Source organism: Tasmannia lanceolata, unplaced genomic scaffold, assembly GCF_043159265.1.
Source record: "Tasmannia lanceolata isolate RefF3 unplaced genomic scaffold, GAP_Taslan_0.1 ptg000011l, whole genome shotgun sequence".
NCBI lineage: Eukaryota > Viridiplantae > Streptophyta > Magnoliopsida > Canellales > Winteraceae > Tasmannia > Tasmannia lanceolata.
The window spans coordinates 16,233,847-16,378,025 of record NW_027518688.1 but is presented as its reverse complement, the minus strand read 5'-3'; the positions used below and the strand labels follow the sequence as shown (position 1 = coordinate 16,378,025).

The window sequence follows — 144,179 nt, the reverse complement described above, 5'->3', positions numbered from 1 at the left end:
ATCATCAGTTCTTTTCTTCGAATCCACTTTTGATTGAAACGCTTGTTCTAGTGGATTTTTTGTAGTCCTATTCAATCTCTGCTCATGTGCTTGCAAAGAACCCATTAATTCATTCATTATATATATTAAAGTAATCATGAAATATTGAGATCCACATCACAACCGAAGCTAAAGAAATCATGCTCAAATCAGATCCACAAATGAAATACATCAAAAATCTGTAAATCGAGAAGGAAAACGAATCATACCTCGAATTTCTTTTACCTCTGTGAAGATCCAAGCCTTTTTCGTTATTCTGCAAAGGGATTATGCCAAGATCTGTTTCTATCCTGTAGATCCAAGTAATAGCACTCCTAATCTTCTTTTTCTACACAATCCTAATTGCTGATGCTAAAGATCAAAGAAACTTGCAAAAATTGATCGGAGATTTAAGATACAGCCGGAATTCGGTGAAAATACGACCGGAGAAGAAACCTTGAAATGGAAGTATCTGGATCTAAAGAAAGCGGAGGAATAGCCGGAACTAAATCGGATCTCAAGCGAGATCGATCGGAGGAGAAGTAGAAGAAGAAGCTAGGGTTTGAAACTGAAAAGGGAGGAATAGATCAAAGTTTTGACCACGTTTAAGAAGAAATACAAAGCCAGAAGAGGTTAATGAAGCAGAGGAGCAAGAAAATGGCCAGAAATAGCAGATCTTGGCGGAAAAATAGAGAGAAGGAGCAGATCTGGATTTTGATAGGTAACAAAAGAAAAGATGATCGTGAGAGAAGAAGAAAACAATCTAATCTATACAGATTGCTAGAAATCCTATAGGCTCACCGGAGGTAACGTATGACCGGAGAAGATTGCCGGAATCTTGACCGAAGAAAGAGAAATCTAATCGGAGAGAAAATGGGTTTTCTCGCTCTCTCTCTCTCTCTGTTTCAGACGACAATGAACAGTTCCCCCCTTTTTCTCGATTTTTTTTATATATATCAAATGAAGGCTGATAACGGCACATCCCATTGATGAGGCGCGCGGAAAAGGATGAGGCGCGCCCGCCAGATTTGTCTTATTCGGCCTGGGCGCGCCCATAAAAGGATAACTCACCCCCCTTCTCAAACGGATATTCTCTACTGTGGATAAATCACTCCACTTATGCATTTATACTATGCTTCCTTCTCGGCTCGTTCACTGAGCAAACGCGCTCGGATCTCGACGAAATTTTACGGAGACTTACGGGAGGCCTTAAGCTACCCCAGGGTTCAATTTGGGACTCCAACTCATTGATTTGATGAAGCTTCGTATAAGCAACGTGAACCCTGGGTCCGGTCAAAATGGGGTGTCTACATCTGCTTGGGACCTTAGATTGTTTTCTCTGTTCTTGGGACACTAACTTTCTTGTTGTGGATTGTCTCTTTGAGACGTTGGTTGCTTGTTTGGGATTTTCCCTTTAGCTTTAGGGCTTTGCCCTAGTTTGTGGTTGTACTTGCGTGTTCCCTTTAAGAGTGAAAACATTTAAAGGTCCGAAACATTGGAAAAGCTTTAAAATCCAAAAAACATTAGAAATTTGAAACTCAAAAATATTTGAAAACTTTAAAAAATATCAAAAACATTTGAAAAACATTAAAACCGTTAAATCATTTGAAGTGTTAGGAGAGTTCGTTTCGAACTACGTTGGCTTGATCCTCTTCCACGAGGCACGTAGTGCAGCTTGGGATCTTTATCCCAAGTCCAGCCAAACTTTGTAAATAAATCATTTAACCCTTTTAAAAATACCAAAAATCTTCCAAAACCTTGGTTTCAATAAGATCTTCCTCTAGAGTTAGGAGTTTGTCCTAGATAGAGAGTTTTAGGGTTATGAGTTTGTCTTTGATTTGTTGTGTGCTTGTTTGTACTTGTTTTAGAGTTAGGGGTTTGTCCTAGAGTTATAGGAGCGCCTCCATCCTGTCAGTTGGCGATCCGCATCGCCGACTAATTACTAGAATAAGATGCGTTAGTGATCTCATTATTTTCCTTAGGAAGCACAGCCTAGTTACACATAGGTTGTAGGAACCACCTGCATTAGCTTAAGGCTAACCTACATTTAGTTAGGGCATATAGGGTATCCTAAAATCTACAATTCATTAGAATTTAAATAATCGTACAAGAAGCTTTAATAACTAGTCCGGTCTTTTAGGTCAAGTCTAGGATAGAGGTCTAGATGTCCTAGGCATCATAGCTTAGAATAGGTACGTAGAACTACGTTGCCTTGATTCTCGTGGAGGCGGGGATACGTAAGCTTCTTTGGATGAACATCAGATCATCTAAAGGCTCGGGCTAAATCGTTTAGAGTCTTAGGATTTGTTGTGTTGTTATATTGTATATTTTGTTGTGTTTTCTTACTTTCATGCGCAGACCTTATACTTTTAGTTGTAGCATGCATGTGTATGTCCACCAGAACTTAGACACCGGTAAGGCATGTCACTCACAACCTAGTTGTCATTAGGTGACACATCTTTTATCTTACTTTATGTGTGCTTATTATTTCATCCCCGAGTCATGCATGATTAGGTAGACGTTCACTCGGGGATATTTGTTCCCATTTCACACAATTTTTTCCCAAACTTCTTTGGAGTTAATGAAAATGGCATAAGAGACCAAGTGTTCGCACTCGGGCGAATCGGGGGTGCTCTTCGGACCTTCTCCATTCGTCACCAAGCACGGACCTTTTGTATCTCTGGTTATCCATTGCAAACAGAGCATTTGTTTTGGTTCCATGGCGTATCCATGGATGGCGACTCTGAGTTATTTTTAGATATATCTTGGTTTCAAGCCCTGGCTCCGGATCAGAATGTATCTCTTTCTTTTTATATATCGCCACTCATGCTATGCTGTGAGGGTGGCACCGTTTCGAGAGTTCCTTCGCAGAGCCCTCCTTCACGTTGTGGAGATCTAGAGGATGTAGGGACTCGTTTCCTCACCGTCCTCTCAGGATCGGGGTCCACAATTATTTGCAAGGAAGGAATTACAATTGTAGCATAGAAGTAAGACAGACCTCAAATTGTTGCGTATGGGTTACTGGGTTTTCATACTGACCAATCACATATTCAGAAAGCTTAACCTGGGCCATTGTGATTTCTACAGTGGAATTCAAAATGTTCCACATCCTCAATATGGGTCTCTGAACAAGTTCATAACGGAGTCCGTATGCTAAGGTATTTATTGATTTTGTTGTGTAAACCTTTGTAAAATGCCATGTCAGTATGGTCAGCATCCCAATTAAAATGGCTAGCATTACCTGCAGAAACAAGAAGAAATGAGAAGCTAAACAGAGGATCTATACACAACTCTGTAATTTTTAGAGAGTATGAAGATGTATATAATCCATCAATGGAAAACTCGGGGAAAAGGAGGAAAGATATCACAATGTAGTGCCCTCAGTTTGTTCCCAATAGCATTCAATTTGATTTTTCATCATTTTAAGAAACAAGCTGTGCAGAAAAGGTATTTTTGGAATCTCTTGGGTGTTCCCAGCTCACATTGCTGATCTCCTGGTCTCTTGCCTAGAAAAGGCATGATCCTATGGAAGCTCATTCTGTTGGCCTCCATTTGGGTATCATGGAAAGAATGAAATGCTCGCACATTAAAAAACGGAACCAGCAGCGTCACTTTCTCCTTTGAGAGGATTGTATTGTTAGTAATATTGTGGGCTAGAATTCTTCCTTGCTTCATATTGTACTCTACCTCGACATCAGACGATCTTGGCAGGAGATCTGTGTGAGGAGGGATCATGAGGGTGGTGATGGCTCCCAGGTGGAGTTCCCCTGAGCCTGGGCGGGTCAAGCCAAATTTCGACGGTTTTGGTCTTGGCAACCCATGCCTGAAGAGCAGCGAGGATCTTATCAGAGCCAATGCTGGTAATACCAAGTGGGCCTTTTCTTGGCCTATTGGAATCAAAGACTCTAACGAAGAGGAATTGAGGGCTGCGCTACAAGGAATTAGACTGATTGCTAAAGAAGGCTTGGATAATATTATCGTGGAGGGTGATTCACGTAACGTAATCAGATGGCTTGATGACACTCTCTCTTGGAGGTTCTCCGAGATTATAGATGAGATATTAGATACTGTGGAGGGGCTCTTGGTTCGATTTCAGAATGTTTAGAGATTGGCAAATAGCGAGGCAAATAGGCTTGCCCGGGTCAGGGTCAATCGCCCAACATTGGAGGTCTTCAACTTCTTGCCTCCTTGACTATCTTTGATTTCTTGGTGATTGTTTTCTGTATGTTATCGTTGTGAGCTTTTTTCTCATCGATAAAAATCCCCCATTTCAAAAAAAGAAAAAGAATGAAACAAACTGTGCAGTTGTGATGATCAGAAGCCTGGATGAATAATCTGATCGATCCTACACCAGGATCCTGTATCAGAAAATCTAATATCATTTAAACATCCAGCCTCATGTTTGTTGAGTGGAAGCCTAAAAAAGAACGATTCTAGATTTTGTTCCAGATATAATTTGGCATGAACTGGTTTAAACTTTATCAGATTTTGAATTATAAAGAAGCCCCTCATGAGAAATGTGAGTGAATGAGATGAATTGAGCCTATCTTATTAGTAACTTAAGGTAGTTAACACTGATCCAGACAATTCAAGATCTTGGTGACTTGGAAGTTTCATGGACCATTAACTTGAGCTAAACATACTGCATGTTGTGATTTTATTGAAAAATCCACAGCCACATAGCAATGAATAAAGAACGAAAAAGGCACACATAAACACCAAGATTTTTTGTGATTTGGCAAGGGTACCTACGTCCAAAGGCGAGTCAACGAGAAATTGACTATACCCAGAAAAAAAGACAATGATTTTTCTGATTATCTAAACCCAGATTAACCTTACAATCCTTCTTCATGATCTTTACAAAACCTTTTACTCCCTCTCTCAACAGTCACACACCGCGCCATTCTTATAAGGTTTATAATAACATTATATGCTTCGATATCCAAAAACTTAAACATGAATCTACTCTTAGTCGATCAAGGAAACTAGAGATAGATCTATGACTATGAAACAAGATACTAAAACCAAACAATCTCCATATTATTGGCTTGCTTTTTAGCCACCTTGAAGATTTATTGATGGGTATAGTCACAAACATCTAATGGCTCTTTGAAGTACTAACTACACACTTTCATTTAATCATCCTAGTTCTGACTATATTTCACTTTGTCAACATAACCAATGCACGTGTGTTGGCTCTCTGAAATTTCGGCAAGTTAGTTCATATATTGATCACAAAAATCACCTATTGATTTTAGGACATTTGGTCAAAAGGTACCACAAAATATCTGAAATAGTGAGATGGACCCCTTCAATTTCAAACTTGTGAAAGGGTACCATTTTGCTTTTCTTGACAAGGTTTTTACCGAAATACCCTTCACCCTCAAAATATACACGTTAAACCATAAAAACAGGGAGAAAAAAGTGTTGTTTTCTTTTTCACACCTGAAAAATGGGGTGACTAAGAGATGAAATGGGGGTATCTGTGGGACATGATCCCGCGAGAGGGGCGTGGGGCGCGAGCCGCCGCGCGCTCTCCTTTGGTCTCTCTTTCCCACGCGATAGGCGTGTGCATTTTAATATTGATTTGAATTCGTCTTTCCTGTGGACTTGGGATCACTAAGGCAATCCGAATTCCACACGAAAGAGACTGACAGAGTCGCCACCTAGATGTGGGATCTAGGACCCATAATTAACCAGAAATCTAGACTCGCTACCTGGTTACGAGAATGGAAGGTATGGGGAGTTATCCACCACATGCACCATTCTTGTCCGATAATCGGTCTTCGATTCCAAAAGCTAACTCTTTTAAATTTATTTTAAATGGCTCATTCAACTCTATGTTAATGTGCGAACTAAGTGACATGCATCCTAGAATCTAATTTCAATGTGAATCCTAGATGTGTATCTTGATTTATTAATTTGTCTGGATTCATTCTAAGTGAAAGTTCTCCTAGAATTCTAATTTCATGGAAAACCCTAACTGATTTGATTAAGTATTTACAAGAAAATTAATATACAAAACACCACAATTTGTTGTGGTGCCGACTCGCGGGTGGTATGCCGTCAGACATCCAAGCTGCCTACGTACCCAAGCCTCACTGGGATCAGAGTCGACGTAGTTCGGTGCACCTAAGCTAAGCTACATATGCCTAACTCAACTAGGACACCGACTTAGACGGATTTGACTGTTTCAACAGTTTTAAGAGGAATTATTTAATTCAAGTTGAGGATTTTATTATCTTAGGATTTCATCTAAGATGCTATATGATTCTTATCTGAATGCAAGTTGTCCCTTAGACTAATGCAGGTTTTGCCTACATCCTAGTTTACTAGGCTTGTCCTAGGGAAAGATCGGGTGACTAGTGTAACTAGACCTATGGTACGGTTGCTATTCATAGCAAGCGTCCGTGATGAGGCTGGACTCCTAACTCTAGGACTCCCTAAAACCTAGGACACGGCACGACACCAGTGTTCCTAAATTGGGCTCTAATGGTTCTTAGATTGGAAACCATAATCCAATGGTTCCGAAAGACACAAGATAAATCGATTTAAGTTCTCGAGGTTAATGAGTTTCAGATTTCGAAGATTTTCAGTTTCTAGACATTTAAGGATTACCAATGGTTCTAGGGTTCACCAATTTCGGCCTTGAATGGCATCCAAAGGAGGGAATCGTGCGCTCTTTCCTTGTGCAATTTAATACTTAGGTTATAGCATCTTATTGCCTGGCAGAATCTCAGGATTTCCGTGGACACTAACCTCGGAGCCAACAACATGCTATAACTTAAATATTCAAATTGTCAAAGATCAAGTTGCAATTGGGATACGATTATGGATGCACGGGCCATTTTTCCAGGAGAATCTAAAGATCCTAAAATTTCTGTTTCAATGGATTAAGGAGTGAACATGTGACAGAATTTTAAAGTTCTTTAGGAATTTTTATATGATTTTCAATTAATTTCGAATTTTCCATGGATTTTATCAATTTTAAGCATATGAGCGGTTTTACAAGTGAAATTGTTGCAAATAAATTCGAAATGATTTGAAATTTCTACAGCAGCAAGATGAAAATATATGTAGCTTACAGGATGAGTTTTGCATATTTTTACATTAAATTCACATTTAATCTTGATTAAACCATTAAATGTCCAGATTGCACAATTAACACATAAACTAGTAGAAATATAACTCTAAATTCTATGAAATTTCTACAGAAATACTATATGAATCAAAATAGCATGCAGTGAGATTTTCATGAATTTTAGAAATTATTTACTACCAATTTCGGATTTTACAATTTCCAGACCAGATTATAAATTAACACTACATCCCATATTAAAACAGATCCAAATCACACGAAACTTTTACAGTAACAAGTAATATGGAAGATAAGACTACTGTAAAAAGTTTATGAATTTTAATGATGATCTGATGTTAGTAAAAATTCTCCTAAAATCTGATAAGTTTCAAAGAAAATATTAAATAATATACCAAATAAACTCCAAAAATCTTTACAAATTCATGGTAAAATGAATCAGTAACATATTATTTTCCCACGAAATTTCATTAATTTTAGAATCTGTTTGGTATATAATTTAATTTTTCTTCGTCAAAAGATGTTTTTTGAAGAGTTTTCCATTTTTAAAACACAATTTGCGGAAAAAATCAGAAAAATTCGGAAAAATACAGAAATATTTTGAGAACAATGCACCTACCTGTGGTGAAGATCTCCGCCCAATCCAAAAAAATATAAAAAATCCTGCCGCCGCCGATCCGCTCCGCCGTCTTTCGCTTTCTCTGGAGTGTTTAGAGGGAGTGATTGAGGGAGTGAAGAGATAATGGAAGAAGAATATTAGGGAGAGGGATGGAAGAATATATTGAGGAAAGGGATTGGAGGGAGTGATTAGAAGAGATAATGGAAGAGAAAGAGATAATGGAAGATAAATTTCTTTTTTTTTTTTTCTCCCTTATGGATGGGAAGGGAGATATATATAGGGAGAGAAAGAGAGAGAGAGAGATATGTTGGTGGAGAGCTCATCATGTTGTCCCTCTTAGTGGAGAATCCATCATTATTGTTCCTAGTGGAGGGCCCATCATGTTTCTTAGTGGAGAGTCCATCATTATTGCTCTTAGTGGAGGGCCCATCATGTTTCTTAGTGGAGAGTCCATCATTATTGCTCTTAGTGGAGGGCCCATCATGTTTCTTAGTGGAGAGTCCATCATTATTGCTCTTAGTGGAGGGCCCATCATGTTTCTTAGTGGAGAGTCCATCATGTTTCTTAGTGGAGAGTCCATCATTATTGCTCTTAGTGGAGGGCCCATCATGTTTCTTAGTGGAGAGTCCATCATTATTGCTCTTAGTGGAGGGCCCATCATGTTGTCTTAGTGGAGAGCTACCATCATTGCTCTTCATAAGAGGCCTCACAAGAGGCCCCACTGAGGCCCCACAACGCGGGCCCCACAATGTGGGCCCTCGGTTGATTCGATTTTAAACAAATGTTCAATGCGGGCCCACCAAACGAGTCCAAATTTAATCAAAATGCATCATGCGGCCCCACCAAATGGGTCCAACTTTCTCGATCCAAATTTAATCGAAGCACCCAATGCGGGCCCACCAAACGGGTCCCAATTCTCTCTGGTTTAGATTTTTCTGAATAATCCTTCTCAACATTTAGCGGGAAAATACGAAACACGACGGAAACGACCAAAAATATTTAGAAATGTAACAAACGGATGCGGGAAAGAAAGACATTGGAAAACCGACGGAAAACAAACCCTAATTTCTTTATCGATTAAGGTAGAGCAAAATGGGGTGTCTACAGATGCCCCTCTTTGGTAGAGATGACGTAGTCATCGAATACCAAAGTCAAAATGACAGAGCCATTTTGCGTAGCTTTAATCGACAAAAGACTCTACACAAACGGAACTTAGACGCAAACATTTACTACCTAATGCAAGGCCCTAAATGAAATCCTAGAATTAGAACATAATAAGAAATCCTGATGCGGTGCCGTTCACAAACGGGCAACGAGAGAATGAGATACCACTTTCGAATGGATTCCGAACAGAAAGAACAAAGATCGTTCTCAAGCGGTTTTTTTTTTTTTTTTTTTTTTTTTTTTTTTTTTTTTTTTTTTTTTTAAAAGAAAATGAGACATCTTTCACAAGCGGGCTCAAGGAGGATAAAAGACCATTCACAAATGGATTCAGAAAATGAGGTACCGTTCACAAACGGGCTTAAGGAGAAGACGAGACCATTCACAAATGGACTCGAAAATGAGGTACCGTTTACAAACGGGCTTAAAGAGAACACATGACCATTCACAAATGGACTCGAGAAACGAGGCACCGTTCACAAACGGGCTCAAGGAGAACATGAGACCATTCACAAATGGACTCAGAAAATGAGGTACCATTCACAAACGGGCTCAAGGAGAATAAAAGACCATTCACAAATGGGCTCAGAAAATGAGGTACCGTTCACCAACGGGCTCAAGGAGAAGACGAGACCATTCACAAATGGATTCGAGAAACGAGGCACCGTTCACAAACGGGCTCAAGGAAAACATGAGACCATTCACAAATAGACTCAGAAAATGAGGTACCGTTCACAAACGGGCTCAAGGAGAATAAAAAGACCATTCACAAATGGGCTCAGAAAATGAGGTACCGTTCACCAACGGGCTCAAGGAGAAGACGAGACCATTCACAAATGGATTCGAGAAACGAGGCACCGTTCACAAACGGGCTCAAGGAAAACATGAGACCATTCACAAATAGACTCAGAAAATGAGGTACCGTTCACAAACGGGCTCAAGGAGAATAAAAAGACCATTCACAAATGGGCTCAGAAAATGAGGTACCGTTCACCAACGGGCTCGAGGAGAAGACGAGACCATTCACAAATGGATTCGAGAAACGAGGCACCGTTCACAAACGGGCTCAAGGAAAACATGAGACCATTCACAAATAGACTCAGAAAATGAGGTACCGTTCACAAACGGGCTTAAGGAGAAGACGAGACCATTCACAAATGGACTCGAGAAACGAGGCACCGTTCACAAACGGGCTCTAGGAGAACATGAGACCATTCATAAATGGACTCGAGAAATGAGGCACCGTTCACAAATGGGCTCAAAGAAACAAGATAGCTTCAACCACGAAGAATTTAGAGATTTTTCATAAACTTGAATTTGACGTAGGATTGGATTTGATGAATTTTTGATTTTTCAGAAATAAGGCACCGTCCACAAACGGGCTCAAGGAGGACATGAGACCGTAAATGGACTCAGAAAAATGAGACACCGTTCACAAACGGGTTCAAGGAGAAGACGAGACCATTTACAAATGGACTCGAGAAACGAGGCACCGTTCACAAACGGGCTCTAGGAGAACATGAGACCATTCATAAATGGACTCGAGAAATGAGGCACCGTTCACAAATGGGCTCAAAGAAACAAGATAGCTTCAACCACAAAGAATTTAGAGATTTTTCATAAACTTGAATTTGACGTAGGATTGGATTTGATGAAGTTTTGATTTTTCAGAAATAAGGCAGCGTCCACAAACGGGCTCAAGGAGGACATGAGACCATTCACAAATAGACTCAGAAAATGAAGTACCATTCACAAACGGGCTTAAGGAGAAGACGGGACCATTTACAAATGGACTCGAGAAATGAGGCACCGTTCACAAACGGGCTCAAAGAAACAAGATAGCTTTGATTGATGAACTCAACAACGAAGAATTTAGAGTTTTTTCATGAACTTGAATTTGACATAGGATTGGATTTGATGAATTTTTGATTTTTCAGAAATAAGGCACCGTCCACAAACGGGCTCAAGGAGGACATGAGACCGTAAATGGACTCAGAAAAATGAGACACCGTTCACAAACGGGTTCAAGGAGAAGACGAGACCATTTACAAATGGACTCGAGAAAAGAGGCACCGTTCACAAACAGGCTCAAAGAAACAAGATAGCTTTGATTGATGAATTCAACAACGAAGAATTTAGAGTTTTTTCATGAACTTGAATTTGACATAGGATTGGATTTGATGAATTTTTGATTTTTCAGAAATAAGGCACCGTCCACAAACGGGCTCAAGGAGGACATGAGACCGTAAATGGACTCAGAAAAATGAGACACCGTTCACAAACGGGTTCAAGGAGAAGACGAGACCATTTACAAATGGACTCGAGAAAAGAGGCACCGTTCACAAACAGGCTCAAAGAAACAAGATAGCTTTGATTGATGAATTCAATAACGAAGAATTTAGAGATTTTTCATGAACTTGAATTTGACATAGGATTGGATTTGATGAATTTTTGATTTTTTTGAACTTAATGAAATCGAGGATGTTATAGATCGTGCCTGACAAAGATATCGGAAACTAGGACTTTGACGAATGATGAAACGGCAAACCGAAGAACCATTACTAACAAGAATGGATTAGAAACACTTTTATGAAACTTCAACAAGATTTTTCTCAAAGAGACTGCTGGTCTTGTCTTTGGGGATTTTGATAACTGAAACCTTGAACAAGACATTTGAGATTGGTAATTTAGAACAACGGCTCTCTTGGATATTAACATGGCTTGACAGGTGTTTAGATAAACATTTCTTGACCAGGATAACTAACCGGAAGGAAATTCTGAATTTTAATGGTTCATCTTTCTGAGAAATTGGCTCAACCACCATTGCATCTGAGGTTCTTCCAAGCTTAAGGTGCCTTCCTGGGGTATGATCTTTTTACGGAAGCTGGGCTTTCTGATGTTTCCACTTCTGAATTTTTCTGAGCTGATCTTTTTTGAAATGAAGTTGTTTGACTAAATTCTCGAGCTCTTTCAGGTACAATTGAAGGGAGCTGCCTAGGCCGGGCCTCCTTCACCAAGACAGTTGCATCATTTTGGACACAAGGACGACGATTGACTCTTTTTAAAGAGAAAACTTAGATAAAAGACACTACTCAAAGGATTGAGGAGCTCTGAAGGAATGAACATAGAATAACAACGATTGATTAACTACACTGACAGACACAGTAATGCTTCTGACTTAGTTAACGTTTTATTTGGTAAGTCTATCCTTTCAAGGAATATTTTTTTCAATTGGTAAACACTGGACTTTTTCCTTAAAACAGTAATGCCTCAATGATTTAATTACAACTCCTAGGATTGCTTAGCTCCAATGCCCCCAGTTTTGAGGATGTCACTTGAATTTGTTTGAACTTCAATTGATCTTCAGTCCTGATACCGGCTGTAACCTTCTTATAAATTTGCTTGAACTTCAGTTGATCTTCAGTCTTGATACTGGCTGTAGCCTTCTTATAATGATTCTCTTACCGTGACCAAGTCACCTCTTCAGGGTTTTTAACTTGGCGGACCGTGGTAGCCTTAACTTTTGCCTGAACCGTCTTTCTAGGTTTTCGATTCAGCAGGCTATCCCCTTAGCTTTTGCCTAAGCCGCCCTTTCGGGTTTTCAACTTAACAGGGGAATGATCTTAAATTTTGCCTAAACCGCCCTTTCAGGTTTTCAGTCTAGCAGATCTTCAAACTCCATTTTTTTTTATTCATCATCATTTTTTTTTTTTTTTGTTTCGGGACCTAGATCATTAGTTCTGAACACCGGAAGGACTTTATAGGTAGGATAGGGCTTTTCAAAGAATGGCTTAAGGTTCAACAAAGATTTCGACCGAACCTGTGAATAGGTTGCCTACATATCCCAAGGTAGGAATCAGGTCGTGTATAGTTCAGGGCGAATGCCCCTAGTTTGAAGATAAATTGTTCGAAAGTTTATTGATTTTTCTTTTTTTTTCTTCTTTCTGGAATAATTGACTTCTCTTCTTTAGGAACTTGTCCCCTTTTTTTTCTGAAAGGATTGAATTTCTTTTTTTTTTTTGGATTGATTGAATTGCTTTTCTTTTTTGAATTGACCGAACTCAGTTTAACCGAGCTGCCTACGTACCCCAGTGTAGGGATCAGGTCTCGCGTAGTTCGGGGAAATGCCCCGAGTTTGATGGGTTTTCAAGAAAATTTGATTCAGGCTCGGAGGGTTTGCAAACCGGTATTCTTTTGACGTTGGGTTCTGATTTTGGGATTTATTCGGCCAAAGGAGGCCTTCCGATGTTCAGAATGAGAATCGATCTAGGTTACTAGAGTCTCTCTGGTACTGATTATTTATTTATTTTTCTTTTTTTTTCATGGAGTTTGACGGCATTTCCAGGTAAGAGATAATGTATCTTCTTCTTCCAAGATTCTAATGCGTACTTTCGACTTTCATAAAGCGAAACTTGTTCTTTGACATCCTCCATCTATGGATTTTTAACTCTTGATATCTGATGATCACTTTTCAATGCTTGCTCTTGAACTTCTTATCTTGAATTTGTTGGCTTTATGTTATGAATTTGAGAACCAAGGTCATTGATTGGAAATATGAAAGTTGTTTCCACTCTATGCCCCTTGTATAGCATATATCTTCTCACTTTCTTCATTTTCTTTGAGCTTTCCATCTATATCTTGCCCCTGGTATCGGTTGTAGCTTTTCTAGACAATCTTCTTATTCTTGAAATAATTTTATCAATTCTTCACACTCTTTAGAGGGTAATGTATTTTCAATCGGCATTCACTGAATCAAAGTTTCAGTGCCAGTGTTTACCACTTCAATTTCATCTTTGAAAAGCTGGGATTGGCGCTCCTCCTCTTATTCAAGTAATTGCTGTGACTCAAGTGGAGTTTCGTCAATTTTGTCCTCATTTGAGGAGGGAGTCTTACTTTAAGATCAGAAGCAAACTTAAGAAACAGACACAAGTGAATTATTGGACACGACCTATCCTGAACATGCTCAGGATTCACAACTCTAAATAAAAAAGAGAGATGAGTTGCCTGGACTAGGCATTGACCTTGAAATGTAAGACCGGACTCAACAATTGTACTGACCATGATGACTGATTCGCATAGGGGAATGCCCCTAGTTCAAGGATTATGATAGTGAACTCTGAAGGACTTAGCAAAATATTCTTGAAAAAGGTTGCCCTTAGAGTAAGAAAGGACCAAGGGTACAAGTAAGATTGGATCATCTGGACCAGGCATGATCTGATCATGAGATTGCATAATCGAAAGATTGTGAGATTCTGCTCCTGCCAGTTAGGGGATGGCATGAAGATACGATCGAATCGTATGACAGGAGAATGAAAGACGCACGATCAAGAGATTAGATGAGATAGCATAAGATTGCTTTCAACGGATAGATCATGAATGACTAATCCTATGAGATCTTTGGAAATGATGGGATTTATATCCTAACCCCAAAGGGAAAATTTTTAATCTTCACACATTTTATCAGTGTTACCTGAAGGCATCAACCTTAATCCTAATCTAGCGGAGTGGAGAGAGGATCTCGACTCATGACTTTGTTTGTGTACCTAGGACCGATCGTAGCCATTGGAAGATGGACTACGGCCTAATCTAGACACAAATGGGTAAGATATCCTAAACTAGGCTCACACATGTGGTGCACATGTGTTCGTATACTGCATGCATGTGTGGGTTAATCTAGGGGTAAGGCCAAGAGTCCCCTTAGCGCGAATCCATGTTCGATATACTGTACCAGTGTCCGGCGTATCAGTACGTGAACAAGAGATCCGTTTACGCACCATAAAGGTACTAGGCTAAGGGTGGAATGCTTCTCTAGCACAGAGGCACCAGGTGATGAAATCCCAGTCAACCATGCTAGATAACACTCCGGGTTCCTAAAATAGGACGTGTGTGCATGTGAAATGCAAGGGTTTAGATGCAAGTGATGTAAGTGTGTGCAATAAGTTCGTGCAATCTATGATGCCTTCAGGTTTTGTTAAATTAAGTTCGAGTAAAATGTGATGAGAAAATAAAACGAGACAAACTAATCTAACAAGTATAGAGTTTTTATGAGCCAGTTAAATTAAATTCAAATGAATTATCTTTTGAAATTTTAATGAAGTTAGGTGGTCCCCAGCAGAGTCGCCAGACTGTGGGACATGATCCCGCGAGAGGGGCGTGGGGCGCGAGCCGCCGCGCGCTCTCCTTTGGTCTCTCTTTCCCACGCGATAGGCGTGTGCATTTTAATATTGATTTGAATTCGTCTTTCCTGTGGACTTGGGATCACTAAGGCAATCCGAATTCCACACGAAAGAGACTGACAGAGTCGCCACCTAGATGTGGGATCTAGGACCCATAATTAACCAGAAATCTAGACTCGCTACCTGGTTACGAGAATGGAAGGTATGGGGAGTTATCCACCACATGCACCATTCTTGTCCGATAATCGGTCTTCGATTCCAAAAGCTAACTCTTTTAAATTTATTTTAAATGGCTCATTCAACTCTATGTTAATGTGCGAACTAAGTGACATGCATCCTAGAATCTAATTTCAATGTGAATCCTAGATGTGTATCTTGATTTATTAATTTGTCTGGATTCATTCTAAGTGAAAGTTCTCCTAGAATTCTAATTTCATGGAAAACCCTAACTGATTTGATTAAGTATTTACAAGAAAATTAATATACAAAACACCACAATTTGTTGTGGTGCCGACTCGCGGGTGGTATGCCGTCAGACATCCAAGCTGCCTACGTACCCAAGCCTCACTGGGATCAGAGTCGACGTAGTTCGGTGCACCTAAGCTAAGCTACATATGCCTAACTCAACTAGGACACCGACTTAGACGGATTTGACTGTTTCAACAGTTTTAAGAGGAATTATTTAATTCAAGTTGAGGATTTTATTATCTTAGGATTTCATCTAAGATGCTATATGATTCTTATCTGAATGCAAGTTGTCCCTTAGACTAATGCAGGTTTTGCCTACATCCTAGTTTACTAGGCTTGTCCTAGGGAAAGATCGGGTGACTAGTGTAACTAGACCTATGGTACGGTTGCTATTCATAGCAAGCGTCCGTGATGAGGCTGGACTCCTAACTCTAGGACTCCCTAAAACCTAGGACACGGCACGACACCAGTGTTCCTAAATTGGGCTCTAATGGTTCTTAGATTGGAAACCATAATCCAATGGTTCCGAAAGACACAAGATAAATCGATTTAAGTTCTCGAGGTTAATGAGTTTCAGATTTCGAAGATTTTCAGTTTCTAGACATTTAAGGATTACCAATGGTTCTAGGGTTCACCAATTTCGGCCTTGAATGGCATCCAAAGGAGGGAATCGTGCGCTCTTTCCTTGTGCAATTTAATACTTAGGTTATAGCATCTTATTGCCTGGCAGAATCTCAGGATTTCCGTGGACACTAACCTCGGAGCCAACAACATGCTATAACTTAAATATTCAAATTGTCAAAGATCAAGTTGCAATTGGGATACGATTATGGATGCACGGGCCATTTTTCCAGGAGAATCTAAAGATCCTAAAATTTCTGTTTCAATGGATTAAGGAGTGAACATGTGACAGAATTTTAAAGTTCTTTAGGAATTTTTATATGATTTTCAATTAATTTCGAATTTTCCATGGATTTTATCAATTTTAAGCATATGAGCGGTTTTACAAGTGAAATTGTTGCAAATAAATTCGAAATGATTTGAAATTTCTACAGCAGCAAGATGAAAATATATGTAGCTTACAGGATGAGTTTTGCATATTTTTACATTAAATTCACATTTAATCTTGATTAAACCATTAAATGTCCAGATTGCACAATTAACACATAAACTAGTAGAAATATAACTCTAAATTCTATGAAATTTCTACAGAAATACTATATGAATCAAAATAGCATGCAGTGAGAGTTTCATGAATTTTAGAAATTATTTACTACCAATTTCGGATTTTACAATTTCCAGACCAGATTATAAATTAACACTACATCCCATATTAAAACAGATCCAAATCACACGAAACTTTTACAGTAACAAGTAATATGGAAGATAAGACTACTGTAAAAATTTTATGAATTTTAATGATGATCTGATGTTAGTAAAAATTCTCCTAAAATCTGATAAGTTTCAAAGAAAATATTAAATAATATACCAAATAAACTCCAAAAATCTTTACAAATTCATGGTAAAATGAATCAGTAAAATATTATTTTCCCACGAAATTTCATTAATTTTAGAATCTGTTTGGTATATAATTTAATTTTTCTTCGTCAAAAGATGTTTTTTGAAGAGTTTTCCATTTTTAAAACACAATTTGCGGAAAAAATCAGAAAAATTCGGAAAAATACAGAAATATTTTGAGAACAATGCACCTACCTGTGGTGAAGATCTCCGCCCAATCCAAAAAAATATAAAAAATCCTGCCGCCGCCGATCCGCTCCGCCGTCTTTCGCTTTCTCTGGAGTGTTTAGAGGGAGTGATTGAGGGAGTGAAGAGATAATGGAAGAAGAATATTAGGGAGAGGGATGGAAGAATATATTGAGGAAAGGGATTGGAGGGAGTGATTAGAAGAGATAATGGAAGAGAAAGAGATAATGGAAGATAAATTTCTTTTTTTTTTTTTCTCCCTTATGGATGGGAAGGGAGATATATATAGGGAGAGAAAGAGAGAGAGAGAGATATGTTGGTGGAGAGCTCATCATGTTGTCCCTCTTAGTGGAGAATCCATCATTATTGTTCCTAGTGGAGGGCCCATCATGTTTCTTAGTGGAGAGTCCATCATTATTGCTCTTAGTGGAGGGCCCATCATGTTTCTTAGTGGAGAGTCCATCATTATTGCTCTTAGTGGAGGGCCCATCATGTTTCTTAGTGGAGAGTCCATCATTATTGCTCTTAGTGGAGGGCCCATCATGTTTCTTAGTGGAGAGTCCATCATGTTTCTTAGTGGAGAGTCCATCATTATTGCTCTTAGTGGAGGGCCCATCATGTTTCTTAGTGGAGAGTCCATCATTATTGCTCTTAGTGGAGGGCCCATCATGTTGTCTTAGTGGAGAGCTACCATCATTGCTCTTCATAAGAGGCCTCACAAGAGGCCCCACTGAGGCCCCACAACGCGGGCCCCACAATGTGGGCCCTCGGTTGATTCGATTTTAAACAAATGTTCAATGCGGGCCCACCAAACGAGTCCAAATTTAATCAAAATGCATCATGCGGCCCCACCAAATGGGTCCAACTTTCTCGATCCAAATTTAATCGAAGCACCCAATGCGGGCCCACCAAACGGGTCCCAATTCTCTCTGGTTTAGATTTTTCTGAATAATCCTTCTCAACATTTAGCGGGAAAATACGAAACACGACGGAAACGACCAAAAATATTTAGAAATGTAACAAACGGATGCGGGAAAGAAAGACATTGGAAAACCGACGGAAAACAAACCCTAATTTCTTTATCGATTAAGGTAGAGCAAAATGGGGTGTCTACAGTATCACACCTAGAAAATTTTGGGTTGATGTCTATTGGGCCTGGAAGGGGTTACCAGCACAAGGAAAATTGGGGTACCACATATGAAAATGGGGTGACCAAGAGATGAAATGGGGGTATCACACCTGGAAAATTTTCGTATTTTGTAACCAAAACTCAAATCCAAATCCAAATGAGGTATCCAAACATGGCCTAAAGGTACATGAAGATCTTATTGTTGTTTTCATACTCTTGGAATTCACTTTCTGACATCCAATGCAAAATCCTTTTCCACATGAATTATGTTTTTCATGTATTTGACTTCCGAGATTTGTTTCTCTAACCCCATTATTGATTGCAATGGCCCAAAAATCTTTATGAGCACTCCTAACCATTGGATCAATTGCTTGCAACTGAAGAGTTAAAACAAATAAATATTCTTTTTTCCTAACCATTAGATCCATTGAGATTTTACATGGTACAAGTCCCTACAGTTCAATATTTTGCCAAAAGGAATGCATTGCCTAGACCATAGATAATCAAAGCGGTCCATTTGATGGGCGACAATGTAAATCGGTTGTGCCCCAAAAATCACTTCCATAGGATGATCCCAATCCTCCAATCTATATAGGTTTCCATAATATACAGTTCCTCTATAGATTGGAGGGATCAGATCATCCAATGGAAATGATATCTCGTGAGTGTGCGTGCGCGTGGGGGGTGTTCTTGGTTCTGATTTATTATTATAACAACCATTGTTTGCCCTCCTTGTGCAAATTCCTGGCCCCGCCCCTGTTTGGAACCAACATAATTAACTGCTGGATCTTCAACAATAGTTACAACTGCTAAATTTTGCCGAAAAGAACCACCACAAAAGCTTCAGCATCTAAACAAAAAAAGATAGAAAAGAGTATAAACCTATAGCAAGAAAAAAGTATAAACCCAAATTTGTAATGTCAATAACATCAACATAATGTTGAACCAATTTTTTGTGATTCTGGGACCTGGAGGATGACATTAAGTCTATACTTCCATTAATGACAGAAGATGAATACAGAAACTGTTGGAATGGATGAAACAGTCATGATCACAGATTCACAAGCATAAAATAAATTCGGAGTCAATGCACTCAAATTTCAAACATTTATGGAATTTCTTCTACCTGCAATCAAAATATCAATAGGCCCAATGGAGTTTTTCCTACCAATTATCTTTAAACTGTAGCCATCAAGCTCAAAATTTTCCCAAAATTTTTCAGGTGTGGTACCCCCATTTCATCTATTGGTCACCCCATCTTCATATGTGGTACCCCAATTTTTATTGTGCTGGTAACCCTTTCCAGGCCCAACAGACATCAACCCAAAATTTTTCAGGTGTGATTCCCCCATTTCATCTTTTGGTCACCCCATTTTCATATGTTGTACCCCCATTTTTCTTGTGCTGGTAACCCCTTCCAGGCCAAACAGACATCAACGCACAATTTTCCAAGTGTGATACCCCCATTTCATATATTGGTCACCCCATTTTCATATGTGGTACCCCCATTTTCCTTGCGCTGGTAACCCCTTCCAGGTCCAACAGACATCAACCCAAAATTTTCCAGGTGTGATACCCCCATTTCTTCTTTTGGTCACCCTATTTTCATATGTGGTACCCCAATTTTCCTTGTGTTGGTAACCCCTTTCAAGCCCAATAGACATTAACCCAAAATTTTCCAGGTGTGATACCCCAATTTCATCTTTTGGTCACCATATTTTCATATGTGATACCCCCATTTTCCTTGTGCTGGTAACCTCTTCCAGGCCTAACAGATATCAACCCAAAATTTTTCAGGTATGATACCCCCATTTCATCTATTGGTCCCCCCATTTTCATTGTGCTGGCAACCCCTTTCAGGCCAGACAGACATCAACCAAAAATCTTCTAGGTGTGATACCCCTATTTCATCTTTTGGTCACCCCATTTTTATATGTGGTACCCCCATTTTTCTTGTGCTGGTAACCCCTTCCAGGCCCAACAGACATCAACCCAAAATTCTCCAGGTGTGATACCCTCATTTCATCTTTTGGTCACCCCATTTTCATATGTGGTACCCCCATTTTCCTTGTGCTGGTAACCCAGGCCCAACAGACATCAACCCAAAATTTTTCAGGTGTGATACCCCCATTTCATCCCTTGGTCACCTCATTTTCCAGGCAACACTTTTTGCTCCCTGTTTTTATGGCTTAATGTGTATATTTTGAGGGTGAAGGGTATTTAGGTAAAAAGTCCTGCCAGGAAAAGCAAAATGGTACCCTTTCACAAGTTTGAAATTGAAGGGGTCTATCTCAGTATTTCAGATATTTTGTGGTACCTTTTCACCAAATGTCCTTGATTTTAAAAAAAGCCCAGCCAAAACCTAAGAGTGACACTTAGAACCCCATCAATTTTGATCAAAATCGATGTTCTTCACCTGCTGAATACAAAGTTACAAACTACCTCTAATAAATTGGAAACTCTATCAAATCACCTACTCTAAATACCAAAATGAAGAGAAACACGCTCAACATGCAATCAGACTCCACCTACGTATACAAATCTCTGAAAAAGATACATGCTTCTTCTTCTTCCTCAATTTAAGCCACCAACCATTCGGTTCTGATACCAATTGTTGTGATTTTACGATAAAGTCCACACTCACACCTTGGGTGCAATAAAGAAGAAATATGGCACACACAAGAACACCAAAAACTTTTTTGCATGGACAATGGTACCTATCCTCGAGTGTGGCAATGAAAAATCACTAGAAACAAGATGATTACAATTGTTTTTATTAATCTGAACTAAGATCAATCTGACAATCCTTACCAATAATCTCTCTAAATTCTTTACTAATCAGTTGTATAAAACCACAACAAAGAATAAAACACTGAAAAATTGATCTAAAAAAATCATTTTAGTTATGGAGAACTCTAAGAAAGAATAACTATACAATAGTTAATTGTTATCTAGATGAAATCCCATTTAAGTTCTTGAAGCATCAAGCTTGTTTTCTTTTTGAAATATAAAAGATCCATCAAGAAACTCAATCTTAATCCTGAAGTGCAAAAAGTATTAAAGTTAACTATACACATGGTTTTAAATTTTGATTTCGATACCTATCTCGGACCCCACCGAAATCCGAAATTTCGGCAAAATCCGAAATTTGGTATTTCGCGAAATATCAATTTCGGGAAATTTCGGTTTCGGTCCCACCGAAATCTGAAATTTTGGTCCGAAATTTCGGATTTTGGTCGAAATTTAAAACCATGACTATGCATAATCCAGGGAGATTTTATACGCCGTGTGCTCATGAAGTCCAGTATTTTTCAGAAAGAATAGTCTGGCCCACTTCACAGGATGATCAAAACCGTTCATATGTTGGGCCATATGGTAAATAGGCTGTACCCCATAGATCATTTCCATAGGATGATCCTAACCCTCCGATGCCTCTACAGATCTGAGGGTTAGAATCATCCTATGGATATGATCTATGGGTGCAGCCCATTTACGTTGCGACCCACAAATGAAAGGTTTGGATCATCCTATGAAGTAGGCCCACTGTACTTTTCGAAAAATATTGAACTTCATGGAGATTTTATATTCGCGTGAAGTCCAGTATTTTCTTCTCTTGCTATGTGACTTTCTTTTCACCATTTTAGATAACTATTATATGTGTATGCCTGTATTCAAGGTTTTAAATTTCAATTTCGGTACCTATTTCGGACCCCACCGAAATCCGAAATTTCGTATTAAGCTTCGAAATTTGGGACTGAAATTCTGAAATTTCGGACCGAAATTTTGTAACATTTATTTTAAAAAAAAAAAAAATGACATTTTCATTTCGGCCGAAATTTGGTATTTCGCGAAATATCAAATTTCGGTTTTGGTCCCCACCGAAATCCGAAATTTCGGATCTCTGTCGAAATTTAAAACCATGCCTGTATTGGAGACTTTATATGATATGTGCACGTGTAGTCCAGTATTTTTCAAAAAGTGCAGTGGGCCTACTTCATAGGATGATCCAAACCGTTGAGAACACCTTCCATCAAGACTTGATTATTTTTTGTCGAGAAAGGCTAAACCATTAATTTTTGACATCCTTTATCTTATTCGAGGGATGGGACCAAGATCATGTGGGTCAGCTCATGATGTTCTAGATGATCAACGGTCTTGATGTCACATATATGCCCTCATGTGCCCTTTTTAGGATCCAAAACTGGCTTTCACCACTGACCGTAAAAGTCAATTTCTGCCTAGTCGTTCTCTTGATACTATTAAGTCCCTTTCTAAGGTTGATGATAACATGAAAATGATTCTCTATAGAGAAAAACTGAAAAGAAAGAAACCAATTTATTTAGAAATACATGCTTAGCATTGCATAAATGATTAAACTTCATGACTGTTAGATCTTCTTGGATATCTCATATGGTCTTGGTCCTACACAAAATGGACATCCCATGGTTAAGAAAAAAACTACAACATCCAATGGTTTAGCTTTCATTTGTGGAACTCTAAAAGAGGCTTAATGGATCAAGGATCATTCGATGAAGGTATTATCAATGGTATTTGGCCAAATGTGCAGCCGGAGGTTGTGTTTCTTTGTAAGTAAAATGGGTGTAAACCAAAATTTACACCCATTTTACGGGAAAAATGGCCATAAAGTTTGTTTTACAGCCATTTTACGGGAAAAATGGCCTAGTTGGATGCCACCCATTTAGCCCCTTATTTGCAAGAAAGACCACTTTGAAAACCATTAACTAAGATAGATATAAAAGTAATATGGGATTTGCTAAGGTCCGTCACACTTTAGACCAGCCACCTCGTGAATGGAGACAACAGCTTTTGTCTCCATTCAAGAGGTGGCTGGTCTCACGTGCGACAGACGAGCCGTGAAAAGCCTTTTGCGATGGACGCTAGCAATTCCCAAGTAATATATATCATATACAATGAAAAAATTCGGGTGCCTTGTGCACTCCCCAAATTATTTAAAACTTCATGGTGGCCAATTGGATTGAAAGAAACGGTACCGAAAGTTATTTAAAGCCTCCTAAATGTATATTAATAATTTTAGGCACTCAAAACTCTTCTATTTTACCCAATAAAATAATATTAATAAAAACACATATTTTAGCCATGAATCCTATTAGCCCATTGTATATAAGCGAGGGAGGTAATATTTACACTCCCTTATTTTGATATTGTCACTATTTTTTAATTTTTTTCTCCCCCTCTCCAACAGTAGAAGCTCCTAATAGACTTCCACTCCTTCCTAAGATCTATTTGCTTTACACCCCAAATTTCATTAGGGTGCAGCTTGTGTGTAAACTTTCGATCTAACAAATTTTTTGGTCACTTTTTTTTTATTACAGGAAGAACCTTCTCATTTAGAATAATTTGTGTTCTACAGTATTATTTTATAAAATTTTCCTATATGTTCTTTCTCAGACTCAACCCATTTATTATTATAGTTCATCTAACTATATCACAGTCAAAATTTCAATCAATTCCCAAACCAGTAACTAATCAAACCGCGTATTTGCAAATATAAATTCTTGTTCTTCGTCCTCTTCGGGAAGAATTCTCTGACGGGGAACCGAAGATGCAGGAATCGGGCCGAAGAAATGGCGGAGCCATGTAATCTGTTGAAAAATCTCTTCCATGGGGCGATGGCCATCGCGGGTCTGGTTGGAGGTAATTCAAAAGTGACTGAAGGAGGAATTTTTTTTGCCATGGTTCTTTCAGCCTGTGAAACAATGGGAGGTTCATGAAGAGAAGATATGAAGAAAGGAGAAAGAAGAAAGGAGTGAGAAGTGGGCTGACGATTATAATTCATGGGGTTGTTTCTTTCTTTTGCTTTGTCATTTCCCACTCTTTAAACGAGGATTCAATCCCAATTTCAAAAGTGAAGTCCTCATCATCTCCCCCTTTGCCAAATTTTCTTCGGAAAATTTGACACTGTAGCTATTGGAGGGACAAGATTGCATGAGGGAGTTAAAAGCAGGAATGGAAGGACTCAACTAACCCCAAGTAGACATGAGATTGACAATCTTGCTTTTTTTGAATTACCAAATCTCTGATGAATGCTTACTTCACAAAATGAAAGTGAGAAGCTTTGTTAGCCTATGTAAATACGATCAGGATGATTGCGGCCCTTCAAATAAGGAACCCTATGATTTTGGATTGCCTTCACCCATGTAATTGGTGATAGAAAATGATGTAAATCGCTTGTGTTCTCAATTAGTGTTTTGTTTGATTCTGATGGAAAGTTGCCTTGTTTCCTATTTTGTGGAGAAGAAAAGATGGGAAAGTTTTTTCTTTAAGGAAACATAGATATAAAAGCACCTATTTGCGTACGACCAAGTGTTGGTGCCGGCAAGAGGCAGCTAGAGAGAGAGAGAGAGAGAGAGAGAGAGAGAGATTCTTATTTGGGTTTCTCATGTTCTTTACAGGTTATTCTCTTGGGTTCATCTTTTGGGTTTTCTTAGGTTTCACTTGGGTACAGTCTTGGTTGAAAGATGCAAGGAAAGGGTTGTTAATCCTATTGTAATCCTTGTATATTGTTTTCTCATAGTGAATCATGTTCTCGCTTATGGATGTAGGCATCTTGGTTGAACCACGTAAAATCTCGGTCTTCATCTTGAGATTTTCTCAACATATTCCTCCATTTTTTTGCATTTTTGTTGGACCCTAGATTAATATTTTGCTGTAGAAAGAATCACAAATGACTCCATGTGACACCTGCACATAAGAAATGGTGCTAGAAGGACAAAACATTGCGAGCATGCATATTTGATATGGACGAAAACCACCAAGAAAGTATGGCATGGAAGAAGTTTCTTACTCTTCAAATTCTATTTTCATCATCTTTAGCCTACTTTTTAGGCATCAAATCTCATCCGTTTGACTTGATTTTGGTATTTTTAGAAAGATTTTTCGATTACCTATCTACCAAGTCCAAGATCACGCGATTTGGACGTGATTTGAGGAGCTTATGGTTGTTTTACGGTCGCGCTATATGCTTATTACGAAATTTCTATTTTTTATTATTTTAGTTATGTTTTTTTTATTAGTGCCGCTTTAGATGGAAGGTTTAGATTAGTTGTTTAGGTCTTAAGTTAGCTTTTAGGGTTTCTTTTTCTTATAAATAGAAATTATGAAAATATTGTAATGAACATATTTGAATTATTAAATGAAAACTTTGCCTTTAGGCTTTTGAGTTATTTTAGAACTTTTGAGTATTTTCCTATTTCCCTCTTAGAAAGTCGACTTCGATGGGATCGAAGTAAATATCACCCCCTTCGATGGTGATCGAAGTATTTTATTCCCTACGATGGTGATCGAACGGCCCTTTTATTCTTTATTTCATCTTTTTGGCCTCCAGTGGTACACAACAATGTAAATCTAGGTTTTTAGACTACATCAATATTATGTATAGAATGGTATAATTTTGGCTGCTACTATCAGAATCATTTGCATATAATTGGAAAGACAACGCGAGACCGACTGGTAGGCCAATTAACTAAAGCTTATTGTCCGTAAGAAAGCATCTCAAAAAGAGGACATTTAGAGTTTAAATTTCAGTTTAAAGATGAAATTTATTATTTATAGTAATTTTATCCTACGCATTTCTAGCTATTTTAAGGTTTCAAGAGTCCATTAGATTAGAATTCTCTTAATTCAAAGTGGATAATGAGTTTTAGTAATATTTATATTTTTAACTATTTTAAGAAATTACTATTTTTAGCAAGTAGTGCTTAATTATACGAAGGAGAGTTTGCTTAGGAGTCATTAGGCCCATTTAAGGCTTGGTAATGCTATTGTGAGGAACTTTCGATTATTATCAATGGAATTTCATTTTAGGAAAGTTTATTCTACGGTGCTCTTTGTGGATTCGTGGGTTCTCTCGAAGGTAGAAGACAGTGATCTCCCTTCATTTGATTTCTAGAGCTTCATTCCAGCGTCATGTTTCCACAACAGATTTTGATGTAATGGACTACATTTATCTCTAGCGCGGCGGAAGCATGCGGAAAAAAGGCAAAGATCACTGTCCTCAACCCGTTGAAGAGTACTGTCTCCTTCAATAAAAAACTCTTGAATTGAGAAAAACCTTGAATCCACAAGGAAAAGAAATAAATTGAAATTTATTCCGTGAAAAGATCTCCACTATACATCACAAGACCAAACATTTATAGAAATCAAACTCTATCTCTAACTAGATTAGGATAAACTCCATATCTAATTCAAATCTATCTCTATTAACTAAACACAAGTAAGATAAATCTCTAGGACTCCTGCTAGAAACTAAAAACAAATAAAATAAAATAAAAAAACGTCCTACATAAATCTCAATTGATATGAATTTTTGAACGTTACTTATTGCTTGATTTTACATGATTGGATGATAAATATACTTTTACTGGAAGTCATTAAACCATACTTCTACAGATAATTCTATAAAAAGGATGTAGATTTTAGACTTGGATATTATTGGGAAGGGACAAGTGTGACACATTGGCAGACATGCAATGATTAACTAGCTAGGAGACATCCCTAGGAGTCTCTAGGGATTTCAATGATGTATTGACAATCAAACAAGGAGTTGGATGGCACAGAAAATCACAAGCATAACTGTCATAAATGGATTTTGACCAGTGGGGGTGCTCTTTTACCCCTTTTTTGGAAGGGACCGTTTGGATACGTGGATTTTAGAATCCAAGTTTTAGTTTGAAAACAGCGTAAAAGAGGGTTCATGATCTAGCTACCACATGCTGTCTTGACAGCGTTTCTTGGATTTTAAGTGAGAAATCCAGGTTTTAGAAATCTCTTCCACATCCTGAGATTTCTAAAACTTGAAAACATGGGATGATCTCCTGCTCTTTTTGAGAGAAGGGTGAGAAAACAGAAAACGACAGCTGGTCTTCTTCTTCTCTCGTCTCCCAACTACGATTTGGAGGAAATCTAAGATTCGAAAATCCGCGTATACAAACGACCCCTAAAACAATTGTGCTTTCCAACCTTTTCCAACAAATTCCTGCAATCCAAACAGTAATTAAACATTTTTTTTTCTAGTTTGTATACGCATGCGCAATGAAAGGAGGAAAAGAATACCACTCATTTGAGCGAGACTTTTGATGTTTTTATTTGTACAACTGGGAACTCATTTGATGAAATTGCCACTAAGGGGTTATTTTAAAATTTACCTAAAAACGCATGCCCTGTTCCTGACGGTGCGTTTGGATTACAGGAATCAGGAATTGGTATGGGTAACAAATTCCAATCCCATTCCAATTCCCCTGGTAAACGGAATGTTCATTCCAATTCTATTGTTTGGGTAAGTATCAGAATTCAACAAAGGAATCAGTCATGATTCCAATTCTAGTGTTTGGTACCATCCTGCGTAAGAATGGAATCAATTTTCAGTAAATTTTTTTGGGAAATGAGATTTACGCCCCTTTTATCAACAGGGACACTCATTTGCCAGTGTACTTTGCAATCAAAGCCACTGGATTTTTCTGACATAAAGTACATTAACCCCCTTTTTACCATTCATCCAGTGTACTTTGCAATCAAAGCCACTGGATTTTTCTGACATAAAGTACATTAGCCCCCTTTTTACCATTCATACACTGACGCTGGGTGTCCCTAGCGATCAAAAGGGGCGTAAATATCACTTCCCTTTTTTTCATATTATCCCAATGGGATTTCCTAGGCAATCTCGTGGAAAGCCATTTCGCGGCTGACCTTTGCACGAGAGAACCACACATGCTCAATTTTCATCAAATTTTGTCTTATTCTTTCAATTCATTTGAGGAGGCTGTTCTCTATTGCAAAATTCAGTTGTCGAATGGCTTTCCGCAAATGGCACAAAAATGTTAAAATCTAACCCACTATTCACCATGTGGACATGGATCAACCACCCCATCAAAAGATGTTCATCAAGGGTGCACAAAAAGGGAAAATACTTGAGATAGTTGCCCAATCCATCCTCATCCCTGGAACATCATCTCCTCAAACACACTCAATGTCTCAGCCACTTAACATTGGGCAAACCTTGAAAATCATGGCATTCCAAGAACCCAAATCTCTAACTGGCATTTCCTCAAACACTTCTCGAGCATCGCCCCTAAACCCATTTCCTGTATACAAGTGGATCAAAGAAGCATCCACGAAGAAATGCCCAAACAGATGAAAGGAAAATATGCAATTAGATAAACTTTCAAAAGAAAGAGAGAGAAAGAGATCTGGGTTTTGTAAATAAAACACAGAGAGAGAGAGAGACCTGTTGGGCCTAAAATCGGTAACAGATACGGCAGTGACGTAAGGGCTGAGCTGGAGGACCCGAGGAGCCGAAGTAAAGAAGTTGAGCCCTGCACAGGAGCACACGAGGTCAGAAGACCAACCAGGAGTCGTTACTCCGGACAGGCCCTTCGACACTCAAGTCAGTTTGAGCAGGAGTGCAGAGCGAGTTTTTAAGAGTTGGTTGAGAAGTTATTACCCCGAGATCTGAGCCCTGAAAGGCCTTTTATAGAGGGAAGCCTGGGGTGGTTGGATTACCTACCCCAGGATAGGTGTCGACCTGTTATAGGTTTGAGTTTACCTACTTTTAGGTAATTACCAGACTACCCCTGGGCTGACGCTGGATTTGCGGTGGGCCATCCTGGGGTCGCGTGTCGACAGCTGATTGGCTGCTGTTTTTTATACCCCATCAGTCGCCCCCCAGTTCTCCAAGTCATTGTAGTGATTTGGGAAAATGTGGTGAGTTATATTCCTGAACGGGGGGAGTCTGTCCGGAAAATCTGTCCGGCGAAGCCGTTTGTTCGGCCTAGGGAGTCCGTCCGGAAAACTGTCTGTCCGGCCTGGGAATCAGTCCGAAAATTCTATCTGTCCGGCCTGGAAATCAGTCCGGAAATTCTGTCTGTCTGGCCTAGGAATCAGTCCGGAAATTCTGTCTGTCCGGCCTAGGAATCAGTCCGAAAATTCTGTCTGTCCAGCCTGGGAATCAGTCCGAAAATTCTGTCTGTCCGGCCTAGGAATCAGTCTGGAAATTCTGTCTGTCTGGCCTAGGAATCAGTCCGGAAATTCTGTCTGTCCGGCCTAGGAATCAGTCCGGAAATTCTGTCTGTTCGGCCTAGGAATCAGTCCGGAAATTCTGTCTGTTCGGCCTAGGAATCAGTCCAAAAATTCTGTCTGTCCGGCAAAGCCATCTGTCCGACTTGGGCCGGACTGATTTTTGTCGTTTAGCGAATGCGCCATATCCTGTCCGGCTTGGGCCGGAGATTTTTGTCGTTTAGCGAATGCGCCATATTCTGTCCAACTTGGGCCGAACTGATTTTTGTCGTTTAGCGAATGCGCCATATCCTGTCCGGCTAAGGGCCCTTGAAATGCGTGCCCTTCATTAAATTCGAACCGCCTTAGCCAAGGTCTATAAAAGGAGGTTTTCACTTTTTACATTTCACTTTTACTCTCGCTTTCTCTCCCCTTTTTTCTTTCTAGGTCTGCCTGCTCGGCTCGAGTAGCTCGTGGTTGTGAACATCCGCGGATTTAGGAGCTCTTCTCTGTTCGGTCCGGTAATTTTCTTGAGCGCGTCTTTTATTTGTTTCTTTCCGCCTTCTTTATGTCCGGTAGTGCTTCATGTTCTGAGTCCGGTCCTACGTCTGGTTCAGGGGAGTCCGGATCCTCTAGTAGTTCGGAATCTAGCTCGTCGGAGAGGACTCGAACTGATTCGACAAGGGTTCCCAGTCCCTATATGGCGAGTCCTGACGTTAGCGTAGAGGTCATAGATAGCGGGGACGAGGAGATTTTGGATCTGAATAGCACTCCGCCCCCAACGGATAGTTACTTTCGAACAGAGGCGAGCGTTGGTAGCGACGCCACTAAGGCGTCCACAACATTCCTTCCGAGCCGGGCCGTCGAGGTCGTAGCTAGGGCCCGGATGGAAGCCAATCCCCAGTACAACATCCAGGCTCTTTACGAGGAGAACATCCTTGATGAGTCCAGGCTGGAGGACATTAGGGATATGTACTGTATTCCCCTAAGGTTTGGGCTGAGGGCGGCGACAGAGGGAGATAGGGCTTGCAACGAAAGCTCGGACGTCTGTATATACGATGAGTCATTGAGGGCTGGGCTCAGGTTCCCTCTGCACCCATTCATCGTCGCAGTCCTTCAACATTACGGGCTGGCTCCGGCTCAGGTCGCGCCGAACTCATGGAGGATGCTGATCGGGTTCATTTACCTCGTCCAGGGCCGGCTTCAAAGAAGTTTGTCTGTGCCGTTGTTCCGCATGTGTGCGCACCTGAAGAGGCACAAGGACGGGGGTTGGATTTACATTAGCCAGCGCCCTGAGGTGAAAATGATTACTGGCATTCCTTCCTTCATCCATCTATGGAAGAACAGGTTCTTGTATGTCAAGGACAGGGAGTCTAGTGAGCCCTGGCCGGTTCCTCTAAAATGGGACGCCCCAGACACACAGGCGTCGAGCCGTAAGCCGCTCCTCGAGGACGAGGATATGGGGACGTTTGCCTTAGTCTGTGAGGAGTTGCACCTGGAGGGCCACGTTCATTGTGCAGAATTCTCTGGGGAAGAGGTTCTGGTCGGGCTTGGCATTAGTACTGCGACCCAGGCACGTATGTGGCTAGTCTTGCTTTAAACTCTTTTTCCTCCTTTTTGCTTCTGACCGGTTTGTTCGTTCATGTTGACTTTCAGAGATGCAGAAACAGTCCAAGTTGGAGAAGGTGAGGCAAGGAGCATTTGGAAGGGCTCAGCAGAGCCAGAAAAGAAAAGCTGCGGAGATCTCGAGTCCTGCTCCGACCCAGGACGCGCCGTCCCCAAAGAGCAAGCCCTCAGTGAAACTGGTCGGCGCCTACGGCCGGGGAGCGGGGTCTTCCAAGTCTGGGGGAGCATCCACCGGAGCCCCCCCCCCCCCCCCCCCCCCCCCGGCGAGGTCTGGGGATAATGTTTTTCGGCCCAAGTGGGCCGTTCAGAAAAGTGACACCGGCCTGGGTGAGAGTCGGGTGGCTGTGGAGATCGTCACCAAGGGTCTCCTAAACAAGGACAAGCTCCAGGTTCTAAACGAACCTCCAGCTGCGGCCGACGAGGCCATATTCTCTTCACTTTACCAGGTAGGATGGCCCGTGTGTTTGTTTGTTTTGTTAGTGTTTTTTTTTAACACTTGCTTGCCTGCAGATCGGATTGTACTACAATGATTTTCGGGAGAAGGGCAAGAAATTCTCCGAGGCAATAACCAAGTCAGAGGAGGAGAGCGGCCAACTGATGAAGGAGGCAGAAGAGCTCCAAAGGTCCCTCGGGGAGAGGGATGCGGAGATACAGCGGCTTAGAGATGATAATGCCGCTCAGAAACAGAAGGCCACCGAAGCCCTCCATGCGCAGAGGGAAAGAGCCCGGGAGAGATAGATAGTGGCCGTCGATGAGGCCGTGCAGAAGAAAGAGGACGAACTCATTAGTTTGTCCAGTGAATCCTATAAGCTAGGATTCTTTGATTGCCTTGAGCAGGTTAAGGAATCCAACACGGCTGTGACCTTGACGGGCCTAGTTCTTCCTGATCCATTGGCACCTGGCGACGATGAGTAGGGCACTACCGCTGCCGCAGAGGTCCCGGAGGCACATCCATCACGGGGTGGTAGCCACGGGGCGTCTTGAGCTCCCTCTCTCTCTTTTTGTAATGGTCCTTGGAGACCCTACTTTTGTAATGGCCCTTCGGGGTCCTATTTTCTGTAATGGCCCTTCGAGGCCCCACTTTCCCATGAAATGAAATTGCATTTTGTTGTTGAAATTCCACTTAGCAACCCAAGAGGGGGTGAATTGGGTTTCTTTTCAAAATTTAAGGATTTTGAAAACTTAGATTGCACTAGTTTTAGATTGAATATGAAATCAAAAATAGTATTTAAAGCAATAGTAAAAAGCTTACCAGAAGAGAAGAGATGAAGAGACAAGGAAGCTTTGACACAAAGATTTTTATAGTGGTTCGGTCTTAGCTCAAGACCTACTCCACTCTTCTCAAGTTACTCTCCTTGAGGATTCCACTATCTTCTCCAAGGAACTTAAATACGGCGTTCCTTCCGCCTTGTACAAATCGAGCTTCACGTTCCAAGGGTCTTCTACGGCGCCCTTTGTGCCAAATACAAAGAAGATGAATTGAAAAAGCTTGCTTGCCTCTAGATAGGCTAAATTAAAGTAAAGCTCACTCACTCTCACAAGAACAAGATGAACAAATGAAGGTCCTAAAGTCTCTTAAGAATAATCTACGGTAAATGGCACAAGAGAGAGATGGAGAGTGAAGATCTTCAAGAGAAGGAGAATAAATGCCTTTTAGTGCTCTTGAAATCTTTGTAAACTCCTTAGGTAGTGTTCCAAGAGTCCCTAGGTTCATATATATAGAGGGGAGAAAAATACACAATATTTTTGCTCCCCAACGGTCTTCTCGGACTCCGGGCTCGGAGCTCCGAATATTTTATTTTTTTTAACCTGGAACGATTCTCGGAGCTCCGAGAATATTCTCGGAGCTCCGAGAATATTCTCGAAGTTCCGAGAAGCCTACGACAGCAGATATTTTCTTATATTTTTGCTGTTTTTGTTTGGGCTTTTGGAACTTTAATTTATCAAGTGAAATGGAATGTCATGAGGGTCCAACAATGTTGAGACACCACTATGATCATTCACAAACCCATTAAGTTCAAATTAGTTTGATTTTAAATCTCCTTTGTGCCATAGACCTAGATTAAACATAGGGACCATTTACATTCTAAATTTACTTGGTCTTCGATCTTGTTGGCACCTTGTAGAGGCCTTGACATCTCTTCACTCAACTCCACTGATGCTTGAGCCAAGCTTGAACTTTTGAGATGATTACCATTCTTGTTAGGCTTGAGTTCAACCTTGTCTTTGACTACCTTTGAGATGGTGATGCCTTCTTCATGCCTTTGATATCACTTCGAGCTTGAATGAATTGCCATTTGTCATGCACTCTTGAGGATGCTATGCTGTGAACATTATAACTTTGCCAAGGAAATCATTAGTGTATAAAACCTTTATTTTATAACAAATTGAGTTTGTTAATCATCAAAACATTTCAATAGGAGTACTTGTTGAACCCTTGGGCTAACAATCTCCCCCTTTTTGATGATGACAAACATAATTTGTTTTAGGGTAGGAGCTCCCCCTTCAGAGATGAATAAAACAATTTGGGCTCCCCCTAAGAGTTTGATTTAATTGAACATGTATGGCATTACTTTTAATGATTAAAATTTGATTGCAAAATTATAAGCATAGAGCTTTGCTCCCCCTTAATATATGCATTGGGAGCTCAAATATTCTCCCCCTTTTGTCATCACCAAAAAGGTGGAACAAAAGGAAAGAGGGTAGGTGAGAGCCAATGAGACAAGTGAAGTGCAATGCAACAGAGAAAGCAGGCATAAGATAAGGTATGCAAGCAAAGAAATAAAACAGAGAAGCACACCGCACAGTAAACCAAAGAGATATATAGACGATGTGAAATGGCATACAAAAATGAGCATACAACCAGTCAAGGGACATTGCATCCATGGCACATTACAATAGTGAAACAATTTAGATAAACTGAATACAGCACCATAAAGATCCAACTGACTGGAGAAGGATCTAGCTAAGAAGATCCATACAACCAACAGATAATAGAAACAGATAGATAAGCCTAAATCAGAGCAAAATGGGATCCACCATCAGAGAATGAGAGCCATCTACTGCTGCGGAGGAGGCGGTGGCTGATGAGAAGAACTGCCCGGCGCCTGGCCCCACTGGTCACCGGAGAGGTAGCGATAATAGGCGGCCCACTGCTCATCAACATGGGTAGTCAGCTGCGCGAACTGTGAGGCCATGGATCGCTCAATAGCCTCCTGCATGTGAGCCAAATCCTGGCGAGTGCAGAACTGAGATGTATCCTGTGATAGCTTGCGGCCCTCTAGGATGATGTAGATGATATAGGCCTCTAAGGGTCGTAGGGCTTCACGCATCCCAGCACGAGGGATGAAGATGTGGTACATGAAGTTGTGAAGCATGCGCGCAGCCGGAATGAGGTCGGCGGATTGTACGGGCATGTTAGAGTGGTAGCACCGCGTAATCTGACCATCAAGTGTCATGATCAAGATCATCAAGTGAATGGGTCCCATCTTCCGGCCAGAAATAGTGGGAGGGACCCTCGGAGGTAATCCCAAGAAGTGTGGCAAGAGTGTGATAGTTGAGTTTGATGACTGTTTTCTTGATTTTGGATTCAATTTTGAAGAAGGAAGGGAAAATTGTGAGATTGGCGTAGAAGAGACGCACCAATCGAGGGTATACTGGTTCATTGAGGTGAAGAATGGGTGTCCAATGAAGGGCATCAAATTTGGCCTGCAAATCAAAATGTTGAAGGATAGGGGGATCAATGTACCTGCCGGTGAGGATGCCCCTAGTGCCGACGTTGGTCCAGAGTTTCTTGGCTTTATCCCCAGTAAAAAATGAGTTGGGCACAACCTCAGCCGCCACAGCCTTCGCCTTCGCCTTCTTCCGAGAAGGCCCTTCTTCCTCGAGAACTTCTTCAGGAACGTATTCGGGGTCTGCAGCTTGGGAGGAGCCTTCAATGTTGAGATTTTTGGTTTTAGGAGCCATTGTGAGAGGAAATGTGAGGGGAGAGAAAAATAAAAAGGAGAAATAGCCCTAAAATGAAGGAAAATAGGAGAAATAGAGAGAATTAGAGAAGGATAATGGTGTAAAAAGAGAGAATAGCCCTAGAATGGAGGAATTTAGGATAAATGGAGAAAGGAAGAAGGAAAAAACAAAAAAGGGGTGAAATCCTAGGGTTTGAAGAAGAAAAAAGAGGTTTTTAGGAAGAAGAGAGGGATTTTGAAGGGAGAAGAGGGTTGTGGAGGAAGGTGTAGGGAGAAAAGGAAGAAAAACAACGAAAATGGAGGTAGGGTTTTAGGAGAAATGGAAGGAAGAGGGAAAGAAGAGAGAAAAATAACTAAAAATGAACCGGGTCCAGGGGTTTTAACGCTCCTGGCCCGATTCTCGGAGCTCCAAGAAAAATCTCGGAGTTTCGAGAACACACGCATTTTATTTTATTTTTCTACTGGACCTAATCTCGGAGTTCCGAGAAAATTTCTCGGAGCTCTGAGAACACCTGGATGAACTCTCGGAGTTCCGAGACATTTTCTCGGAGTTCCGAGAAACTTTCCAGGAGCCCTCTGTCCCTTTTCTCGGAGTTCCGAGATTTTTTTTTATTTTTTTATTTTTTTGAATGGATGGATGACAAGATTACATGATCCAATGCATGTAAGTTACACATATGACTAATCGATGGTTTAGATGATGGCACATGGCCAAAGTTTTAGGTATCTTAATTAAGGGTGATGGTACCAACTCCCCCTTGACATGAAGTGGGCTATGGGTACCAATTGAGTGAGTTTTAGAGTTAGGGTTGGATCATCTAAAACAATGTAGTCAAAATATATATATATATATATATATATATATATAGATAAATACATGGAGAATTGTGTCTTCTATTCATGCTTCATGTGCAAACTCTTTGACTTGATTCAAGCTCCAAATGTTGAGTCCACTCCTAAGGTCACAAAATCGATCCTCATTAAGGGGTTTTGTGAAGATATCCGCCAATTGTTCATTGGTGTGGATGTACTTAATTTCAATATCCCCTTTTTGAGAATGATCTCTTAAGAAATGATGCCTTACCTCTATGTGCTTAGTTCTAGAATGTTGAATTGGATTTTTTGTCAAGTTGATGGCACTTGTATTATCACAATGGATTGGAACATTACAAAATGCAAGATTGTAGTCCATGAGAGTGTTCTTCATCCATAGGAATTGTGCACAACAAGCACCGGCCGCAATGTATTCTGCTTCAGTTGTAGACAAGGCTACCGAGTTTTATTTTTTGCTAAACCAAGAAACTAGAGACCTTCCTAGAAATTGACAAGTGCCACTTGTGCTTTTTCTATCAATTCTACAACCGGCAAAGTCGGCATCCGAAAATCCTACTAGTTTGAATTCATTCGATCGTTCATACCATAAACCTAAAGAAGGAGTTCCTTTGAGATATTTGAATATCCTCTTAACGGCACTCAAATGAGACTCTTTAGGAGCCGATTGAAACCTAGCGCAAATACATACGCTAAACATTATATCCGGCTGACTAGCGGTCAAATATAATAGACTACCTATCATTCCTCTAAACTTTTTCTCATCAACTAGTTTGCCAATTTCATCATTTTCTAATTTGGTGGAAGTACTCATAGGAGTTGGCTTGATTTGTGAGCTATCCATGCCAAATTTCTTAAAGAGTTCCTTAGTATACTTCTCTTGGTTGATGAAAATTCCATTTTTACATTGTTTGATTTGAAGTCCTAGGAAATAGGTAAGCTCTCCCATCATACTCATCTCAAACTCTTTTTGCATGGATTGTGCGAATTCTTCACACATCTTATCATTAGTAGCACTAAATATTGTGTCATCTACATAAACTTGAACAATAAGCATATCTTTTCCTTTTCTTTTAATGAACAAGGTTTTATCAACCGTGCCCATTTGAAAGCCACTCTCTAATAGGAAGGAGCTAAGCCTCTCATACCATGCTCTAGGAGCTTGCTTTAAACCATACAAGGCTTTGTCCAACCTATATACGTGATTAGGGTATTTGAAATCCTCAAAACCGGGAGGTTGTTCAACATAAACTTCCTCCATAATGTACCCATTTAGGAATGCACTCTTCACATCCATTTGATACAACTTAAAGTTTTTATGGGATGCAAATGCAAGTAGCATCCTTATGGCTTCCAATCTAGCAACCGGAGCAAAGGTCTCATCATAATCGATACCTTCCTCTTGGTTGTAACCTTGGGCTACCAATCTAGCTTTATTCCTTTGAATATCTCCATGCTCATCGAGTTTGTTTCTAAACACCCATTTAGTCCCAATAACCGGGTGATCACTAGGCCTAGGAACTAACCTCCATACTTGGTTTCTCTCAAATTGGTTTAGTTCCTCATTCATAGCAATCATCCAAAATTCATCCTTTTCAGCTTTTTTTATGGACTTGGGTTCTATTTGGGAGATAAAGGCCGTGTTGGCACACACATTCTTATAGTGAGATCTTGTCTTAACTCCTTGTGAGGTTTCACCTATGATTTGAGTAGAAGGGTGACTAGACATGATTCTACTATGTTTGGGAAGACCTTCAACTTGAAGTTCTTCTATAGGTTGACCTTCTAAGTCAAGATTTTCTAAGGTTTGAACAATAGACTCTACTTGGCTATGAGGCTCTAGAGGATTGACACCTTCATCATCTTCATTAATGACTTTAGGAGGTTCAAATGACTCATCAAATTTGACATGCACGGATTCTTCCACAATTTGAGTTCTTTTGTTATAGACTCTAAGCTTTACTATGGGTTGAATAGCCTAAGAAGATACCTTCATCGGATTTTGAATCAAACTTGTGCAAGGTGTCTTTCATGTTTAATATAAAACATTTACAACCAAAAACTTTGAAATAGCTAACTTTGGGGGGTGTTCCACTCCATAGTTCATAAGGTGTTTTATTAAGGTGAGGTCTAATGAGCACTCTATTTAAAATATAGCAAGCCGTGTGAACGGCTTCCGCCCAAAAGTTTCTTGGAACATTGTGCTCACTTAACATGATTCTAGCCATTTCAATAAGTGATCTATTTTTCCTTTCAACTACCCCATTTTGTTGGGGAGTTCTTGGAGCCGAGAAATTGTGCTTGATTCTATTTTCATTACAAAAGGTATCAAACTCAATGTTCTCAAACTCGGTTCCATGATCACTTCTAATTTCATTTATGAAAATCCCTTGTTCATTTTGAATTCGCTTGCACAAGTTGACAAATTTCTTGAAGGTTTCATCTTTATTAGTTAAAAACAACACCCAAGTGAACCTAGAGTAGTCATCAACAATCACATATACATATCTACTGCCTCCTCTACTACTAGTCTTCATGGGACCAAATAGGTCCATGTGAAGGAGTTGTAGTGGACAAGAGGTAGATAATACACTTATGGGTTTAAAAGAGTCTTTAGCATGTTTTCCATGAATGCAAGTATTACAAACTTTATCTCTAATGTATTTGAGTTTAGGTAACTCTCTCACAAGATTCTTAGAAGATAATCTTGAAATCAAGTCCATATGAGCATGACCAAGTCTCCTATGCCATAACCAAGAGTTATCATCCATGGCGGAGAGACATTGGACGTTTTGATTTTCAAGGTCTTCTAATGCTAATGAATACATATTGCCATCTCTATATGCAACAAATTCAATTTCATTATTCTTAGCATTCAAAATCTTACAACTATCTTTTTCAAAAAGAACTTTGTGACCAAGATCACATAGTTGACTAATGCTTATTAAATTAAATGAAAGACCGTCAACAAGCAAAACATGTTCAACCTCCAAAGGTGACATTTCCTTGATGACTCATGGTGACAAAGGCGAACTTGGTTACATCTCCCGTCATGTGCCTTGAGCAACCGCTATCCAAGAACCACTTGTCCTTTGAGGGTTTTCCTTTCAAGCACACCTACAAGAATCAAAGCTCATGTTGAAGTTTTAGGTACCCACTTTTTCTTGGGTCCTTCAAGGTTAGCAACATCATAAAGCTCATCCTTTTTAACCCACATAAATTTAGATGCTTTTGATTTCTTAACATTGCATGCAAACCTTAAGTGTCCTATTCTACCACAATAGTGACAAGTAGGAATAACGGCACTAGTGTTAGCATGGATGTGGGAGGAATTTTTCATAAACTTATTTTTGAATGAAGCTTTTCTTTTAGAAAAGGGTTGGTAACCAAGACCATTTTTTTTCTAAAGAGACAAGCTTATTTTCAAGAATTTCATCTAGTTTGTTTTTGCCACATGAGAATTTTCTAAACGTTAAATCAAGTTCTTTGCATTTCAAAACAAGTGTCTCATTTTCCTCTTTCAAGCTTTTGTTTTCAAGGATTAATTTGTCTATTCCTTCATTCAAAGCTTTGTTTTCCAAAATCAATTTTTCACTTATATTGGTTTGCAAATCGAATTCCTTTTTTAAGAGCCCAAATTCCCTAGTGATATCTTGTAAGGATTTTTTCATTGTTTTGTTTTTGGCAAGTTGTAAATCCAAATTTTCATGAAGTTTTTCACAAGCAAATATTAGTTCATCATTAGAGAATTCATGAGACATATCATCAACATCATTTACCTCGGATACGGAGATATCTTGTGTCACATCGGCGAGTCCCATGAAGCAAAGGTCATCTTCATCCTTTCCGTTGGATTCATTTCCGGATGAAGCACTCCCTTCATCCCAAGCCGCCGCACACAAAGCCTTTTTGCCATTTCTTCTATTCTTCCTATCCTTGTCATTGTTGTTGATGAGTGCGCAATTTGGTCGTATATGACCAACCTGGTTGCACTTATAGCATCTCATCTCCTCTTTGCTTGAAGGCCTATTTCTTCCTTGGCTAGAGTTGCCTCCTTTCTTGAACTTGAGAAATTTCTTGAATCTCTTGGTGAAGAGAGCAAGATGATCTTGTGTGTCTTCTTCACTCTCTTCCTCTTCACTCTCAACTCTTGCTTTGAAAGCTATTCATTTCCTTTTTGTATCTTCCTTTTGTTTGTTTAAGGTTTCTCTTCCTTTTAAAACCATTTCAAAAGTTATTAAGGAACCTATTAAGTCTTCTAAGCCCATTTTTTATACGTCTTTTGCTTCTTCAATGGCGGTGACCTTGGGATCCCAGTCTTTAGGTAATGACCTAAGTATTTTGGTAACTAAGTCCTTGCTAGACAATTGTTTACCTAATGATCTCAACCCATTTGTTATGTTTGTAAACCTAGTATGCATTTCGGCAATGGTTTCAATAGGGTCCATCATGAATAGTTCATACTCTCTAAAGAGAAGATTCATCTTAGACTCTTTCACTTGATTTGTCCCTTCATGAGCTATCTCTAACATATCCCAAATCTCCTTAGCGGTTTCAAGAGTAGAAACTCGATTGAACTCCTCGGGAGATAAGGCACAAATCAAGGCATTCATTGCTTTTGCATTGATAGTGGATTCTTTTCTTTCATTTTCATCCCATAGTTCCATATCAATACTAGGTTCATTATATCCATTTTGGATACTTCTCCAAACATCAAAATCTAAGGATTTTAAAAACACTCTCATTCTAACTTTCCAATATGGATAGTTTAAGCCATTGAAGAAGGGAGGTCTAGTAGTGGATTGCCCCTCATTGCTATGAGAAAAGGTTGCCATTTAGATCTTTCCCTTGTAGGTTTTCAAAAAAAAATCCTATGTAAGAGCCTATGCTCTGATACCAAGTGAAATTCCACTTAGCAACCCAAGAGGGGGTGAATTGGGTTTCTTTTCAAATTTTAAGGATTTTGAAAACTTAGATTGCACTAGTTTTAGATTGAATATGAAATCAAAAATAGTATTTAAAGCAATAGTAAAAAGCTTACCACAAGAGAAGAGATGAAGAGACAAGGAAGCTTTGACACAAAGATTTTTATAGTGGTTCGGTCTTAGCTCAAGACCTACTCCACTCTTCTCAAGTTACTCTCCTTGAGGATTCCACTATCTTCTCTAAGGAACTTAAATACGGCGTTCCTTCCGCCTTGTACAAATCGAGCTTCACGCTCCAAGGGTCTTCTACGGCGCCCTTTGTGCCAAATACAAAGAAGATGAATTGAAAAAGCTTGCTTGCCTCTAGATAGGCTAATTTAAAGTAAAGCTCGCTCACTCTCACAAGAACAAGATGAACAAATGAATGTCCTAAAGTCTCTTAAGAATAATCTAAGGTAAATGGCACAAGAGAGAGATGGAGAGTGAAGATCTTCAAGAGAAGGAGAATAAATGCCTTTTAGTGCTCTTGAAATCTTTGTAAACTCCTTAGGTAGTGTTCCAAGAGTCCCTAGGTTCATATATATAGAGGGGAGAAAAATACACAATATTTTCGCTCCCCAACGGTCTTCTCGGACTCCGGGCTCGGAGCTCCGAATATTTTTTTTTTAACCTGGAACGATTCTCGGAGTTCCGAGCTCGGAGTTCCGAGAAGCCTACGACAGCAGATATTTTCTTATATTTTGCTGTTTTTGTTTGGGCTTTTGGAACTTTAATTTATCAAGTGAAATGGAATGTCATGAGGGTCCAACAATGTTGGGACACCACTATGATCATTCACAAACCCATTAAGTTCAAATTAGTTTGATTTTAAATCTCCTTTGTGCCATAGACCTAGATTAAACATAGGGACCATTTACATTCTAAATTTACTTGGTCTTCGATCTTGTTGGCACCTTGTAGAGGCCTTGACATCTCTTCACTCAACTCCACTGATGCTTGAGCCAAGCTTGAACTTTTGAGATGATTACCATTCTTGTTAGGCTTGAGTTCAACCTTGTCTTTGACTACCTTTGAGATGGTGATGCCTTCTTCATGCCTTTGATATCACTTCGAGCTTGAATGAATTGCCATTTGTCATGCACTCTTGAGGATGCTATGCTGTGAACATTATAACTTTGCCAAGGAAATCATTAGTGTATAAAACCTTTATTTTATAACAAATTGAGTTTGTTAATCATCAAAACATTTCAATAGGAGTACTTGTTGAACTCTTGGGCTAACAGTTGTCCATTATCCACTTATGTCTGCCTCTGGCTAAGTACTGTTTGATTCTATACTATAGGCCAAAAATACTCCGGGCAGACGTTCGAGCTTCGGTTGACCCGGGTCCTTGCAGGGGTGAACCGAGGTGAACTAACAAGCGAGTACCCAAGTTTTAGTGAACTAGGTTCCTAAGTAGCTTTGGTTTTTTTTGCTGTCTAGGTTCGTTTCTGACCAGGAGTGCGCTCCCGGTGTTTGCGGAGACGAGCCGTGGCGAACCAAGCAGCGAGTACCCTAGTTTTAGTGAACTGGGTTTCCAGGTAGCTTTGGTTTTTGCTGTCCGGACTTGTTCTGGACCAGGAGTGCGCTCCCGGTCTTTGTGGAGACGAGCTGTGGCGAACCAAGCAGCGAGTACCCTAGTTTTAGTGAACTGGGTTTCCAGGTAGCTTTGGTTTTTGCTGTCCGGACTTATTCCGGACCAGGAGTGCACTCCCGGTCTTTGTGGAGACAAGCCGTGGCGAACCAAGCAGCGAGTACCCTAGTTTTAGTGAACTGGGTTTCCAGGTAGCTTTGATTTTTGCTGTCCGGACTTGTTCCGGACCAGGAGTGCGCTCCCGGTCTTTGTGGAGACGAGCCGTGGCGAACCAAGCAGCGAGTACCCTAGTCTTAGTGAACTGGGTTTCCAAGTAGTGCGAGGAGATTTGCAAAAGAGATTCTATCATTCACGTTCAATATATATTTACAAAGTCACTTTCACGCCGGGTGATCTACTACTGATAGTATTTTCGGAGGTTCTTTGAGTTCCAAGCATGGGGTAGTAGGTGCTCCCCCAGCGTCTCCAGCTTATAACTTCTCGGGCGAATCACCTCTTTTACTCGGTACGGCCCCTCCCAGGTCGGGGAGAGTTTTCCGACCTTCTTTGGTTGGGAGATAGCAGCCTTCCTTAGGACTAGATCCCCTGCTCGGAATTCTCTGGGGTGTATCTTCAAATCATGATAGTTGGACACTTTCTACTTGTAGGCGGCGACCCTGATTCGGGACTCATCCCGGGCTTCTTCCAGTAAGTCGAGGTTTGCGCGGAGCCCATCTCCATTGAGCTGTTCATTGAAGTTGGTGACTCTGGGAGACGGGGCGCCCACATCGACGAGTATTACGGCCTCCGTCCCAAAGGACAAGTTGAATGGGGACTCCCCCGTTGATGTGCGCGGGGTGGTACGATACGCCCATAGGACATGATAAAGTTCTTCTGCCCATCGGCCAGCCTTCTCAACTAGCCTCTTTTTAATTCCCTGAAGCAGGATTCTGTTCGTTACTTCTGTCTGCCCATTCGTCTGAGGGTGCGCCACTGAAGTAAACCTCTGTTCGATCTTCAAGTCAGAGGAGAATTTTCGAAAGTTCCGGCAGTCGAATTGTCTACCGTTGTCTGTTATCAAGACGCGGGGGATCCCGAATCTGCAAACCACCGACTTCCAAAAGAAGTTCTGCATGTTTTGCTCTGTGATCTGGGTTAGAGGTTCGGCCTCCACCCACTTGGTGAAATAGTCAATGGCCACTACTACGAACACGCGTCTTCCGGAGGCCGGTGGAAAGGGGCCCAAGATGTCCATCCCCCATACCGCGAAGGGGAGTGGGCTGATGATCGAGGCCATGGACACAGCAGGTTGGTGGATGGTGGAAGAGAACTTTTGGCATCTCTCGCACTTCTTGACCAGGTCCAGTGCGTCTTGCCTTAAGGTGGGCCAGTACAGGTCTCTCAGCAGTACTTTGATTGCCAGGGCCTTGCCCCCTAGGTGTTCCCCACAAATCCCTTTGTGAGTCTCTTGCAGAGCATATGGGGCGTTGCTTGGCCGGAGGAATTTCAGGTAAGAGAGGGTGTATGACCTTTTGTACAGGTTCTTGCCATCGAGGGAAAACCTGGCCGCTCTCTGTATCACTTTGCGGGCCTCCTTCTTGGCTTCGGGGAGTTTTCCACTACGCAGGTATTCAATGATTTCGTCCATCCAGCAGGACTCATGCTCCACCTGCATTACTTCGGCGGCCTTATTTTCGATACTGGATTTCTATAGGAACTCCATACATATACTCCCGAGGGTGGTGTATCCGGGTGCAGCCAGTTTAAACAGCACATCCGCTTTTGCATTTTCTGTTCTAGGGATCCTGATGACCTCGAAATTTTTAAACTTGCTGGCCAACTGGCGGACCTTGGAGAGGTATTTGATCATACGTTCGTCGCGGGCCTCATAGACCCCCTGAATCTGGTTAGCAACCAGCTGGGAGTCACAGTACGCCCTCAGTCTTTGGGCGCTGGTCTGGACTGCTAGGTTCATTCCGGCGAGGAGGGCCTCATACTCTGCCTCATTGTTGGACGCGCGGAATCCGAACCTCAGGGCGTAGTCTAAAGTGAAGTTGTCAGGCCCGGTGAGGATCAGACCGGCTCCACAGCCACCCTTGTTTGAAGATCCGTCCACGTATACTTCCCAGAGCGGTTCGATGGTCGATGGATCCTGTTCTGCCTGTACGGGGACGATTTCTGTTCTTACTGGTTCCGTCTCGGCTTCTGTTCGCTCCTCAGTTGTGGTTACCTTTTCCACAGCCGGGGTCTGGACAGTTTTGGATTCGAGGCTCTGCTGGGGAATGGTGCATTCAACAACGAAGTCTGCCAACACTTGAGCCTTTATCGCTGGCCTAGGCATGTACTGGATATCGAATTCGCTCAGCTCCACGGCCCATTTTACAAGACGCCCCAAGGTGTCCGGTCTGTGGAGAACTTGCCTGAGCTGCTGATCGGTCAGGACCTTTATAGTGTGGGCTTGCAAATACGGCCTCAATTTCCTGGCTGCCATGATCAGGGCGTAGGCCAATTTCTCGACCCGCTGGTACCTGATCTCGGCATCGTGCAGGACCTTGCTGACATAGTAAACCGGTTTTTGCTGGCTGTGCTCTTCTCAAACTAGGACGGCTGCCAGAGCCATGGGGCTCACGGACAGGTACAGGAGCAACTCCTCACCCGGTTCCGGCTTCGTCAACAGTGGTGGAGAGGACAAGTACTGCTTCAACTCCTCGAATGCGATCTAGCACTCCTTTGTCCAGCGTGCAGTCTTGAGTCCTTTGACGGCGTTGAAGAAGGGCAGGCACCTCTCTGCAGATTTTGAGATGAAGCACCCCAGTGCGGCCACCATTCCTGTTAGCCGTTGTACTTCTCTGATGGTTTTTGGTGGAGTGAGCTCCACCACGGCCTTGTTCTTTTCTGGATTGGCCTCTATCCCTCTCAGGCTTACCATAAACCCCAAGAACTTTCCTGAGCTGACGCCGAAAGTGCACTTGGTAGGGTTGAGCTTCATGTTATTGTGGAACCCGATCCGAGAGAGGCGGGGGGACGGGCCCCCCTCGCGAGTCTCAGGATCATCCACGTGAAGGAGAGCCCCACCAAGGAACTCTCGAAAGAGTGCCCCTCACAGCATGAGCGGCGATGTAAAGTGAGATACCTCTCGATTCGGGGACCAGCCCGGATTCGAGACGCACCTTAAACAAAGAAAGAGTCGCAACAGATAACCAGAGATATAAAAGGTCCGTGCCTGATGACGAATGGGGAAGGGATTAGGCGCCCCTGATTCGCCCAAGTGCGAGCACCTGGTCTCTTATGCCATTTATTATTAACTTTGAAGAGTTTTGGGCAAAAATCATGTGAAATGGGAACGAATATCCCCGAGATAACGTCTAGCTAATCATGCATATCTCGGAGATGAATAAGAAGCACACACAAAAAGAAATGAAAGATATGACACCTAAGAATAGCTAGGTTATGAGTGTCATGCCTAATTGGTGTCTATGTTCTAGTGGACAAACACATGCATGCTACAGCTAAAAGTATAGGATCTGTACATGAAAGTAAGAAAACACAGCAAAACATACAATATGACAAACCCTAGACTCTAATGCGATAATTGACTCGGACCAAGATGGCCATCCATCTTAGCTGCACTACGTATCCCGGCCTCGGGAAGAATCAGAGCCAACGTAGTTCGGCGACCTATGCTAAACTAAATGCCTAACCTTCTAGGACCGCTATCCTGGACTCGATCAACTAGACCTAACTAGTTTTTAAAGCTTCTTGCGCCGTTACTTAAGTTCGAGTGAATGGTAATTTTTTTTAGGACTCCCTATATGCCCTAACTAATGCAAGTGGACCCTACACCTATGTGTGACTAGGCTATGTGTCCTAAGGAAAACCATGGGCTCTCTAAGCGCGTCCTAGTCTAGCCATCGGCTCGACTAAGTGTCTAACCGACCACGACTCGAGGCCTCCTAACTCTGACGACACTCACACGACAGGACTCAGCAAAGCAACACAATCAGGACAGACTCCTAACTCTAAGACATCCCACACACCTAGGACAGACTCCTAACTCTATGGGAAGATCTTTTTGAAAAAATGAATTGCAAGGTTATTTTGAAGAATTTTTGTAGTTTTGGAAAGTTTTGAAAGGTTTCGAAGCTTGTAGAAGTTTTTGAAGTTGTGAAAGTTGTGGAAATTGTGGAAATTGTGAAAGATATTTGCAAAAATGGTGACTGGACTCAGGATGCCAGCAACACGCCTGAGCTGCCTACGTACCCCTCAGCTAGGGATCAAGCCATCCGTAGTTCGGACCAAATTTCCTAACTACACTCCTAATGACTCAAGATTTTTGAGATTTTTGATTTTTCAGATGTTTTTGATGTTTTTTGACTCAACAGGACAGAATCCTATCATCATAAGCGTAGGATAGGCTCCTGACATCCCGCAAAGGTTGGACAGCATCCTATGCTTTGCGGGGGGGATGAACAGAATAACAACACTGCAAGGGTTGGACAGCATCCTATACCTTGCAGGAGCAGAGCCGAAGGTAGAGGGCACGGCCGGATTTAATGGGTTTAATGGTAGAGGGCACGGCCGGAGTTCCGGCGAAGGGTAAATTGCAGAGATGGTGGAGCCGAAGGTAGAGGTGGAGAAATGGGTGGGTTGTGGTGGAGGTTGCGGCTGGTGATGGCTAGAGGTGAAGAAGGGAGGTGGCTGTGGGTGGATTCGGTCGGCGGCTCTTCCTCCTCCCTCTCCCTGTTTTCTTTTCTTAATTTTTTTCTTTTCAAATGAGGCCTCCCCCTCTTGCAGAACCCTAATTGAATGGCATTTTATAGGTGGGGTGAGGTTTTCTTGACCAAAAAGCAATCGAATTTTCACAACCCTTTCTTTCCCAAAACAGCCCTCTTTTGGATTTTTTCACTGGCTTTTCTCTGCCCAGGGTACCCCCGACTTGACTAATTCGGCCCTCTTCTGCACTATTTTTCGAAATAAACTCCGTTACGCAGGCAAAATTTTGTCGAATCTCGACGAAACTTCAGGGGGCCCACTTACGGTCTCGAACTATTCAAGATTTAACCCCAGAGCCCTGAGTTGCTAATTTTTTTATTTTTATTTATTTACATATATATATATATATGTATTTGCACTCGAGGACTGATCCGGGCCCAGCTGCCCAGAGATTTTCCAAATTTCCTTATTTTTTAGGGCTTAGTCAAAATGGGGTGTCTACAGTTATGCTCTCTTAGGACTTGGAATGTTTCTCTCAGGTCGGACACATGATCTTGTGCACTTCGGCTTTTGACCAACATATCGTCGACATAGACTTCCATATTGCGGCTGATCTGATTCTGGAAGAATTTGTTCACGAGCCTCTAATACGTGGCCCCGGCATTTTTTAGGCCGAAGGGCATGAAACGGTAGCAGTACGTCCCCTGATCCGTTATAAAGGAAGTCTTTGGTATATCTGACTCATACATTCTGATTTGGTTGTATCCGGAGAAGGCGTCCATGAAGCTTAGTAGTTCATGACCTGTGGTGGCATCGATAAGCTGATCGATTTTCGGGAGCGGGTAGCTGTCCTTGGGACAAGCTTTGTTCAGATCAGTGAAATCAACGCAGGTCATCCACTTCCCATTTGTCTTTTTCACCAGGACCACGTTTGCCAGCCAGTCCAGGTTTTGGATTTCTCGAATGAAGTCAGCCCTTAAGAGCCTCTCCACTTCTTCCTTTATCGCGTGCCGCCTTTCGAAGGGGAAATGTCTTCTTTTCTGTTTCACCGGCCTGCAGGTTGGGTCAACACCAAGTCTGTGCGTGCTGACCTCCGGGTCTATGCCGGGCATGTCAACGGGAGCCCATGCAAAGACGTCTGCATTGTCTTGAAGAAACTGGGTGAGGCTGTGCCGGGTGCTGCTGCCTAGAGACGAGCCAATCTGAACGACTTTCTCACTATCATCTTTGCACAAAGGGATGGAGATGAGGTCTTCGGCAGGCTGGGTCCCCTGGGCTTCGTCCCTCAAGTCGAGTAGCTCAATCGGCAGCGATTCTACGGCATTTTTGCCCTTGAGTGCCATGGCATAGCATTCCCTGGACTGTGGTTGGTCTCCCCTGATTTCTTCCATGCCGTTTGGCGTTATGAACTTCATTTTCTGGTGATACGCTGAGGCGACTGCAAGGATTAAGTTCTGGCCGGGTTTTCCCAAGATAGCGTTATAGACCGAAGTGGCCCTCACTACCAGGAAGTTGACCATCGCGAAGGCTTGACAGGGCGGCTCTCCGACGAGGACTGGGAGTTCAATCTGTCCCTCCACTTTCACGACCTCCCTTGAGAAACCGAATAGATCGGAGTTTGCCGGCCTCAAACGGTCGTCACCTATCATCATTTTCTGGAAAGCATGATAGTACAGGATATCTGCCGAACTTCCGTTGTCGACAAGGATTTTCTTCACTTCCCAGTTCGCGACGAGCATAGTTAGGACCAGGGCGTCGTCGTGTGGCAGTATCAAGTTGTCGAGATCCGCATCTGAAAAGGAGATCTCATTCTCCATCTTCATCTTTTTGCTGCATGTGTGCACGGCGTTGACTCGGCGTGCGTATGCTTTTCGAGCAGCAAATGATGTGCCCCCAGTGGCCGGTCCGCCCATAATCGTGCTGATGACCCCTTTTGGCTAGGATCGGCGCGCCTCTGGCTGTGAATTGGATGGCAGAGGAGATTGATCCCGAGCAGGGGGCGGCGATGACCGTCGAGGGCTCCGGACCTGGGGACTCTTCTCTCTGCGCTCTCTTTTGTGGCCGTCGCTTATGACATACTTTTTCAAATATCCCCAGCCAATCAGCAGCTGGATTTCTTCCTTGAGCTACCAGCACTCGTCTGTGTCGTGACCGTGGTCCCTGTGGAACCGACAATACTTCGATTTGTCTCTCTTACTTCCCTTGGAGATCATTTTGGTCGGCCACCTTACGAACTCTTCTCCTCTGATTGCGGCCAGTATGTGTCTCCGGGAGGTGTTGAGGGGGGTAAAGTTCTCCTGACCTCTCTCTTCTGGCGGCCTTATCATCCCTACGCTGCTTGGTAGGGTTCTTGTCTTCAAAGGTTCTCCTCCGATTTGAGTCTAGGGCCGCCAGTGTTTCTTCCACTGCTATATATTCGTCCGCTCCGGCCATCAGATCTGCCAGTGAGTGTGGGTTTTGGCAAGCCACTGACCGGCGAAAATCGTTGGATCTAGCGCCTGCGAGGAGCGCGTTCATGGCGGCAGAGGGATCCAAATTCGGCACTTGGAGTGCCTCCCTATTGAAACGGCTAACGAACACCTTCAGAGGTTCGCTGTCCTCCTGCCGCAAGGTCATCAAGGACGCTGTTGTTTTCCTTGGCCTACGGCTGCTCATAAAATGGCGGACCAGATCGTCCCCAAAGTCTTCAAAGTTGCTGATGGAGTTCGTTTTGATCCTTGAGTACCAGTCCCTGGCCGCACCAGTCAGTGTGGTCGGGAATGCTCTACAGATGAAGCCATCGGACGCGCCGTGGAGGAGCAACATTGTTCTGAACGTTTCCAAATGGTCCACAGGGTCAGTGGTCCAGTCATATTGCGGGACAGTTGGCATTATAAACCCCCTGGGTGCCGGGGCATTCATAACATCGTCGGTGAACGGGGTTCTACTTGAGAACGCCCTCGCAGCAGGCTAGCTCTGATCCTTTCCCAGCTCTTCTATTCGGTGGTCTATTTCTTCTATCCTCCATAGCATCGGGTCAGCTCTTCTGTTTGCTCGGTCTAATGGTTTGTTTCTCTCCACCGATGGGCTCGCCGCGGAGCCGGACTGACTTTCTGGACTCCTTCGACGAGGCCAGGATTTTTCTTGCGGCGCGTGGTCTTCCTGGGCTCGATGCTTTCGCGTTGAGTGGGACCGCGACCTCCGACGGTGGTGAGGTTCTGTATGGGCATGCCTGGTTCTGGAGTGTTGGACTTGCCTCGTGGAGTGGTGAGTCCGGTCCTCACCGCGGCGCGCTGACTCTCCCCTGTGGGCATTCGACCTTTCCTGTACGACTAGTGGAGCTTCCGGAGGATGTTGGGGAGGCGCTTGGAGTAGTTGTTGGTATTGACCGACAAGGGCCATCATTTGTTGAAAGAGAGCTTGAACTTGATCCGGAGTCGGCGTGGGATTGGGGTGTTCCGAACGAGCTGGGCTCTGCTCTGCTGTAGCAGAAGTAGCCACCACCTGTGAGGCGATTCGCTCGCTCCGGGTCCTGCGAGGTAGCACGGCTCTTGTAGTTCGTGCAGTTGGTACCCGGGCACTCCTCCGTCCTGCCATTTTAAAAGGGGATTTAAACAGCTTTTAGTTTGGGGTCCCACAGATGGCGCCAATTTGTTGGGCCTAAAATCGGTAACAGATACGGCAATGAAGTAAGAGTTGAGCTGGAGGACCCGAGGAGCCGAAGTAAAGAAGTTGAGCCCTGCACAGGAGCACACGAGGTCAGAAGACCAACCCGGAGTCGTTACTCCGGACAGGCCCTTCGACACTCAAGTCAGTATGAGCAGGAGTGCAGAGCGAGTTTTTAAGAGTTGGTTGAGAAGTTATTACCCCGAGATCTGAGCCCTGAAAGGCCTTTTTATAGAGGGAAGCCTGGAGTGGTTGGATTACCTACCCCAGGACAGGTGTCGACCTGTTATAGGTTTGAGTTTACCTACTTTTAGGTAATTACCAGACTACCCCTGGGCTGACGCTGGATTTGCGGTGGGCCATCCTGGGGCCGCGTGTCGACAGCTGATTGGCTGCTGTTTTTTATACCCCATCAAGACCCATCTTTAGGTTTTGTAAAAAACAGAGAGAGAGACCCATCTGTAGGCTTCGACAAAAACAGAGTGAGAGAGAGAGAGAGAGAGAGAGAGAGAGAGAGAGAGAGAGAGGGAGGGAGGGAGGGAGATGCATACGTTCTAACTTGGTTTCGATTAATAGAGCTAGAGAGGAGAAACCTATTTTGAGTTGCAGATCCGGAGAGAAAAGGAGAGGAGATGAGAGGTATGTTTGTGAGGAAAACCTAATATTATTAGAAGCTAAAATCGACCAGAGATTTCACACCTTTTTTTTTCTCTCTTGTTTCTGGGAATCAGAATACCACCCCCTTAGGCGGGTATCAAAATGCGCCAAACATTCCCACGTTAATTTCGTTCGGACTCAAATTTCCATTCCCATTCCATTTGCAAAATGCAGCCAAACGCTGGAATTGCTTAAGTCGGTATCAATATATCCATATTGATTCCCGATTCCGGCAATCCAAACACACCCTAATTGTAAAGTAGCTTTGTTGAGATAACAAGATCCTATCATATCGAATAAGGTAAAGTTAGAAAGATAAATTAAGATAGATCATATAGGAAAGATTAAAAAGTATACATCTTATCAATGAATTAAAGATTGATAAGAATATCATTGGAGAGAGCGAAATATTCTAAGAGATCTTATATCTTTCACAGAAAGAACCTTTAATAGCCAATTGGAAGATTGTAACTAAAGAGAAGTGCAGCTTTACTTAGGGGTGTTAATGGACTCAGACAGTCCCATGGATCCTTAATGGACGAGATTCGTGGTCATGAACTGGATCTGACTGTGTCTATTGGATCCATATCCTAAGATCCGACATTCTTTTGGACAGTGACCTAGACATAGCCAAAAATCGGGGTGGAGCGTCCTAGATCAGAATGAAGGGTGCCAAAGTATGAAAATATATCCTTCATATTTTTGTTGATTGATATATATTCGTGATGGGTATTTTTGTAACATTTAAAGACCCTACTCCAAACTTCATACATTTCTTTTTTTCTCATGTTTTGTTTCAATGACTATTCTCCTTTTCTTGAGTTTTTTTCCTCTCCCTTTCCTCAACTTTATGCCCTAACTATGTAAAATATAAGTAGGATCGAGGACAGTCTGATGAATGGTCCGAATCAAAATAGAACGTAACCCAGACATAAGATCAGAAAAGCACTTCTAAAAGAATCCGACCTATAATGGATATGAATGGATACTGACCAAGTCATAGGTCGATTTGGTCAAAAGTGGATCAATTGATGCCCCGACCTTTACTAAGGCTTTGTTAGCCTTGTATATTGGTGAATTAGAACTTAAGTAGTCAGCATGTGTATTAGCAGCGAAGTAGTCTCCACGTAGGGTAATGGTAAGTAGAGTCTGGTTGGCAACTAAAGTAGTTTTCTGGTGCAGGGTGTCATTACCAAAATAAGGGGCAGTGGGGTGTCATCACTAATATATAGAGAGGAGAGAAAAAGTGAGAAGAATGCTAAATTCCAAGACTCTTAGAAAAATAACTTTTTTTCAAGTTATTTGTTAGGGAACAAAAGTCATTACACATGAGCACACAAGGCAAGTAAGCTCCTTGTAGTTTGAATCAAAACATGCACCCAAATGCCAATATAGATGATATGGCACTCCAAAAATAAGCAAACACCTAATAAATCCTAGAAATTGTTCAAGCAAACAAACCCTAAAGCAAATAAGTGTGAATATCATTTTCTTTTGAGAATCCGTGCTCTCATTTCTCCCCCTTTTCTTTTTAAGAACATGATCGGATTCAGCTGTTGTGTCCAAATCTTGTACATCAACATTTGGATCCTTTGGATCCACCGGGCCATTTGAGTCCATCTCTACAATCCTACGTATGACCAAGTGAAGGGTATATGGAACAAGCTCATTCTAAATAGAGATCCCGCATAAGGATAAACCCTTCTTTGAGAGGGATCTGGAATCTTTGGGAGACTATTCCAGGTTCTAGAGGCATGCTACATCAAGCGTAGTGTTGTGGACAAAAGAATATGGATCTGGGACACTACTGGGGTTTTCTCCGTCAAATCCTTCTACAACCATGTTGTGCTGTCATCATCTAATCCCTCCACAGAAGCAAAAGTGTGGAATATATAGGCTCGGCCTGAGTATGCATTTTCAGTTTGGCGGCTTGCAGAGGTAGAATTCAGACGATTGATTACCTTCAGGTTAGAGGGATGTAGACGATTGATTACCAATAGTTGACCACCTCAACTCAAGCCGGATTGTTTTGGATTTTGAGAACCAATAGTGAGTCACCAATAATCAGTTTTTGACTCCGAATCGGTTCTCAAATTCCAAAACAAACAGGGACTAACAATTAACAAAGGGAAATGTTATCCGCACTGCTATATTTTGATGATCACACTCCTCACTTATATTAAAGTACGGTATGGCCCGCACCATAGGATTATCCAAACCGTCCATTGTGGATTGTAGAGACTATTTCAATGTTTTTTTTTAAAGATAAAACAGTTAAAATGAAGCCTCATAGTTTATTAATTTCCAAACTATTGCATATAAATTTAGGGAACTTTTACAATTTTAGATGCATGCAAAATTAGGGAGATGATATTTCCACCCCCTTTTATTTCTCTTCACTAGACTATTTCAATGTTGAAAAAGAAAAATACATACAGAACTTCTTCAGATGGAACCCAAATTCAGGTTTCGGGTTGGGTCAGGTTGCCTGACACCCCAACCCGACCCAATCCGATTTCCAAGTCGGGTTGATTTTTCCCAACCCAACCCGATTTGCGTAAAAGCTTAACCCAACCCAACCCAAATTCGGGTTGAACCCGACCCAAGTTGCACCCCTATCTTTGACCTTCTCGGTCTGTTTTTAATGCAAATGCCATCATTCAAAAAAAAAAGGGATAAACCCTTCTGAGTTAAAGGATCCCTTTGGATCAAGTTCATATTAAGAATTGTACCAAAAGAGGAGATTCATGGGGGCTCACCTGATCAACAAACTGGATTACCTTCCTCCAATTTGTAAAGGTGATGGCGGGCCATGCATGACCAAACTAATTTGAAAGGGTTCCATGCCAGAGTTATCACGTTTAAATGTTTTTTTCCATAGTTAACCTATTGTAGAACATAAAATACTTCAGATCAATCTGACGGTTGAGATTTAAAGGGTATGTCTTTTCCTTTTGGGCCTGTTTGGATTGGAGTGCAACTCGGGTCGATTTTTAGGAATTCGGATTGAGCTTCTACCATTATAAAGGGTCGGGTTCGGGTTGACTCCAATTCATTTTTTCAGTAAAAGCTCAATCTGACCCGAGTTGCGCCTCATTTGAATTTGCAGGAATTGTTTGAAAAAGTTTGGAGATTTTTTTTTACTTTTTATAATTTCTTTTTTTGACATTGTTTGATTTGAAAAGAAAAACAATACCTTGAACCACCGCAGTTCAAGTTTTACTGAGAGGGAACTTCAACTGATAACCATATCCCTCTAAATAGTCATAACCACATTATTTTCCTCTAAATCTTGGAGAAATAAAGAAAAAACTTACTAGAATCTTTTCACAAGAAATATTTTTCCTACACTCCAAGTAGAGCCTTACGAGAAAAATGCATTTCCCTTCCTGTTTGGATTGCCTGAATTTACTGGAAAAGCTTGGAAAAGAAAAATATTTGTAAATATGTTTACTTTTTTTACACAAAAAAAAAAAGATAACTTGAACCAAGACTTATTCAAATTTTATGTAGATGGACCTTTAATTTACGATTATATCTATCTAAATGAACCATACTCATATCATTTCCTTCTAATAGTGTAAAAAAAAAAAAATTCCATCAGAAACGTTTTCTTGCAATCCGAACAGGCCCTTAGGTAGGGTTGCAACTTAGGTCGGGCAGGTCGGGCTTTCCAGAACCCTAACCTACGAGAGAAATTATCTAAGGTCGGGTGGGGTCGAGTTTTGATATCCATCCAAACAGCTCTTAGAGTTCGAGTTGTTGGGGTTTGAATACGTGAGGGGAAGTGTTGAAGTATATAAATGATTAAATAAAGCCAACTCTTAACAGTAATTGGTTGTTTTACAGATATGGCCAATCTTTCCATGCATGATAAGGTGAGCTTTATAATATGAAAACATGGATTGTCTGTCCTTGTCATAGCTAGCAAAACTCCGTTTTAAAAGGCCTTTTTTTAATTTTTTGAAAAAAAATGTTATTGGTGTGCCGTTTAAAACTTTAACAACGAATAAAACTCTGTTTTTTTAGGCATGCGTTTTAAACATGTTTAAAACACGTTTTTTTGGCCAACTTTATAGTTTTACGCTCACCATAGTTTGTAAATGACAAAATTCTAAAATCATTTTCTTGTGTTTCCGTTTTTTTAAACTACCGTTTTTTTGAACCAGTGCCATATTAAACTTAAATTTTTGCCGTCCTGTTGTTTTGCTGAATCAGGTTTTGCTAACATCAGATGCCACTCACACTACAGCTATGGGCCTGGACATCAAATCATAATACCTCCTTCCGGCATTCGCCCCCCCCCCCCCCCCCCTGATTCTCTGCCCCGATGTCATTTTTTTTTAAAATTGAAATATTTCATTAACACTCAGATGGCATTCGGGACCAGGAGTCCCAGCTTGCAATACAAAATATTAAGATATATTGGCACGGGCATACCCAAGACCAATTCAAAATTAACCAAAAAGGATGAAGTAAAGCCTAAACTATACCTTTCCCTATTCAGTAGCATGCCTTATTTACAATTTCCATGGCATTCTTACAAAGCTTTCATCTGTACCCTTCTGAAACTGCACATAATTCTGGTTCACCTAACAAGTACCTCTGAAACTATAGATAAACTACTTCTCCTGGAAATACCAAAGTTGCACTCTGAAACTCTAGAACTCTAGAAGGTATAGCAAAGCTAGAGTATCTAGACAGAAAAGCCTAAGCGAAAGAACGAATCTGTCAAGCCATGGCTATTGAAGATTGAGCACTTCTGGATAACGACAGGCAATTCACAATGCTATTTTAATGATAGCTATCTTGGATAATCATCAAAAGAATACCATCTAACAACCTACAATCCAAATCCTGAAACTCCAACGAGAGACACCAGATTAAATGAGAACATCACTACCACCATCAGGCATTAGACCGAGGAAGGAGTCGGCCCTAGACGAGAGACACTGAGGATTCTCAAGCCTAAGGGAATCAACTTCTACCAAAGAGGACACTTTCAATAAAACAATCCCAAAAACATCTATTTCCTACTATTATCCGTTCTTCATTTTTCTTCTTTCTTATTTCTATTCTTCTTTTTCCTTCTTCTCAGTGTTTGTTCTTTTTCTTTTTCCTTCCTCTTCTTCTCTCCTCTATTTTTTTTCCCGGGCCGGAAGGCCTTTCATTTATGGTTACTACTCTCGGCCCCCTTCTCTTCACCATCCATCCCCAAACAAATCTCCCTTCGTTCTTTCAAATATCGGATTGCCATAGACCGAAATAGATTCTTAGTGGCTTCAATATCATCATCGAAACCGATCTCAAAGACATCCCCTATTGCTAACAGCTCGTCCATTTTCTTAGAAGGAATAACTTTACCTTCTTCCGACTCCAAAGGATCTACCAACTTTGACCCTCTTCTTGATCTTCCACCTCCAACCCCATCCGGGCCTGAACCTCCATACTGACTTCCCGATCTAAGGAATCCCTTGACTCCTGGGTTTCATTTATTGGGATAACCATCAATTTTTCCAGTCTCTCAATCTACACAGCTTTAACCTCCTCCCAACGCTGGCGACGAGCTCTTCGCTCCTCTTCCAAAGCTTCCTTAAAAAAAGAAAGTTTATAGATTCTGACAAAAGCCTCCTTAGGATCAACCTTCCCGAAGACTTTTTGAAGACAATCCTTGTTAGCTATAGCATCTCTCTTGAATTGTTTCCATTGCCTTTTCCAGATTCCCATAGAGATTTTCCTTGGTGTTCCACCATTTTTTCATCGTATTCCAAGTCTTTAAGGAACTGAAGGTCGCCTACCACGAAAGAGACTGCCTTCCTCTTCCTAGAGGAGGGACTATCATCAGACGTCATGATAGAGGAGAAAGGTTTATCAAAGTCCTTCAGGAATAGGCTAAACTTGGAGGATAAGTAACTCTTACTAGGTTCTTATTTCCTCCGGAAACTCAAGAGATTTCTTTTAAAGAGAGAGAGGCCTCCTTTCGTGGCTAATTAATGGTTTTCGAGACGCAAACCCCGCCCCTTCTGTTCTGTTTTTTTTCTCTGAATCGGTGTGCCTTTTCTAGAGTTGACACGAGACCCTGTGATCTGACTGATGATATCATTCAAAACTCTTGGACTTCCCATATTCTTTTTGCTTCTAAAAAAACAATTTTTTATTTTTACCGCCTTTTCTACTGACACTGGTTGTAGATTGAGACAGTCGGAGATATCCTTTCTTAAAGCTTTTCCAGGATTGATGCAAGATTTAGCTTTTAATTTCTGCTGACATGCCCTTTTTCCAGGCCTAACAAATTTCCCTTTCAATGATGGGATTAACCGTTTTGGTGTATCTATCGGTTTTTCGATTCCCAAATTAGAGAATAATTCAAAATCTGGGGCAGATCAGTCCAACGGCTCTTTTACCTTGGATATGACAAATTTACTCCCCGAGAGTCTGGGACTGTCCAACAGCCCCAATGTCATTTTTGAACCCTGATTCCATTCATTTTTTAACCAAATGCTAGAATCACATGGAATCAGAATAGGATGCTGATTCCAATTCCTCATTCTGGCAATCCAAAACTCACTCTCTGTAACTGACCTCTAACACGATTAGATCACCTCCCAACAAAATTCTTCCAAATCACATGTAGGAAGCAAGATACCAAAACAAGAGGGTGGAAATATCAACTCTCATACATAGAAATATGATAAAATCATTGTACTACAAAAAATCTAATCAGAGATGCACATATATCAAAATGGCTTCATATAGATAATATGAAGAGGCAAATGAAAGAAATTCAACCTAAACATGAAAACCCAACCAGTATTTAGTATTTACAATGTAAATTCTACAGCAGTCTGAGGCAGTAAAGTTCCACAAAAATATATGCAACAATGGCAGCAGAAGGGCCTGATAAAAGTTCCATAATTTCTGAATGCATAAGAAAAGCCCCACCTCCACTACACTCTTCCCCCTTACTTGGACTTGGACTTACTGGAGGCTGCTTTGGCGGCAGCTTTAGCGGCGGATTTCGCTATTGTTGAAGGTTTTATGACACTCTTTGGATTGAGCGCCCTTCGTATCTTGAATACAGCCCAGGCGGTTCCCAGAGCATGCCCAGCAGCATCAAGCCCTTCGTTCGTTAACTCTGCTGCTTGTTCACCATACCTACAACAGATTTGTGTAAATTTCAAACTTTGACATATTCCAAACAGTAACCACAGTGTGTTTTTTTTTAAAGGTAGAGTAACCACAGTTCTTCATGTTCTTTCACCTAATACAACTAGAAACAGAGAAGCCATGATAAACTTGGTGGATGATAGGTCAAGAACAGAGTAGAAATTTTGAAAAGATTGAAACAAGACACAAAGGCATCGTGCAAACTTTTGGTGTGGACGTGATGCAATTGCTTACTGATAAACAATGAGACATTTTCACAATAGAAGCATAACCAAGTCAACAAGGAACTTTTTGGGGCGGACGTGCTACTGATAGCATAGTCACAAATACCTCCGACATTTTTAAAATATTGCTATTTTTTTTTTTTAATAAAACGACATAATCCAGAAAATTTCCCAAGATTTTGAAAAATAATAGAGATGTTTATATTTTATTTTTCATCACAAAAATATCGTAATAAATTCACGATAGTATTTGTTCTTTCATATATTTTATAGATTTCATTTTTTTCAGTTTTTCCCGATATAAACCCAAAATTAAAAAAATTATGTCACAAGATACAGTTTCCGAGAAATTCCCAACACAGATGTGTGATTGTGCATGATACCTGTACTTACCAGATAAACAATGAAACTTTAAAAATATGTACCTATTATGAGAGAAACTGGTGCAAATCAAGCAGAAAATCCACTTTGATTATTTTCATTAATACTAACAAACTGGGTATCTTATCGATGTCTCGTACACACACCCACTTCAATAATTACGAAGAAATTTCATCCAACCAAAGAGAGTGGGCAACAGATATCTAAGGAAAACCAGAGCAAATACTTGATTGTTTCAGTATACGTATGCAATGCGTTCTCGCATTCCAGCAAATACAAGATTGAAGAATGGTCTCGTTGAGACATGTTGAACTGCATATCACTATGTGAATTCTAACAAGGAAATACACAAGGCAAACATGTGCAAAGAAATTACCTGTGAGATACAAGGCCAGTTGTCACAGTTGACGATGTTGACAATACATTCTTTCCAGCTACTTCAAAGGCATCACAGACCTTGCCTGTTTTTCACCAGTAAAAACAAATCCGTCAATATTTTGAACAAGAGGCACACGGTCAAGAACTTTTAGCATTTCAAGTAAACGGCAACATTTGCACTGAGAAATCCTAGGAAAATTAGCACATGCAAAACAAGAAGGGATTTGCTAGGGACCAAAGGCATTTTGCGGAAGCAGCCGGTCCGCAAAATGCCCTCTGCGATGGTCCCTAGCAAATCCCAAACAAGAAAAAGCCCAAAAGAGAAGGATAGATGCAACGTTGCAAGCACACAAGGTTGCTATTTAATTATAATGTGAGCAAGATATAACTACTCTTTTCTCAGATAACCAATGAACTGTTAGAAATTTCGACCCAATGTCTCGAATTCAATAATGCTACAAGCCCAACTTACGGCTTCAAAAAGGTCTGACATCTTGTTAAAAATGTTAAAAAATTGCATTTTGACCAAATTTCGGCCGAGCATACACAAATTCTAAATGCCTGTTTAATTGGAAGGATAAAAATCCAAGATTGGAACCTAGCTGATCTGTGGAAATGGGCAAGATGGTTCTGGGACATTCCTACCCTTGCCATGCCCAACATTCTTGCAAAGAATGAGGTGCTTTTCATGTTTGAAAATGTGGAGTTGGCTTCGAGAATTCTGAAGTTGGGGGGGGGAAGGCCTATAGCAATTACCTCCTCTCTCTATCCGCGTGGAATCCGGAATACCAACAAGGGGCAAAGGCACTTTGGGTTAAATTTTTTGGGATTCCTCTTCACGAGTGGGCAACATCGCCCGTGGAAGCTTTAGGGAGAATTTTTGGACCTGTTTTGGAAGTAAAGATGGAAGGAGATCATGGTGACTATATGAGTTATGTATCGGCAAAAATATACACAACAGAATGGCAGCTATCCAAGCCCTTTGTCCATCCTCAGGTACAAAATAGAAGATTCAAAATAGGCATTGAAACTCATGATCCTTCGGCATTGGAGAGTATGACGTCTCCGATTTCTGCAAAAACTATCAAGGAAGCATCCCTTAGAGTGGCAGGGCTCCCGGCGCCACGGGAGTCGATTTCGGGATTGCCGTTGGCAGGCTCTAATACAAGTCGGCCCAATTCTTTGCGGAGGCGCACGACGGATCCTGACCGTTCCTTTGTCATCCATGATGACAGGGTGGTTGACGGTGGGAAATCTGTTGATTATTTTGACAATTGGCCCCCTACACTGCATCGATCGGTCAATTCGGATCTTGGTAATCCTTGGGGGTCCCACAGGACGAGTTTAAATCCCAAACCCCAAACTTTGGGCGGAACTTCCAAGACCTGTTGGTCGGTGTTAAGGTGATTTTTAGAATGATGGATTGGAGAGATTAGGGGTGCAACTCGGGTCAGGTTGGGTCGGGTTGAGGCTAAGCGACCCAACCCGGAAACCTCAACCTCCAACCCTAACCCAACCCGACTCTTAACCCGGTTTGGTTAACCCGACCCAACCCGGATTTGTTTTTCGCCAACCCGAACCCGACCCGACCCAACCCGATTTCCTAAGTCGGGTTGGGTTGGGTTGGGTCAAGTTGACCCGCTGAGCAGATGCTTATTACCTAGAAAAGCAAAGCAACCTATCATTGTTCCACTCTACTGGCACCATACATCATTCATTTTCAAAGTCTATATTTGTTTTGTCTCTTTCTTTTTTACATAATACAATTATCAAATCTGAATATGAAATACAAAATGAATTAATGAATCAATTATAGATTGTGGTTTCCAATTCAGCAACATTCGAGAAACCCCCAAAACGGCAAAACTCATAAAAAACGTGAAATATCAATAAATATTACTATATTAGTTAGGTTACGGGTCGGGTCGGGTTGCCCATACCCCAAACCAACCCAACCCGATTTTCGGTCGGGTTGACAATTCCCAACCCGAACCCAAACCCAACCCGGAAAAGTTCAACCCAACCCGCCCAAAAAATCGGGTTGAACCCATCAGATTCAGGTTGACCCGACCCAAGTTGCACCCCTAGGAGAGATAGTAAAGGAATTAAGGAATGTGGAGGAGTTGCTGCTAAAGAAGTGTTGGGGTTTCTTGAGGTTGTTTGAGAAGGACGATAGATGTAGGTTGGAATGATCTTAGCGCAGGGCAGATGGTTGGGCATGGTCGGGGAAAGCTTATTTTTGGATTGATTGTAGAGTAAGAGCCGCACATGGCATGGTGCAGGAAGAAAGGACCCAGATTTTCATTGCTTTTGCTCCGTCCTTATGGTTCAGGGTATGCCCTGGCCAGCTTTATTTGAATACTATGTAATGCCAATTGGGACTCCTGGTCCCTAATGTAACTTTCATAGTATCAATGAAAATATGTCATCTTTAAAAAAAAAATCTCCTATTCCCAAAAATTCAAGGTTTTTGCTGGAATAGCTGTGTTTCCATTAATTTTATTAATTTGTTGGAGAGGAAGGCATCCTGGTGCACTTCCCAAATGATTTTTGATGCCTTGGGTATTTTGGGAATCCATTCTTGATCTTTTAGAAGGATTAAGGTACACCCGCCATGGTGAGCGGGGTCAAATGCTTTGGTCTATCTCTCCGTTTGTAATGGCATAGATCATTTGGGAAGAGAGGAAAGAAAGAATGTTAAAGGGTAAGAGTTTATCTGTTGGGTGGTTAGTCCTAATTCCTAAACACTAAAAGATTGATCATTAGTCAAACTCTCATTAGGAAATACTTTTGGGAAAGCTCAGCACAAGACCTCTTCAGAAAATGGAAAGAAGGAGATCATACAAGGTAAGTACTAAATCAATCAAAAAAAGTTACAGGGTAAGCATTTCTCAAGGAGAGGAAGTGTGCACAAAAAGGACTCCACACCACAGATACACCATATGATTAAGTCTAACATTGACTGCTGTTGGGGAATCGAACGCCAGTAGCTGATAGCATATTTATTGATGATAAATGTGAGATTTTTTTGCATTCTTATGGCGCTCTGTGTCTTCTGCAAAGAGTTAGAAGAGAGGTTATGGGTTGACAGGACTCATTGAATGTTATTTGTCAGACAACTCAGAGAAAATCTGAGGCCATGACATTAGCTCACATTATTGATGAGGTTTAAGAAGTTTGTGGAGGAAAAGATATTTCCTTCCCTCATGTTATTAAAGAAACAAGCAATATAAATGATACCTTAGAAAAAGAGGGTTGGGGAAATTTCTATTCCTATTATATGTTTCTTCTTTCATTTAATAAAGTGGTTCATTATTGTTAAAAATTAAAAATAAATAAATAAATAAATCTAACATCATGGCATATTTATTGATGATAAATGTGAGATTTTTTTGCCATTCTTATGGCGCTCTGTGTCTTCTGCAAAGAGTTAGAAGAGAGGTTATGGGTTGACAGGACTCATTGAATGTTATTTGTCAGACAACTCAGAGAAAATCTGAGGCCATGACATTAGTTCACATTATTGATGAGGTTTAAGAAGTTTGTGGAGGAAAAGATATTTCCTTCCCTCATGTTATTAAAGAAACAAGCAATATAAATGATACCTTAGAAAAAGAGGGTTGGGGAAATTTCTATTCCTATTATATGTTTCTTCTTTCATTTAATAAAGTGGTTCATTATTGTTAAAAATTAAAAATAAATAAATAAATAAATCTAACATCATGGCATTATAGGCAGGTACAAGCAAACTCGATTTTTTTATTGAAAATTGACATTTTTTATTCGGGACAAGTCCCCTAACAGGCTATAACAATACCACCCGTACATATAGTAGGATTACCTTACATATCCATTATATGCTACCCATCCGTGCCCCCACCTTACAGTACCCAATAGCCTGACTTGTATCAGATCCAACAAGAGTGCCATATTTGTGGGCCCCTCTAAGTCATAATATGTGTCCGCCATGCCACAACAAACTTCTCCACCTCATCCTAGCTGGCGATTTCAATTTTCAAAAATCCCGAAGTCGTAGCGCTATTGTGCGCCCCAAACCGTGCACGATAGCCATTTCTTCTAACATACGCTAGGCCATCTTCTTCGGTTGCATATCCAGAGAGAGAGAGAGAGAGAGAGAGAGAGAGAGAGAGAGAGAGAGAGAGAGAGATGGTAGTCTTCTCCGGCAACTACTCCCGCCGGCCACCACCTACTCCACGGTCACCACCTCTAGTCCCTCCAACATCTCTTCCACAAAAGCCATCCTTCTCCACCTCCTAAACCCAGCCACCACTACCATCTTCTTCAAGATCTAACCCCACCCAAGGTTACCGGGATCGCCCTCCCACCCTCCGACCCGCGATCCGGGGTCGCCGACCCCAAATGTGGTGGGTCGTTTTCGACCCGGATCACCAAAAATGGCAACCCAGGCGACCCACAGGTAAGGGAGAGATGCATAGAGAGAAATTGGAGGGAAGAAAGGGAAAGAGAAAAAAAGATAACAACTCTCCTTCCGAGCTTTAATCTAATCATAGCTGAAGGCCAGAAAAAAGAAGAAATCGAGAAGTAAAGAGACTAACCTGAAACAGATGTTGGTTCGACAAAAACTTCTACTAAAGATCGCCAACCGAAAAACATCCATGTACAGTATTGAAAAACCTCCTTCCTTGCATTCTCCTTGCTTTTGCATAGAGAGAGAGAGGGGGTTTGTAAATGGCACAAGAGAGGAGGGAAAAAGGAAACTGTTGATGGCATGCAGCCACTTAAGAACTCTAAACAAAAAATCCGACCAAAATCGTATTGATATTGGCACTACAAGTTTTAACCTATTTTTTAAACGAGAAAAGAGTAGGTACTCCTTGGAGTAGATAACTTATCTACTCCCTAGCTTAAAATAACAGTTGGGGCCACATTGTTTGGGTGATCCAAAGCATTCATTTGATGGGCCCCCGCATAGATTGGGTGTGCCCAAAAAATCAGCTCGATAGGATCATCCTAACCCTATGAACTGTGGAGGCAAAAAATGGATAGATTTGTGCAGGTTTATACACGTCTATTTTTGCCTCCACAAGTCATAAGGTTAGGATGATCCTATCGAGCTGGTTTTTTTGGCACACCCTATCTATGTGGGGGGCCATCAAATGAATGCTTTGGATCACCCAAAAAACGTGGCCCCAACTGTTATTTTAAGCTAGGGAGTAGATAAGTTATCTACTCCAGGGAGTACCTACTCTTTTCTCTTTTTAAGCAGTTGTCGAATGTTAATACCATTCCCAAAAATTGATATTGGCACTACAAGTTTTAATCTCTTCTTTAAATAGCTGTTAAATGTGATTACCTTTCCCAAAAACTGCCAGCAGCCACCAGTTGATATGCCAGCTTGACTGCCATATTTAAGATAAGCCTTAACAATGCTTTAGCATCTCTTGGCATAACATTAAACTAGAGAGACAAAGAGAGCACCTGAGCGACCCCATATAGCGAACCAAACTTAGCCTACCCTCATTGTACAGCGAACCGGGCTACTATCATACCCGATACCGCGTACCGGAACGAACCACGTTCCAGGTAACGTTGACCCCACCTCCACCATCCCATTTTGCCATTGTTAGCTCAATAACCCATCTTCACCACCCGATCTCCGGCGGACTTCATCTCGCACCACCACCACCAATCCCCGACAGACCCCCATTAAGTCCAGCCTCAATAGCCTCCTGACGGCCTCCACTGCCTTCATATTCGATAACCCACGGACCTTCCACGGCCTCCAAATCTGGCATCCAGCCTCGCTTTGTCTCCATGGCCTCCAGATCCGGTCTCCACGGACCTTCCAGATCCGGCCTCAATGGCCTCCACCCGTCCTCCACGAACCAGATCCAGTCTCCCGACGCCCTCACCACGGATCTCAAGAGTTTGTTTTGGCCTCTAGACAGCCTCCACCGCCTCCAGACGGCCTCGACGCAGTTGCTGTTAAGTGAACATGTCAACAACCATTACTCCAGTCCCGATTGAGCTTTGATGAGCAAACTCGATTTAAACTACCCAATTCATGCCCCGAATCAACACCCACAATCCAAATCCTAAATATAGAAACTTGGAGCACCCAAAAGCAACTAGCTCGGTAGAGGAAGAGAAGCCCCAAGAGAGCAAAGATGATTCGGTCCAAGCCGCATCAATGACAAACTGAAACACCAAAAATCTTCCGATACACCTCTCACCTCCCATCAACACCACAACAAAGGCTTCTTATCACAAAGTCCATTAACGTCAATCCCAAATCCTAGGTATAGGGACTTCGAGTACCTATAAGCAACTGAATTAAGGTTGGTATGAGAGGATGAGAAAACCCAATAGGGCAAAGAAAAAGAGGCCAAGCCACATAATGACATAGAAAACCAAAAACGTTCGATGACTCATTCTCCATCACCATAATAGTAAATGGTTTTTGTTTTCCATTAAGGTCAACTTTAGCACCATCACATCAAAAATCACACAAACATGTTTAATTGATCAGTCTCCTAAGATCCTAGATACTTACAGCTACATATTTGCAAGCTTCCCTCCATAGCGACATCCCAGGAGCACTTTGAGCTACTAGCATGCACTTCCAATTAAGTTAAGGAACCATCATGAAAAACCTCTATTGGGCATTCTGAACATAGTTATCCCAACAATAAGATGCAACAAGAAGCTTTCCTCATATTTCTTGAGTAATACTGCTAGTATAACAGCTATTTATACAACTAATAATCAATTCAACATCCAGTTCGTGTTTAACGGTCTCTAACCACACAAATGTAGATCGGTCTGGGTACCCAAATGATAGGAGATCAACTAAAGGCTATTCTGTCCTTGTCTTAGTAAAAAAAAAAAAGCTTTGGTCTTTTTTGGGGAGTTAAATTAGCAGGAAGTTAAATAAATAAACACTCGCTTGAATCATAAAGCTGGAATGGGAGTATAGTCCCTCTAGTAGGAATCTTTTGGAGTTGGTAGGCTTATAGAAGAGTTGGAGTTCAGAAAAAAGAAATACAAATGAACTTGTAACTATAAGAGACAGTCCACATTGCATGAAATCCTACGTTCATGAGCAATGGCCCATAAAGGTCAATTTTGCCGTTTTAATCCTGAGAAGTTACACAAGATATGATTAAGACTTTCCTCAGGGGTAATGATTAGCTAGTTGACATATTCCTCCCCAAATCTCTAGGAAGATGCAAGTTCTACCAATTCTTCAACAAGGCCAGCATGATTGAATTCGATGACCCAGCTTGAGATGTTAGTATTATTACAATGACTATGCATTATATGGCTAAGGTATCAATTCATATTTCTTTCTTGATTTTTTTCATGTAAGACCATTTCTGCAGTTGCACCTTCATTTTAGATAAAAATTAAAAGAACTGGAAATAGTAAAATTAAAACAATGAACGTACCAAATCCATCCAGGGAAGCAAGGACAATTTCCCCTGGGAGAAGACTGAAAAACTTCTTGCCCGCTCTCGAATTCACAACAGAGCTTGTGAAGAATCCAGACACCTTCACAACCCCAGATAGGACTCCAGAAACCACTTTCTCTGACATCTTTGAGACCCTCCTAACCCTACAGAAATCACCCATTTATCACAAATCAATTTTTTGTTCTTGACATAAATTGTTCATGAAAAATGGAGAAAATGGAATTCAACACAAATCTTTCCATTCAACTGCAGTTTAAGAAAAGGAAAACGATCTTGACACACTTAAGATTAGGAAAGCCACCATGCAGTTTGTCCTATTTCTAAAAGTTGTAAAAGCAAATCAGATAAGACAATGACACTGCTAGAGAATGTCTAATTATAAGCGTCAATATCATTTCCCTGAAAAAAAAGATCATACAAACACATATCAAAAAAATCCAAAACAAATCTTTCCATTCAAATACAATATAATAAATGGAAAATGGTTGTGATAATCTTAAGATTAGGCAAGTCGCCATTTACCTATTTCTAAAAGATGTAAAAGCAAATCAGACAAATGACATCGTTAGAAAATGCCTAATTATTGGATTGCAGGAATTTTCTGGAAAAGTTTGGAAAGGAGAAATATTTCTAAATTGGCATATTTCTTCACACAAAAAAGATACTTTTACTCAAGAGGTACCCTTCAATTTATGATAATATCACTCTAATTAACCATAAACTTATCATTTCCCTCCAAATAATGGAATTAAAAAAACTTTCCCAATAAGAAATGTTTTTCTTGCAATCCAAACATGTCAATATCAATTCGCTTAAAAAATCATACAAATGCAAATATTAAAAAATTGAATGGAAAATGGTTGTGATACTCTTAAGATTAGGCAAGTGTCAAATACAATATAATAAATGGAAAATGGTTGTGGTACTCTTAAGATAAGGCAAGTCACCATTGACCTATTTCTAAAATATGTAAAAGCAAATCAGATAAGACAAATGACACAATTAGAAAAAGCCTAATTACATCAAAAGCATCTCATTATATAACAAAAAAAACCCATTAACACCCAAACCTTTTAATCCTCTTCATGGTTTCCCGACTAATCTCAGTCTTCTTAGAATTAGGATCCATCCTCCTCTTCAAAATCTCATCTCCCCACTTCAACCTATCAACAGTCACATCACCACACCACAATAACCCCTTTATCAACTGCCCTGACCCCATCGCAATTGCCTTCGCAACATACCCACCATAATCCTCCACATTCGGTGCCAATGTCGTCCAATATGCCGCCGATCTCTCCTCCATCATCTCCTTCTTCGCCCTCGATTTCAAATCCGACGGCGATACCTCTTTCGCCACTGATCCATCTAAAACCTCAGATTTCTTCTTCTCCAAAACCTTTTGCACTGAAAAACTACTATAATGCTCCAAAATCGCATCGAATTCATTCAAAAGACCCTCTTGCCCTTTTGATGCAAATGTCAAACCATAATTCAGTAAATTTTCAGACCCATCTGTGGGACCACCAGAGCTATCCTCCTCGCCGGAATCCGGCGAGTCGGATTTGGGAACATGGAGGGAAAAGAAATAGTGGGATTCGTCTAATTTTACCGCGGCTTCGTCTTTTGTTAATGGCCATTGAATTTCGTCAGAGATTCGGATGAGGACGGCAACGACGTTGTTGCATTGTCGGATTCCGACGACGGTGAGATCGCCGGTGGCGAGTTGGATGCTTTGGTTTTTGTCGATTAGATGGACGATTGCGCCGGAGATTTTGATTAGGGTTTCTTCGGAGGATTCGGTTGGGGAATTAGGGTTAGGGTTTGGAGAATTGGTGGTAATGTCGTCGGGGAAGAGGTTTTCGACTAGACCTTTCATGGAGATCGAAGGGTAGAGTGATGATTGAGAGGGTTTGGATTCATTCAACGGCTGAGATGAATCGATTGAGGGGTAGAGAGATGATGATGATGAGGAGAAAGGGTAATTGCGTTCTGGGTTTGATTGGATCACTGGAGGGTAGAGAGAATTAGGGTTTTGATTATAAGCCATCTCTTTTTAGGGTTAGGGTTTTGGTTTTGTTTGAAGATGAGATTGGATTGATTTATTAGGGTTATGGTTTGGAATGTTGAGGTTGAAGAAATGAAGAGATGGTGGGATGTGGGATTTGAGAAGGGAGTGGCGTTACTAAATACCAACCACGCGTGGCAATTAATCGAAGGAGGAGAGAGATATGCTGACCGTATCTGCCGCGCTTTTTACCAGAAATCTGGATTTTCAGGGCAAGTTTGACGATGATGGGCATCCTACTTTGTAAGAACTACGTTCTTGCCACTGGGTTGGATAACGTTTGCTGTCCCCATTGCATTGATGGGCTTTGTTTTGTAGTAAATACATTTTTTTCTTTTCTTTTGGAGTGGGCAAAGCGAGTTTTACAGCTACCATGTTTTGATAATGACACCATTTGTCTTTATCAACTCCCAAATATCTTAAATGGACCCCATGTGTCTTTCTCGGACACTGACCTTCCCAAAAAGCTATCAGAAGCCGATGAAAAAAAAAGAAGACAAGGTGAGTTAGTCTAACTGTCAAAACATGGTAGTGCAAATATCAACGGAAGGAAAATCTAACCCCATCCCTGCCCCTAACACTATTGCTCTGTTTGGTTACATTTTTTTGAGTAAAATAGCAGGGAATGTAATTCCCTAATTACCCGAGGGGTGTTTGGTAGGAATTTAGCAAAAATTGAAATTTTGACCTCCAGTTATGTCGGCCGGTTATGTCGGCCGATTATGCCGGGCGCTTGTTAGGTGACGTGGAACCCTCGAAATTCGCCGGACGAATTTCTCGAAATTGAAGGAAAAATGGGAGAATTTCTCAGGGAAATTCTTTTTCACTGTAATTGTCATAACTTTCTACTTTTGCTTGTAGTTTTTTCCGTAATTATCATATGTTACTACATTTTGTGATATTTTTTTCGTAATTTTCAAACTTTAAAACCATTTCTAGGCAATTTTTCATTTAAAACTTTATAACTTATGCTATTTTACTTTTTTTTAATGTAATGATTACCATTTTTTTTTGCTTATTTTTGCTTTTACTAGCAACCTTTGCCCATGTGCGCATCTTTGCACCAAGGATGGCCACATGCCGAGAAGTGGCATAAGAGAAGTTTGCTAGCAAATTCCTATAAAAAAAAGAATGAAATGTTAACACTACTGTTTTCTTATGAGGGCACTCTCACTTTATTAAAAGTACGGTATGGCCCACACCATAGGATGATCCAAACCGTCCATTAGATGGGCCATAGCCTAAATAGGTTATGCTCCAAAAATCATTTCCCTAGGATGATCCTAACCCTCCAATCTGAATGTTAGAGGGTTGATCCTAACCCTCTATAGATCCGAGGGTTAGAATCAACCAATGGAAATAATTTTAGGGCATAACCTATTTAGGCTATGGCCCATCTAATGGACGGTTTGGATAATCCTATGGTGCGGGCCATACCGTACTTTTTATAAAGTGAGGAGTGCCCTCATCAAAAAACAATAGTGCTAATAACATTCCCCAAAAAAATCTTAAAAAATACGGTAAAAACCATGCACATCTCCTACACCCAACCAAACAACGTCGGGGAGATTTGCTCACAATCTCCCCGTTGACTGATTTCCTTTTGATTTCCCTTTGACTTCTTCTCTAAATCCCCCCAACATCTACCAGCATCCAAACAGAGCATATAGGAAAATGTGTTTAATGGATTTTTTTATATTAAAAATGTATTTGAGAAAAATATTAGGAATAAATTAGGAATACCTAACGAAATTTATTCTATGGTAACTGCGGTTACCTAAATAAAAAGCGGCAAACCCAAATGTAATAGCGGAAAATTCAATTTTATACGGAGATTACGGATAGGCGGGGCCATAGCAATCCAGTTCCCCGTCCCGTCCCGGCTTCGGGGAATATTTTCAATCCTCATCCAGGGTGGGGGCGGATCCCCTTTTTCACAGGTTTAATTGCCAACCCTATGTCGGCATGTAGCTGCGAATGATCATACAAATGAAGTATGTGGGGACACCATATGAAAACTTCCTTTTTTACCTTTATGATCTTATTAGCCATACCGACATTGCTTTTGCATTCTACTAATGCTTATTCATATCATAATTATAGAAAGGGAAAGTCTTCAATGTAAGTGGGACCCAAAGATTGGTGTCCCTCCCTCAAAAGGGATACAGGTGGCAGATGTGTAGGAGATGAAGACAACCCATTTTGTGGGTCCTGTCGTGGCTTGGACCTTTGCCCAAGCAGTGCACCTGGACCGTCGGATCAGCATCCTGCAAACTCAACTCAACTCAACTCAACTCAGCCTTCGTCCCAAACTAGTTTGGGTCGGCATCCTGCATATGAATAATAAAACAAAAATGAGTAACGCACAAAATAACAAAAAAAAAAATTACATGTAAAGAGGGGAGTTTAAAATGTGTGGCAATATTAATTTGGGTTGTTACAAAAAGAAATATCCCATTGTTGATTCTTTATTATTGACATGAGATTGATTATTTATTTTAGTTTATGAATCTTACTATTTCCCCTAAATATACAGAGAAGTTAACCAAGTGACAGAATCTTTAACAAACTTTGCTTGAACTAATGAAAAAAATAGAATGAGCTTCCTATAGAACCTAGGGGAGAGGCTGGTTGTGGTGTTTTGGGTATTGCTACATATAGAGGTAAGTGATTTTGTTTCTTATTTTCTTTTGGGTTTGGAAGTAAGCTGACAAGCCCCCTTTAGTATTTATTTGTTCATATTAATAAAATTTAAGGTGCTGGTCTGGGTCCCTAGATAAATTATGGGTGAAAACTCATAAGACGATTCTAAGCCTTCAATTTGTAAAGATTTCTTCATGAATGAAGAGAGTGGCTTTTTGTTAGAATTGCCCAATGGGGAATGGAATTTTCTCCATGACCCATCCATAACACACACAAATGGTTTTGATCATTGAACAAGTGGCCACCACTTGAAATTTTGCATGCTCATATTTTAGTTTGGAAAGACATGGATATGGACACAAACATGGGAACAAAGATAAAACTTGGCATTTTTCAAAAAATAGGACACATATGGATCCGGGTATCATATGCTATGAGATAGGACACATGACATCTATAAATAAAATAACATATTACTTTACTAGATCTTACTTGGATAACGGAATTAAAAATAAATTAAAATAGGCATTTGTTAAACTCATATATTTAATGTTATAATGAAAATATAAGACCTTAGCAAACAAATGATAGTTAATTCGAATATAGATGCAAATATTTGAAACAAACAAATATTTGACTAACAAAAATATCCATGAAGTGTTGTGTAGGACATGCACTTTAGGCCTCAAGAAGAGTCAAAGAATCGTACATGAGTATCATCGATGAAAATCCTATTGTGACGTGATCCCTTGAGCATAACATACAGTTATTGAAATTTTCAGAAAAAAATAGCATACGGTTATTGGGCAATATTTAAAAATCTAAAGCAAACACCAGGTTAAGAGCATGCATAAGAATATCTAATCTCTGATGAGGATTTTAGTTTCAGCAACAGACTTAAGTGAATTATCTAATTTATGTGTAACCAATTTAGTAAAGATGACAAATTAATTGACTCTTCAATGCCAAATCTATGGGAAAGTAAACAGAGAATCAGTGAGAATAGGGGGGAATGATGATATTATCATTGGAATGAAGGGAAGAGAATATATAGGAGGGGAGGACACAAAAAAAGTCAATGTCTAGTTTCAGTAAACAAAAAGGGTCATGACCTTTGTGAATAGGCCACAAATGACAATGAGCATTTGACTTTTTTACCTAAAATGTCACCAGGAAAGTGCGGATTTCCATCGGCCCCAGCTCTACAACAAGAGTGGTATTATCCACAGGTCCACCTCTCATGGGGGCAGCGCTCTCCCTGCTATCCCCTTCAACTCTCCAGTTCATCCTCCTCATTTCTGACTTCTCTTGGTTTGCGGATAAGCTTGTCTCTTTCAGTTCTTTAATCTGCATGACAAATCACAATCAACATAAAGTAATTTAGTCCTTGCAATTGCTGACTTGATTGCTTTAAACAACTGTGGTAGTTTCATCAATTTTGATTGAGAAAAAGTAATACAAAAGATAAATGCATTGGAGAATTGCAAATGCGAAGGCAATGGAATGGAGATTGGATAGAGCATGGAATAAGCAACATTATAGTTATATTAATCAATCTACAAAAGTGTATTTTATGAGCTAATGAAGAAACTAGTGCAGAATTTAAATTCAAAATGCTTCTATAATTATATTAACCAAAAGAAGAGAGAATGAAAAAAAAAAAATCTTAAAGCAAAGGCAATGGACAAGAGATTGGAGAAAAAAGACGGTCCTTGAAAAAGTACAGTATAGAGTGCAAGAAAATTTGGTGAAACAATATACAAGATTTGTAATAAGTTACTATAACGATCTTTGGTGGGAGAGCAAGCAAGTCTTGGTTGAATATGTGGCATGGTTGAATAGCGTATAAACCATTAAAAAGCAGCCCAACGTACCGTTTTTCTTACAAAAATCTTTCTAAGTTCCACTTTGGCCATGGTTGAATACGTGGCATCCTCATTGGCCTAGCCATGGAAATTGGTAAAAATGAATAGAAGGCTAGAAAATAATCTCTATAAAACATTGCATGTCGATTGTGATACCTCAAATAGATGTGATAATCGAAGGAGTACAGTTCCATCATCCAGCTCCTGCAAAATCAAATATGTTTTAACCCTTTAAGGGTCAAAGTATTTGAGGCCTGCACTACTAGGATTTTAAGACATTTTATGAGGTCTTGCAAGACCATTTATTGTCAGTAGTATAATTCTCTCTTATTGTACTCGAATATACGTCGTGTGATTGATGAAATCATTGAAAAATCTCTGAGCTGGTTGGGAACTATATTTCCACAGTAAAGGGGGTGTTCGGAATGTATACTGACCTAATTAGGCTGACACAAATCCGCGAAAAATACTAAGTGGTGATAGGAACATGGGACATGCCGATGGAATTACAACTCTTTACATGGTACTTCAAATGTTCTTGTAGAGTTTGATTGATGGGATACGCCAAGCCACGCTCATTCACAATGAAAAAAAATTACACATACGAGGGATCGTAGTGTAATTTAACAAAAGTATGAGCTTATATACTTCTTTTCAGAATACGTTGAATTACGAGCACATTGTGTTATATAATAGTTTCATACACTACTCAACTAGAGAAGCCATTGTGGTACTCTTTGGTGTGGGAAATAGGGAATTATATGGAACACAGTGACGATTGCCTATGCTTGGACTGATTGTGAAGAGCTAATCGAATTTAAGAAATTCAATATGAAAAATTTAATTATTTTTATTTAATTAAATTTAAGATGACTATGCTTATAAAACTCAATTGATACACATAATTAAATTTAATTATTTTGATAATACATGATAATCGATCATACCAAAATTAAACTTCGATTTTGGAATATGCTTGTAGAAAATTAGTGATGTAATTTTAAAAAATTAATGTATTATTATATATTTATTTTCATCAAGTAATTAGTTTGCAGGAATTTTTGAAATCAAGTACAATATTTTGGGAGGTCAAATCGAGACACATTTTAAATTGAGGGGATTCAGAAATAAACAGATAATTGAAAAAAGTGATAAATTCCATGTTTAAACTTAATTCAAAATAAAAGTTTAATAAATATGATTAATGTAGGAGAGCACAATGGATTTGATAGTAATCATTGATTTGATGATGGTTATATTGATAACTACAATAAAGGTTATGGTATGACTGATTTGTCCCTCAGAAATAAAAGAATTATCGCTAGGGCCTAACCCTAGGTTTGGGATTTCAGGGAAGCCTATAAAAACTATTAAGACCCCACTCACAGGCAGCTTTGGAAAAAAAAAATTTCTGAAATTTTGAGAATGGAAGAGAGCACCATCGATCTTGAAGTTGAACAAGGAGTGGATCGATGTGATCAGCATTATGATTCCAAACAATATGTGTATTTTCTGTTGGCCCAGATTCCAACAATTTCCTCTATGCATCAGAGGTAATTTTTCTCTACATAAAACACATCATAGAATTTCATATGAAGATCACCTGAAGTGTAATAAGTGCAACATTAGGTGGTAAACTATAGTTAGGATCCATGAAAGTTGCATTTGCCACATGAGAAGCTTTCCAAATTGTCTCTTCCTGTAATACAAATAATTTCATAAGAATAATTAAGGGAAAAGTTTTATACCTTGAGAAGCTTTCCAAAGTTTTATACATGTTATACCTCATGCGTAAAAGCCAGAAGAAGTGGTGAGTAAACTTGTTGACCAACAGTTCGGCGCCAGCGTGCTCCTGTCCCTAACTTGTTGATGCTCATATAATAATTTCCTCGAATCTAAACAACAAATATACAGAAGAATATCGACCAAAAATTCATTGAAGCTTTTGAATTTCAATGCCTGCTTTAAAAATGATTTAAATCACTTAAAATGGTAGAAATTGGCAAGAAATTGTCCCATCCAGTCAACACTTATAAGATGCACTAAAACTTTAAGATAATCCATGAATACATTTTTGGATGGAAGATGCATGGCGTAAGAGAAACCATTTTGGTCTTCATTGTTAGAATTAGGGTAAGGTTAGAGAGAGGGAGAAGAAGAGCGAAGACGATGGAGAGTCTCCACTAGGGAGCTCCCATGTAATATGATGTATATAGAGGCCCAAAGTAGGACAACCTTGTACAAAGACTACAATACCCCTCATACTACAAGTAATGACTAAACTACCCTAACACACTATTCAACACTCCCCTCAAGGTGGAGTGTATATACTATAGAACTCCAGATTGTTACAAATAAAACTACAATAAACAACTAAAAGAACCATACAACAAAAAAGACAATAATTTCATACACAACCAGCTTGGTACAACTCTCCCCTCAAGCTGGTGTGGTGAATACATAATGACAAACATGATAATAAAAAAGAAACGACCACAAGAGTACAGCAGCGAGACCAATAGCCATAAAAAGGAGCAGCTCCCCCAGAATTAGCATGACGGCGAGAGCAGTCAGAACAGGGCCTCCCCCTGAATCATAGCACGGCTAACATCAAGATCAACGATCGAACAGAAGTGCCGCAACAGAGAAACAACAACAAGCTTCGAACAAAAATAAGCAAGCCAAAGGCGCACGCAGCGAACAACGGCGAAGTACCATGAGCAGAGACATCGGATCAGCAGCACATCGCCAAGAGAAGAAGAACAACCACAAAAAATGTGATCGGAACCAACCAATGACGAGGGACACCGTCGTCTGGAGAGACAAAGTCGACGGCAGCACGTCGCCTGGAGATAACCAACCAACGATGGGGACACCATCGTCTGGAGACAAGGTCGACGGAAGCACGTTGCCTGAAGAGATAAAGTCGAAAGCCACTCTAACAACCAGGCATATAGTTGGACAATTAAAAAGTGGATTGCAATGCAAACCACGATGAATGTGTAACACTATGCGAAGGAACTACACAATCGTGTAGAAGGAATCAACAAAGAACACAAACAAGAAACAACGAACAATGCGAAGAACTGACAATGTGAAGAACGAACAATGCAAAGAAGAAACTAAATAACCGAAGAATGGTGAAATACATCAACTAGAGAAGACAAAACGAAGAAGGACGAAGAACAAAGAAGACAATAGCAAGACAACAAGACAACAAGATTACATGAGCCCGGAGACAACAAGACAAGAAAAGACAACAAAGAAGACAATAGCAAGACAAGAAAAGACAACAATGAAGACAATACCAAGACAAGATGACAACACTTCCCCTCAAGTTGAGGCCAAAGGCCGTCAACTTGCAAAGAAAAGAAGACTTCCAAGGCACCAAATCCCTATTAGACATTTCATCAAACACTTGGGGTGCACCTTGGAGATCAAGAGAAAGGCCATAGAAGAAAAAAAAAATATAGAAAAGAGAAAATAAGGGATTTGGGATGGAGTTTGGGGAATGGAAAAGGGTTTTGGGGAGTAGATTTAAGCAAACACAAAGGCCATAAAAGCCCAAAAAAAAATATAGAAAATAGAAAATAAAGGGGTAGAGTGGAGATTTAGGGATTCAAAAGAGAAACAAAGGGAGGAATGAGGGAGTTGGGTAGAGATTTGGGGTTTGCGGCAAACCAAAAATGGGTTTGAGAGGCTTACGGCAACACGAATGGAGCATGGGGGGTTTATTTTTATTTTTTTATGACTATGCGAGAGATGCGAGGCAAAGAGAGTTGCGTGAAGAGAGAAAAACAGGGAGAGGGATTTGTGCATACCATATTAGGAATGAGATTTGCACAGAGAGAGACCTCATGCACACAGCGCGCGAAAGAGAGAGAGATGCAAGAGACTTGGAGAGATTTTCGACATTTGGGATAGAGGAAGAGAGAGGCAGTGAGAGAAGAGAATAGAGAAATGAGGGGAATGAGAGATTTTAGGGATTTGAGAGGAAAGATTTTCGAAAAACAAAAAACTTGTGCTATGCGCAAAACATGGGGATCTGAGAGAGATGGTAGAGAGAGAAGATGCCGAGAGAGAGTGGAGAGAATCTAGGGGAGAATGGAGATGGTGTGATGAGGACTCCTCTTCTTTCCTTCTTCCTAGGATCTTCGCTCTGATACCATGTTAGAATTAGAGTAAAGTTAGAGAGAGAAAGAAGAAGAACAGGAGTGAAGAGGAGGGAGAGCCTCCACTGGGGAGCTCCCATGTAATATGATGTATATATAGGCCCAAAGTAGGGCGACCTTGTACAAAGACTACAATACCCCTCATACCGCAAATAATGACTAAACTACCCTAACACACTATTCAACATTCATAAATGTAGGTTGTCTGCCAATAAGGGTTTGCATGGGTAACATTTTACTAATGGCTCTCCTTAAGCCTTTGTCAGTTATGAGAAGTGTCAACTACCTCATGCTTGAGGTATTAGGGGGATGCATTTGAAACATCAGGACAAATAAACTCTTACGGGTAAACCTTTGTCTTTCAAAACCACTAATTTGGAATAAGTAACTTGGACAACATTTTCACCAGATGATAGAATATAGGCATATATTGCATCATCCATGCTTCACACCATGGTTTTAAATTTCCACCGAAACCGACATGAAATGATGAAGCTTTTCATCCCCACCTAAACCGAAACTGAAACCAAAACGACTGAACTGCATAAACAAAAATCTTAATTGTAATAGTAATATACTATATCAGTTTGCATTACATAATTATATTTATATAAATTGCATTCGAAATGTGGTGCATGTATTATATACAAATATTTATATGAATTACATGTGAAATTTTGTATGTACTAAATTATCAGACATATGGGGCAATACATGTCACTAGGTGTTCAATGTTTTTAAACTATTATGGATGGTTGTCTTGCTTATGTGATGGTTTCTAAGTACGTATTTGTGCTTATTCTAGCATTTCTTGAAGTTTCATCTTTCAATTCTATCATTTGCATATTTTTCCATATGTTTTCGTGATTTTCCAGGATTTCCACCGAAATTTTCAACTGAAAGCAAAAATTTCTGTTTATGTGACGACCGAAAGTCAGAAACTGAAACCAAAACTAAAATTTATAAATTTGCTTCATAATTCAGCATATACTGACACTGCAAATGCAAAATCAATACCAACTATGGAACAATTGTTCGGGCTAAATTTTCATTAGAAAAATCCTTGAACCAACTATTTATGTCATGGCTTCATCTGTCTCTTGTTGCCAATTCCATGCTAAGTTCTATGGTCACCAATATATTTGAGTACCATTCTATCAATATAATTGAGTGCTATTGTATCAATTCAACAATTCCTCCAAACTCACTTAATTGATCACCTAATAGGATCAATAAATAACTGTAAAATTTGATACCACTTAAGATTTGAAGCTGCATGGCGAAAATTCGTGAACCAAAACCAAACCATAGTGCATAATTAGCTAGTTACATAATAATACAAGATTGGTAGAAAGTCAGCAGGTTTCGAAAGTATACTTAACTAAAGAGCATTAAACTGCTAACATATTGCCAGCCCCTCGCAAGTATCTTCTATGCATACACTCTCATCGAAAAGATCCCTATAAAGTTGGCATGTTTCCAAAGTGCATTTAAGTAAAGTTTATTAACATACCGTCAGTCCCTCACAAGTATTATCTACGCATATATTCTCATCGAGTGCTTCACCCAAACCTCCGAAGTCAACTTTGAGCATACGCCTTGTATGAAAGAGAAGAGATAATAAGATTAACATCTCTAATGTGGGAATAATAAATCTATCATAAAGAACTAATCACATCAATGAGCACAAGTATGGGAATAAAACCTATGAAGCATGAGCTCTAATTGCCCATCTTTAAGGCTAGCACCTCCAGTGGCACGATCAACCAAAACCGATAACTCTGATTTCTCATCCGCTATATATATTCCAAGGTTAATCTGAAAATTTCCCAATAATATTAAAAGTGAACAGGAGATAAAATTAATGCATGCAAAGTATATAAATGTTTAATAAACTTAACAGTCAACTGACAAAAGAATTATATTTGATTGCAAAAAATTGACACTATAACTTCTGCTCGATCTAAGACATCGAGAATTGCTCCTATTAAACATTTGGTAAAAAACAGGGTATCAATCTTAACAAAAAACTGTTGGTTGGATGGCACCAAGTAAATGACATTTATAACATAATGTAAGGAGACTGCAGCAATCACAGTAGATCTCTTCCTCCAAGGTTTCATCTTCTTCTTCTTCCCAAGATTCTAGGAGGAACAAAATATACTAGTCCTGACAGCGTAAATCACCCAATATACTGTTTTGAAGTGATGCAATAAATCTCGGCAGTACAAGATGAATTGCAATTATAGAATGAGAACAATATAGCTTTGTTGTTTTCATCATTCAAAAAAAAAAAACACTTTGTTGCTTTCGTTTTGCCAGGGCACTGTAAAGAGGTTCCGAGAGGTTATGTTGAACTTCATAAACAATGTCGCTCACTAAAATAAGATACTTACTGGGTAGTAATTTCCTGCAATAGGTTGATGCACTTGAAGAGGCCAGTCTGCTCTATAGTCCCGCACCTAAAAACAGAATTATGATCAAGAAATTTGTGGTATGATTATTAATTAAATAACTTCTAGAGGCTGTAAATAAAAGCATTATATCTGTCCTGGAAATTCACAAAGAAGAAGGAAAACAATATTAAAGGCAAAAAAGGTGATGACAAATGAAAGAAAATATATAATATTCAGACCTGGACAACATAAGACATTATGATAACCAAAGACTAGGTTTCCATGAATAAAAAACACAAATAGCTACATATGAAATGACATCTTTTAATTGATATCATTTGCATTCCTCTCAACATCCAACGACATACCATAAAATGGAACGAATGCAGGAATTCAGTTGAGCGATAGTTGGATGGCCATTTGATGGTCCCTGGAATGTAGCCTACACCGATGGGGACAAGATGTCTGATGGGGACATCAACAATGTGAGAGGATTCAAGGTTTACAAGCGCAGACGTGGACGAGACTGATGGTGGAGACTCTAGTATGGGCCACAGACATGGGTATCTTTTTCTTTTTTTCTTTCTTTCTATTTTCGTCATTTTATTTGTAACCTACTTTTTAGGCATCAAATCTCATCCGTTTGGCGTATTTTTTGTATTATTATAAAGGTTTTTCAATTACCCATCTAATGAGCCCAAGATCATATGATTTATATGTGATTTGAGCAAGTTATGAGTATTTTTAGGGAGTGGTATAGGTCTATTACGGGATTACTATTTTAGATAAGTTTTTAACTTTATTTAGTTTACTTTGGATTAAATGAATGGTTGAGATTAGTTGCTTAGGTTTTAAGTTATCTTCTAGGGTTTCTTTTCTTATAAATACAACTTATGAAAGCGGACTTTTTAAATATTTAATAGAATTGACGTTTTGCTTGAAGCGAGAAATTTGGGCTTTCTTCTTCTATCTTCTTCTTGTGGTTTGGAACCATCTTCTCCCATCTATTCTTTTCTATTTCTTCAATCAAATCAGCACAAGCAAGGTTAGTAAATCAGATTTTCTATTTTCTTTGCTCTTGAACCCTAAAACTAGAAAAACCCAAAATCTATAGATCTCCCTTGTTCTTCAATGTATTTTTTTGAGATTTTGAGGGATTGTTTTAGTGATTAAACCTCACCTAAAACTCATAAGAATCTCAACTTTCAAACCTTTTTGAACCCTATTGCAAGTTCTTACCCTTTTCAAGCCCGGGAACCCTTTTTAAAGATCCATAGCCCAAACCTACCATCAAATCAGAACCTAAACCCTAGAATTACCTTTCTTTTACCTACCTAAACCCTTACCTAAGATCTGGACAGCAGTTTCCTTCAATTTCTATATTTGTAGAAATTACCAAAATACCCCACAGCCTAAATCTGTTTTGACCCAATTCCTGATGCTGGACATTTTTTTTTATTTTTCTTCATTGATTATTATTAATTTCTCATGCTTTATTTACATCTAACTGATAGGTCTTACATTATCTTTTAGTTCTTTTAATTGGTTGCATGCATAGGCTTAGTTTTGGACTAATCCTTCTATTATCAATTTATCTTACGAATCTTTATCACTTTGATTGATCTGTATAAGGTTTAGTTCATTCCTAATTATGATCTTTACAATTATTTATGCTATTTTGATCTCATTATTGCTTCTGCCCATAGATTAAGTAGGCGTTAATTCAGCCCTAGGTTAGTTGTTAAGTGTTCTTTTAGTTTTCCGCGTAAGTCCTAAACTGTCCTAAAGCCTTTATCACATTAGGAGTGTAGGAGTCTCCCTAAATTAGGTATTGTCCTGCATCAATGTCCTCGTGGTAAATTACAGATTATACGATAAACCCAAACCATCCCAAGAGCCACCGAAGTGTGGCGAACAAAGTTCCGTCCCCGCCCCATGATCCCCAGGGATGACAATAGTTTCCATAGCCTACACCGACATGGGTCTTTACATTTGGGAACGTTACATGTAATGTTGTCAATTTCATTATGTTGGGTATTCCATTTTTCTTCGAGAAAGAATGTTTTGGTGTTCCATCTTCTCCAATGTCCCGTTCTGGAAAGGCACAACAGAAATTTTAAGAAGTCATTTCATAGAAGGAAAAGAAAAAGAAAAAATAGAGAACAATATCAAAAAAAAAAGAAAAACATAACTTCGCAATGGTTTGTGTGTGTATATATATACATATAAGCATGGTTTTAAATTTCGGTCTTGGCCGAAACCAAAATTTTGGCCGAAATCCAATAATAATAAAAATTATTATTTACAGAAATTTTGGTAATTTTGGCCGAAATTTTGGAATATTTCTATATTTTTTAAAAAAAATTCAATTTCTCACCAAAATTTGGAAAACACCGATATTACAGATTTCGCCAAATTTAGGTTTTGGTCTCAACCAAAATCTGAAATTTAGGATTTCGGGCCGAAATTTAAAACCATGCATATAAGTATACATACATACATACATATATGTGTGTGTGTGTGATTTAATCAATGAATCTGCTGCTATGTTACACGGTTTTTTTCTGAACGGGCAAAGTACCCTTGTTGGACACGTCTCGGATTCCAATACTTCAGGATTCATGGCGACACTTCTAGGTCACTTCTATTTGTTTTTTCTGAATACTACTAGTCAACTACCACAACTTTACAATCACCGCATGTTTTGTGTTTTATCCATCATAATAGCAAACTTATGAAAATAAAAAATTATATTTACTTAACCTATTAAAATTTTCAATATATCACTTATTATAATTAAACTTTGAGAATTGATTAAAATATTTTGGTGAATCCACGAATCTTTCTTTTTGAGGTTTTTTTAATCCGACACTCAATACCCATGTATAAGTAGAGAGAACAAAGAAGTGAAGAAAGATGGAAGGAAAAAGGAGAAGAGATTAAACGTGATTGGCTTCTTAGTTAGGGTTGGAAATCCAACCCTACTTACATACTAATCTTATTAAAAAATACCAAAAATATCCTTATGGGTCACATACCATATACAATGATAAGATAACATAACTGAACAAATTTAAAGAGCTTATATACTAATCTTATTAAAAAAATACCAAAAATATCCTTATGGGTCACATACCATATACAATGATAAGATAACATAACTGAACAAATTTAAAGAGCAGTCTGGAATATCCGGAATTTACACATTTTCTGTTACGGTTTCCTTAGTCGAAAGAAGCTTTCTGGAAATTCAGGCCAGATTGAATGGAATTGCCAATTATGCTACCATGTGATTTGAAGGGCTCAAGTTATACTTGGAAACAACAGTAGTTAGTCTACTGGAGATAAAATCATACAGCAAACTAAGCTACGGCATTTGTTTATCTTATTCTTTTAGTAATATGAGTTCCAGTGGGATTGAGTGTCATCTAGTGGTAGATGGTCTCGGTTGTCTGAATTATTCAGAGTCCAAAGGAGACTACTAGGACAGGCATAGCTGCAGTGAAGCAAGTCTAGAAGCAACAAAATCTGAGTCTCTTGTCCAGTAATTTCCAACTGATAAAAACTACCCTCCTTGGTTGTCGCTGAAATATAATTGGAATTTTGGAAAGACCATAGTGGTGCCTCATTACAGGCTAGAAGTGAGCGACTGTGGCACAAATTTCTCAACTGGATATGACAAACAAACCCAACCAGGAAAAATGTAGACCGATGCATACTGCCTGAAAAATCCATGCCAAAGAAGCACCAAAATGTTCACATGTTAGAGAACATCACAAAGCTATGAGTCCAACTAGCATCGCCTTAAAGTAGTGTTCAATCCCAAAGGGATCCACATAATTCAGCGTGAAGAGTACCTCTAAAAGTTATAACAATGGTGCACAGTGAAAAATGCCAGCAGAATCTGTCAATTACTAGGCCAGCAGAATCTGCCAACTACTAGGCCAAACTTGCAAATATCATACATAGAAATTGATATGTAAGTCCATTGCTACTGATGCATGTCTTAGTTGACATTATCTTAAAGAATTTAGAGTGAAATAGAAGGAAAATTTTTGAACAATACCCTTTTTAGAAAATCTCTTCCATTAGAATCTGTATAAAATGACCTATCTGTAGCCATATTCGCTTGTATCCTTGTAATGACCTCCTTTCCAATACCATCGTCCAGAGGGACAGGACCAATCTTCATTTCAGAAATTTGTGGCCAAAATAGGAAAAGAGTCACTTGCAGTTAGCTTTCATCTCATCAAATAGAACAGTTGAGCCAGCTGTTGGAGCTTGGAAATCATAAAAATAGTCAACTCAGATTTAACCCTTTTCAAGAAAGGTAGGTGAGGAGACTCACTGTGAATTCAACTTCAGCATAATCTTTGCCTCTGTAAAGTCTAGTCACCTGAAAAATGATAATTACAGATTAATACACCCTTCATAAGGCTTTGAAGTGAGGAAAAAACATTGACCAAGTACCTGAATATGGGTGTCATGTATAAGAGATTACTTACTAGTACCCTATTACAAATAACATCAGAGTAAAAAATTGCATTGTGCATTTCAAATCAAAGGTCCAATAGCATATTTCTTTGCCTTTATAAACAAGATCATGCATGTCTACTAACAGCCAACACTTGAACATTGATTAAAAGTATTCTTGGTTCTCGATTATTTCAAATCAAAGGTCCAATAGCATATCTCAATAACTAATTAATAAAATCCATATCCACAACTGGGAGTGATGATTTTTTGCCTCTCCAAACTTCTTCACAAGTCACAACGTGGTATTTCAAAGGTGATTACTCTGTACTTTTCTTCATTTCTTTCTCTAAAGACACGAACCTTTTGGTGATCGTAAAATTCTATTTAGTTATAGACTAATTGAAGCTTGACGAACAGACATTTTTAAGATAAAATGAGGAAGATGACCTGGTATATCCATGAGCTGAAATTTTGATGAACTTCATCAACTAGAGGCCCCCGCACAATCTTCAAGGGTACCTGTAGTTAAATGAAATTAAATTAACTAATAATTGAAACCATAAATAGTTAATAAAACATTTCCTTCTATGATTTTACCCTATGTCAATAGCTTTCAGTAATTTTTCATGTACAGAGGTAAAAAAAAAAAAAATGATTTACCGATCTTGAAACAATTCCAGGAAGGGAGCCAATTGGCCGGAATACGTATGCGCCAGAGCTCTTTGAAAATTATCAAATGCATATAAATCAGTTAGAACAACTTTTTGGCATTAGTATCACAGTTTAGCCCTAAGCATAACAGTTACATACTAGTGGGTCCTGGACGTCACCAGTGCTTGAACCATACCACAAATAGCTTTGTTGTATCGGTATGTCCACCTGATACATTGGAACAATCACTTTCAGAATCATTTCATGTGAAGTTCTGAAGTTCTTAGAAATTGTTCATTAGCACATATATTAATTTAGAACCAAGGTTTTAAATTTCGGTTTCGGAATGCATTTCGCTCCCCACAGAAACCGAAATTTTGCCGAAATTTTGAAATTTCGTTCGAAATTCGATGAAAAAAAAAAAAGCAATATTTTATTTGGGCCAAAATTTCGGGGTAATTTCGCCCGAAATTTCTGGGAAATATTAAATAATGAATAAAATATACATTTTAATGGGATCTTCCTAAAATTTCGGACAGAAATTTCCTGAAATTTCGGTCGAAATAAAGTAACGTATCGATGTTTACCCAATTTCAATTTCGGTATCGATCGAAACCGGACCGAAATTTCGGATTTCGGTTGAAATTTAAAACCTTGATTAGAACTCATACAAGCATGCGTAACCATAAAAACCTTGACTGTCAACTGGGTGTTGGAAAAGAATAAATTATACAAATCAGAAATCTAATATATAAAGTGACTCATTAAATATAACAGGAAGTAATTAGGAGAACAAAACATAACTCACCCCTGTTCTATAATTGGTAATGCGTTTTAGTTGTCCAGATTTTAATGAAAAGGACATCCTAAAATCCCCGGGACCAACCTCAAATGTCTCATTCTGTGAAGAATCCATAACCGATGGATATACATTTCTGCCAGTTCCTATATCATTTAGTATGGAGCATCAGACATAAAATTATATAGAAGTATAATAATTGAACTAGTGTGATTTTTGTAGTACTGATGCTGATTTTGTTACATAAAGTGGATTTCGTTAGAACAATTATATAACAAAGGAATAGAAAACTAAAACACTGGAACAATAAACCAGAAAAAACTGGAAACCCACCTTTCCCATCAGCCTTGGAAATAAAGTAAGTGCTCCATCCAAATGGAGGAATGGACACTTGAAATAAAAACCAATACTTCGGGAGTTCTTTTGATGACACTCCCAGATAGGCCTTAGTATAAAAGTTTCTAAAGTTGCTTGTAGCATTATCCATAAACACATATTGTGCATCAATTGCATTGCCAGCAGAATCTCGTACAACAAGATGATCATCATTGACCTAATAGAAAGAGACCCTCTCAGAAAAGACTAGAATAAATAAATTGGAACATGCACTAAATAAAGCATTAGATTTGTTGCCAAAGAAGAATAGGTATCCAATTACATATAAAAACTGAACAAGTAAACAAAATAGTCATATAGATAGATATGATGCAAAAAAGGAGTTATTATTTTGTATCTAATCAATAGACAAACATAAAAATTGTAAAGCTGAAGAAATTTGGAACCCAAATTAAGGCTTATAATGTTGAAAAGCAACAAATAGCCAAGTCCTAGAGACATGGTATGAACTATGAAGTAAGATATAGAATATTAAATAAGGGATTTGCTAGCGTCCATCACAGAAGGCATTTCGTGGATGGGCTGTTGCATCTGAGAGCAGCCACCTCGTGAATGAAGACAAAATCTGCTGAAAAGTGAGCCTGTGTGTCTGCTCTCACATGCAACAGCCCATCCACGAAATGCCTTCTGCGATGGATGCTAGCAAATCCCATTAAATTATATATGATTTATAGTTTTACACTGCTTTCCAAGCATGAGCTAGAATGTCACAGAAAGCCACAAGGATCAATTTGTTATTATGAAAACCCTTAGAACCATCCCTAGGTACATCTACTATGCTTCCTTTGTCGTCTGATACTTTTATTCCTGTTTTAGACAATGTTCCTCCTATTCCATCCATTAATGACCTTGATCTTCGTATCATTCCTGTACTATGCATCATATCTTGATTTATTTTTTTTAAGTGTTAGGATCTTTCGCTAGCAAATTCCTGTCTTGTCCTCTGTTTCCATACCCTCAAGTGTTGCACAAGCTACAAGTCATCTGGCCCATAAAAAAAGCTACAAATCATCCAAAATGAAGAGAGGCCACGAAGAAGAGATGAAGGCATTAGAAACAAATAAAACGAGGCGGAAGTTCGGGCTATTGATCAAGGAATCAAATTGCTCCACAACTTAGATTTGAACAAGGTAGAGATTGAGGAAGATTCACTCAATGTCATCAGGTGGCTAAGGGGGTCAACGGTAGCTCCTTGGAGACTTCGGCTCTATTCGATGAGATAAAGGACAGATTGGGGTCAGCCTCGACATCCTTTCATCATGTCAAGCGGTCGGCCCATGGGGAGGCGGACGAGTTGGCAAGGGAAGGAGTTTCTAGGGAGAGTTTCGAGATGTTTGATTTTCCTCCTCCCTAGCTCTTTTTATTGTCCTGTTCTTTCTTTTTCTGTTCCTTTGCTTTGCTGTATTTTGGGACCTTCTCAGTCTCGTTTTCAGTAATGAAATCTTTTCACCATTCAAAAATAATAATAATAATAAACAAATAAAACATGGGAACTAATACAGTAATACCTCTTAGGGAAATAAACCAATCGAAAGCAAACATGGTGCTAAATGTCGGCTGAAACGCCAAGAAATGTTTGATATGTTTCCGTTTCCATTCCCACCAAAACGAAATACTTCGGTCGACATGTATAGATTTCGGTAAATAATTTGGTCACGTTGGCTGAAATGCTACCAAACTGCATAAAGAAAGTCAAGTTTTCCTATTTTTGCGTGCTAAATGCTTATTTTATATTTTTACTTGTTTCTTCAATTATGATGCAAATACATCAACTAATTATTGATTGAAGCATTTGCACATGACATGAATCTTCATTTTTTAATGATTTAGGGTTTTTAAAATTGGAAAAAAGTACATTTTTGAATAATAAGCAATCATATATGTGGTTAGCTTCTAATTTTATTATATAAGAGTTCTTCCAAACAATTAATAGAGTTGGATTTTTTCATTTCAACTATTAATTATTTTATTTATTTTTATTAAAAAATCCTTTAAATAAGAAAATTTATATTTAAAAAAAATATCATATATGCATGTTAACTTCTAATTTTTTATATGATTTATTCTTTCCAGATCTTATGATTTAGGTAGTCAAATTTTTTCCTTGATTCAAGAATTATTTATTTTAATTTTTAGAAAATCCTCTATATTTCCAGCATTACATTGTACTACATTATATTGTACTTTCTTTATGAAACTAATGAATGGAGTGGCCTTTTTACTGCATTTTGTGTTTATTTCAAGCATATGTATATGTGGTTGTATACATTTTAAGTTTAGAATTGTTCCAAACATGTGCAACGATGCATGTCATTAGGTGTTTCATCCTGTTAAACCATTATGGATGGTGGCCTTGCTTATGTGAGGGTTTCTAAATGTGTTTGTGTGCTTATTCCAACATATTTTGAAGTTTCATCTTAAATTTCCATCATCTGCATGCATTTCCAAAAACTTCCGTGATTTTACAAGATTTCCACTGAAATTTATGACTGAAAGAGACATGTTTCCATTTATGTGGCAACCGACATGTATACCAAAACTGAAATGTAAAACCTTGAATGCAAGTAGATTTTTACAGTGAAGCACAAAGCATAATGGACAGTGGAGAGATACATGGCCTGATTGCTTTGCTGAAGGGTACATGCAAAAATAGACATTTGCTATAGTTGTGAAGCAAATACACCAGATAAATGAAAGAATTGTGTGCATAGATGTATATGTAATACATATACATATATAGATAGATAGATAGATATAGATGGCTAAAGAACCTATAAATCATGCATCTTTACTAAGAAGCCAATATAGATTCTTGGTCTTGGTACAATTTGTAAGACATTACCATTATAAGAAAAAAAATAATTTGAAAACGACCATTATAAGAAAATTACACAGATTTTATCGAAAATTTTACCTTCAACATGATACATTGTGGTGTTTAAACAACATTACATATTCTTCCAAAGTTCTTTTACAAGAAAAAGTCGAATTGTTGAACAGCCTAGCAACAAAAAGCACTAAGAATCAAAATCACACGAACTAAACTAAAGCATCATACTCACAGGAATCCTAATGATGTCACTGCGAATCCATCCAAGAGGATTGTATGCCACTACAACCTGAAAAAATTAGCACATGACATAATGTCCTAAAATTTACATTTAAATATATCTTATCTAAAATATTTATCTTATAATAAAGATGTAAAAAAGAAAGACTTACTAAGCTTTTCCCTTCTGGAATCTCTTCTTCAGTTGGTGGACAATAGCTGATGTTGAGCAAATGGCACTGCAATTGACAAATAATTCCCCTAGCAAACGTTAAATAAGAGTGAGACTAATGGACTTAATAATTTGAAAAAGCATGACAGACAATGAGGATCGTTCATAACGATCCTTTTGAAGAAAAGTTCTACTTGAGCTGGAAAAAAAATGGCCACTGTAAGATCCTGTATGTTTTGTGAGAACAGGTACTCACTTTTTCATCGAAACTGACACAACAGTTCAATTGTGCTTTTATGGTGTGTTCAAATTTTTTGCAATTTTCTTCTCCTCTCGTGTTTGATATGTTAGCTATATTATTACCAAGTATGGGTTCCATCGTAGTCATGTGGATTAATCATGTACTCAGCCACATAATTTTGTGAATACTAGTTGTATATGTGGATGACATTGCAGTAACAGAGAATCATCAAAGGAAAATTGATGCAATTAAAAGGTCACTGAAAAGGCATCTAAGACCAGAGATTGGGGAAGTTAAGCTATTTTCTTGGTATTGAAGTTGTAAAGTCAAAACTTAAAATCAATTTATCAGATACGAAGTATGGTATTGAGATTTTAAGAAAGACAGGTATGATAGGGACAAAATCTATTGAAACCCCTATGGATCCTGACATAAAATTGTTATAAGATGAAGGGGTATTTATTTGAAGACCCTAGTAGATATCCTCATCTTGTTGGTAAGCTCATTTATTTGACAATTACATGATCGAACATTGTTTTTCCTATGAGAATAGTAAGCCAGTTTATGCATAGTCCTACAGTTGATCATTGGGGAGGATCCCCTTCGAACGAACAGACATTCAACTAGTGTATCAAAACGCAAATGACAATATACAGATTGGCTGACACGACCAACCCTATGTCTTGAGGGATATGTTTATGACTGCTCAGTTGCCTCTTCGCTGTGGGCATTCGTTTGCATAATGTTCTTCTTTATGGCATAGCCAGCAATTGCACTTTAAGGGTGGTTTCCCCTTAGGACAAGGTGGTATACATATTCAAAATCAATTCAAGTTGAGAAAAGTTTGCTCATATTAGAAATCAACGCCCAAGTAACAGCAATAGCTTTCGTGTATGCCTAGGGTAAGTAATTTAGGATGGAAAATGATAAATAATTCCATGTAAGAGAATATGAGAACATCTTACCTGGCCAAATTTCATTGTAGGAGCTGTGCATGGTTCGCTTGAACTTGAATTAGTTAGGCATGACAGAGCTAAGTTCACAACTATGTCTGCCTAAAAAATATTATAACATTGAAAGAACATATAGAAGGTCAGTATAACTGACCTAGAAGAAAGCAAAAGGTAAATTCAGATATCAAGGAACTGAAAAGAGCAATAGGGTTCCGGTTCCAACGTGAGAAGCCCCTAGAGCAAGGCGCTTCACATAGTCATTTGTCGTGTGTTGTTTTGAGGTGCCAGAGACAGCATCATGGTGTTGTACAGTTCCCAAAGCATCTCCCAAACTAAATGTGTGGGGACCAGATGACTTCCTTCCAGCAAGAAACTCAAGTTGCCGTGCTGCCTGTTAAGACAAAGCATTGTTTTAAATTTCGTCCGAAATCCAAAATTTCAGAAATTTTGGCCAAGAAATTCAAATTTTTTTTTCACAAATTTAGTATTTTTCTGAAATTTCTGCCAAAATTACCCAAATATTAATTAATTCTTTTTTTTACCGGATTTCGGCCGAACCGAAATTTAAATCCATGAGTCAAAGATATTTTCTTTCATATATGTCAATAGATTAACTCACGTCAGGCCAGATAAAAGAAACTAAAGACTCTCACAGAGACACAAACGCAGTTGGTTTTTACCAGATAATATCCACTGAGCATACGGACATATCCCTTGAGTGATGGGCGACTAGAAAAAAATCCAGTCCAATAGGCATTTTCTGCGTCCGCATATCTGTAGGTCATCTATAAGTTTATGAAAATAATAGAATTAGTTAAACTAAAACTACAACACACTGTTGTTACAAAGGCAGAGGAACAAGTATTTCTCACGGGAAATAGTCATCAGTTTTCAGCGGCCAAGATTCATTGGCTGCATTTTTCGCATCAGTATAAATTGATGGGGTAGAGTAGAACGCGTTGACCTGGCCATCCTGTTATGCTAAATCCATTTAAGCGGCCTATTTAAGATTAGAAAAAAAAAAAACTAATTGCATTTAACAAAATAAAAGCAAAAGGTTTTATTGCATGGTAACATGGCTTCATAGACACTTATGGGTAATAGGACCCTTTATGATATACCTAGAAAGTGTGAACTACCTTAAAGTAAAGTTGCATGCAGTATTAACTAAGGCAGGAAAAAAAAGATGCATAACCAAATCATTTCCAAAACCAATAACTACCAACATACCACAGAAACAAGGCACCTAGGCTTAAAATCTTCAGATAACTTAAAGTTATGACAGAACGTGATGCAGAAAATAATCATTACATCAGCCAGAAACAGTCCAGACTTCTTTTAGTAGAGGAGCAAAAGGAGAGAAGAAAATAAGGGACCCAAGCGGACCCATACTGCTGATGTGATCAAGCATAAATGATAAAACTTGTTGTTGTGAACATGGGGCCCACATAGGGTCACAACACACTGAAAATTTTTACAACACCTGCTTTTTGGATTTTATGAGGATTTTCCAGTAATTTTAGTAATTATTTAGATCGGTTTTCAAAAGTCCCTATTTTAAAGTGAAATACAAAATTATCAAGATCATGGAGTCTAAAGAATCTTGCAGGAACTAACTAAATTAGAACATGATGCGAAAAATAGAAACAAACTCTACAAGTGATCAATATTCCCGAAAAAAAATGGACAATAGGCAGCCTACATTGCCTTCTATATAGGGTAGCTCTAAAATTAATATTCCAAAAGAAGACTATTGCCTCCAATGATTACCATAAAGTTCATTAGTTATGCCTCCTAAAATATCCTAATTCAGTCTTCTAGATCCCAAATCACAGATGCTGTCTTAATTTCTAACCAAAGCAAACTGAAGCACTAATCTTTTATATGACTATTAATATCTTCATTTTCTCATAATATATTGATCGTTATGGTGATTAACTTAAACAGTAACATCAGGTTTCAGCTGTAAGAATACATTTTAAGTTTTATAAATAATTAATTAGTAAGAAAAAAAACTTAACAGTAACAAGATTCAAATGCAGAATATAACAACGAACACATTGTAACTTTAACGAAAAATTAATTAGTAAGAAAGAAAACTTTGTTTTGATGATTAGTTTATCCGATGGAAGTACCCTGTTAACATAATGGATAAATTTATCCATTTGTTTGAACCAAGATTCAGCATACTGATATTGGAAATCATCACCCATCGTCCACATGATGTGATTTGTGCGTGTGACATTTGCCTGTTAAACAAGAGCAAAACCAAATTATAAGAACAATGAGCATAAAATTTACATTCAGCTAAATAATGTAGGAACTACACTGTTCTCTTATCGAAGCCAATATAGGACTTGAATCTCCTGTATGGAAAATTAAGAAATTCAGGCTTACTTGATTCCTAGCAGCATCAATGAAATCATTAACACGTTGCTCAACATTGTAGTCATACAGAAGAGTGTCATCCTGCAATTGGTCGATTATAAGTATGAGGAATACAAATTATACAATTGACCATTAAACAGGACAAAGTACGCACGAACACTCTGTAATCCTAATTACATACTTGAACAGGTGCAGAGCCATCATTGAGTTCAAAACTGAAACCAGTGGGAGGATTATAATGAACGGGAAAGGCACCTGTAAAGATCTGTTGGAAGCCCACTATGATATGTCAGAAAACTAAAACATGTTAAAAGAAAGAATTCAAATGGAAACAAATGGAAGATCAAAACCTGAGATGAGGAACCAAAAGTCTTTGACCCACGCCATATGACTTCAAGAGATTTGTCGACCTTACGTTTTGCCCTGTCCTGGTAATCAATCCTTGCAAAGTAAAGCGCGTCGAAACCAAGCTACAGGACAATATAACCGATCAAACCATTAGAGATTTGATCAGTGGATAACTGATGCCACAAAAAAAAGAGCTTCAAGAAAGTTGAAACTTAGTATTTATTGAATAACATGTAAGGATAGTTTAGGTATTACTTGTAGTCTTAGGGGTATAGTAGTCATTGTACATTGGATGCCCTAATTGGGGTCCATATATACATTGAAAACATGAGGAGCTCCCTTAGTGGAGGCTCTCCATTTCTCCACTCCTCTTCTTCTTCCTCTCTTCTAACCCTAACTCCATTCGTAACATGATATCAGAGCAAATGCCTGGGTTCAAACCTCCTTCGTAGCAAAATCCACATGCAATGGCCAAACTCAAAAGTGGGGCCACATGTGCCACGTGTAAGCCAACCCAAAGAAAGAAGGGCCACATGTGACAGGGAGTGTTACGGTATAAAAGATTAAATAACACCTTCTCCAACTGCTTAAGCTTTTGGAGTAGCTTATAGTTTCACATGGTATCAGAGCTGGAGTTCCATAGTATATACACTCCAGCTTGAGGGGGAGTGTTGAATAAGATGCAAGAGTAGTTTAGGTATTACTTGTAGTCTTAGGGGTATAGTAGTCATTGTACATTGGATGCCCTATCTGGGGCTTATATATACATCGTATACATGAGGAGCTCCCTTAGTGGAGACTCTCCATTTGTCTACTCTTCTTCTTCCTCTCTTCTAATCCTAACTCCATTCCTAATAGTATTATTTAGTTCATAGACAATGTCAGCAGTATCTTTAGCTAGAAACTGAGACAACTATTCCAACCATGGTTTTAAATTTTGTCCAAAATTTCGGTCAAGACCGAAACCGAAATTGGCGAAATGGAAATTTTGACCGAAATTTTGGAAATTTCGTCTATTTCGGCGAAAATTGGAAAAAAAAATATTAATATTTTATTCCTTTCCTAAATTTCAGCCGAAATTACCGAAATTTCGGCCCAAAAAATCGACATTTCGACTGTCTTTACCGAATTTCGGCCGAAATTTCGGGATTTCAGCTAGGTCTGAAATTTATGCCGAAACCGAAATTTCAAACCATGATTCCAACACATAATCGTAACTTCAATGCATTCACAGGAAGAATCAGGTGAAGTCATGATTAGCTTTCCATCATTTAGGGTCCTTCATGGAAGCATGTTTACATTTCAAATATATGAATTTTACCACAAAAAATTGCATACCATATAAGTGAAAAAAAGGGAATGCATCGGTTGACCACTCTATCTCTCCCTTATATATTATATATAAGGTATTTACAAGTATGCCACTACTAAGTGAGAAAAAAAGAAGAAGAGAAAGTACAGTTATACCTCTATAAAAATAAAGTAACCCCGGTAAGCCTCTATATCTCAACAAGTTGGTGCAAAGTTATCACTCATGCCCTATTTTGGCAACTATAAGAGACAATCTATCTGAAGCAGTAGTTTTCGTAAGTATGACAGCAAGATGTGCTTGGGTAGGAATGTAAGGGGTACAAATGAGTCATTGCTTGAGCTTCTCTTGTACAAAGTTATGATCAACGTCAGTATGTTTTGTTCGATCACGCTGAGCGGGATTATGTGCAATACTGATGGTAACCTTGTTATCATAATACAAGCTCATAGGACTAGATGTAGAAAGTCCCAACTTAGATAGCAGTCTCTGAAGCAACATTAGCTCACACACTCCATGAGCCACAGATCTGTATTCTACTTCTGCATTAGATCCGACAATAACTAACTGTTTCCTACACCGACAAATAACAAGATTGCCACCCACAAATGAACAGTAACCTGATGGCGACTGCCTGACTATTACGGATCCAGCCCAGTCGGCATCTGTGCATGCCTCAACTTTCAAATGGCCAAACTTTTTTAACAGGATTCCCTTACTAGTGAAGAGTCGCTACTGGCTTTGCCTCAAGATGGCATGTTTCCTTCAAAAGATTTAGAATGTATTTTATTTGGGCAATGAAGATTACCTTTTTTGAAGGCCCACTTAAAACCAACAAAGTACTACAATTTGTCTAGATCTTTAATCTCAAATTCAGACTTTATAGGTCCTTCCAACTTGTGAATTTCCTCACAGTCATCACCAATTACGACAATATCAACAACATAGACGATTAGAGCAATTGTGCCTTGAGTTGTTCATTTCTCGAGTAGAATTTGTTAGTTTGATGAATAAGAGGAAGACGATAAAATAAGTGGAGGAATAAAGAGGAGAGATTGGAGAAAACATGAAAAGAGAGTTAGAGTGTGTTGCCCGACCACTCTATTTCCCCCTTATATATTTTAGATATAAGGCATTAACAAGTATGCCATTAGTAAGTGAAAAACAAAAAAAATACAATTCTACCAATATAACATAAAGTAACCCCAATAAACCTCTATATTTCAACAATATATGAGTTAACTTTGGATCCCAAGAATGGTTAGTGTGTTCAAAATGACCAAAATGGATTTTTAAAATTGAGTTTTCAATAGGCTTCCAAAAGGTTATTTTAGTAATTTCTCCATCCACACTTTTAAAATGTTGAGTTTGGCTTTTTATTCTGTTCACATTCCATGGCACAGAGTGGAAAGGTTCTTACAAGCATTCTCCTGTCTCTCTATCTTGCCTGTCACTTTACATGTGACTAAGCGTCGAGCGAGGTGGTTCACACCAAGCTGCACATGTGAGCCTGCTTATGCATATGTGAGGGGTGTGAGTGCAAGGTCACTTGAGATGCATGTTGCATTTCACAAGTTTCTGCCATTGTTAGCTGAATTTGAGCTGCCAAGCTTCTCTTTTTGTTCATAAGCCAACAGTTTTATGTTTGAGGAGTCATCAGCCCAGCATTGTGTCCAAGGTTGAATGAACCTAAATGCGGATGAATCCAAGCCAACCTTATCCATGAGTATAGTTATGCAACTATACTATGGAAGATAGGGCGATACAACGTTACATAGTATATAAGTCGCATGGAAGGCTATTTGTACTTTTAAACACATATACCACAACTCATGTTAGAATGTAAGTGAATGTACTTTTCTATCGTTTCTATTATGTACAATTCATTATGGGTATACTTGTAATTTGGAGGATGAAATATTATACATAATGAATGATGGGATAAGTCATGACTTGATTCTCCCATTTTCTCGTTTTCCTGTGCAAGCCCTAGCACTCTTCTTCTTCGTCTTCAAGAAAAGGTTGATTGCGCGCAGTTTGTCATGGTATCAAAGCACAGGAGATCATGTTCATAGAAGACTTCAAGGACTCGAGAAAGAATCTGTCTTTTCCTCCCTTCTCATATCTTTCTCTTTTTTACTTGCCTCCAACCACTCCTTGGTGGATTGCATGCTTTCAGCCACTCTTGTAATTCTCTGCGTCATTTGTGTTTTCATCCATTAGTATGGGTGGCTGCCCCTATTATGCCTTCCACAAAGATTCAGGCAAGATTCGCGACCCCAACCTCTGTCGAAGATCTACAACTCCAAACTTCAGATCAGCTCATTACAACCTAGATCAAGAGCTCAATCCTCTAGATCTACATTCAAAACCCTTAGATCTACACCCCCAACCTCTCGGTCTACCCTCATACTATCTAAACCTAGATCCCAATTCTCTAGAGCTACATCGTAAACTCCTCAATCTACATTTCTAACTATTTAATTCACAGCCAAACCCATCGAACTACATTTCTAGCTTCTAGATTTGTCCCTACACCCCCTAGATCTGCATCCACGCATGTTATATCTACACCCCAACCTCTTGATTTACACCTCTTGCTACTAGATCCATATCCCACACCTTTAGATCTACCTACATACAAGGTAGATCTAGATCCCAATCTTCTAGATGTACATCCTAAAAACTCTGATCTACTTCTCTAACTATTAGATTCAACCCCAAACCCATCAATCTACATTTCTAGCTTCTAGTACATACACCTTCACACCACAGATCTGTACCCTCCTTCCACAGATCTACATCCTAGCTTACTAGATACATCATTCAAAACATTAGATATAGTCCTTTTTTTGAATGGCAGCAATTTCATTAGAAAAGAGGAAGACCGAGGTGGTCCACCAAAGATTACAAACAATAAGGAAAGAGAACAAGGAAAGGAAAATAAGAAACAAAATATGGTCAAGGGGGGAAGGAAATCAAACACTTCCAAATCCAACTTCCCCAAACCATCTTTGGCAAGCCTATCCGCCACCCTTTTTTCTCCAATTTGCCTCACATTTTGTTCACCACCATTATTTCTCATGTACATCTCTCCCTTCTCTTTCTCCATCCATTGACATTCACATCTCAATTTTCCTTGTTTTATGTCTCCTTCGTAATTCTTGCTCCGTCCAACAGGTACCCACTTGTGCATCTATAATCTCATACTGAAAGAAATTTTCTCACTTCCTAAATGGCCAATTACAAAAAAATTACATTTTCATTATGTAATGTTCTCTTGGTGGTAAGAAGAAATTATTTACGATGGTTAGTTGTCACTAAGTTAATATTAGCACAACCATCGATGAAGGATTAATAAAAAAAAGTCAAGGATTAGTAATCCTTATTAGAAATCAAATAGATTTGTCACAAATGACTGAAATTTAATTCTTGATCTGTACCTTCAACTTTTGGAAACTTACAAAGTTCTTCCGTTTAGCACTTATTTGATTGGTTCCATTGTTCCAAAAAAAAAAAATGATTGATAGATGAGACGGATTTCTACCCATTTGTTAGTATAATCGGAAGAATATGATTCGCTAAAATGATAAACATGAAATAAAATATGTTACCTCAGCCCCAAACAAGTAAGATTGTACAGCAGAATGTCCAAAAGCATCGATCTGCCATCCAACACGAGGAGCCTTGTTGAATTGCTTCTTTATTAGGTAGTGACCAAGAGTTGTTTGATCAATCATGTCTATGTAATGGCAGGTTGCTTCATCATGCATACACCAGCCCCCATTTCTGAGCCAAAATATGCAAATAATTATTACTCCATAAAAATAGAAAAACAAATCTACTTGACATTGAAATACAGTAAAAGAGCTTAAAATTCACATACATGAACTCCAATTGGCCAGAGTCTACCAATTTTCTCACTTCTTCTTGTGTTTTCACATTTTGTTCCCGCCACCATCGTTGGAAAAAAGCCTATTAGCACATGAAATTTTTTCAGTCAGGGTTATCAATCTTTGCCCTCAAAAACGTAAAAGCACAGGGTATAAACTATAAACTAATGTTCTGTTTTCATGTCAGAAAGAACAATCAACAGAATTCAACTGGGAATGAATAAAAAATTAAGAACCCAACATTGGTTTATTTGGTAGAAATGTTATTGTTTAACCAAATGGTCTAAGAATCAAACCTTGGGTGGTGCACACAAGATCAAAAAATAAATAAATAATTAAGAATTGGAACCTATCTTCTAATCACAATACAAATCTACTGTTGAAAAAAAAAAAAAAAAACACAATCAAAGGAAGAACATCAAACTTTTTAATGCATTTCACCTGTTCGACGAAAACAAACTTCCGATTAGGATCTCGCATCAACGCAACCACAACTGAATCCAGCACATTTCTAACCGACGTACCCTAAAAGCAAAAATGAAAGACTCTTCAATCAACAATATCACCAAAACAACTCAAAATCCATCAAATCAAAAAAAATGAAAACCCAAATCGTAATTCTAACCTGGATACTGTTATTCAATCCAACATAGTACTGATCAACAGTTTTCAACCAGCCTACATCATCGTGCGAATGTGGAACCAAATGAACATTCAATTTCCCTTCAACTGGTCCAGAACTTGTGTTATAATTTATATAACCTCCATTAATGCCACAAAGAGTGGCCAAAATGGAGAGAAAAAACGCGAAAAAGGTAGATTTTTTCATTCTCGTTATAGAATTCATCTACTTAGAAGGTGGGGGTTTTGATTGGATTATCAATTTATAGCTCGAATGATTGTATTTGGGAGCTCTAAAACAGTCTAGAGTGAGTGTGAGAGAGAAGACAAGGGAGAGTAGTCCGAATGCCGAAGAAGATGTGGAATGAAGACAAAGATAGAGTCGGTATCTGCTTTTTCTGGATTTTATTAGCCGGCCTAGGGTTAGGGTTAGGGTTAGGGTTAGGGTTCGGGTTAGGGTTTTTACTGGGGTGGAAGGGATTTTTTCACTGATTTGGTTGGAATTCGCCATGGAGGTTTTCTGTGTGGAAATGAAGTGAAGTTTTGCCTCTGGTGAGGAATGTATACATGCACAGCTGAAAAGTCATTTAAATGGATTCAAATTACAAAAGTAACCTTGTGTTGTGGCAATGTCAGAGCTGTTTTTATCTTTGAGGGTCAATTCGCGGACCCATTACATTACTGGGGATATACGATTCTTAGGAGAGTAACAAGTGCATGACTTAGCCGTTCTTCTTTCCTCTTGAACATTTAGATTTTGGAAAGGGTTTTATCTTCAGATCGATAAGTGCAATCTGCCTTCTTCAATTTTATTCTTATTATGATTTTACATCAATATAAAAATTTGGGTTCGGATTAGCACCAAAGTTTGATTCAAGTTAACCAAAGATCGTTCATTCATCTCTACATTATTTATTTCCTACACTTCCAATCACATTGCTGCACCAAATGGGTGGATAGATTTTTACCTGGAGCTCAATGTTTTATGTTTTTCTTTCTTTGTCATCTTATTATTATGAAGGAGATTTTTACCCTGGAGCTCAATGTTTTATGTTTTTCTTTCTTGGTCATCTTATTATTATGAAGGAGATTTTTACCCTGGAGCTCAATGTTTTGTGTTTTTCTTTCTATGTCATCTTATTATTATGAAAGGAGATTTTTATGTTATTGTATACATTTGTTCTCTTTGAGCTGATTTGGTGCCAAATTCCCACCTCCAGGTGCAACAGTAGGTTGCGCAAGTTTTACCAATAAACTAGCAACGTACATCTAGGCCCTGTTTGTTTTGAATTTTGAGAACAGAACGGATTGTGAGTCCAAAAGTTATTGTTGCATGGGAGTATGAAGGGTGACAAAAACATAGCCCATCTATGTGTAGACACCCATTCGCGTGGGTACGAGAGATCAAGAGAGAGGAAGGCGGCTCGCGAGCCATTCCCCTCTCGCGGGATCGGGTCCCACACTATATTTTTTCTTTCTTTTTGCAACAAGAAGAGAGATGTGGATGCTTTTTAATGAATTGAGAATTGTAAACTTACTCTTAAAAATTACCTAAGCTGTATTAATGAGTTTCCTAGTTGCCCTGAGTGTTGATTAATTAGGATTATGTCCTTACCTCTTTTGGGACTGGCAATTTGAAGCTTAGGACTTGGCATGATTTCTTCCATGCACGGTGGATGATGTTTGAGTAAGGGTGTCAATTTTGGCTCGGGCTCGGAAGCTCGCTTGAGCTCGGCTCGGAAAAAGCTCGGCTCGAATCCTTAACGAGCCGAGCCGAGCCCGAGTTAGGCCAAGCTCGGCTCGGCTCGTTAAGGCTCGTTAAGAATTTAATATATTTAAATATATATATTATATATTAATATATACACTAAAAGGGTTGTCCAAGGAGTGAAAGGGGGAGGCAAAATATGTCACTGCTTTTTTGGAACCCCATTTGTTGCTTGGACCACCCTCCGTAGTGTAAAAAGAGTAGTCAAATTACACTAGATAGGGCTGTCCAGGGAAGATGAGGGGTGTGAATTATAACCCGAGCTCGATAAGGCTCGCGAGTCTGACCGAGCCGAGCTTTTGAGCTTAAAGAGCCAAGCCGAGCCGAGCCCGAGCTGAGCTTTTGAGCTTAAAGAGCCAAGCCGAGCCTGGCCAAGCTCGGCTCGTTTACACCCCTATGTTTGAGAACTATCACGAGTCATGATCCATAAAACAAGAATACAGCATCAAGCCTGCTATTGTCCATCATTAGCCACCGATGCTTTCCATTTTTAATCAGGACATGCAACCGATGCTTTCCATTTTTAATCAGGACATGCAATTCTGTTCTTTAGACAACATTAATTTTCTTTCAATTTCGTTGAAATCTAAAATTAATCTCACCCCTTGCATCGCACGGGTTGTCCCACTAGTTTCACTGAAATTTCCTAAGACAACTAGGTTTCCTAGTTGTGTGATTTTGGTGGGAAACAAAATAGAAAAGCTGGCTCTTAGATGGCTTTTTTGTATAGCGTCAAGAGTAAAGATAAAAACTAGCACGAGTTTTCTCTTGGGTGAGATGAGAGAAAGGGATAAAGAGCGACAAAGAGAGGGTGCTTCTTTTTGGTTGCTTTGTATACAGTCGTGGTCGAGAGGACAAGGAAAAGTGTTGCGGCCTATGGGTTTGCGGGTCAATCCCATTGTAATCCTTGCAATTTTGCTTTCTCATAGTGGAAGATGGCATTCTCGCCCATGGACGTATGCATGTTGGTGAACCACATAAAATCTCGATGTGTGTATCCTGTGGCTTGCTTTTATTTTTACCATTCCATTTCTTTTAGGTTTCTCATAGTGGAAGATGGCATTCTCCCCCATGGACGAATGCATCTTAGCGAACGACATGAATTTTCGATGTGTGTATCTTGTAGTTTGCTTTTATTTTTACCATTCCGTTTCTTTTACGCACGATCGGATCGGAATTGCATTTCTCAACAACATGCAAGAGCACGTGCATTAATGGAATGAATGGTGTTGACATTCCACCGTGTTAATTAGTGACTGGGAGTAAGGACATCGTTAGACAGATTACTTGAGATGAGCTCATATGATAGTGATAGGGTGAGAGATGCAACTATAAAAGGGATTTGCTAGGATCCATGCATTTCGCGGTGAGAGCAGCCACTTTTCAGCAGATTCTGTCTTCATTCATCATGTGGCTTCTCTCACATGCAACAGCCCATCCACGAAATGCCTTCTTCCATGGACGCTAGCAAATATTGTTTTTTTTTTTCCTTGTGTTGAAACGGTCATGTTGAATGGCTGCATCGTTCAAACTGTGCAAGAGCTATTTGATAAGGACAACCCTTCCCTCTCTCGATGAGAAAGAAAAAAATAAGAAGCAAAGAACTAGAAAAATAATTATCTCTATCTAGAGAGTTGAGTTGTAGTCTTAGTTGGTCCTAGTTTTCAAGAGTGATAGGTTTGGCTGTTTGACTACTAGAAGGCTTATTAATTGTAATGTTTCTATTGTCACCTGTAGTGAAGAATTTTACAATTGTAATGTTTCTATTGTCACCTGTAGTGAAGAATTTTACACCCTAAACAGTATCTCTGCACACAAAGGAGGACCAGCACTTTCCTCAAAGTGGGTCGAGAGGCTGATCTTCTCTCTAAGTAGATTAATCATGCCACAAACTGATTCGTGTTCGTAATATATTGATACTTGAGCCAGGTTTCGATCATGGGACCTGTGGGTTATGGATCCACCTTCTCGCAATGGTGCTCCCACTAAACTCATCACTTAACTTCTTTAAACATGGAGGTTCCTCTAGCTTCACTTCAGACTTTTGAAATGTCATTATGCTCTTCTCATAAAAGATTAGATTTTTTAAGCAGACCACTTAAAAAATGAATTCTTGTTAGAGGTCTCATGTCTGATTCAGACAAGAGGTATGGCAACGGCTGACCTAAGTCTGATTGTTGAAATATTTGTCATTGGTGATTCAAAGATGGTGACTGATTACCCTGAAGTAATCTCTAATTTAAATAAAATAATTGATGGGACTTCATCATGGACGATGAAATGAAATTCTTTGTCATGGAACTATAAATAGTTCTGACCTTCTTCATCATGGAAGATGAAATGAAACAATTGATGGTGACTGTTTTCTATGCTAATATCTAGGGGTGGACATGGTTCAGTTCGGTTTTGGGCTAAACCCAGAACCGAACCATATATGTGTGGAACCGAACCGAACCAGAACCATATATAATCGGTTCAGTTCGGTTCTGGGTTTACCCAACCTTCACCAAATGTAGATATTTTTCCTAATCGTATTTATAATCGGTTCGGTCCTGTTTATATATGAACTACAAAGACTAACATGCACGAATTTGGAATAATCAGGCACAAATTTGCACAAATTTCGGCAATGCAAAAATTATATATGACCTACAAACATGCACAAATTGGAATAATCAAGCACAAATTTGGGGGGTGAATTAAAATTTTAAAGGCAAAGCAACACGTTAAAGAGGGGTGAATTAAAATGGGGTGGGGTGATTTTATCAAGCGATGAGGCATTGGGTTTTAAGGTGAGGGTCGGTTCTCGGTTCGGTTTTCGGTTCCGGAATCCCAAACCCAGAACCGAACCGAATTTCCATCGGTTCCAGGTTATCAGAACCGGAACCGAACCATATAAATATGGAACCGAACCGAACCATATGTGCCAGTTCGGTTCGGTTCCTCGGTTCGAACCGGAACCATGTCCACCCCTAGTGGATCTGATCCATCATGGAAGATCTTTCTACCAGGAATTCTTTGTCATTGAACTGTAAAGAGTTGTTAACTTCTTACCCCTCATGGATTGATAGTGTTTCCTTTCTTGTGGTTCATCTAATTACCCAGAAGTGTCAAATCCCAATTATTTTTTTACTCGGTATTAAAAGATTTATGGCTCTATTGGCTGTGGTCCATTGGAAAATTACCCAAATCTCATGGGAAGGGAATAGGGCAGCTGACTGGTTTGCAAACAAAGGCATCTCTTTGCAGTGATCTTTTCCGGGTCCCCCCCTGCAGCCATTGGACCTATATTCTGGATGAGGATGCATAGGCGTCCCAAAAAATAGATTCCATTAGTCCCATCTCTTCTACTTTTTTTGCCTTTTGGTTCAGTTGTATGGGTATGTGGCTTAGGTTGGGCTCAGTTGTGCTATTTCCGTCATACCATTTCTTTTCTCTTTCAGGATAATGCCCTGTTCTTGTATCATATGTTCTCTATTTTTGTGCCTGGGTTTTTTTGGTTCATGTCATTCTCTCTTCCTTGCTCTTTCAATAAAACTTTACTTTTAAACGGCCAAAACAAGATATTCTCAGCATTCTTTAGCCAAAATTGCATGACGTCACATCAAGCAAGCTCACTCCCTGGTTCTTCACCAATCCCTTCAATCTCATATTTGATCTCAAACTCTCAGCCTCTTCAAACCTTACAACAGATGCATACAAATTTGAAAGGAGCACAAGATGGCTTGGATCTAACACAAACAATCTATCAGCTGCAAGTTCTGCTAGCTTTATGTTATTATGGATCCAACACCCTCCTAGCAAAGCCCTCCAAACATTTAAACCTACCTCTTCTGACATTTTTTCCACAAATTCGTTTGCCTACGTAGGCAAACACCCTGCACGGGAAAGCATGTCTACAATGCACCCACAATGTTCTCCTCTTAGTCTAACCTTTTTTTTTCTTTCATCATTTTGATTGAAAATCATCAACCCATTGTCCACCAAGCCCGAATGACTGTGCGCATTTAACACGTTCAGATACGTAACATTGTCTGGCTCTTTGCCACTCTTCTCCATGTCACGAAAGAGAGCGACAGCAGCTTCTCCTTTGCCATTAATTCCATATCCAGATATAATTGCATTCCATAAGACTATAGTTTTACAACTTATCTCATTAAATACCTTGTGAGCAAGCTCTACATCTCCACATTTCAAGTACGCCCCTACCAGACTATTCTGAACTGAGTTGTGTGACACAAAGCTAGCTCCAAAAATATACGCATGGAATTGCTTGCAAAGCTCCAAGGCAGCAAGTTGTCCACAGACTGTTACCGAACTGATCAACAATATCGGATCTGGACTGAAATTTTCTTCAATTCTCATTCTAATCAGCAATCTCAACGCTTCTCTAGGGTCCCCATTCTGTTCATACCCTGAAATCATCACAGTCCATGACACCAAACTCTTCTGACCACATGGTCAAATGTACTTCTCGCAAAGTATAAATCCCCGCACTTAGAATACATTGTAATTAGAGAATTTACAACAGTAATCTCTGACCCAAATCCCGCAACAACAATCTGATTATGGACTAATCTCCCTCTCATCAAATCTCCTAAAAGTGAACAAGCTGTTAGTAGATTAACCAATGCTACCATGTCTGGATCAATGCCATTCTCTCTCATTCGATGAAACACTTTCACAGCATTAGAAGCTTGTTCAATCCGCACTAAAAAGCCGATCATTGTCGTCCAACTAATAACATCCCTAGAAGCCATCTTGTCAAAAACATCAGTAGCAATATCTAAATTTCCCAAACTCAAATACATATAAAGAACTGAATTAACCACAGAGATATTCAAATCAAGCCCGATTTTAACAACGTACCCATGAATGCAACCACACATTCCAACTGATTCCAAACCAACACAACCCTGAATAACACTCAACATAGTTACTGAAGTGGGTTTCAGACCAAATAGCCGTAATTCGCTAAACAGTAACACAGCTTCTTCAAACAGTCCATTATGGATAAATCCAGCAATAATCGCATTACATGAAATTAAACTTGGGTTGTTCATTTTCTTAAATAATTTATACGAATCGGCAATATTTCCGCATTTCGCATGTGTCCAACATAGCAGTCCCTACAAACAAATCCGAATCCAAACCTGATTTCAGAATTCGTCCGTGGACAGATTCTCCAAGTTTCAAATTCTGCAGGCCTGCCAAGCTAACTAGGATGCTCACAATGGTGAAAGAATTAGGATGCAAAACCGAAATCTGCATATGAGAGAGGAGTTTTAGAGAGTCTGTATAAAACCCATTTGTGGCATAGCCATATATCATTGTTGTCCAAGAAACAACATTCTTTTGGGGCATTTCGTCAAACAGTTTCTTTGCATCAGAAAATTAATTCAGAAAATAAGAACAGGCACAACATATGTTAGGATAAATTATGCAGAAAAACCAAATAAAGGAGAGGAACCTGATACAAAAATCATGGGAAAATACAATGAAGCACATGCTATTCCATATAAGATCATGTAATTCCTAGTAAGAAGGTATTCTAGGACATTTGTTGGCGTTAGTGAAGTCTTGAGTGACAAAATAAAGGCACATTTTAGAGAAATTAATATGATAAGGTTCAAAATGTTCTGAAACTAAAGAAAGAGTACAATTTCTAATCAAAAGGAAAATGATCAAGTGTTGCAAACCAATCCTAAATGTTTTTTTGACTGGTATCAGTCTTAAAATCTTATAAAAGTACATTCTTGGTGGAATGCTGCATTTCCACATCTCAAAGAGGAAAGCAATCTTGAAGGGCAATAGGACTGTGAAAGAAGGGCATAAGTATCCTCAGTAGGAGCACATTGGGCTAATAAAAGTTTGAAGTATATTGATTATGTCTTGTTATGCTAAGACCTCTGGCCATAGCAAACAATTAGAAAAAAGCTCGGGAAGCTCCTGCTTGTAAGGGAATTTAAAAACATCCACCATAGCAAAAACAATTAGAAAAATATAGGTAAAAAAAGAGGGAAGAGAATACATGATGAGCAGAAGCATATACACCCAATATGTGTATTATAACCATCTCAATTCAACCCTTCAAATGATGGAAAGCTCATGCTTTTAGTTGAAGAATCAGCAAAACATCATGAAAAACAAATTAGGGTTTACTGGTTGCGTTATGTTGTATTCCTTGTGTGGGAACAAAAAATTTAAAATAGGGCTTACCGGCTGCGTTCCAACAGCGATGGCTCTGCAGAGAGAGAGAGAGAGAGAGAGAGAGAGAGAGAGAGAGGTGCTTGACGGTGGGATAAGGGCAGAGATGTCGAAGACGCGTGGGAAATCGGGGGCACGGCTGTAATATTTGTATTTTTGGATGGGTAAAAAATAATGTAAACCAAAAAACCTTGACGTGTTAAACTCACAGAGTTTAGAAATAAATGAAGAAATTCTACTCTTTTCTCTTCTGCCATATATATATAATATACTAGTAAAAAAAACCCGTGCAATGCACGGGGCAACAAAAAACAATTAATGGGTAATTAAAAGAACATTAAAACTATTAAAAGTAGAGAAATTAAATATTTGATTACATTGCATATACATATTGATTAAAACATTAAAAATAGAAACATAAAGCAATATTTGACATTATTGGTTATAATCTTTGTCATTGGTTGGTTCTTACATAATTGAAGAACGCCCAATTTAGACTTAAAACATCTATTTAAACATGCATCTAAAGAGGTTCTAATCAAGTTAGAGCCTGTTCTAATCAAGTTAAAGAACAAATATCTATGGGAAAGACTCAGCTCATGTCGGTGTTGGTCATTGTTTATATCCATTTGTTTCATATCAATAGCTCAAAGTTCAATGACAAAATCAATTCGGAAGCAGCAACTTAATCGATACTCTCACATGGACTTTTACCACAATCATGGCGATTTTTCAACTTATAAAGATCTAAAAGCATTTTCTTCTAAAATGTAATCGTATACCATGGTGTAAGTCTCCTTGCATCGATGATCCAAACAGTGCCCAGTGTACTTTCATGTCAAGCAAAAGTTTAACATGCCATCTTTATATGCCATTCAAATCAAGATTATTGCTTAGGAGATCTTTTGAAATACTTGTGCATGGACATGATAATAAGGACAGCCTAGGGAAATAATATCCACACTCCCTTGTTTCAGTAATGGGACTCCTCTCTTTATGTACACTTTTCTAAGCAGATGTTGAAGGCATTTGTAATTCCCAAGAGTTATCAACGGCAAATCAAAAGAGGGTTTGATAAACTGAAGTTCCAATATGAAATCAAGAGATTGCAGGTAGGAGGCATATATATGTATAAGTCATTTAATGTATACTAAGAAGAAAATGAGAAGAAAAATAGGTACTCTCTCCAAAGGTTGAAGTTAGCCAGCTTTGTAGCTGAACAAAAGTATTGCTGGGCAACAAACATGATAACAGTTGTTTGATATCAACGGCCAATGGATATATCAGCTAACACCTCAAAATAAAGAGAGGACTGTTCATATCAGATAAAGGGAGTAGTGCAATCATCACCCCCGTTCTGTTATTTCAGTTTTATTTATCTCTTATGTTATAATATAAAGATAAACTGCAGATAAAATTAGTTACCTAATCAAATTTGTAAAGGCCACCATTTTCAAAGATGTGCATCAAAGGAAATCAATAAAACAAAGACTTTAAAAGGAAAAAAACAGAGATGTACTAAAGTTACTAATGAAAAAAAAGCATGATCGATAGATAAGAAGCTGCAAATAAGAAGAGAAGAGGAGCTTTGGCTTCCTAACATAGCAATTGTATAGCTCAAAATGGGTTCTTCCAAAGGAAAATTACGACAAAAAATAAAAATAAAAATCAAGAGTCTCTGCATCCCACAGCTTGTAGAAGAATATCCACAAATAAGGTAGAAAGCCCTATTGTTCCGACCCTTCATAGCAGAGAGAGAGGGGCATGAGAAAAGTAATGGTCGAGATGCAAGCGTTTGAAAAGTTAGAGTTTCTACTTTCTAGGGTAAATGCTTTTGGGAAGTTAGGAAATTGGGGAAATTGAAAACCCAAAAAGGGTGTAAGCAGCATGCTTGATCTTGTCGAGTCCAAAGCCCTCTTCTAAATCCGATGGAGCTGGCCAAGGCGAAAACCCTATGCTCTTCTCGCTGTTTCTGTAGAGAGAGAGAGGGGGAATGATGATAATGACGCAAAGTAGGTGGGTCTTTTTTTAGGCTAGGCTATAGCCTACAGAGGACCGTAAAAAATGAGGGAAAAGGGCGATTTTACCCTCTATATAGATATGGAAAGTTATCTTGCAGAATCACGTTAGGGTCCGATCACCTGCTTTCTTGGGAAAGGAAGAAAAAAGGATGGAAAAGAATCTGACGTGGCAAAAGGAAAAGAAAGGAAAAGAAATTGTATTGAAAAATGAATCCTGAGGCTGTTCAGTTGAACATGAAACCCTGAGAAACCCAGAGAAAGGTATCCTGCGCCTGTTCACTTGCCAAGTAAATTGTGCTGGGAAATGGGGTTTTGATCGGAAAAATGAGTGGATCTATCGATAAGTACGGGTTCTGGAATGGGATAGTGATGGACGATGGCCAGATTTAACGATAAGTATGGGTTTTGGAATGGAGCCAAGAAGGGTTTGGAGGAGATTAGGATGATTTCGAGGTGGAGGTGGCTGTGAGCGGCTGGTGGTGGTTGCGGCCGATGCTTCTCCTACTCTCCCTATACTGTGTTGCAAAAAAATGCCCTAGAAACCCTCTTTTCTCTAGCTCAAAACCCCAACAGATCCGAGCCTATGTTTAATGGGGGTAATAGATGGCGGATCGGTGGTGGAGAGAGTGACCGGAGAATGAGTTAGAATGGCCGGATTCCGGCGGAGATTTCCAGAATCCCAGATTTTGGGGAATTAAGGAAGAGAGAGATAGCATTGTGGGGTTTACAACTAGGGCTTTTAATGGTGGGATTATTGGTTCAGGCGAATTACAGGTGAAGGTAATGAGAGGTGGAAATTGGAGGCCAAATCTAATGGTAATGGTGGAGGAAGATGGTGGTGTAGATGGCAGATCTAGTGGCGGTGGGGGTAGCTGCAAATTTCCAATCTAATGGAGGAGGGTTTGGTCTTATGGAGATGATGGGTTTTAATGGCTGCAAATGGGAGAGAATCAAAGTGGGTTTGGGGTGGAGATGGTGGTTGTGAGGGGAGAGAAGGGTGGCGGTCTGCCGGATGATGGTGATGGTGGTGATGCCGTGGGGTGACGAAGCTTCGGCGATGTTCCCGGAGAAGGAGACCGGATTCGCTTCCATCTCTCTCTGCAACTCTCTTTTCCTTGTGGCCGGTTTTTCTTGTACAAGATCAACGGTCTAGAGATTAGCCTTGCCGGAATTTTAGAGCTCGCCAAAGTGTTTTTCGTCGCCGGAGTGCCCGAGGTGGACGAAGGAGTTGCAGCTAGGGTTTGGCTCTAGAGGGCGTGGGTCGAAAAAGAACATCCCGATAAAATTTCTCGCGAGAAAGGAAACGAGCTTTCCTCTCATTTTGGCCGGAAACCAATTCGCGTGTTTTGCGAGAAACTAGACTTTCCACGTTTTTTTTTTTTTGCTTTTCCACGTCAGTAACTCTATTTTATTGAGAAACCAAGCGAACAACGGGATTTCATGTTTCCTGAGAAAATATATGCTACTTTTCTTTCCTGCGCTTTCTCAAGAAGGCAAGTGAACAGAGCCTTAGAGAAGGCTGCTGAAGGAAAGCATGAGAAAGAGGACAAGAATGGAATTTAAATATACTTTGGAGGGCTAGACTGAAAAGAAATGGTGAAAAATTAATGCTGACATGTAAATCTCACAAAAAAAGAAAAGAAATTTTTTTTTCTCTAACTATATATTAGCACTAGCAAAAAACCCAACAAAGAATTGTACAGATCACATCAAAGGTTGATCTAAACCGTCCATGTGATGGAACACAACATAAATAGGTTGTGCCCGTAAAATAATTTCCATAGGCTGATCCTAGCCCTCTAATATATAGAGGTTTCCATAATTGTTGTTCCTCTTAAGGTGCCCAGAATTCATCAATATTTTTACAGATGTCCTGCATTCGTAATATCAAATTTTCTGTAAAATCATTTCCATAGGTTGATCCTAGCCCTCCAATCTATAGAGGTTTCCATAATTAAAAAAGCATAAAGGAGGGGGGTAGGATTGAAATTATGTAGCTTTAATGGGTGCCTTTGTTAAAAAAGTGTAAAGGAGGGGGTACAATTGAAAATATATGGGTTGAATGGGTGCCTTTGTTAAAAAAAGTGATGTGTAATTCTAGGAAAAATTCAAATAATTCTCTTCTTTTCTCTTCTGCTATATTGTAGTATAGTATAGTGTGTATATATATATATATATATATATATATATATATATATATATATATATGTATGTATGTATAGAGGAATAAGAGTGTGCGCTCGACCGCACCAAGCTTAGGTGCGGTCGAGGGCCAAAAACTCATGTGGGCCCACATTGTTAGGATGGCCCAAAGTATTCATTTGCAAGACCCCATCATAGATAGGGTGTGTACAAAAAATCAGCTCCATAGGATCATCCTAACCCTTCCAAAAGTTGAGGGCAAAATGGACAGACACCGTTTGCCACAAATCTGCCCATTTTTGCCCTCCACTTTTGGAGGGGTAAGGATGATCCAATGGAGCTGAGTTTTTGTATACACCCTATCTATGATAGGACCTTTCAAATGAATGGTTTTGATCATTACAAAAGTGTGGGACCCATGTGTTTAGGCCCTCGACCGCACCTAAGCTTACCGCACCTAAGCTTAGGTGCGGTCGACCGCAAACCCTTATTCCTCATATATATATATATATATATATATATATATATATATATATATATACTAGTAAAAAACCCCGTGCGATGCACGGGCCGACAAAGAACTGTATGGACCACATCATAGGTTGATCCAAACCGTCCATGTGATGAAACACAATATCAATACGTTGTGCCCATAAAATCATTTCCATAGGCTAATCCTAGCCCTCCAATGTATACAGGTTTCCATAATATCTTGTTCCTCTTAAGGTGCCCTGAATTCGTAAATATTTTTAAAGGTGTGTGGAATTCGTAATATCCTCAAAAAATTATTAAGGAAAAGTAGTTTTTTCGTAATTGTCATATTTCAACACCTCTTCTTTGTAGTTTTTTCTGTAATTGTCATATACAGATACCCGTTGTCTATAATTTCCCTCCAAAACTTTACTTAATGATTATTATTGCTAGCTTCTTTCGGTACTTATTATTGCTAGCCACCTTTCAAGAAATAGTATTTCCGTGCAGTTTTTCACTACGTCTAATAAGACAAATCTTTGAACACATACAATATCAAAGGATGGGCGAGATGTAGCCCTTGGAGAAGGTGGCTAGCAAATCATGATTTGCTTTTTCAAATAATTCCAAAAATGGGTAGGATTGAAATTATGTGGCTTTAATGGGTGCCTTTGTTAAAAAGCATAAAGGAGGGGGTATGATTGAAAATATGTGGATTGAATGGGTGCCTTTGTTAAAAAAGGTAAAAAAAAGTGATATGTAATTCTCATAGAATTTTGGGAGAAATTCAAATAATTCTCTCATTTTCTCTTATGCTATATATATACTAGTAGAAAACCCCGTGCTTCGCACGGGCGAACCCCGAACCCCTATTTAAGTGTACATAAAAATGGACGTGAGAGGATCAAGGTTAATTTAAAAAAGTGGAAAGTGCAAACGTACCCATGATTTGGAGCCATAAAACTGCCTAGATTGCATAAAATGAGTTATAACATACTCAAGAAATCATCAAAAAGGCCCAAGGCCTTCAAAATAGGCATGATAACTATTTTAATTACATGTTCCCTTTGAAAGAGTTTGGTGTTGTGTTGTTACAATATTAACAATATTGTCTGTATATGGAGGCTTTTCCTTTTCTTCTAGGCATGTTGAATGAGCAAGCACAACATTTTCACCAACGAAGGGAATCCTCATGATATCATACTTGGGAGCTTCCACCAAGGAGTAGAAGGTGATGGGTGAGCATACGTTGATTGAATCATAGGAAACGAACTTATGAGCGAGATAACCAATGGGCTATCACTATAGCATGCTGTCTACGGTGATGGTGGTTCGACGGAAGCGTTTGCGGTGTTTACCAACATGCTCTGAAATCCAAGGAAGAAATGAAAGAACATAAGTAAAATACTCGAGTAGAACACAGGTAAAAGAATTACATGTTTATGATATCGAGTGGCAAGTAACACGAAAAAGAAAGCAAACAGGGGGAGGCTACAACTAAACCATTTAGTAGCGAAAAAATAGCAATATAGTAAGAAAAAAAAGATTTTTATTTTATTTTATTTTAGCTTCTTACTCTCAGTTTGGAAGTAAACAACTACCCTTTGAGGATAACGGATGGAAATGAATTACATGATCAGCTTCATTTGCATTTCATCTTTGCCATGGATATTATCATGAAAACTTAGGCTGAAGACAATTATTACTTAGAAGAGAGTCTAAATGCAGTGTAGTCAATCCATTAAAGAGTACAAAGTTCAAGGCACAGATGAAACATTTTTGAAGCAGATCATATGGAAGCAGAGAACAGCATTGTATAGAGAAAAACATTTCTATATAAATCAGTTAAAGTGAGAGTAGAAAAAAAACACTTAGTTTCAATTTTTTTCCTGATTCATGAAATAAATACAGCAAGTGTCAATCAAGTAAAAATGTGGAGGAGATGAAAATAATGTGGGCTTTCGTATGGCGTCGATTACATCTAAGGTTATTACCTTTTTATTTTAGTTATTGTTCTGAAGTTTCTAAATATGAAATGATTTTAGTCAACTATCTCAATAGGAAAGCAAGAGAGAGGCTCAGAATATAGAGAACAATGCATGGGGGAAAAAAACTCTGAAAAGAGATTAAATCAAAGAGAAAAAATATGTAATAGATGGCCAAAAATTGTATTATAAACTTCACTGATGGGTTTTTTCTAGATTTTTGGACTTTGAAAAAATCAATAAGAAGTGCAAAACAACGGGTTTTACCGTCTTTGTCATATGTCTATACCTCTGCTTCGTAGTTGTTTGCCGTAATTGTCATATACAGGTACCTGAATTGGTAATTTTCGTATGAAATTGACCATTTTAGCCTCAAATAATTTGTCACAGATATAGAAGTTTTATAGCAGCAAAGGGGTTAATGGTAAAAGAGTAATGCTGACGTGTAAAGCTGATATAAAATGCAAGCAATTTCTCATGAGAAAATCTTGCAAATCTCAGCCGAGATTTAAGCATATTGTGAGCCATTCTTTTTTGGCCACGAATGGGAGGTTGACACATAAGGCAATTGATTTTTTTAATTTTTTTTCGAAATTAGACAAAACCCAGGTATATATGCTAAGACGAAAGGGGAGGTTGACACGTGAGCATGATGAACAATCGAACAGCCCTTCCTCTTTAATATATATATACACACACACACACACAAACACACACACACACACACACTAGTAAAAAACCCCGTGCGATGCATGGGCCGACAAAGAACTGTACGGACCACATCATAGGTTGATCCAAACCGTCCATGTGATGGAACACAACATAAATAGGTTGTGCCCCAAAAATCATTTCCATAGGCTGATCCTAGCCCTCCAATCTATAGAGGATTCCATAATATGTTGTTTGTTTGCACAAAATTATACCGCAAGCGCACGGGTCAATCGTAGCTACAGGTCGATCACAGGGAAGAGAATAATTATTCTTCTTAACTTAGGCAGAGTGCACTAATATTTTAAATTAATTTTAAATTCCTAAAAATAGGGAAAAACTACTGATATGATTGACCTAATTGATTTTAACAAGAATTAAAATAAAAATTATGAAATTTAGAAGGAAATTGCCTAAAATTGACTATATTGAGGACTAAAACTTGAAATAACTAGAAAATCAACCAAAAATTGCAGAATTAATCCTAATTTAACGCAAATATAATCCAAATTCTAATATGATCTTAGGATTAGAATCCACCTTAGGTTAGTAGAAATTTAATAATTTATTGTTAATAAATTCGATCAAACCCTGAATTAAATTGAACTGTGTAATCAATCAATTCGATCAATAGAAAATCAGATTGACGGATGTGATTTCATATGAGTGATAGATCAACTACACACCCCAATATACTGATTAGACTAAGTTTTATCAATCTTTATCAATAATCATTCATACAAATATAAATTGGCATGCACGATCTATAATCCGAATAACAAACTTAGTAAACCAATTTTAATTGAACTGTGTAATCAATCAATTCGATCAATAGAAAATCAGATTGACGGATGTGATTTCATATGAGTGATAGATCAACTACACACCCCAATATACTGATTAGACTAAGTTTTATCAATCTTTATCAATAATCATTCATACAAATATAAATTGGCATGCACGATCTATAATCCGAATAACAAACTTAGTAAACCAATTTTAATAGGGTTGATCCAACGATTGAGATCGAATAAACTACCAATTTTCTACAACCTTAAGGCCTCATCTAAACCCTAAGATTGCTAACTTAGTTACTCATAATTAAGAAGAAAAATTCAAATTATAAAAAAGAATTCATTATAATCAGTTGATCAATCAAAAAGAAAAAAACAGAGAAAATAGAGTTTATAGATGCTTCCCCTTAAAAATTCCGAAAGAAAAAAAAAGCAAAGTACACCAATGATCAGAAGCTTGAATTCTCCTTCTACAATCCTTCTTTTATTCTTTGGATGATCCTTGAATGGTGATGATTGAGTCTCTTGAATTTGGTGGAGAATTGTAGTAGAAAAGTAGAATTTTTCACACCAAAGAGACGAAAAAATTTCCAAGAAAAACCTAAGAGAGGGGAAGAGGGATCGTCCACATAGTCATGCACAGTGCCTCTCTCTCCATAATAGAGAGAGAGAGATGATCCGAACCACCCATTTGATTGGCATAGATATGAGCTGCTAAGTGAGAATGGAAAGATAAAGTAACGAATTTAGAAAGAGCTAAATTAGTGGAGTTATGGAGATAAAATAGGCAGTGAAAAACGCCCAATTTCCCCAATTTCCCCTCTTTCTTTCATTGTAAAAAGACGAAACTATCCCCACTTTTCCAATGAATTGCAAGTTTGCCATATAGTTTCGCAAATGCCTAATCTACCCTTCCAATGTAATGCACACAAAACCACTTTATTTGCTTCTTCAATGCGTTGATCTCCAAGGAATGATCTATACCATCCATTCGACTTACTTAGTAATAAATTAATTGCACCTCCACACCGTTCCAAGAAGATGATCCAGACCGTTCATTCAACTTGCTTCATAATAAATAGCTGCCCATTGACTTTCCAAAACGTAATATTGACCGTCCAATGGTGTGATCATCCAAATCAGTCATGCATCTCGTTCGTAGTCCGTAGATCTGGTGAAATTTCACACGAGATGAGAGTGTGTTGATACCGATTTCGATCCAAAGCTTCCACTCTACAAATTCGGTAAATTGGATCACCCGTTTGATCTTCGAATGAGATCGTATCTTCACTTGATCTCAGCCATTGATTGCATTTCACACTTGATCAATTCACCAAAGAACCAAGCTTGAATTTTCCTTGTAATTCCATCTCCTTAGCACATTTTCCATGGCTTTTTCCGAAAATAACCTGAAACAACAAAAACAAGGGAAAATACCATCATAGGACCGCTTTAATTGAATAATATGCATCCCTAAGTACCTAAAATTCACACATTAATGTGTTCATCATTGTTCCTCTTAAATCAATTGGTTAAGATCATCCTATAGATTTTTTTATTAAAAAAGCATAAAGGAGGGGGGTAACATTGAAATTATGTGGCTTTAATGGGTGCCTTTGTTAAAAAGTATAAAGGAGGGGGTAGGATTGAAAATATGTGGGTTGAATGGGTGCCTTTGTTAAAAAAGTAAAAAAAAGTGGTGTGTAATTCTCATAGAATTTTCAAATAATTCAAAAAATCCTTTCCTTTTCTCTTCTCCTATATAGTCCAACTAGTAAAAAACCACGTGCGATGCACGGGCCCACAAAGAACTGTACGGACCACATCATAGGTTGATCTAAACCGTCCATGTGTTGGAACACAGCATAAATAGGTTGTGCTCGTAAAATCATTTCCATAGGCTGATCCTAGCCCTCCAATCTATAGAGGTTTCCATAATTGTTGTTCCTCTGAAGGTGCCCGCAATTCATCAATTTTGGTAAAGGTGTCCGAAAGTCGTAATATTATGTAATATGTTCACAAAAATCCGTAGTATTATGTAACAATGCCCCCAATCCATATTTTTGCAAAGAAAAAACGTCACTATGTTGACCTTGTCCATTTTTTTAATTACAAAAGCATAGATGAGGGGGGCAGCATTGAAATTATGTGGTTTTAATGGGTGCCTTTGTTAAAAAGCATAAAGGAGGGGGTAGGATTGAAAATATGTGGGTTGAATGGGTGCCTGTAGACACCCCATTTTGACCATACCCTAAACCTCCCATGTTTGAACAAAACCTAACTAAACCAATGTTTTAAAACTCCAAATTTCACCTTAAGGTAGGTTAGGGTCCCAGCAAGCTCCCCGTAAAATTTGGTCAAAATCCGAGCGCGTTTGCCTGGCGAACGAGCTGAGGGAATGCCGTAGTATAAACCAGAAAAGGGAGTGAGTTTATCCTGGGGAGGGCCGAGCTTAGCCATATAGGACGCGCAAAATTGCGCGCCTATCATTTTCTTTGCTCAACCGTGCGCTCATAAAAAATTGGAGTGCTGATATCATCTCTGCCAAATTGCTTATAAATACGAATTTTTAAGCTCATTTAGAAAAAAAGGAAATCTGTAAGAAGAGAGAAGAGAGAGAAACTCTGCGTTTTCTAGAAAGAGAAAACAGCTCTCAATCCATCTTCATCTTCTCCGGCTACATTCTTTTATCGGAAAATTTTTCCGGTCGGCCATTAGCAATCTTCGAGCATTTCTTCTGCTGATTTTCTTCTTTTTCAAGCTTGTTCCACTCTCAGCCATGGCAAACCCTAGCAAAGCTTCAAAAGGGGAAAAAATCTATTGTGTGAAACCCTAGCTCCGGTAAGCCCCGGTCATATCTTCTATTCTCCTTCTCTTTCTTTCATTAAGTTGTTGAGTTCTTTTTGTTAGACCCTAATCTAAACCCTAGCTTCTTTTTTTACTTGTCCTCCGATCGATCTCGCCTGAGATCCGATTTAATTCCGGCAAGAATATAAGTTCCAGTCGGTCAATGATCTCTTTAAAATCTTGCGTGTTCTTTTGATTAATCATCGGATCTATTAATTCTCATGTTTTTTTCTTAATTTTCAAACCCTAGCTTAATCTCTTGATCATAGATCTGGGCAAAGAATCCTAAACCCAGCTAATTTTTCTATGAAATCATGTTGCTGGACTATAGAATTAGTTATTTTCTAGTTTAGATTTGACTAATTCCATTATTTCAAGCTTCAATCTACATATTAGCAATTTATTTGCCCGATCAAAGCAGTGAAATCTAAAAAAAAAATCAAAAGTAGCAAGAGCTATAGAGAGAAATCGGATTTACAGAGAGAGAGAGAGAGAGAGAGAGAGAGAGAGAGAGAGCTGTTATGGAGAAAAAGCTCATTTTTTTTGGAGAAAGAAAATTGGAGAGGGGTTTTTCCTGATTTAAAAAAAAAAGAAAAAAATCTACAAAGAGATCGAGGAGGAAGATGCAATCGAAAGGATCATCGGCATAGCAGGTGAAATGTCCTTTTAATTTTTTTTTATTCTCTTCATTTTCTAGTTCAGGTAAATCCCTGCTATATTACGCATGGTTGAATGATTTATATTCTTTATTTTGTTTGAAGGATTTGATTAATTCCTTATGCTTAGATGATTTTCATTTTTTTTTTTACAATCAAATGATCTATGTGATTCTATTTTGGTTAAAAGATTCGTTTAGTCCCTGATGCGGGTGATTTTCACCTCCTTGAAATGAATTGATTGTTGTAGTGGAACCTTGGCTGAAAGATCGGTCCAGTCCTTAATAGTGGGATGGGGTTCATGTTCTTATAATTGATCTATGTTGATTAGTTTTGATTGAAAGAATGGTGTTCAGTTTTTGATTGATTAGTGTTCATGAATATTACACTGATCAGAAAATAGAATTCATAACTTTGCTTTAAGTCCTAGTGCTTATGTTGTTGATATCAAGTTGAATATGCCTCAATGTGTGCATAGTTTATTTGGTTCATTGATGAGTTAACATATGTAAGTGATACCAAATGGACTGTGTTTCAATGTGTATATATCATAGCTGGTTGCCTGTTGACTGCAGCATAAGAAGTAGCATCAGGTGGAATACGCTCTGATCATATATAGCTTAACTGGTTTATTTCTTTTGATGCATGTAAGGTAGAAATATTATTCTTGCTTTGTTGAACTAGCTCTTGGTTCACTTTAATCAAGCCTTATGGGTCTTTGATTTGAAAATTTAAGCTCATGCTATTAATTTCAGCAGTAATTGATGATTACATTCCACTTGGTTCATTTGTTTTCATATTTGATATATATATCTCAATGTCCTCAAATGCATAATTCAACTCCTGTTGGGTGTGGCTCAACATATAGCCACTACTTTGCGGTTTTTTTTCACATTTCATAACCATGTATATGGCTGTTGCCCACAGGTTTATATACTCATATTGTGATTACACTCAGCCACTGTCCCGTTGGTTTATGCACTAGTTCAGTCATTCATTGGTTCAATTTTACTATTTTGTATTGGATAATATGCTGATTTTTATAGTTTTGACATTGGGGGTTCACTCTAGTTATTCATATAGTGTAAAGGTACAATGACATGCTCAAATGTTTAATCCTTATCTATTTGGTTTGAATACATAATATTTGGTGCGCTGGTGAGGCATATGGTGATTTCATAGTGTTTATAGAATTTATTTCTTTTTAGGGCGATGAAGACGTTAGCCCAAGCCCATTATTAGGGGACTTGCCCAGTCCAAGTAGCACTCCTCTCTCTCTTTTAAAAGACTTGCTCAAGTCTTTTAGATGTATATCCCTTAAAACCTTAGTTTCCCTTATTCATCGCCAGGGCGATGAAGGCTCTAGCCCAAGCCCACCATAGGGGACTTGCTCAGTCCAAGTAGCACTCTCCTCTTTCATTTAAAAGACTTGCCCAGTCTTTTAGATGTTTACCCTTGAACATTAGAAACCCATTTATTGCAAGGGCGATGAAAGAGTCATCTAGAGCCCTCTTTTAGGAGACAAGCTGTGTCTCAGAAAAATCAAGCCTCTTTTAGGAGACAAGCTGTGTCTCAGAAAAATCAAACATCTTTTAGGAGACAAGCTGTGTCTCAGAAAAATCAAGCCTCTTTTAGGAGACAAGCTGTGTCTCAGAAAAATCAAACATCTTTTAGGAGACAAGCTGTGTCTCAGAAAAATCAAACCTCTTTTAGGAGACAGGCTGTGTCTCATGTGGTAAAAATCAAACCCCTTTTGGAGACAGGCTTTGTCTCATTGACCCTACTTATCCTTTTGTTTTAGGAGACATGTCATGTCTCATTAGAGCCCTTCTTAGAGTTGTTAGTATATGAGTCTGTCATTTAGTTTTAAGAGTCAGTCTTTTAGTTTCAGGAGTCAGTCCTATCATCATAGGGGTTAGGATTCTTTCCAACCTCTAATCAAATCATGTGTTTTTATCCACTCTTGCAAGGTATAGGATGCTGTCCAACCCTTGCAGAGTCGTGATTCTGTCTTTTTTTCCTCGCAAAGCATAGGATGATGTCCAACCTTTGCGGGATATCAGGAGTCTGTCCTCCCCTTATGATGATAGGATTCTGTCCTCTTGCATCAAAAACATTTAAAAAACCAAAAATGTCAAAAATCTCGAGTCATTAGGAGAGTAGTTAGGAAAATCTGTTCCGAACTACGTTGGCTTGATCCTCTTCCACGAGGTACATAGTGCAGCTTGGGATCCACACCCCAAGTCCAGCCAAACCTTTAAAAATAAAATATTTTAACCTTCCAAAAATATAAAAATATTTCAAAACCTTTTTTTCAAAGAGATCTTCCCCTAGAGTTAGGAATCTGTCCTAGATACTCGGGTTGTTTTAGAGTTAGGAGGCTGTCCTGATTTGTATTGATATGGTGTGTCATGTCGTGTGAGTGTCCCTAGAGTTAGGAGGCCTCGAGTTGATCGGTTAGACATTTAGTCGAACTGATGGCTAGACTAGGAAGTATATAGTCAGCCCATGATTTTCATTAGGTTGCACAGCCTAGATACACATAGGATGTAGGGCCCACCTGCATTAGCTTAAGGCTAACCAACTTGCATTAGTTAGGGCATATAGAGTCCTAAAAATTACAATTCACATGAACTTAAGCAATTGTACAAAAAGCTTTAAAAATCAATCGAGTCTAGTTGATCGAGTCTAGGATAGCGGTTCTAGATGGTTAGGCATAGTAGTTTAGAATAGGTCATCGAACTACGTTGACTCCGATTCTTCCCAAGGCCGGGATACGTAGAGCAGCTGGGATGGACGGCTATCTTGGTCCGAGTCAAGTCCTGCATTAGAGTTTTAGGATTCATCTTGTCCAATCATGTATAGAGTTGATTTGTGTTGTATGTTTTTGCTGTGTTTTCTTACTTTCATGTACAGATCCTATACCTTTAGCTGTAATGTGCATGTGTTTGCACATCAGAACTCAGACACCAATTAGGTATGACACTCATAACCTAGTTATTCTCAGGTGACACTTCTTTCATTTCTTTTATGTGTGCTTATTATTCATCTCCGAGACATGAATGATTAGATAGACGTCTTCTCCGAGATATTCGTTCCCATTTCATATGACTTTCACCAAAAACTCTTCAAAATCAATAAGTAAATGGCATAAGAGACCAGGTGTTTGCACTTGGGCGGATGAGGTGCTCTTCGGACCTTCCAAATTCGTAACCAGGCACGAACCTTCTTTTTATATCTCTGGTTATCCGTTGCAACAGAGCATAGTATGGGATCCTTGGCCCACTTCCTTGGATGGCGACTCTTCTTTATTTAAGGTACGCCTCGAATCTGGGCTAGTCCCCGAATCGAGAGGTATCTCCCTTCGTATCGCCATTCATGCTGTGAGGGGCACATTCTTTCGAGAGTTCTTTGGTAGAGCTCTCCATTCACGTGGATGATCCTGAGACTGTTCGTGTGGGGCTCGTCCCCCCGCCTCTCTCGGATCGGGGTCCACATTGCCTTTGTTAAAAAAAAGTCAAAAAAGTGATGTATAATTTTCATAGAATTGTGGGAGAAATTCAAATAATTCTCTCATTTTCTCTTCTGCTATATAGATATACTAGTAAAAAACCCCGTGCGATGCACGGGCGGGGAAAAAAAGATAATGGTTAATTAAAAGAAGCATTAAAACTATTAACAATAGCGAAATTGAAGAAATTGTATAACTAAAAGTGGCATACATACGAAATGATAAAAAAATGGCAATGGCTTCGATAATTGGCATGGTAATTAGTTTCTTTATAAATCGGAGGGCTAGAATCATCATATGGCAATGATTTTTGGGGCTTGAGTCGCGGCTAATGCGCGACCCACACCAGTGGATGATCCAAACCATCCACTTGAGGGGCCACAATGTAAATAGGTTGTGCCCCAAAAATCATTTCAATGGGATGATCACAACTCTCCAATATTTGTTTTTGTTGTTTTTTTTTGTTTTGCTAGGTATTTGCTAGCCACCTTCTCCAAAGGCTACTTCTCACCCATCCTTTGCAATTGTATGTGTTGAGAGATTTGTCTTATTAGAGGTGGTGAAAACTGTACGGAAATACTATTTCTGGAAAGAAGCTAGCAATAATAATCATAAGGTACTAAAGTTTTAGAGGAAAATTACGAAAAAGTGCTGTAAAGTAGAACAATTACAGGAAAAAGTACCCAAAAAATACCTTGCTCTGACAATTACGGAAAAAACTACAACGAAGATGTATAGAAATATGACAATTACGGTTCTGACATAACATGTGCCTGTAATTTTGGAGGGGCGTAGGATTGAAATTATGTGGCTTTAATGGGTGCCTTTGTTAAAAAGCATAAAGGAGCGGGTAGGATTGAAAATATGTGGGTTGAATGGGTGCCTTTGTTAAAAAGCATAAATGAGGGGGCAGGATTGAAAATATGTGGGTTGAATGGGTGCCTTTGTTAGAAAAAGTAAAAAAAAGGGAAGTGTTAATTCCACAGATTTTTCACAAAATTCAAAAAAGCCAGGGCTTTTCCTCCCAGCTTATTATAGTATATATATATATATATATATATATATATATATATATACACACACACACTCACACCACATCATAGGTTGATCCAAACCGTCCATGTGATGGAACACAAAATCAATAGGTTGTGCCCGTAAAATCATTTCCATAGGCTAATCCTAGCCCTCCAATCTATAGAGGTTTCCATAGTTTAAAAACACATAAAGGAGGGGGGTAGGATTGAAATTATGTGGCTTTAATGAGTGCCTTTATTTAAAAGCATAAAGGAGGGGGTAGGATTGAAAATATGTGAGTTGAATGGGTGCCTTTGTTAAAAAAGTAAAAAAAGTGATGTGTAATTCTATTAGAATTTTGGTAGAAATTCTAATAATTCTCGCCTTTTCTCTTTTGCTATATATATATATATATATATATATATATATATAGAGGAAAGTGTCTCTAGTCTCTCCCCTAGATAAGCTTATCTACTCCTCCCTTTAAAAAAACACAGTGGGCCCACGCTGCTTGGATGATCCAAAGCATTCATTTGATAGGTCCTAACATAGATAGGGTGTGCACAAAAAATCAGCACCAAAGGGTCATCCTAGAACTTCATTTTGTTGGGCACACCGTGTCCAAAATGGACGTTTATATGTGTCCAAAATGGGTACCACAAGGCACCACAAAACGAAGTTCTAGGATGACCCTTTGGTGCTGATTTTTTGGGCACACCCTATCTATGTTATGACCTATCAAATGAATGCTTTGGCTCATCCAAACAACGTGGGCCCACTGTGTTTTTTTAAAGGGAGGAGTAGATAAGCTTATCTAGGGGAGAGACTAGAGACACTTTCCTCATATATATATATATATATATGAGGAAAGTGTTGGTGAGCTTAAGCTCACCAAACTTATGGTGAGCTTAAGCGCACAATCACATTGGGCCTACTTTGTTAGGATGATCCAAAGCATTCATTTGAAAGGCCCTTACATAGATGGGGTGTGTACCAAAAATCAGCTCCATAGGATCATCCTAACCCATCCATTTGTGGAGGTCAAAATGGACAGACATTATTTGTCCACAAATCTGCCCAATTTTGTCCTCCACAAATGGAGGGGTTAGGATGATCCTATGGAGCTGATTTTTGGTACACACCCTATCTATGATAGGGCCTTGCAAATGAATGGTTTGGATCACCACAGAAAATGTGGGACCCATGTGATTGGGGCACTTTCCTCTCTCTCTCTCTCTCTCTATATATATATATACTAGTTAAAAACCCTGTGCGATGCACTGGCCGACAAAGAACTGTATAGACCACATCATAGGTTGATCCAAACCGTCCATGAGATGGAACACAACAGAAATAGGTTGTGCCCGTAAAATCATGTCCATAAGCTGATCCTAGCCCTCCAATTTATAGAGGTTTCCATAATATGTTGTTCCTCTGAAGGTGCCCGTAATTCGTCAATATTTTGAAAGGCGTCCCGAATCTGTAGTAGTATGTAATATGTTCACAAAAATCCGTAGTAGTATATAATATGTTCACAAAAATAATTTTGCAAAAACAAAAAACGTCACCATGTTGACTTTGTCCATTGTTTTTATTAAAAAAGCATAAAGGAAGGGGGTAGGATTGAAATTATGTGGCTCTTATGGGTGCCTTTGTTACAAAGCGTAAAGGAGGGGGAAGGATTGAAAATATGTGGGTTGAATGGGTGCCTTTGTTAAAAAAAGTCAAAAAAGTGATGTGTAATACTCATAGAATTTTGGGTGAAATTCAAATAATTCTCTCATTTTCTCTTCTGCTATATATATATAATAAAGGCACCCATTATATATGTAGCAGAAGAGAAAAGAAGAGAATTATTTGAATTTCTCAAATTTCTATGAGTATTACACATCACTTTTTTTGACTTTTTTTAACAAAGGCACCCATTCAACCAACATATTTTCAATCCTACCCCCTTCTTTATGATTTTTAACAAAGGCACCCATTAAAGCCACATAATTTCAATCCTATCCCCTTCCTTTATGCTTTTTTAATAAAAAAAAGTGGACAAAGTCAACATAGTGACATTTTTTCTTTGCAAAATTACGGATTTGGTACATATGTTACATAATACTACGGATTTTTGTGAACATATTACATAGTATGGATTCAGGACGCCTTTCAAAATATTGATGAACCCGATTATGTTTTTAATACAGAAATTGTTCATTTAGTACATAATACTACGGATTTCAGCCACCTTTCAAAATATTCTGGGTCCCACTCGAATGCATGAGTTTGGCTATAGATGGTGCGTGAGACCCACCTGTCAAAGCATGCGTGTGAAATACTCCACCACATCAAATGAGAAAGTGATTAATCATTTATATTTTCTCGCCCCGTGCATCGCACGTGTGTTTTTACTAGTATATATATATATATATATATATATATATATATAGGGTGTCCACAAAAATCAGATCCATGGGATCATCCTAACCATTCGAACCGTGGAGGCAAAAAATGGACTAATTTGTGAAGGTTTAAAGCCGTCCATTTTACCTCCACAAATTGTAGGGTTGGGATTATCCTATGGATCTGATTTTTTGTGGACACCCTATCTATGTGAGGGCCTTTAAAATGAATGGCTTGGATCACCCAAACAATGTGAGCCCCCTTTGTATTTTAAGCTAGTGTGTAGATAACTTATCTACACAAGTGTATAGGAACCGTTTTATATATATATATATATACTATATAGTAGAAGAGAAAAGAAGAGAATTTTTTGAATTTTTTAAAAATTCTATGAGAATTACACATCACTTTTTTTGATTTTTTTTAGCAAATGCACCTAAGGGTGTCAATTTTGGCTCGGGCTCGGAAGCTCGCTCGAGCTCGGCTCGAATCCTTAACGAGTCGAGCCCGAGTTAGGCCAAGCTCGGCTCGGCTAGGCTCGTTAAGGCTCGTTAAGAATTTAATATATTTAAATATATATATTATATATTAATATATACATTAAAAGGGTTGTCCATGGAGTGAAAGGGGGGGGCAAAATATGTCACTTCATTTTTGGAACCCCATTTGTTACTAGGACCACCCCCCATAGTGTAAAAAAAGTAGTCAAATTACACTAGTAGGGCTGTCCAGGGAAGATGAGGGGTGTGAACATAATATAACCCGAGCTCGGTAAGGCACGCGAGCCGCTCGCGAGCCTGACCGAGCCGAGCCCGAGCCCGAGCCGAGCCGAGCCTGGCCAAGCTCGGCTCGGCTCGGCTCGTTTACACCCCTAAATGCACCCATTCAACCCACATATTTTCAATCCTACCCCCTCCTTTATGCTTTTTAACAAAGGCACCCATTAAAGCCACATAATTTCAATCTTACCCCCCTCCTTTATGCTTTTTTAATAAAAAATCTATCGGGTGATCTTAACCATCCGATTGAAGAGGAATTATGGAAACCTCTATAGATTGGAGGGCTAGGATCAGCCTATGGAAATAATTTTTGGGGCACAACCTATTTATGTTGTGTTCCATCAAATGGACAGTTTGGATCAACCTGTGATGTGGTCTGTACAGTTCTTTGTCGGTACGTGCATCGCACGGGGTTTTTTACTAGTATATATTATATAGCAGAAGAGAAAATGAGAGAATTAATTGAATTTCTCCCAAAATTCTATGAGAATTACACATCACTTTTTTTGACTTTTTTTAACAAAGGCACCCAAAGGCACCCATTCAACCCACATATTTTCAATCCTACGCCCTCCTTTATGCTTTGTAACAAAGGCACCCATTAGAGCCACATAATTTCAATCCTACGCCCTTCCTTTATGATTTTTGAATAAAAAAGTGGACAAAGGCAATAATAATCAGTACGTACTAAAGTTTTGGAGGAGCATTACGGAAAGAGTGCTTCAAAGTTGCAAAATTACGGAAAAAAGTACCGAAACAGGTACTTTTATATGACAATTACGGAAAAAACTACAAAGATGAGGTATCGATATATGACAATTACGAAAAAACTACTTTTCCTTATGAATTTTTTGAAGATATTATGAATTCCGGACACCTTTAAACATATTTACGAATTCCGAGCACGTGAAGGGGAACAACAGATTATGGAAACCTCTATAGATTGGAGGGCTAGGATCAGCCTATGGAAATGATTTTACGGGCACAACGTACTGATGTTGTGTGCCATCACATTGACGGTTTGGATCAACCTATGATGTGGTCTGTACAGTTCTTTGTCGGCCCGTGCATCGCACGGGGTTTTCTACTAGTATATATATATATATATAGCAGAAGAGAAAAGGAGAGAATTATTTGAATTTCTCCTAAAATTCTATGAGAATTACACCACTTTTTTTGACTTTTTTTTAACAAAGGCACCCATTCAACCCACATATTTTCAATCTTACCCCCTCCCTTATGCTTTTTAACAAAGGCACCTAGTAAAGCCACATAATTTCAATCCTACCCCCCTCCTTTGTGCTTTTTTAATAAAAAAAGTGGACAAAGACAACATAGTAACGTTTTTTCTTTGCAAAATTACGGATTGGGTATATATGTTACATATTACTACGGATTTTTGTGAACATATTACATAATACTACGGATTCAAGATGCCTTTCAAAATATTGACGAACCTGATTATGTTTTTAATACAGAACGTGTTCATTTAGTACATAATACTACGGATTTCGGCCACATTTTAAAATATTCCGGGTCCCACTCGAATGCATGGGTTTGGCTATAGATGGTGCGTGAGACCCACCTGTCAAAGCATGAGTGTGAAATACTCTACCGCATCAAATGGGAAAGTGATTAACCATTTATATTTTCTCGCCCCGTGCATCGCACAGGTGTTTTTACTAGTGTATATATATATATATATATATATATATATATATATATGAGAAAACGGTTCCTACACACTTGTGTAGATAAGTTATCTACACACTAGCTTAAAATACATTGGGGCCCCACATTATTTGGGTGATCCAAACCATTCATTTTTAAGGCCCTCACATAGATAGGTTGTCCACAAAAAAATAGATCCATGGGATCATCCTAACCATTTGAACTGTGAGGCAAAAAATGGACTAATTTGTGAAGGTTTAAAGCCGTCCGTTTTACCTCCACAAATCGTAGGGTTGGGATTATCCTATGGATCTGATTTTTTGTTGACACCCTATCTATGTGAGGGCCTTTAAAATGAATGGCTTGGATCACCCAAACAATGTGGGCCCCCTTTGGATTTTAAGCTAGTGTGTAGATAACTTATCTACACAAGTGTGTAAGAACTGTTTTTTTTTCTCTCTCTCTCTCTCTATATATATATATAGAGAGAGAGAGAGAGAGAGAGAGAGAGAGAGAATAGAGTTCCTAAGGTTAACCTCATATAAGCTTATATGGGGTGGCGCTCACAAAACTTAAGGTGCCCACTTTGTTTGGGTGATCCAAACCATTCATTTGCAAGGCTCCATCATAGATAGGATGTGTACCAAAAATTAGCTCCATTGGATCATCCTAACCCTCCAAAAGTGGAGGAAAAAATGGGCAGATTTGTGGGCAAAAACTGTCTATCCATTTTGCCCTCCACTTTTGGACGGGTTAGGATGATCCAATGGAGCTGAGTTTTTGTACACACCGTATCTATGATGGGGCCTTTCAAATGAATGCTTTGGATAATCCTAATAATGTGGGCCCCTTATGTTTTGTGAGCGCCACCTCATATAAGCTATATGAGGTTAACCTCAGGAACCCTTTTCTCGTATATATATATATATATATATATATATATATATATATATATATATATATATGAGGAAAGTGTTGGTGAGCTTAAGCTCACCAAACTTATGGTGAGCTTAAGCGCCCCAATCACATGGGTCCCATATTTTCTGTGGTGATCCAAACCATTCATTTGCAAGGCCCTATCATAGATAGGGTGTGTACCAAAAATCAGCTCCATAGGATCATCCTAACCCCTCCATTTGTGGAGGACAAAATTGGGCAGATTTGTGGACAAATAATGTCTGTTCATTTTGACCTCCACAAATGGATGGGTTAGGATGATCCTATGGAGCTGATTTTTGGTACACACCCTATATATGTAAGGGCCTTTCAAATGAATGCTTTAGATCATCCTAACAAAGTAGGCCCCAATGTGATTGGGCGCTTAAGCTCACCATAAGTTTGGTGAGCTTAAGCTCACCAACACTTTCCTCTCTCTCTCTCTCTCTATATATATATATATATATATATATATACAGGGGGCGAGGTTTCTCAGGTATTGCATGGGGTGAGCAGCTCTCTATAAAACACCATCTACATGTAGCTTCACTCATCCAACCCATTCATCCTATAGGACCTCACATAGATTAAAATAGGCAGTGAAAAACGCCCAATTTCCCCAATTTCCCCTCTTTCTTTCATTGTAAAAAGACGAAATTATCCCCCACTTTTCCAATGAATTGCAAGTTTGCCATATAGTTTCGCAAATGCCTAATCTACCCTTCCAATGTAATGCACACAAAACCACTTTATTGGCTTCTTCAATGCGTTGATCTCCAAGGAATGATCTATACCATCCATTCGACTTACTTCGTAATAAATTAATTGCACCTCCACATCGTTCCAAGAAGATGATCCAGACCGCTCATTCAACTTGCTTCATAATAAATAGCTGCCCATTGACTTTCCAAAATGTAATATTGACCGTCCAATGGTATGATCATCCAAATCAGTCATGCATCTCGTTCGTAGTCCGTAGATCCGGTGAAATTTCACACGAGATGAGAGTGTGTTGATACCGATTTCGATCCAAAGCTTGCACTCTACAAATTCGGTAAATTGGATCACCCGTTTGATCTTCGAATGAGATCGTATCTTCACTTGATCTCAGCCATTGATTGCATTTCACACTTGATCAATTCACCAAAGAACCAAGCTTGAATTTTCCTTGTAATTCCATCTCCTTAGCACATTTTCCATGGCTTTTTCCGAAAATAACCTGAAACAACAAAAACAAGGGAAAATACCATCATAGCACCGCTTTAATTGAATAATATGCATCCCTAAGTACCTAAAATTCACACATTAATGTGTTCATCATTGTTCCTCTTAAATAGGATGGTTAAGATCATCCTATAGATTTTTTTATTAAAAAAGCATAAAGGAGGGGGGTAACATTGAAATTATGTGGCTTTAATGGGTGCCTTTGTTAAAAAGTATAAAGGAGGGGGTAGGATTGAAAATATGTGGGTTGAATGGGTGCCTTTGTTAAAAAAGTAAAAAAAAGTAATGTGTAATTCTCATAGAATTTTCAAATAATTCAAAAAATCCTTTCCTTTTCTCTTCTCCTATATAGTCCAACTAGTAAAAAACCACGTGCGATGCACGGGCCGACAAAGAACTGTACGGACCACATCATAGGTTGATCTAAACCGTCCATGTGTTGGAACACAGCATAAATAGGTTGTGCCCGTAAAATCATTTCCATAGGCTGATCCTAGCCCTCCAATCTATAGAGGTTTCCATAATTGTTGTTCCTCTGAAGGTGCCCGCAATTCATCAATTTTGGTAAAGGTGTCCGAAAGTCGTAATATTATGTAATATGTTCATAAAAATCCGTAGTATTATGTAACAATACCCCCAATCCGTAACCCATAACAAACCACTTTATGGTCCCTAACAAACCATAACCCATAACCCTAACCATAACCCAAATAGTTAGTAGCCATCCATTCGAAAACCTCCACTAATCATAAGCCTAACCATAACCCATAACCCAAACCCTAACCATAACCATAATCCTACCTATAACCTACAAAACTAATGGGGTGGATGACTCAACCAACTATGGGACATAGGGTATTTAGAGGGCTGCTCACCCTGCGCGATACCTCAGCTTAGGGTGAGCAGCCCTCTATAAAACACCATCTCCATGTAGCTTTACGCATCCAACCCATTCATTCCAAAGAACCTCACATATATTAGGTGTTCCTAATAAACCATAACCCATAACCCATAACCCATAACCCTAACCATAACCCATCCATTTGAAACCCTCCACAAATCATAACCATAACCATAACCCATAACCCTAACCCTAACCAAAACCATAATCCTACCTATAACCTACAAAACTAATGGGGTGGATGAGTCATGAGTCAACCAACTATGGGAGGTAGGGTATCTAGAGGGCTGCTTAGGGTGAGCGATACCTCAGAAACCTTTTCCATATATTAGGTGTTCCTAATAAACCATAACCATAACCCTAACCATAACCCATCCATTTGAAACCCTCCACTAATCATAACCATAACCATAACCCATAACCCTAACCCTAACCAAAACCATAATCCTACCTATAACCTACAAAACTAATGGGGTGGATGAGTCATGAGTCAACCAACTATGGGAGGTAGGGTATCTAGAGGGCTGCTTAGGGTGAGCGATAACTCAGAAACCTTTTCCCTTATATATATATATATATATATATATATATATATATATATATATAGAGAGAGAGAGAGAGAGAGAGAGATAGAGAGAGAGAGGAAAGTGTTGGTGAGCTTAAGCTCACCAAACTTATGGTGAGCTTAAGCGCCCAATCACATTGGGGCTTACTTTGTTAGAATGATCCAAAGCATTCATTTGAAAGGCCCTTACATAGATGGGGTGTGTACCAAAAATCAGCTCCATAGGATCATCCTAACCCATCCATTTGTGGAGGTCAAAATGGACAGACATTATTTGTCCACAAATCTGCCCATTTTTGTCCTCCACAAACGGAGGGGTTAGGATGATCCTATGGAGCTGATTTTTGGTACACACATTATCTATGATAGGGCCTTGCAAATGAATGGTTTGGATCACCACAAAAAATGTGGGACCCATATGATTGGGGCGCTTAAGCTCACCAACACTTTCCTCATATATATATATATATATATATATATATATATATATATATATATATATATATATATATATACCAACGCTCAAGCTCACAATCCTTTTCCTCATATGAGGAATATGTTCGTGCGCTCAAGCTCTAATAAGTAATGGTGCGCTTGAGTGCACCAATCACATGGGTCCCACAATTTCTGTGAGGATCCAAACCATTCATTTGCCAGGGCCTATCATAGATAGGGTGGGTACCAAAAATCAGCTCCATTGAATCATCCTAACCCCTCCAAAAGTGGAGGGCAAAAATGGGCAGATTTGTGGTCTGTCCATTTTGACCTCCACAAATGGATGGGTTAGGATGATCCTATGGAGCTGATTTTTTGTACACACCCTATCTATGTAAGGCCCTTTCTAGTGAATGCTTTGGATCATCCTAACAATGTGGGCCTCATTGGTTTGAGAGCTCAAGCTCACGAATATGTTCCAACGCTCAAGCTCACAATCCTTTTCCTCATATATATATATATGATAAAACGGTTCCTACACACTTGTGTAGATAAGTTATCTACACACTAGCTTGAAATACAATGGGGACGCACATTATTTGGGTGATCCAAACCATTCATTTTTAAGGCCCTCACATACATAGGGTGTCCACAAAAAATCAAATCCATAGGATCATCCTATCCATTCGAACTGTGGAGGCAAAAAATGGACTAATTTGTGAAGGTTTAAAGACGTCCATTTTACCTCCACAAATCGTAGGGTTAGGATGATCCAATGATCTGATTTTTTGTGGACACCCTATCTATGTGAGGGCCTTTAAAATGAATGCTTGGATCACCCAAACAATGTGGGTCCCCATTGTATTTTAAGCTAGTGTGTAGGTAGCTTATCTACACAAGTGTGTATGAACCGTTCTCTCTCTCTCTCTCTCTCTCTCTATATATATATATATATATATATATATATATATATATATAAACAGTTACTGTACTCGAGGTCAGATAGGTTATCTGCGCTTGAGTGCAGGAAACAAGGGTGGGCCCACATTTTTCGGGTGATCCTAAGCATTCATTTGAAAGGCCCCGTCATGGATGGGGTGTGTACCAAAACTCAGCTCCATTGGATCATCTTAGGATATCCATTTGTGGGTGAGAAAATGGCCAGATATTGTCTGTCCACAAATTTGCCCATTTTTTCACCCCACAAATGGAAGGGTTAGGTTGTTCCAATGGAACTGATTTTTTACACAGCCCTTCATCACTAACTGTGCTTTGTAGGTCTCTAGGCTTACACTCTCCTACGGTTCATGATTGTTTACCAAGGAGATTGATGATATGGGTCGCAGTCATGAACCCCAGACAAAACACACAGCCTAAAGGAAAACACATGGTTCTAGAAAAACCGCGACCGAATGTGCATCGAACTAGGGTAGTGAAATCCCTAGTAAGAGCTGCCAACCCGAGGACACCTTTCTAGACTCAATGGGCATGCCCTATATGGGACAAAAGCTTGGGTGTGTCCCTATCATTTGGAATCCTCACATCACTTAACATGGGTTACGACAAACCTAGGCTTAACGTACCCTATATGGGCATGATATCCTGCTACGTGAATATGCAGGGGTATGCAATTGGACAGGCCAAAGTTCCCTCTTAGCACGAGCCCATGGTCCGATATACCCGCCAAGAATCCCAACGTCTTGGTACGTTGACACGAATCAGACCTCATTTACACACTAAAAAGTGCTAGACTAAGAGGTAGAGCATTTCACAAAACAAAGTGTCTCATCCAACAGCAAACACTTCATCACTCGTGCAAGCCACGGGACAGTCCTGTGTGCTACTAACTCTTGGGGGGAAAATAGTTATGAAATAATGAGTGTGTACACATGATAGTGATATGTGTGCACATGATAGTGATATGTGTGCAATGGGCTGCCTAGGTGCCTCTCGGGGCATTTTCGTGCAAACGGCGGCAATTTTTGAGCATTGGTTCAAGCAAACCTGGAAAAAAGGTTCTTGTGCTTTGGTTTCGACATTGCAATTAGGTGTTTTTAGGTTTTGGCAAGAAAGCCGCAAAAACCCACTTTTCTTTTCTATTAAACATTTTTCTATTTGAGAGGAGTAGTTGCAACTTGCGATTACCCCTAAATGCAACTCAAGCTTAAGGATAATCATAACAATAAGGTTTAAAGCCAATTTTTTGATAAGTTTTTCGAAATCCCCCAGCTAAAGTTAATTTAGAGCTATCTTCTTAGGTGTATCCCCAGCAAAGTCGCCAGTCTGTGGAACCATGGCCCAGCGAGGGGTAGCGAAACGCCTCCGCGCGGTGCTCCAACCCGGACAGTCGTGTCTGTCTGTCGCTCTTGGTTTGCCTTTTGTCTTTTGCGGGATTCACGGGTGTGTATAAATGAAATCTGGACTTGAATACAACACCCTTTCAACCTGTTAGGGTCGATAAGAGAATTGCACTCGTTTCCTCCACCCGAATGAAAAATGGGGTGGGGATTATGTATGCATTTCCTGTGAACTTGGGATAAAAATCCGAATTCCACAGAAAAGCAAATATTGGAGTCTCCACCTAGGTTTGAGCCTGGGACCCATAATTAACTCTTTTTAAGCATGGTCTTGACAGAAATCTGAGTAAGGGATATGGTTACATGGGCCGAAGGTGTTTTCGGAAGTGGTTCTGGGTTCTAGATTGTGGTTCCCGGTTCCCGATTGTGGTTCCAAGTTGCCGAATATGGTTTTCGGTTCCTGAAAAGTGGTTTTTGGGAGCCAAAAGTGGCTTTAGGTGGAGTTTTCCTGAGTTTGGGGGTAGAATCTTAAGGATCTTGGGTTTCCGTAAGAGGCTGGGTGTTGTGTGCTAGCAGGCTTTTTGGTTTTGATCTCCGGGATCTCAGTTTGGCAAACTCGGGACTCGGTTGAAAGGTTTTGGTGAAATTCGGGGGAGAGGGGGTTTAAATGCGAGCTTGGTTGCAGAGATTATTGGTTTTTCGTTAACTTCTAGTTTTGAAAACCAGAGAAATATCTAGAGAAAAACTAGTTATCCTCGCGTAACCTATCATTAGTATGATCTTGACAAAATAGGGTGTCTACACTAGAAAATGTAAATGACACTATAGAAAAGTCTGATAAAATATAAATGTTAAGGCATGTTTTGATTTGGTTCTTACACATTTCTTTCCGAGGCAAAAGTCTCTTTTTATATCTTTTCTTAGGTAACTGCTCCCCAGCACCCCACATTTCCCATGGAAGGATCTTCTAATAACTTCCCACTGTAGATCCAGCCTTTCGCACGTTCTATTGTTTCAAATTGCCTGCTATTTCATCTTCTAGAAATCGATCATGTAACTTCCTTCACCTTGTCTAATTAGGTCATCATCCGATGACTCGGTCTCTCATAATCGATTTCAAACTAAAAAACCACGGTAAACAATTGTCTTTTATGCTCTGTTTGGTTGCTTGTAAATGGGTGGGAGATCTAGAGAAGAAGAAGTCAAAGGGGAAATTAAAAGCAAATCAGTCAACGGGGAGATTGGAAGCAAATCTAACAGATGTCGTTTGGTTGCATTAGGAGATGTGAAGGAGGTTGTTGGTAGAAGGCAAAAGAATTTGCCCTAGAATTTCTCCCATTTTTTCTTTGTTTTGGAGAAATGTATTGAGGGAGTTTAGAGGGTTCCACGTCAGCAGACAAGGGCCTGACAACTCCAGTGGTCAAACTCCCCATTTTTGATAAATTCCAAACCAAACAGCTTTAAGCAAATCAGTAGAATTACATTCCCTGGTATTTTTCTCAAAAAAGGCAATCAAATAGAGCATTAGGGAATAGATATATTCACCTCTTTTCTTACTTGGGACAGCCCCCTCTAGCGTATTTATGAGTACTCTTTTTTAGACCCGGCAAAAACTGACCCAGACCAGCGGGTCCACCCGGCCCACCCGTACGGTCCGTGTCACTAAATAAGTGACCCATAGAAATTTCACCCTACCCGTACAGGTCACGTCAAAAATGGGCAGGGCCGGGTGGACCCACGGATGCCCGTGAAAACCCAAATGATCAACATTTTATATGGTGTAAGGCCTTATAGTCCTATATTTTCGGAAAGAACTGTACTGACAATATCATAGGATGATCTAAACCGCCCATGTGATGTAACAAAACATAAATAGGTTGTGCCCCAAAAATCATTTCCACAGGATGATCCTAGCCCTCTGATGTGGACCCCGATCCGAGAGAGGCGGGGGACGAGCCCCTAAAAGTCTCTAGATCATCCACGTGAAGGAAAGCTCTACCAAGGAACTCTAAAAAAAGTGCCCCTCATAGCATGAGTGGCGATGTAAAGTGAGATACCTCTCGATTCGGGAACTTGCCTGGATTCGAGACCTACCTTAAACAAAGAAGAGTCGCTATCCAAGGAAGTTGGCCCTGGATCCCATACTATGCTCTGTTGAAATGAATAACCAGAGATATAAGGTTCATGCTTGGTTACGAATTTGAAAGGTCCGAAGAGCACCTCATCCGCCCAAGTGCAAGCACCTGGTCTCTTACGCCATTTATTTAATGATTTTGAAGAGTTTGGGACGAAAATAATGTGAAATAGAAACATATATCTCCGAGAAGACGTCTGCCTAATCGTGCATGTCTCGAAAATGAATAATAAGCACACACAAAATTAACGAAAGAAGTGTCACCTAAGAGTAGCTAGGTTATGAGTGTCATGCCTAAATGATGTCTAAGTTCTGGTGTGCAAACACATGCATGCTACAACTAAAGGTATAAGGTCTACACAAGATATAACAAATACGATAAGCTAGAAGGATAAATGAGCTACAGCTAAACATGTGTGTAAGTAAAGAAATGATCACACACTATCATAATTCTATGCAAGAAATCATAATCAATGTACAAACACAAACCTTAAAGTACTAACAACAAACCCTAAGACCCTAAGGCCTAAACCGAGTCTTTGGATGATCTGATGTTCATCGAAAAAAGCATACGTATCCCCGCCTCCACGACAATCAGATTCACGTAGTTCTTCGCACATATTCTAAGCTATGATGCCTAAGACATCTAAACCTCGATCTTAGACTCAACTTAAAAGACCGGACTAGTTATTAAAGCTTCTTGTGCGATTATTTAAATTATAGTGGATTGTGGATTTTAGGATACCCTATATGCCCTAATTAAATGCAGGTTAGCCCTAAGCTAATGCAAGTAATTCCTACAACCTCTGTGTAACTAGGCTAGATGTCCTAAGAAAAATAATAGGATCACTAACGCATCCTATACCTAGTCATCAGTTGGCGATGTGAATCACCAAATGACCGGACGGAGGCGTAACCTACTCCTAGCTAGGACAGACCCCTAACTCTAGAACAAACACAATCACGACAAACTCCTAAGTCTACGACACCCCAAATATCTATAACAGACTCATAACTCTAGGGGAAGATCTTTTTGAAAAGGTTATGAAGAATTTTTTATATTTTTGGAAGATTTGAATGTTTATTTTTAAAGGTTTGACTGGACTTGGGATATGGATCCCAAGCTACCTACGTACCTCGTGGAAGAGGATCAAGCCAATGTAGTTCGGAAACAGACTCTCCTAACTACTCTCTTAATGACTCTTGACATTTAAAAATATTTTATGATTTTCAAGTTTCCAAGTGTTTCTTGAGTTTTGACTCAAGATGACAGAATCCTATCATCATATGGGTATGACAAACTCCTGATATCCCGCAAAGGTTGGACAGAATCCTATACTTTACGGGGGGTAGACAGAATCTCGACTCTGCAAGGGTTGGACAGAATCCTATGCCTTGCAAGGGTTGGACATAATCACATGACTTGATGAAAGGTTGGACAGAATCCTAGCTCCATATGATGATAGGACAAACTCATGAAACAAAAGGACTGACTCCTATGCTAAAGACTGACTCCTATGCTAAAGACTGACTCCCTAACTAAGGACAGAGTCCTATGCTAAGGGACTGACTCTCTGGCTAAGGACAGACTCCAATGCTAATGGACTAACTCCTAGACTAGTGACTCTAAGAGGGGTGCTAATGAGACAAGGCATGTCTCCTTAAAGGGAGGACAATTATGATCAATGAGACAAAGCCTGTTTCCTATGGGGGAGCAACTAACTCTAATGAGACACTGAATGTCTCCTATGGAGGGCTCCAAGTATCCTTATCATTGCCCCTGCAATGACAAATAGGGTAAGATATCTAATAGACCAAGTTGGTCCTTAACCTAAAAAAGGCGCTATACTTGAGACTTGGATAGTCTCTTATGTATGACTCACTAATGAGACAATGCCCGTCTCCAAAATGTATGACATTTTACTGAGACATAGCTTGTCTCCTAAGGGAGGCTCCAGATGACTCCTTCATTGCCCATGCAATTAACAAGGGAACATATGTCTAAGGGTGTCAAAAGGACTAGGAAAGTCTTCTAAATAGAAGAGGGGAGTGCTGCTTTGACCGAGCAAGTCCCCTAAGGATGGACTTAGGCTAACGCTTCATCGCCTATACAATGAACAGGCAACTTATATCTAAGGGTGTGTAAAAGATGGTGCACTCTCTACCTAAAGAAGAGGGAGGAAAAACAGAGGGTACTACCATGATCTGATATGTCCCCCTAAGGATGGGCTTGGGCTAACGCCTTCATCGGCATTGCAATGAAAAAGGGTTCTAATGATATTGGGTCAAATACCTCCATGATCCGTCTTAATAAACATGAACTGAACCAAACAAGCTAAATTGATATAATTCAAAGAATATACTTAAACAGATATCCATATCTACCAGGTAACAAATCAGTTCAGTTATACAATATGATACTAGAATGATCTCATGGGAATAATCACATTAGAAAAACTAATCATACAAAAGTAAGCAAAACAGCTCCCCCGTGACAGTACTCCTTTTTAAAAGATGAAAACAGTGTAATACAAAGACAACAAATAAAACAACCCCAACATTATAGTTGTACTAATATCTAAATAATGCTCACAAGGTATGTTCATAATTTTGTAGATGCTCAGTTAGGGGAACAAATATTTTAAAATGATGCGTGTAAAATATGGACTTAAATGCACCGACCCAAACTCATTTCATGGAGCACTATTGGAACCGAAGATGCTACAAGGGCTGTAGAACTTGCCTTGTGGAATTTAGGACAAACACAATATTCCACAGACCTCATGACTTGGTAATTCAGTTGTAAAGCATATGGATAATGACCCTAGCACTGTTGGTTGCATCACTAGTGGGTGAAGTAGAAAAGAAGGAAGTTACAGGGGTTTGAAATGGATCCAAATCTCAATGTTACATGGGCCACTAGTATGTTATCAGTTATCACAGTTTCCAAAAATACTCACTAGCCGATTGAAGAGATGAGACAAGCCTTGGTGGTGCAAGCACCCAAAACATGAATGTGCTAATGTCATTATTCACAAGGGCTAGGCTTTCTTAAAGTATTCACATAAGAAATTGAAATTCCTAGGGTAGGCCCAAGTACTATTCTAATGGCAACTTATGAGGAGGAAAAATTTAGGTTACTAATAAGTTTTAAGCTTTTGAAAACTCTAACCCAAATTTGAAGATTAAGAGATCAAAAATGAAAATTAAGCACACAAGTTAAATCCTAAGTGCAATGCAAATATAAAGCAAGAGATAAGAGAGAGTGCACCCGAGTTTAAAGTGGTTCGGTCCTCCAACATGAGGCCTACTCCACTCCACCAACCAAACCCGTTGATGGCTTCACTATTTGATCTTCTTGACTTCGGCGAAGATCGGTGCCGATTACAATTCCAATTGCCTTTAACCTTGGTGGCAATCCTCACCACGGAGAGTGGGCTCCGCTTCTCCGAACAGTCGGCCAAATACAATCGTCTTGATAAAGAAAGAAAGAACAAAAAATCCGTCACAAGGGTTTACAAGGTTTGTAGAAGATGTACAAATTTGAGCCTAATGATCCAAATCCTGATTCTAGAGGATGAGAGGCATAAACAAGATTGATTTACTCTTAGGATGTTCAAATAGAGTTTTTGAGTGTTAGGATTGATAGTTGGGAAGTTTAGAATACCCATATATATAGAAAACCCAAAATATGACCGTTTGGGGGCATAGTGGTAATTCTGGCAAAAACCCCAACGACTATAATTTCTTCCCGAAATAGTGGTCTCGGAGTTCCGAGAGATTTTCTCGGAGTTCCGGGAATACAAACAGAAGATGAAAAAAATGCTACTGGACCATTTCTCGGAGCTCCGAGGAATATCTCGGAGTTCCGAGAAGCCTATATGCAGCTGGTTTTTCAATTCTGTTTCTTATTCATCTGGGCTTCCAATTCTACACCAAGTTGGGATTGATTATGAGGGTTCCAAATTGTTGGAACACCACAAGGACAATCTCTTAAACATTTAGGGGTGTGTGTTTTACTTTATTTATGCCTCTAAACACCTAAACTAGGATTGGATCTTTACATTCTAAAACGACTTCGATCTTCAATTGCGATGCTTCAAGTCTTCATGCGTCTTGGATCTCCGATGACTTTGGCCTTCCTAATGCGGTCAAATGAGAGCTTTTTGGCCTTAATCCAAGCAATCTTGTCTTATTATAATCATGATCTACAACTTAGACATACAAATACATTAGTGATATAAAGTCACTTGTGTATTGGAATCATCAAAAGAAGATGGGAATACCAAGGTGGGAACCATTGGGCTTACAATCTCCCCCTTTTTGATGATGACAAGCACAAGAGATTTTTCAATAAAAGCATTCATATATTTGCTTACACTAGATTTTTCTCCTCATTTGGCATCAATAAAAAAGATGGGGTAAAAGTAAATCAAAGGGATAAAATTTTCAATTTTAAGCTCCCCCTTTTTAAAGGAAAAAGACAAACATAGAACTCCCCCTATTTAGAGTTTTTATTCAACACAAGAGGGGATATTTAAATAACCATAAAAGGATATTCAATTTCAAGTGCAAGCCCCTAATCTAAAAACACATATGAAGAGAATCATATGGGGGCTTTTGGAATCCAAGCTTTCTTGGTTCCACCACAATCCCTAATCTTAGATGCACATTGGAATTGGTAGTGACCATTGATTCCACAATAATGGCATATAACATGAGGGTTAGATAGACTAGTCCTATCATAAAATACATGATTAGGTCTATGACTAGCCTTCATCAAGATTATGTCAATAATTTTATCACCATTTAAGAATCCATGGAGACATAATCTTAACCTTTCATTTTCATTATGAAGATGGGTTATTTGATTTAGAAAATTATTTGTGTCATCTTCATAAGATTTGGAAGAGCTTGCCACATTTTGGAGTTTAGCAATTTGGCAAGATTTCTCATCCAAACAACCCTTAAGGGTTTTAATCTCAAGTTTAAAATTTTTAATTTGTGCTTGAGATTTAGATAAGGAAGAAGATGACTCATTTTTCAAAACATCAAGTTCATTTTCTAATTTTGAAATAGATTTTTTAAGAACTTTATTTTTTAAAATTTGAGAATGCAAGGTAATGCACAATTCATCATAAGATATGTTTCTACTATCACTACTTGATGAATTACAAGAGGGGTTAGAATTTACCCCATCTTCATGGGTGAGTGCCATGAAGCAAAGATCATCCTTATTAGCTTCCCCTTCACTTGAGCCTTTTCCCGAAGTGCTAGAAGCATCCCAAGCGGCTACAAAACCCTTGTTCTTGTTCCAATCCTTCTTCTTTCCCTTGTACTTTGAGGAAGATGAGTGTGGCACCACGCTCTCTCTTGGTCTCTCATACCCACGCGATTGGCGTGTGCTTTTTATTATTGATTTTAATTACCCAACCAAGCAGGCAGCAACCAAGCCATAGGGTGCAAACAAACGTGCAACCCAGTACCCATAAGGGCAGGGGTAAGTGTAGACACCCCATTTTGACCGGACCCAAGTTCGCTATGCTTGGGAGAAACCCCATCCGATCATTTCCGCCATGTTTCGCATTTTTCCGTGAGAGGTTGAGAGAGATTATTCATAAGAATCCAAGCGAGGGAGAATTTGGACCCGTTTGGTGGGCCCGCATTGAACATTTGTTTAAAATTCGAATCAACCGAGGGCCCACATTGTGGGGCCCACGTTGTGGGGCCCGCGTTGTGGGGCCTCAGTAGGGCCTCTTGTGAGGCCTCTTATGAAGAACAATAATGATGGATTCTCCACTAAAGAAACATGATGGGCCCTCCACTAAGAACAATAATGATGGATTCTCCACTAAGAAACATGATGGGCCCTCCACTAAGAAGAATGATGATGGATTCTCCACTAAGAAACATGATGGGCCCTCCACTAAGAAGAATGATGATGGATTCTCCACTAAGAAACATGATGGGCCCTCCACTAAGAAGAATGATGATGGATTCTCCACTAAGAAACATGATGGGCCCTCCACTAAGAAGAATGATGATGGATTCTCCACTAAGAAACATGATGGGCCCTCCACTAAGAAGAATGATGATGGATTCTCCACTAAGAGGGACAACATGATGAGCTCTCCACCAACACATCTCTCTCTCTCTCTTTCTCTCCCTATATATATCTTCCTTCCCATCCATAAAAAAGAGGAGAAAAAAAGGAGATTTACCTTCCATTATCTCTTTCTCTTCCATTATCTCTTCAAATCACTCCCTCAAATCCCTTTCCCTATATTCTTCTTCCATTATCTCTCCCAATCACCTCCCAATCCTTCCCTCTAAGAGAAAGCGAAAGACGGCGGATCGGATCGGCGGCGGCAAGATCTTCACCACAGGTAGGTGCATTTTTCTCAAAATATTTCTGTATTTTTCCGAATTTTTCTGATTTTTTCCGCAAATTGTGTTTTAAAAATAGAAAACTCTTCAAAAAAACATCTTTTGACGAAGAAAAATTAAATTATATACCAAACAGATTCCAAATTTAATGCAATTTCGTGGGAAATTAATATGGTACTGATTCATTTTACCATGAATTTTTAAGGATTTTTGGAGTTTATTTGGTATATTATTTAATGCTTTCTTTGAAAATTATCAGATTTTGTGAGACTTGTTACTGACATGAAATCACCCTTAAAATTCTTAAAATTTTTACAGTAGTCTTATCTTCCATATTTCTTGTTACTGTAAAAGTTTCGAGTGATTTGGATCTGTTTTCATATGGGATGTAGTGTTAATTCTTAATCTGGTCTGAAAATTGTAAAATCCGAAATCGGTAGTAAATAGTCTTTATAATTTATGAAATTCTCACCGCATGCTCATTTTATTGATATCTTATTTCTGTAGAAATTTCATAGAATTTATATGTCTATTTCTTGTAGTTTCTGTGTTAATTTGGCAATCTGGTCATTTAATTGTTAAATCAAGATTAAATATGAATTTAATGTAAAAATCTGCAAAACTCATCTATTAAGCTACATACATTCCCATCTTGCTGCTGTAGAAATTTCAACTCATTTCGAATTCGTTTGCAATAATTTCACTTGTAAAATCATTCATATGCTTAAAATTGATACAATCCATTGAAAATTCGAAATTAATTACTACCAAGTGATTTTCAACATTCGAAATTCGAAATTAAAATTGATAAAATCCATTGATAAAATCACATTTACTCAAACTTAATCTAACAAAACCTGAAGGCATCATAGATTGCGCGAACTTATTGCACACACTTACATCACTTGCATC

General features: G+C 39.2%; 4 protein-coding genes across 7 annotated transcripts; all 4 read right to left on the bottom strand.

Moving 5' to 3' along the window:
* Nucleotides 1-44,069: 44,069 nt before the first annotated feature.
* On the bottom strand, nt 44,070-44,852 carry LOC143885934 (uncharacterized). Its single transcript, XM_077389965.1, has 2 exons — nt 44,364-44,852; nt 44,070-44,264 (listed from the first exon to the last, which is right to left on the bottom strand). Exons 1-2 carry the CDS (start codon nt 44,850-44,852, stop codon nt 44,070-44,072), a joined length of 684 nt encoding a protein of 227 aa, XP_077246080.1.
* A 13,177-nt stretch (nt 44,853-58,029) lies between these two features.
* On the bottom strand, nt 58,030-69,428 carry LOC143886488 (protein EARLY-RESPONSIVE TO DEHYDRATION 7, chloroplastic-like). Its single transcript, XM_077390479.1, has 4 exons — nt 68,051-69,428; nt 66,957-67,123; nt 59,525-59,609; nt 58,030-58,531 (listed from the first exon to the last, which is right to left on the bottom strand). Exons 1-4 carry the CDS (start codon nt 69,028-69,030, stop codon nt 58,339-58,341), a joined length of 1,425 nt encoding a protein of 474 aa, XP_077246594.1. The 5' UTR covers nt 69,031-69,428; the 3' UTR covers nt 58,030-58,338.
* Nucleotides 69,429-70,724: 1,296 nt separating this feature from the next.
* On the bottom strand, nt 70,725-99,967 carry LOC143886487 (alpha-mannosidase-like). 4 transcript variants are annotated; one of them, XM_077390475.1, is made up of 30 exons: nt 99,425-99,967; nt 99,241-99,324; nt 98,793-98,881; nt 98,521-98,695; nt 93,600-93,719; nt 93,431-93,514; nt 93,259-93,330; nt 92,997-93,110; nt 91,734-91,834; nt 91,542-91,635; nt 91,085-91,252; nt 90,874-90,963; nt 89,669-89,734; nt 89,509-89,565; nt 86,384-86,603; nt 86,060-86,196; nt 85,411-85,479; nt 85,261-85,320; nt 85,048-85,119; nt 84,473-84,520; nt 84,191-84,310; nt 80,125-80,190; nt 79,434-79,546; nt 79,242-79,326; nt 75,341-75,451; nt 75,160-75,255; nt 73,713-73,760; nt 73,566-73,634; nt 72,850-73,038; nt 70,729-71,378 (listed from the first exon to the last, which is right to left on the bottom strand). In XM_077390475.1, exons 1-29 carry the CDS (start codon nt 99,644-99,646, stop codon nt 72,850-72,852), a joined length of 3,039 nt encoding a protein of 1,012 aa, XP_077246590.1. In that variant the 5' UTR covers nt 99,647-99,967; the 3' UTR covers nt 70,729-71,378. The 4 variants fall into 4 exon arrangements, with proteins under 4 accessions (XP_077246592.1, XP_077246590.1, XP_077246591.1 ...); XM_077390476.1 differs by lacking the exon at nt 70,729-71,378 and having other exon boundaries at nt 72,695-73,038; XM_077390477.1 differs by lacking the exons at nt 73,566-73,634; nt 73,713-73,760 and having other exon boundaries at nt 70,725-71,378.
* Nucleotides 99,968-104,767: 4,800 nt separating this feature from the next.
* Nucleotides 104,768-106,251, bottom strand: LOC143885933 (pentatricopeptide repeat-containing protein At1g11290, chloroplastic-like). Its single transcript, XM_077389964.1, has 3 exons — nt 105,660-106,251; nt 105,066-105,603; nt 104,768-104,870 (listed from the first exon to the last, which is right to left on the bottom strand). Exons 1-3 carry the CDS (start codon nt 106,249-106,251, stop codon nt 104,768-104,770), a joined length of 1,233 nt encoding a protein of 410 aa, XP_077246079.1.
* Nucleotides 106,252-144,179: the final 37,928 nt, after the last annotated feature.

Bases quoted from the DNA above. Each gene is read 5' to 3' on its own strand.
- LOC143885934 (XM_077389965.1), bottom strand. From the start codon at position 44,852: ATGGCAGCCAGGAAATTGAGGCCGTATTTGCAAGCCCACACTATAAAG. The intron at 44,265-44,363 runs GCAGAGTATGAG...GTTGCTAACCAG, and splicing joins TCCGCGCGTCCAACAATGAG to ATTCAGGGGGTCTATGAGGC.
- LOC143886487 (XM_077390475.1), bottom strand. From the start codon at position 99,646: ATGAATTCTATAACGAGAATGAAAAAATCTACCTTTTTCGCGTTTTTT. The intron at 89,566-89,668 runs GTAAGTCTTTCT...TAATTTTTTCAG, and splicing joins TTCCAGAAGGGAAAAGCTTA to GTTGTAGTGGCATACAATCC. The intron at 86,197-86,383 runs GTGGGTTTCCAG...TAAATGATATAG, and splicing joins TTCCAAGGCTGATGGGAAAG to GAACTGGCAGAAATGTATAT.
- LOC143885933 (XM_077389964.1), bottom strand. From the start codon at position 106,251: ATGAACAACCCAAGTTTAATTTCATGTAATGCGATTATTGCTGGATTT. The intron at 105,604-105,659 runs GTACATTTGACC...TGATGATTTCAG, and splicing joins GGATTTATACTTTGCGAGAA to GGTATGAACAGAATGGGGAC. The intron at 104,871-105,065 runs GTGTTTGCCTAC...ATCTGTTGTAAG, and splicing joins GACATGCTTTCCCGTGCAGG to GTTTGAAGAGGCTGAGAGTT.
- LOC143886488 (XM_077390479.1), bottom strand. From the start codon at position 69,030: ATGGCTTATAATCAAAACCCTAATTCTCTCTACCCTCCAGTGATCCAA. The intron at 67,124-68,050 runs GTTTGGGTGTTA...TGATTTCTGTAG, and splicing joins ACCATGAAGAGGATTAAAAG to GGTTAGGAGGGTCTCAAAGA. The intron at 58,532-59,524 runs GTAATTTCTTTG...AATCTGTTGTAG, and splicing joins ACTGGCCTTGTATCTCACAG to GTATGGTGAACAAGCAGCAG.